This window comes from Martes martes (assembly GCF_963455335.1).
Source record: "Martes martes genome assembly, chromosome: 13".
In the NCBI taxonomy this organism is placed as follows: Eukaryota; Metazoa; Chordata; class Mammalia; order Carnivora; family Mustelidae; genus Martes; species Martes martes.
Window position 1 is genome coordinate 60660262 of NC_137901.1, and position 144179 is coordinate 60804440.

At 39.0% G+C, this 144179-nt stretch overlaps 1 protein-coding gene across 2 annotated transcripts; it reads right to left on the reverse strand.

Moving 5' to 3' along the window:
* Positions 1-24133: 24133 nt before the first annotated feature.
* Positions 24134-104094, reverse strand: PTPN2 (protein tyrosine phosphatase non-receptor type 2). Of its 2 annotated transcripts, XM_080821025.1 has the most exons (10): positions 103911-104094; positions 82422-82512; positions 61752-61852; positions 56597-56695; positions 52338-52475; positions 45220-45429; positions 43344-43496; positions 37137-37318; positions 31895-31996; positions 24134-24502 (listed from the first exon to the last, which is right to left on the reverse strand). In XM_080821025.1, exons 1-10 carry the CDS (start codon positions 103977-103979, stop codon positions 24481-24483), a joined length of 1167 nt encoding a protein of 388 aa, XP_080677151.1. In that variant the 5' UTR covers positions 103980-104094; the 3' UTR covers positions 24134-24480. The 2 variants fall into 2 exon arrangements, with proteins under 2 accessions (XP_080677151.1, XP_080677150.1); XM_080821024.1 differs by lacking the exon at positions 24134-24502 and having other exon boundaries at positions 31213-31996.
* Between the last annotated feature and the right edge of the window lie 40085 nt (positions 104095-144179).

Sequence of the window (144179 nt, forward strand, 5' to 3'; positions counted from 1 at the left end):
ACTTCTTCTCATCTCATCCTCCCCAATGAGTTCCTCTCAATAGAGGAAACCACTTCTAACATTTTGTAGTCTCTGCTTTAAGACATTTAACGGGAATATATAAAAATGACTTATATGTTTCTGTGTATGAGTGAATGTGTATAGTTTTTTATTTACTTCCATAAAAGCTGAATTACATCATATATATTTTGGGACAACTTGGTATTTTTCTCCACCAAGCAATATGTCATGAACAATGTTCCACGTCAGTATATAGTAAACCATCATGCATATATAACAGTTTATTTAACCCAAGCCTCTTGATGAACATTTTAAGTTGCCTCCAATTTTAAAAAGCCTTATTTGAGCAGAGAATTCTCAGCTGACAATACCCTTTCATTAGTAGTAGCTTTAATCCAAGCTCTTTAAAGGAATCTGGAAAAATAAGATTGGAATGTAGCAATCAAGGACTTACCTAAAGGAACATTTAAAACTTTTAGTAGTTTTTCGTTCTTCAGTTTTATTATTGACACTAAAACCAACAAAATATTAAAGAGGAAAAAAGAAAAGGGGACTTACGATTTCAGGTCCAGTGTGTAAGGAGCTTCAAGGTTGTCACTGTGTCCCAGCAAGTGAAAAGCTGACCTGAAAAATTAATAACCCTTCCTAGATCCATTAGAGAAGAGGGGATCATGGGGCAAACTGTTGCCCTCAAATTTAGGAGTTAAAGAGAATCACAAGTTACCAGAGCAGAGTCCCATATATAGAAACCCTTGGGGAAACCAGTGCCAGGGTAAGAAAACATAAATTATAACTGAACAACTGCTGGAGGCTCATGGTGGACAAGTCCGAAAGTTAAACACTTCAGGAGACCCCACACGTAGGGAGGAGGAGGCACACTTTTATGTGAGTTTTACCTCCAGGAGTTCTACCAGTTGCTCACAGTGAATACTGGAGAAAAATATCCTCCTGTTTCTGACAGAGGAAGGGGAAAAGTAATCATTTTAAAATTACTAGAGCATTCCGTTCTTCTTAACAAGGTCTGTTCTCAGAAGAAACTATTTGCCGGAGCCAAATCTGCTGGGGTAAACGAGGTCTGTTCTCAGGAGAAACTATTTGCCAGAGCCAAATCTGCTGGGATTTCATCAGAAACTGAACCACCTGGGAGAGGGGAAATATCCAATTCCAGCCCACTCTAGCCATCCTGTTCTAGGAAAGGAGGTGGAGGTGGGTGTGGGGAATGAGAAGTACTTGGAAAGTTCACTAAAAGACTGGGGCACAATAGGGAATGCTTTCCCTCCTCCCACACCTCACCACCACATTATTAAAGACGTATTGGTAGCAGTTCCTTTACTCAGTACACCATAAATGGCTATAAAGAAAAAATAAGAAGACATACCAAAGGCAAAAAACAATTTGAAGAGACAAAGCAAGCATTAGAAGCAGACTCATGGTAACATGAGTTATCAGACTAGGAATTTAAAACAACTAGAATTAATATGATAAGATCCCTAATGGAAAAGTAGACTGCATCCAAGAACAGGGGGGCAATGTAAGTAGAGAGTTGGAAATTCTAAGAAGAAAACAAAAATTGTAAAGATCAGTAACACCGTAAGAGAAATGAAGAATGCTTTTGACAGGCTCATTAGTAGACTAGAAACAGCTGAGGGAAGAATCTCTGAAGTCGAGGATATGTCAATAGCAGAAAAAAATGACTAAAAAAACCCACAAGCAAACAAACCAACAAACAGAACAGAATATCTAATAACTGTGGGATAACTACATAAGGTGCAACATAGGCATAATGGAAATACCAGAAGGAAAAAAAATACTGAAGAAAACAGAAAAAGGATTTAAGCAATAATAAATGAGAATTTCTGCCCAAATTAATGTTAGATACCGAACTATAGATCCAGGAATCTCAGAAAACACCAAGTATGTTAATTGCCAAAACAAACAAACAAACAAACAAAATAACAAAACTCTCTACTACACCTAGGCATACCATTTTCAAGCCACAGAAAATCAAAGATAAAGAGAAAATCTTTAAAGAACCCATTAACCCTCATTATAAAGACGCAAATACAAACTTACATGTGATGTCTCCTTAGGAAACACACAAGCAAGAAGAGGGTGAAATGAAACATTTAAAGTGTTGAGAGAGAAAAAAAAAATCTACCAATTAGAATTCTGTAACCTGTTAAATTATCCTTCAAAAGTGAAGGGGAAAAGGATTCTGGGAAGATGGTGAAGGAGGAAGCACCAGGAATCTGTCTCACTATGTAGACAACAGTTACACTGGTAAAATCTGTCTGGTTTAACTATTTTGGGACTTTAGACTGTACTCTTTTTTAAAGATTTTATTTATTTATTTGAGAGAGAAAGAGAGAGAGAAAACACAAGCAGGGGGAGGGTCAGAGGGAAAAGCAGACTCCGAGCTGAATAGACAGCCTGATGCATGCTTCACCCAGGAGCCAAGGATCATGACCTGAGCTAGGCAGACGTTTAAGAGACTGAACCACCCAGGTGCCCCTGGAACTCTAGACTGTACTGAAGCCTTGAAACTTAACCACTGTAAGACTTGAATGGTAAGTTGTGTTTAATTTCTGTCAATTTCAGCTCTTAGCACAGCAGCTAACTCAGTGGTGCCTGGGTGGCTCAGTCAGTTAAGTGTCTGCCTTTGACTAAGGTCATGATCCCAGGGGCCTGGGGTAGAGTTCTGCATCCATATCCCTACTCGGCAGGGAGTCTGCTTCTCCCTCTCCCTCTCCCCTCTGCTCATGTGCTCACACACACACTCTCTCTCTCAAATAAATAAATAAAATCTTAAAAAATAATAATAATAGCTACTCATGTCCCAGCATGTAGCAGATAGCTACACACATGTTCCAGGAGGAGCTTGCACACAGTCTGTGGGAGCCAGGGTAGTAAAACAAAACAAAACAAAACATAACAAAACAAAACAAAACAAAATCCATCTCCTCCAAATATCAGTGATCTGTGCTATGATTTATGATTGCTTTTTCTGATCACAGAGATACACTCAAAGAAGTGGGCCAAACTATTGTTGCAAATGAAATCCACGGGATTTAATAGACCAGTGGATTTTCCCCCTTTAATTTTATTCTTTTCTCCTTTTTGGGAGCCAGGCATTAAAGACTAGGACAATCAGAAGCAACTGCATACATGAGGGGACCTGGAAAATCACTGTGAGTGCCAAGAGAAAGGTGCAGGCTCAGAAAAGACCTGAAAAGACACTAACATTTCAGGCTGCTCTTTGGTATAGAAACAGCTGACAGTAATAGAAGAGGAAGAAGAAGGAGAAAGAGATGGAGATGGAGGTGGAGGAGGAGGAGAGAAAGAGGAGAAAGAGAAGGAGGGAGCAGAGGAAGGAGAAAGAGAGAGAAAGAAAGAGGAGGAAGAGGAAAGGAAAAGAAAATAAAGAAAAAAAAAAGAAAATGAAAATCCTGGAAAAAAAGGAAGACTCTAATATCCAGAATTATCATTATTATATTCAGATGTCTAGTGTTCAACAGAAAAATAAGGCATACAGAAAAACAGAAAGTATGGACCATTCAAATAAACAAACGAACAGAACTGTCCTTAAGAAAGACCTGATGGCAGATCTACTACATAAAGACTTTAAAACAATTATCTTCAAGAGCTGAGGAACTAAAGGAAGTTGTGGAGAGAGTCAAGAAAATGACATATGGACAAAATGGAAATAATCAATGAAGAAATAGAAAGCCTAAAGTAGAAAGTAATAAAACAAATTCTGGAGCTGAAAAGTACAATCATCAAAATGAAGAATGCACTTGAGGGATCACAGGCAAAGAAAAAAATCAGTGAACTTGAAGGTAGGACAATTAAAATTATTGGGTCTTAATAACGGAAAGAGAAAAAGATTGAAGAAAAGTAAATAGAGCTGAAGGACCTGTGGGATGCCATCAAGTGGACCAACTTACACATTATGGGAGTCTTGGAGGGAGAAAAAAAAAAGGCAGAGAATATTTGAAGAAATAATTGTCAAAATTTTCTCAAATTTGATGAAAGACATGAATATAAACATCCATGAAGCTCAACAAACTCCAAGTAAGATGAACTTAAAGAGACACATAAGATATAATTAAACTGTTGAGAGACAAAAAATAAATTTGAATATGGCAAGAGAATTGTCATGTACAAGGGGTCCTTAACAAGATTTTCAGCAATTTTTTTTATGAGAAATGCTGGATACCAGAAGGCAGTGAACTGAAATATATAAGGTTCTTAAAGTGGGGGTGGGGGGAGTACCTGAGAGCAAAGAATCCTATATCTGGCAGAACTATCCTTCATAAGTGAGGGAAAATTTAAGACGTTCCCAGATAAACCAAAGCCAAGGAAGTTCATTACCACTAGATCTTCCTTGCAAGAAATGCTAACCACAAAGAAAAAGGCTACAGAATAAACACACACACACGCATACACACACACACATGAGAGAAAGAGAGAGAGAGAGAGAGAAGGAAATTAAAACATTTTACTACCAAAAAAATCAATAAACATGAAAATAGTCAGTAATGCAGAAAATGAAGAACAAAAACCTATATGACATATAGAAAGGAAATGACACAATGATAGAAGTACCTTCTTAATAAGAATTATTTTAAAAAGAAATGGGTTAAATACTTCAATCATAAGACACAGATTGGCAGAATGGATAAACAAACATGATCCAAGCATATGCTGTCTCTGAGAGGCACTTTAGTTACAAAAATACAAATCGGTTGAAAGTGAAAGATTGGAAAAGGATATGCCAAACAAATAATAATCAAAAGACAGTGGGAGTTACTGGGCTAGTATCAGATAACATAGGCTTTAAATTTTAGAAGCTTATAAGAAACAAAGAAGTACATTATATATTGATAAGTTTCAATACAGCAGGAGAATAGAACAGTTATAAACAATTGCACACCTAATGACAGGCCATCAAAATATGTGAAACAAAAATTAACACTTGAAGGGAAAAACACACAATTCTAAAATAATTGGTATAGACTCAATATTCCATTCTCAATGGATAAAACAACGAGACATGAAATAAGTAAATAATAAAATAGAGAACTTAACAGAATAAACCAACCAAGTCCAACAGACATATGCAGAACACCCCACCCAACAAGAACACATTCTTCTCCAAAAGAACAGGGAATATTTTCCAGGATAGTCCATTTGTTCTGTCACAAACTAAGTCTCAATGGATTTAAAAAATACAGATAATATCTTGTCTGATCACAATGGGAGAAAGTTAGAAATCAATTACAGAAAGAAACTGGAAAGTTCACAGTTGTGGAAATTAAATAACACATTTTCAACAACCAATAGATCAAAGAATAAATCACAAAAGAATTTAGAAAATAAATAGAAACAAATGAAAACAAAAGATACCACAACTAATGTGACACAGTGAAAGAAGTGTTAAGGTGGAGATTTATAGCTCTGAATGCTTATATTAAAAAACAAGAGGGGCACGTGGGTGGCTCAGTGGGTTAAAACCTCTGCCTTCAGCTCAAGTCATGATCTCAGGGTCTTGGGATCATGCTTCAGCAGGAAGCCTGCTTCTCCCTTTTCCTGCAGCTCATGCTCTCTCTCAAATAAATAAATAAAATCTTTAAAAAAGAAAGAACAAAAGAAAGAAAAACAGGGTGTCTGAGTGGCTCAGTGGGTTAAGCCTCTGCCTTCACCTCAGGTCATGATCTCAGGTTCCTGGGATCAAGCCCCACATCAGGCTCTCTGCTCAGCAGGGAGCCTGCTGCACCCCCCCCCCCCGCCCACTGCCTGCCTCTCTGCCTACTTGTGATCTCTGTCAAATAAATAAATAAAATCTTAAAAACAAACAAACAACAAGGATTTCAAATGAGCAAATGTATACAGGTAACAGAAAAAGAAGAACAAAACCCAAAGCTACCAGAAGAAAGAGGAAATAATAAAGATTACAGCAGAGACAAACAAAGTTGAGAATAACAAAACAACAGAGAAAATCAGTGAAATTCAAATTTGGTTCTTCAAAAAGATCAACAAAATCGACAAACGTTTAGCTAGGTGGAATAAGAAAAGGAGACTTAAACCACTAAAATCAGAAATGAAAGTGGAGACATTAATACCAATTCTCAAGAAATAAAAGGAATTATAAGAGAGTACTATGAACAACTGTATACCATCAAATTGTATATCCCAGGTGAAATGGAAAAATTCCTAGAAACACAAAACCTATCAGACTAAATCTGAAGAGATAGAAAATCTGAATAAAACAACCTATAACTAGTAAGGAGATAGAATCAGAATCTCTCAATGGAGAAAAATCCCTGGACACAATGGCTTCACGGGTGAATTCTACCAAACATTAAAGAAGAACTAACTTCATTTTTTCTCTAACTTTTCCCAAAAATTAAAGAAGGAGGGAAAAACTTCATAATTCATTCTCTGAAGGCAGCATTATTCTGTACCAAAGCCAGAAAAAACATTACAAAAAAGTTGCAGACCAATATCCCTTATTAACATTGATGCAAAAACCCTCAACAAAATACAAAATAGCAAATAGAATTCAGCAGTATATTTATAGAATCATACACAATAATCGAATGGGATTTTGTTTTTCTGGAATGTAAGGATGGTTCAACATGAGAAGATCAATCAGTGTAATATACCATATTAACAGAATAAAAAACAATAGCCACACGATCATCTCAATTGACACAGTAAAAGCAACTGACAAAATTCAACATCCTTTCTGATAAAAAATATTCAACAAATTAGGAGTAGAAGGAAACTACCTCAATATAATAAAAGTCATATATGAAAAACCCACAGCCATCATACTCTGTAGTAAAAGATAGAAAACTTTTTCTCTAAGACCAGGAACAAGGCAAGAACACCAGCTTTCACCACTTCTATTCAACACAGTAGTGGAAGTTCTAGCCAGAGCGCTTAGGCAAGAAAAAGAAATGAAAGGCACCCAAATTAAAAAGGAAGAGATAAAATTATGTCTGTCGGCAGATGATATTTTATGTGTACAAAAACCCTAAAGAATGCACAAAAATTATTAGAACTAATAAGCAAATTCAGCAAAGTAGCAGGGTTCAAAGTCAACACAAAAAAATCAGTTGTATTTCTATGCACTGATAAAGAACAATTCTGAAAGGAAATTAAGTTAGTTGGTTAAGCATCTCAGTTGGCTAAGCTCAGTTGGTTAAGCATCTAAGTTCGACTCAGGTCATTATCCCAGGGTCTTGGGATTGAGTTCCACATCGGGCTCCCATCTCAATGGGGACTTTGCTTCTCTCTCTACTTCTTCCCCCTGCTCGTGATCTCTCTCTCTCAAATAAGTATATAAAATCTTAAAACAAACAAATAAAGAAGACAATTCCCTTACATTAGCATCAAAGAGAATAAAATACTTGGTATAAACTTAATCAGGAAGGTGAAAAACTTGCACACTGAACACTATAAAACATTGCTGAAAAATTAAAGAAGAGATAAATAAATGGAAAGACATCCATGTTCATGGATTGGAAGACTCAATATTACTAGAAAGTCAATACTATCCAAAGCAATCTACAGAGTCAGTTCAATCTCTACCAAAATTCCCAGGATGATTTTTGCAAATATACAAAAACTTATCTTAAAATTCATGTGGAATCACAAGGGACCTTAAATAGCAACCCCCCAAAAATCTTGAAAAAGAAGGGGAGCCTGAGTGGCTCACTGGGCTAAGTGGTTGCCTTCAGCTCAGGTGATGATTCCAGGGTCCTGGGATCGAGACCTGCATCAGCTCCGTGCTCACCAGAAAGCCTGTTTCTCCCTCTCCCTCTGCCTGCCATTTTGCCTACTTGTGCTCTCTAGCTCTCTATCAAATAAATAAATAAAATCTTAAAAAAATATTGAAAAAGAAGAACAAAGCTGGAGGTCTTACACTTCATGGTTTCCCAACTTACTACAAAGCTATAGTAATTAAAACAGTGTGATACTGGCACTGGGGTGATGATAAACCAGTGAATAGAATAGAGATCCCTGAAGTAAAAGTTTGCGTGCATGGACATATGACCTTTGACAAGGGGGCCAAGACCAAGCAACGGGGAAAGGACAGTCCTTTCAAAAAGAACTGAAGAGGGAACCTGGGTGGCTCGGTGGGTTAAAGCCTCTGCTTTCGGCTCAGGTCATGATCCCAGGGTCCTAGGATCGAGTCCCGCATCGGGCTCTCTGCTCAGCGGGGAGCCTGCTTCCTCCTCTCTCTCTGCCTGCCTCTCTGCCTACTTGTGATCTCCGTCAAATAAATAAATAAAATCTTTAAAAAAAAAAAAAAAAAAAAAAAAGAACTGAAGACAGGGACGCCTGGGTGGCTCAGTTGGTTAAGCGGCTGCCTTCGGCTCAGGTCATGATCCCAGCGCCCTGGGATCGAGTCCCACATCGGGCTCCTTGCTCCGCGGGGAGTCTGCTTCTCCCTCTGCCTCTGCCTACCACTCTGTCTGCCTGTGCTCACTCACGCTCTCTCTCTAACAAATAAATAAATTAAAAAAAAAAAAAAAAGAACTGAAGACGGAATATCCACCTGTGAAGAAATGAACTTGGACCCTTACCTAACACCATAAATAAAAAGTAGTTCAAAGTGGATCAAAGACCTAAACTTGGACCTGGAACTATAAAGCTCTTACACAAAAACATCAGACAATTATGTGCTCTTAATTTGACAATGATGTTTGAAGTCCAGAGAACTGATATACCGTTATATTCATAGAAGGTTTTGGATTATCCTCTTTGCATCAAGGAAAACCTTTTCTTCCATGCTTTGAAGTTCTGCAAAACTGTCTCTCAACTTTATCTAAGCTGAAAGATAGTTTATGATTCTCCTTTCTTTTTTGGTATGCCCATTTCCTCCTCAAATTTAGATGGGGCTAGAGATGTTAGTACTGGCCTTTTTAACAAGCTACAAAAATTGTATTACATGACAAAAGAACAGAAGATACCAGATTAGCTGTTCATTCTTCTTTCTGTGAGCACTGCACTCAAGAATGTGTGTTGGTAAGACAAGAAACAAAAGGTGTTGGAGAGGAAATGGAGAAAAGGGAACCCCCTTACACTGTTGGTGAGAATGCAAGTTGGTGCAGCCACTTTGGAAAACAGTGTGGAGATTTCTCAAGATATTAAATATAGAGCTACCCTATGACCTGCAATTGCACTACTGGATATTTACCCCAAAGATACAGATGTAGTGAAAAGAAGGGCCATATGTACCCCAATGTTCATAGCAGCAATGGCCACAGTCACCAAACTGTGGAAAGAACCAAGATGCCCTTCAACAGACGAATAGATAAAGAAGATGTGGTCCATATATACAATGGAGTATTATGCCTCTGTCAAAAAGGATGAATATCCAACTTTTGTATCAACATGGTTGGGTCTAAAGGAGATTATGCTGAGTGAAATAAGCAGAGAGAGTCAATCATCATATGGTTTCACTTACTTGTGGAGCATAAGGAATAACATGGAGGACATTAGGAAAAGGAAAGGAAAAGTGAGTTGGGAGAGAGGGGGAGAGGGCGAGGAGGGGGAGAGGAACCATGAGAGACTGTGGACTCTGAGAAACATACCGAGGGTTTTGGAGGGGAGGGGATGGGTGTTGGGTGAGCCTGCTGGTGGGTATTATGGAGGGCACGTATTACATGGAGCACTGGGTGTGGTGCATAAAAAATGAATCTTGGAACACTGAAAAGGAAAAAAAAAAAAAAGAATGTGTGTTGGTAAAACAAATCTTACATGTCCTTCTGTGTCCCCAGCACCATCCCTGTGAAGACAGCTGGTTAGAGCTTGTGGCTGTCCTTCTTTGTCATCTATGCTGTCTTTGAGGATGGGAAGAAATGTCACCTTGGTTGCAGCCCGTAAACCTTTAGCCCAATGTCACATCACCGAAACAATAAAAGATGACAGAAACCTGTTAGTGCAGTGTATTAAGATGTGATCTCCAATGCACAACTATAGATTGATAGCAATGAGAAAGAATAATGAAAAAAATATAAGTGCTAGGAAATGTTAAGAAATAGCTTAAGTGTCAATAATTCTGAGTCAAGGCATCAGAATAGATAATATCTTTTCTTTTAAAAATCTGCTTTATAGCCTATGAAGATTGCAAAAGTTTTCCTTTGAAATGCCTGTGTGTCCCCACGGCCTAAATGTGGTATAAAAAATTTTCTCTGAACTGATAGTTTTTCTGTGAAATGACATTTTAACATTCTCAGAGTTACCCATTCTCCCTTTGCCTCATTGTCTTTAAACCCTAACCAATCTCATTAAATAATCTGCTGTAAAAAATTCTCCAGTTGCAAATTTCTTAAAAATGGGGCAGGGAGGAAAGGACCCCACAAGCTTTCTTAAAGAAGGAAATGTGAATTGAAGTGCACGGTTTTGCTCCACTCGCGACCTCAGGGAACACAAGGCATGTTCTCTGTTGGTGACTGTTTAGGCTTTTTTGGTATCACTCCCCATGCATTACTTCACAGCTGGAATTTCTCTGAATGTAAAGGATCTGAATCAGCCACAAAACTGCAGCTTGAAATTCTTAATGTAACCTTCCAAATTTAATAGGAAAAGGTCAAACCCAGAATGACTCCCACTGGCAAAATATTTTTGTTAGGAAGAATTTTTAATTATAAAAGTAACACATGCTAGTTGCATAAATTCCAAACAGAGAAGATGTGTAGAAACAAAAGGAAGAAAGCCCCGGTTCTACGTCAGTCCCCGGGCTAACATTTTGGAGTGATTCTTTCCAGCTGTGTGTTAGTGAGCCATGAGATGCTCTTACTACATCCACTGTTATTTTTCTCTTTTGAATTCACAATATGTCATGGACATCTTCCATGTCATTTTTTAAAAAAGATTTTATTTATTTATTTGACACAGAGATCACAGGTAGGCAGAGAGGCAGGCAGAGAGGGAGGGGGAAGCAGGATCCCTGTGGCGCAGAGAACCCGATGTGGGGCTCGATCCCAGGACCCTGAGATCATGACCCAAGCCGAAGGCAGAGGCCCAACCCACTGAGCCACCCAGGCGCCCTTCCATGTCATTTTTAGCAGACATTTTGAAGTATCATTTAATAGTGCAGATGCTACTTTTTAAGTAATCCATGCTCCTGGTTAAAAAAAAAAAAAAAGTAAACCTATAAAAAGCTGTATGTTACCCCTACATTCCCAGGCTGCTAGTTCCCCTGCCCAGAAGCAGCCACGCTATCTGAGTTTTTCTTCTTGGTGGATCTAACCAAGGTCCTTAAGTTCCCCCTAGGCCCTCTGCAAGTTACACAGTAACCGTCTTCCCCTTCAGCCAGACATATCCAATGCTTCAGTTTCAGGAAGGATTGTCCTGAGAGGAATGCAACAAGAGAGAGCCCATGCTTTGTGGTGGAATAAATCTAATTCAAATTTAGGTTTCTGAAACCCATGGCGTTGTCATGAAAGCAAAGTTTTTGCTAATAATGGTTGGGCTTCTTAAAAAAAAATCGAATAATAGCATACAGATAGCGAGGCACACAAATCTCAAATTTACAGATTGATTAATTTTTAAATTAATTCCCATGTAACCCCCTCCATAGTTAAGAAACATTCCCAGACTTCCAGAAAGGAGTTAGGCTTTTGAGAAAGAAATAGAGGTTTTGAGTACCAAAAGGCTAAGAACCCAAAAAGATTAAAGCATAGAGTTTATACATTAAAATGTCCTCAAAAATGAAATCAGAGAGGGAGATAAACCATAAGAGACTCTTAATCATAGGAAACAAACTGAAGGTTACTGGAGGGGAGAGGTGTGAAGGGACAGGGTAACTGGGTGATGGGCATTAATAGGAGGGCATGGGATGTAATGAGCACTGGGTGTTATATGAGACTGTTGAATGACTGAATTGTACCTCTGAAACTAATAATACCTTATATGTTAATTAACTGAATTTAAATTTTTTAAAAAGGAAAAAAAATGTCTTCAAAAAGAGATGACATGTTCTAGGAGAAAAATATTTGTCTCTCAGAAGACAACCTGCCCCCTGCTTCCCATTAAAGCCAAGAATAGGGTGTTATGGACTGACTTGTGTCCCCCCGACCCAGATTCACACGTTGAAGCCCTAACCTCCACTGTTTTGAAGACAGGGCCTTTGAGGAGGTCGTTAAGGTTAGATGAGGTCATTAGAATGGGGCCCTAATCCAACAGGGCTGGTGCCTTTACAAGAAGAGGGAGAGAGTGAGGCGGGGGGGCGGGGGGAGGAGGAAAGGGGTGGCTGGGGGATGGACATTGGGGAGGGTATGTGCTATGGTGAGCGCTGTGAGTTGTGTAAGACTGACGAATCACAGACCTGTACCTCTGAAACAAAATATATGTGAATAAAAAATAAATATAAAAAAATTTAACTAAAAAAAAAAAAAGAGGAGGGAGAGACTTCAGAGCTGGCCCTTTCTCTGCAGTCACCAAGGGAAGGCCATGTGAGGACACAGAGAAAAGGCGGCGGACATTTGCAAGCCGGGAGGAGAGCTCTAGGCAGAAAGAGAATTCGCGGACACACTTGATCCTGGTGCCCCCAGAATGGCGAGAAATGTCTGTTGTTCGAGCCACTGTCTGGTGTTTCGTAATACTGTGGGCAAGGAACAGCAGAAACCCCAGAGAGATGCTGGGGAGTTTGAGAGCGGAAGAGGCCTGGGCCCTCTTTTCGGGGTGCGGCCTGGAGAGCCTGCCAGATGTTCTGGTACCACCGGACATGGCGGCCGCGCAGAGGGAGCAGGTGAGGGTACCGGACAGCCCTCTGAGCCTCCCAGCCCGTGCTCAGGCTTCCTGAGAGGCTGAGAGAGGGTGTAGGGCCTCTGCGCTGAGGCTGCAGCCAGTGCACCCCAGTCTGCACAAACCAGAGCCTGGGCAGGACCACTGAGTCCTGCAGAAGATGCTCCTGGACCACGACCCCAGCCTGCCCTACCCTCTGTATGAAGCGGCGAGTAAGGACTCAGGTGCCCCTGCGGACGGAAGGAGGGCAGAGCATTGGTTTTCCGTCTTTACCTGCCTCGACTGACCACATTTACCTGGGGAAGATTACCTTGATTTTCTGCTTATTAAGCAGATTGATTCCTCAAGGCAAAAGTTAAGTTCAACTACAGCAAAATATTGAGTTTTCTATACCCAAGCTGTGATCTGTGAAATGTGTGCTAATGACAAAACCACTTGTGTGGATGTGGTGTGTACAGGAACTTGCTCACATGCGTGTGTGTGCGTGTGTGTGTGTGTGTGTGTACACCTATACATACCCCCACCTACCTATCTTCAGTTTCCATTGTTTACAAGTCATTTAGATCTGGGTTCTGGGAGGCCCAGGAGAGTGCGTTAGTTAACTGATAGGGGTTGGTTAACAAACCATTAAAAGCCGAAGCACTTCTTTCCCTGCAGATTGGACGACCATTAGGGGCAGGACTATTTAACCAGAGAGTCACTAAGACAAAGTGCTTTGCTCGACAGAATACTGTTCCTCCCCGCGCCCCCCCCCCCCCCCGCCCCGGGAATCAGATTAGTGTTAATTGAAGACAGCATGACTTGAAGATTCGTAACACCAGTGCTCGTGGTTTGGGGAAGAGCTTGACCAGTTACAGATACAATTGCTTACCGTAAGTACCATTGCAAGGGAGGATTCAGAGTAAGTTCTTTCCATTCTCTCCAGAGAGTGGTCTATTTCAGCAGTTTTGTTGATCTGCTTCCGGAAATCCTCTGCGATATCTAATCCTAGTGTACAAATACTAGCAATGCGGTGGCTTTGGAATAGGGCCAGATCTGCTAGGCTCAACTACATTTCCCAGAACTCACACCCTTGTACATTTCCTGTTCAGGTGGCCACAAGAGACCCACGTATGGGAGATCTGGAGGGCGGGCATGAATCGGTAGGCATTCTATGGCTTGTACACATTGTCACCGACCAGTGGGCTCACTGCAGGTGTAGAAAAGTAGTGGGTTGCCCTGTTCCACCTTCCCCGAGCCAAGCCCTGGATCATGTACAGATGTCAGCTTTGTGACAGATGGCGCCAGGTTCTCCTGCAGGATACTGTACCTTTAGAGGCTGTCAGAGCTGCCACAGATTTCAGTCCAGCCTCATGGGTCCAGCTTATGCCTGTGGGTCCCAACTTGTCCTTGCTTTCCCATTTCATATCCCGTTATAAGCGCTGCCAAGCCCGCCCATTTCAGGTTCTAGCTGCAGATGCTAAGACAATAGCCGTACGGAGCCTCCTTAACCAGCTCCCACCTTTGCATGAGGCCAAATCCGTTAACGAATAATTTCATTTATACCTGCCTATACCTATACTGCCAAGTGGTTCTGCTTCTCTGACCCCTGACTGATAGCATGATTTGGTACAGGAAGTGGAGTGGTTCTAGGGATCGGAATCTTGAAGCGGAATTCTCTCAGTTGATTCTGGGCTTTCTGAGATTGGTTGTCTGTTCTGAGTAAAGATATGAACGACTCTATTTCCAGTGGTAACAGGGACACTGCGGTCTGTGGCAGACTCTGGCAAAACAGTTTACTGCGGTTATCGTCTGGCAATCAGATACCTAGGGAAGGCCAGGCTCTCGATGACCAAGTACTTGGGGCCACAGACCACTTTAGTAAAAACAAAGAGTCTAATGGAGCTGGTTGCTTGTTTCTAAGTGTTCTGGAGAACTTGGAAGAAAGAGAATGACCATCTCAAGGCTGTAAATTCCCCAGCTCGAAGTTCACATGAGGAATCTGAACACTTCAATGGGTTCCCGAAACAAAACCCCCCAATCTCCTGTATACACAGTGAGGGCTGAGATTTCTGAAAAGCACACCCCAGTGGAACCTGAGTGGGGCTGAATGACAAAGCAGATTGAATCGCCTCCCAGGGTCTGTTGTGTCAACATCAGGGCCTGACTAGAGAAGAATGGGATGCAGACAACTGGAGTCGTGCCATATGGGCAGGTTCTAACGAAACACGCCAAGAACATTTCCTAGAATCTTCTTCCCAGTGTTGCTCCTGTTTTCTAGGTTGCCAAGGAGAGGAATAGCCACAGGGTTTTGAGTGTGGATGTGAATATCCCAAACAAGCAAATTAAGAATGATTTGGATACTTTCGTAATGTAAAAAAAAATTCAGGGGGTGTAATTTCTTTTGATTCATGTAACTTACAAACGATGATGTCTGGGTCCTACAAGAATCAGTTCATAAAAGACACTGGTAGGTCTTGATCATAATAGGCATCAGTTGCATTATTACGTTTACCATACATCTGTTTACGACCCTCCACCAAAATCCTGGCTAGTGTAGCGATGGCCTTTAGGTTCTTATTACAGAAAGTACAGGTCGTAGAAAACTCAATGCAAAAATCTGAATCCTTACCAGAGGAAATGGTGTTATGTTTGTTCTTCCAGTGCTGCATTCTGGAATTACTGCTTGAGCACCGAAAAAGTGAAATATAAGGACGCTTTCTACGTGGACGCGGAAATGCACGGAGTGATTTTCCCCCCAGACCCTACACATTTACCAGGCATTCAGCTTCCCGCTTGAGTGTCAGCCCTTTTCTAGGGTAATGGATTTATTTATCTTAGAGCATGCACACGCTGGAGAGGCGAGAATGTGATCATGAGGTCACACCCTGAGCGGAAAGAAACCGAGACTCGGACACTTAACCAACTGGGCCACCCAGGCACTCTGGCTATGGATTTGTTTTTAATACCTGTACTAGGTGGCTAAACTCTGTTTACACAGAGCAGCACATATGCCCAGCTGAAATACTTAGGTGGCTGGTAACTAAGGGCATGCATGTGGCCAAATTCTGGCAAATGAGATGAGAGTGGACGGGGCATGCCAACTTCAGGGAAACCTGCTTAGTGTGAGCGGACTGATCCAGGAGGGTGACTGCTCTCCTGGAATGTGGCTGTGGTAGCTGGAGCTCCAGCAGCTACCTTAGACCTTTACGTAATATTGAGAATAGGACCCAGGTATGGTAGCATAGAAAAGTAGATAGTACATGGATCCCAGAGCTGTCCAACCCATCGTGAACTACATATATCTGAATTTCTATCCTGTGTAGGCCATTTCTTTTTCCAGTCTGTTAGTCGTAATATTTCTGAACAGATATACTTTGTGACCCTGAGGTATTTTCCTGTTCCAGGTGAACGAAGTGTACTGGGGCTGTTTTATATAATGGGATAGTCCAAACCCATTCTACTGTCACCTCCACAAAGGGCTGCTGATTTCCTGGGATGAGAAGGTTCTGAGAACTTGGTCTCCTCTCAGGGAGCAGCTGACATCTCCATCTGGAGGCTCATTATTCTGAGCAGCAGCACACCTAAAACTGACTCCCTTTCTCTTCACTTGGCCACGGGGGAGTGTGACTTCCCCCCACGTCTCATTTTACTTCCTGCTGTCATGACTCTTTCAGCCCACTGAGTCGTGCCTAGACAGTAGGCTGCTTCCATGGAGAGAAGTGGCAGCCTGGCTTGGCCGGGAGCTCCAGGATGATGGTCTCCCAGGGCTCACGGAGCCTCCCCGGTCACGGGGCCTCTCCTTACACCTGCTCCTCTCTCCCAAGCTCTAAGAGGTGGCTGGCCCTTCTATTTCCGCTTCTTCCGGTGCTTCGGTTTGGTCTCTCCAAAAGGTACTTATTTTTCTTGATTACACTAACTTGACACATTCTTTCTAACAAACACCAGTAACTTTTTCTTCTCCAGGATAATTGATTTCATCTTTGTTCCACAATGTCCATAACACCGTTCCATAGCTGTAATAGTCTCCTAGTGTGTGTCCACACTTAATATATCTTTAAAAATTTCTATCTCCCTGTAGAAGGAAGTCCATCCCTGCATTTTAAAGCTAGGGGACAGTTTAACTGTAGAGTTCACTTAATTTGAATAGATCAACAGATTTTTGGTAGAAAGTAGTAGAACTTCCCGACCACATTGCAACAATCTTATGAGTGAGGTATCCTCTCTTCCTCATTAAAAGCCCTGGACTCAAGCAAAGTTTCCATAAAAATGAAAACTATGCATCTCTCCTTCCACCCCCCAACACTTCTAGGGTGTTACCATCCTTCTGTAGCTCAGCTGCCTATGTTATGGAGAGGCAATCCCAAAACACCAGTGGCTTAACACTACCATTCCATTTCTCACTCTCATTACACATCCCCCGATGGCTGGCAAGAAACTCCATTCGATCTGACCACTCTTAGGGACTTAGGCCACCAGATTCCGCCACCTTTTAACTAAACCATCAGAACACTTGGCCTCAGTTCCCTGGGTAGGGAAGTGCCGGGAGAATTGTGCGTGGGTTTTCCCCACCTCACTGCTTTTCATGTCCAACTGTCAGAACTCATCACACGCCCCATGCAGCTGCTGGGGTGTGGCCGGGAAATGGGAAAAACAGAAGAGTAAACAGAATATTTGGAAGGAGTAAAGTTTCCTGTCCTAAGTTCTACACAGAACTGGACTGAAATCAGATTCGACACTTAAATTGAATCATCGTACAGTCATTTGAATTAAGAATTTTTAGTTTTCTAATTAGACACCATTATTTTCCATGCATATTAGTTTTTATTCCTTGCTTTATTATCAATTTCTTCTATTAAATCGGATTTTGTTTGTTTGTTTGTTTGTTTTTTGCCTCGCTCATTTGCTGTGCACAATTTACAAAGCAAGCTCTAGCATATGTCTTCCCCATCTTCCTGTCAGGACAGCAAGGCCAATGTAATTGCTACTTAGAGGTAATTCTGCTTTCTTTCCCCCTCCTTGCAATTTGCCTCTGTACCCCTTGGCACATTCTACCCCAAAGACATGAAAAGTTACAGCATTTCTCAGTTCCATTCTCCCCTCCACACCTAATATGGTAGTTTGTTGTTGCTTTTAAAAGATTATTTATTTGACAGAGAGAGAGAGAGAGAGAACTCGGGAGCAGGCCAAGCATGGGGGAGAGGCAGAGGAAGAGGGAGAAACAGGCTTCCCACTAAGCAAGGAGCCCAATGCGTGACCTGAGCTGAAGGCAGCTGCTTGACCAACTGAGCCACCCCTGCACCCCCTAAAATGGTAGTTATCTAACTTCTGCTTGGAATGCCACTGCTGGGAGCCAGAGAGGTGGACCCTGGGACCTCTCGTATCCCACTGGTCAACTTTTGGTGGGAGCCTTGATAGGAGAAGCTGGGAATTGTGCATTGGGCTACCTTGCTGTTAGGACTTCCTCAAACTGTTCACTGCACCAAGCAATCTGAACCACGGGAACAGCAGGCGAATTTTGCTATTTGGTTTGCTCTTAGGGTCCCTCAACCACCCAGATGTCTCATGCCACCTGCCATCTGGTCTCCACCTGGGAAGAGTCAACTCATTCCTTGGGTTTCCCAGTACTCCATCCAAAGTACAATCGAGGTGGTGTGGCTTTCACATCAATTTCATTTTGACAGTAGCTGCAGCATTTCAGGTGGGGTAAGAACTGCTGGGAAGATCCATCCAAAGACCCACCAGATTACATTAATCCCTGATTCAATTAAGACAAACTTTCATCAAAAGTAAGGTGATCGGGGCACCTGGGTGGCTCAGTGGGTTAAAGCCTCTACCTTCAGCTCAGGTCATGATTCCAGGGTCTTGGGATCGAGCCCCGCATCGGGCTCTCCGTTCAACAGGGAGCCTGCTTCCTCCTCTCTCTCTGCCTGCCTCTCTGCCTACTTGTGATCTCTGTCTGTCAAATAAATAAATAAAATCTTTAAAAAAAAAAAAAAGTAAGGTGATCACACAGGGCGGTGGTAGATACAGCTTACTTTAGAGGAGCTTCCCTTACACCCCAGAAACCTCAGGAGTTATGTGCCTGTGAGGTGAAGGTCTCACCGGGTCTGAAAGCTTTGATTCTGGCCTTGCCACTGCCCTTTCCAAACTGGAGGCTTCCGAAAGAACAGACCGCCGCAATCTCTGCACTTCCCTTTAGCCTAATGCCTTCAAACACTGGTCTCCTTGTCTTGAGCCAAGCTTCTTGTAAGGCCCTATCCTTATCCAAGAACAGCAGAGTGCCCCAGTATCCCTGAACAGGAACTCTGCTTCTGATTTCCCAAGTCTGGAAAGCCCATTTCTCCACATCTACGTAGGTACCTCTGTTTATCATAGCACTTTATCGCTAGTTTCAATTGCGTATTTGCTTGTTTACATGGTGACTGGTTAACTCTCCGACAAGACTACAGTAAACCATGTTTCCCCCCTCCAGTCACTGAACACGCAAGGCCTACTGTAGTGCTCACCACGTAAATGTTCAATAAATATTCAACAAATTAATGAGCAAGGACTATTCCATTAATTCCAAATGGTTTGACATAGCTGCCCCTTAGAGTGCCCATTAAGGACAGGTAGTCACACCTATAGCATAAGCAACAAAAGCAAAAATAAACAAGTGGGACTACATCAAACTAAAAAGCTTCTGCACAGCCAAAGAAACCAACAAAGTGAAAAGATAATCTACAGAGTGGGAAAAAAATGTTTACAAACCATGTATCTGATAAAAAGTTAATATCCAAAATAGATCAAGAACTCATACAACTCAACAGCAAAATAGTCCAAATAATTCAATTTAAAAATGGGCAAAGTACCTAAACAGATATTTTTTCCAAAGGTGATATATACAAATAGCTAACAGGTACATGAAAAGGAGATACAAATCACAGGTACATCATTAAGGAAATACAAATTAAAACCACCATGATATCACCTCCTGCTTGTTAGAATGGCCACGATCAAAAAGACAAGAGGATGGATGTGGACAAAGGTAACCCTTGCGCACTGTTTGTGGGAATGTACATTGGTACAGTGACTAAGGAAAACAGTATAGGGGCGCCTCAGAAAATTAAGAACAGAACTACTTGTCACCCAGCAACTCCATTTCTGGGAATATACTGAAAAGTAAAAACCCTAACTCAAAAAGGCATCCACACTCCCGTGTTCATAGCAACGTTATTTATAATAGGCAAAACATGGAAACAACCTAAGTGCTCATCAATGGATGAATGGCTAAGGAAGATGTGGCATGTGAGGAATATTACTCAATAATGAAAAAAAATAGGAATCCCACCATTTGTGGCATGGATGGACTTTGAAGGCATTGTGTTTGCTATGTGAAAGAAGAGAAACACAAATACTGTAAAATCTCCCTTAATATGTGTAAACAAAACAGTAAACTCACTGAAAAAGAGATCAGATTTTTGGTTACCGGAGGTGGATGGTTGTGGGGGGTGGTGAGGGAGAACTGGAAAAAGGTACAAGCTTCCAGTTTTAAGTACTAGGGATGTAATGTACAACGTGATGACTATAGTTAACACTGTCGTGTGACACACATGAACATTAAGAGAGTAGATCCTAAGAGTTCTCATCACAAGAATTCTTTTCGGTTTATTGTATCAGCATAAGAAGGTGGTTATTAACTAAGCCTACTATGGCAATCACTTCGCAATATATGCACATCACACCATCAATGCTGCACACCTTAAACTGATACAGTGACAATGTCAATTACTTTTCTGTAAAACTAGGGGAAGAAAAAGCAAAAAAAAAAAAAAAATAAAAATAAAGGGCGGGGGAGAGGACAGTCAGGTAACAGCCAAAAGATGAAATGCATAGAGCAGGCTGGGGATTGGGGATTTACAAAGAAAGCAAGTTTTTATAACGCGCCATTAGCTAATTTTAAGGAGGTTAACACTCAGATCTTGATTTAAATCACTTGGGAGGCTGTGCAGAGTGGATTGGTACAAACAGGTGCCCACAGGAAGCAGGAGAGTCTCCTGCTGGGCTCCCCATCTGTGAAGAAACTTGGAAGATTAACAGAACTTTGTGACCAACTGGATGTGGTGACTAAGCAGAGGAATTTAAAACAATTATCAGGTTTCTGACGGCCAACACATTAATTAGAAAAGAGGAGGAAGGGGAGTTCGGGATGAGGGAGATAACAGTCAACTTTGGGGCTTAAGAAATTTATGCCATTACCATTCATGGAACTGGATATATGGTTTATAGCTCAGAGCTACCACTGGGCGCAGGAATGGAGGATACAGAATATCCTGTGTAATCAGCACAGAGGAATCAGATGAAGACTTGGGTAAAGATGAGATCATTCAAGGTAAGTATGTTAAAATCAAAGGTCCAAAGATAGAGTCCTTGGGAGCTCCAATATTCAAGAGTTGGAGAGAAGAGAAACCATCAGAGTGAAAAGACAACTTACTAATTAGGAGAAAATATTTATAAACCGTGTACCTGACAAAAGGTTAGTCTTCAAAATACATATGAGGAACTCCTACAACTCAATGGCAGAAAAACTCATAAACTAGTTAAAAGGCAAAGAATAGACAGTTATCCAAAGACATACAAGTGACCAACAGGTGTATCAAAAAATGCTCTAATCAGGGAAATGTGCACATGTACACAGACACAAAGATGTCCCCTTAGACCTGTCATGGTGGTATTATCAAAAAACAAATGCTGGGGGCACCTGGGTGGCTCAGTGGGTTAAAGCCTCTGCCTTCGGCTCAGGTCATGATCCCGGGGTCCTGGGATCGAGCCCCCCGTCAGGCTCTCTTTCTGCTCAGGAGGGAGTCTGCTTCCCTTCCTCTCTCTCTGCCTGCCTCTCTGCCTACTTGTTATCTTTGTCTGTCAAATAAATAAATAAAATTAAAAAAAAAAAACAAACAAACGCTGAAGATGTGGAGAAACAGGAACCCTTGTGCTCTGTTGGTGAAAATGCAAAATGATGCAGCCACTATGGAGTATGGAGTTTCCTTCAAAATTTAAAAATACATGATCCAGCAACCCCACTCCCAGGCATTTATCCAAAAGAATTAAAAATCAGGATTTTGAAGAGCTATTAGCACTCTCATGTTCACTACACCACTATTCACGGTAGTCAAGATGTGGAAGCAACCTAATCCACTGATGGATGAACGGATAAAGAAAAGGTGGTATATACAGGTGACCCTTGAACAACAAAGGTTTGAACTGTGTGGGTCCATTTATTTGCAGATTTTTTCAATAATATATTAGACATATTTTTTTGGAGATTTGCAACAATTTGCAAAAAGGCACAGATGAACCATGGTGCCTAGTTGTATCATGTTAATGTTTCCAGTACTGTATTATGAATATGACTGTACTGTATGCCATAAAAATTTTATAACGATTCATTCATTAATGTAATGCTAGGCTACCTGGAAGCTATCGTATTAATTACACAAGGCCACTGTGAAGCAACTATATTGATTATACTAGGTTACCATACAGCAATCATGTTGCTGCTGTTATCAATGCATGAATTATTCCTATAAAGAAATTTGAATTTCTTTTTCACATTACCTTTTCATTTTTGATGTCTAGTGTTAGTAATATGTATCACATCTACAGTATTTTGTATCATGTAAGACAATACATTGTAAGACAATACAGGTCCTCACAGGTAATTCATCTTATAAACAGAGAACATAAACTTATGGTATCGACTGTATTTTCTTTTCCTTATGATTTTCTGAGTAACATTTTCTTTAGCCAACTTTAAGAATACAGTATAGAATACAGGTAACATACAAAATAGGTGTCAACTGTTTATGTTATTGGTAAGCCTTCCAGTTAACAGGAGACTTTTACTAGTTAGGTTTTGGAGAAGTCAAAAGTTACACACAAACTTTTGACTGTGTGGGGGTCAGTGTTCCGAACCCTCATGTTCTTCAAGAGTCAACTGTATACATACAATGGAATACTATTCAGCCTTTAAAAAGGAAATTCTGTAATACACAGAAACATGGATAAACCTTGAGAGCATTAGGCTAGGTAAAACAAACTAGTTACAAAAAGCCAAATACTGGGTGATGTGTCTAAAACAGTCTAATTCATAGAATCAGAGGGGAATGGTGATTGCCAATGGCTGGGGGTGGGGGCAGGAAGAAATGGGAATTTATTCAACAAGCATAAAATTTCAGTTAAGCAAGATGAAAAAAATTCTAGAGATCTGCTATGTAACACTGTAACTATAGTCAACAATAACATATTATACACTTAAAAATTGGTTAAGAGGGCAGATCTCATGTTAAGGGTTCTTACCACAATACATCAACAGGCAGAAAAACCGAGGCAACGAGAGCAGAGAAAGGTCTTACTGAGTTTAAGGAGAAAGCTTCAAAGGAGTTCATGTCGCTGTCAAGTCATGTAAGGTAAAAACTGAAGAGTACACTCTACCTGGCTACAGTACAAGCTCAGATGACTGTCCTGGGTCATTTCTAGAGTGACACAAGGGAGTCGGACATTGGTGGCATAAAGGGTAGATGGGAAATGGAAAACAAGTAGTTAGTTGAGTGTAGATCACCTTCAAGGGCTTTGTTGACACACACAGAGGATGACCTTGCTGTGCTACTTTGTGGTATAATGAACTTTCCATCCATTCTCTATGAAAGATTTACCAGGGATTAAGAGTTTGTTTACTCCTAAAATAAACCAAAAATGCTGGAAGACAAGGCAAAAGGAACCTAAGGTGACTCATTACATTTTTGTAAGATGAAAGAGAGGTATTCAATGGACAGTATTATCAAATGTTCACAGTTAGCCAAACAAAAGAATTATGAGTTCGTTAGACTGTAAAGGGGATGCTCACATGACACACAGGCTTGGTTGTCTTCTCCAGACAGTATCACCAGTAACCTGACAGCTGACTGGATATTTAGCCCAAACCCATCACTTGTGGGAAATTCGACAGTAAAGAAGCCAAAAGCCTCACCCAGGAGGGAACTTTTGGTCTCTTCTAACAGGAAATGTCTGAGAAAAGCAGAAAGTCCACCACAAGAACAGCACTGTGATTTTCAAACTGCATGGAATTGCTGTACTTATCTGAAAACAATACCATTATCCATATCCATACTTCTGTAAGGAACAAAAATGAATATTGTAACTTTTCTTTTGTGCTTTTACCTAACCTATTTTGATAGGAAGACTATTTGAGAGGTACCTCAAAAAGATCTTGAGAAGTAAGGGACCGGCGTTTTGAACCAATTCCAATGTGAATGTCAATTGCGAGTTAAAAAAGAGTGAGAGTAAAACCCTTTAAGGAAACATTATCTGAAGTAGAGCTGTCCTAAGATAATGCACACAAACCAACATAGTCTATTTAATAAAAATATTTAATGCTGCCAAAAAGTATAAAAATACAGTAGGAACGGCAGTACAATACAAAGTAGTCTTCCTAATTTATTTCTTTTACATCTTTCTACATTTCATACACGTATTAAAAAACTTAACAATACATCAAATTAGAGGATTCTGCAAAGTCTTCTGCTGGTGGTGCTCTTCGTTCCCTGGATGTAAAGTTTACTTTGTAAACAGACAAATGTGAGGCAATCTACAGGTTTATCAAGCCTCACTTTAGTCTCCGGAGTGGGCTTCAGGTCTTGCTTTGCACATCAATGGTTCAAAATTTATAGCTGCAGAATATTCTCAAGTCATGAACATTTAGGTGTCTGTCAATCTTGGCCTAAAACATAAAATAAGAAGTCATCTATTCAATTCGTATTTACCAAACACACAGACGTACAAAGATACACACAAACATAAAAGGACTAACAATGAACTAAAAAGGCAACTAAAAAAACATTCCAACATGTCACATTCAACCACACTAAGTGCTTCACTGTGATCTTGGTAAAATCTGCTTCTGTGCTCAATTTTCGAACAGAATTGGTGGTGTGAGGCAGACTCATGTTAAAGTACCATAACTCGTATGGCTTTTTTCAAGAATTACTAACTATGAGTTTCTCAGGTCATCCTGTATCACTTAAGATATGACCTCCATGGGAGATACCGACAGACAGACAGGTTTTAAAAAAATGTACCCACAACAGTTTTGCAAGATTATATGGTATGTGCTAGACTTACCAATACTTTGGAATTCAATGCAAAAGTCTAATCCAATTTGGACCTCCACTGTATCATACTGCTAAAAATATTAGGAATGTAATGTTTGAACAGAAAGTTGGCTTAAGTCTTTAAATCACGGACTGTTAGCAGCATGCATTTTGTGTCCTGAAGGATAATACTAATGATTATAGCAATACAGAACCAAGGTGACATGATTTAAGTTCTCAATATAAAGAAAAACACAGACATAAAATAATTGACAGATTTATTGTATCTGAATGTCAAAAAGTAAAGATTAACGAGAACGTAAGCAACAGACAGATGGAATAGCTATTTTAAGGTCAGTTTTTGAATGTATTTCATAATATTTGCAATAACTGAATTTTTGAGATGGTATTTCTTTCCTTCCCGACTTCCCTCACTATGACCAAAAAAAACCCCAAATCTAAATACTTGTCATTATTGTCTCCACATGTAGAAATAGGAATATAAACCACGTCCACACATTTCCCCAAAACATTTAGTCAAAAATCCTCAAAATACTGTCAACTGGGCTTCTTCCTGACTACTGACTCTTCCTACTGAAGAACACCAAGCCCCTGGTGTTCTGAATAGCCCTATTATTTTATTGTCCAGCAGGGACACAGAAATGTCAAGTTATCAAGAAAACATTCTCACTGGATGTCTGGGAGTCACAAAACCTTCTACGGGTGCTTACTGCAGGGTCCTACTGAACCCTGTACCTTAGTGGATGGAAGTAAGGAAAGGTGCTTCTTACTGACTGCTGCAATAGATGTCACGATTTCCCACACATTCAGAAAATCTGCTCATCAGAACAAAGTAGCTCAATCCAATCATGCTAGGTGAAATGAAATAATGGTTTGGTTTACAGAATATCCTGATGTCCAGTATTTCTCTGATTCAGTGGCAGTTCAAACAGTTTTCACAAATTTTTTTGGAAGTAAAAACTGAGATTTGCTTCACTTAAAAAATAAAAAAAGCGTTACTTTGGATTTTAACAGGTAAAACTGGTTGTCCCATTTTTTCCATTTAAATATTTGAATATTCCATAAAAAACAGAGTATGTGTCATAATGGAAGCAGCGTGAGGTTTGGAGTTACTGGAATTCTACAGACAGGAGTCTGAATTTCAGCTCTCGTGTACTAGCTGTGCAATCGGGGGCAAGTTATTCTCTGACTCGGCTTTCTTATCTTAAAATAGGGTAATGTATCTAGAAGAGGTGTTAAGAAGATTACATTCGGATTATGTATTTAAGCTGTCAGAAATGCATGTTTCCAACATACACTGTCGTTTTCCCCGGCACAGTGCTAGAGATTCACTTACCCAGGATAAATTACTGTGCATAACAACAACTAAAAGAACCTGATAGTGTTTTAAAAAATTCACTCTTTTTTAGTTTGAAAATATTATTTGGGGGGGGAGATAAGAAAATAAGATAAAATCATGGGGAGTGTTAACTGTTTTTAAAGAATGTATTTATTTGCAAGACTAAAGACAAATGGGATTTACATTTGGAAGAAGTACGTTCACTTGAATTATTTGTTCAACACGTCAAAATAAAATGGGTTCAAAGAAATTAAGTGGAATAAAGAGCCATGCTTGCCGCTCTCTCTGGAGAAGCAGCCTGCACATACTGCCCACTGTCCTTATTCTGGAACGGGGCCAGCTTTACAGACAGAATGATCTTCCCAAGTCAGTTCTACACCTGAAATAATAGAAAGTCAAACTGCACCCAGAGTAGTCCTTGCCACCAATACTCACACTTTTTTTTTTTTTTTTTTTTACTGAAAAGAATCATAAAACCTTCTGTAAAGTGAGCAAGGCACTGCCTTATAGACAAAACAAACATCTAGTTTCCCTCTCCTGAATTTACCAAACTCACAGTAACTTGTTTTTTTATGGTAGTAATTTGAAATACCAACACCACCATGTCTACAAAATCTGTCTAATTAGAGCAACAATAAAGAATTGAGGCTTTTCTTTAAGAAATGGTCTCCATATAAACTCCCATGCAATTCTCCTTACAGCTCCCCAAAACACACTATGTAATGAAAAACCAGACAGTACTGGACTCCTGAAGCAAGGTCGCCACTATATCCTATAATTTCCATAGTCCACTGTACATTATAAAACCAAAACAGAAAGAGTTCCAAAGACTGAACTTTTCATTCTCCCAGTGGACTTCACAGAGATCGTCAGAGCTCTTGAAAAGCTCTTGTCAGGTTGTCACTGATAAAGACAAAGCCTTTCAACCCAAGTAAAAGTTTCTTGTCTGATGCATCACTTCCATTCAGCAATGCTCTGTGATGGAATAAATGACAGTGAGGAAAAAAATTCTCCCCAAAGAAGTTTCCAGAATTTAGTACCCAAAGGAGATAACCACTTCTCTGAAGAGTGTTGAGGAAAAGCACCTGCAGAACTGGCTGTTCCTGGAGGAATATGAATGGGGTAAATAATCGAGAAAATTCCTGCTGGTAAGGGAAAAATGAGATGTCCAAACTCATACCATCTCCCCAGAAGTCTGTTCTTTCAAACACTACCCAAGAAAGTGAGTAGCTTAAAAATTCCTAAATTCAAAGCTTAAATTGTCAAATCTGGGTGAACCATGAAATGGCTATATTATGGCAAGTACTTGGAATATAGCCTAAAGTGTGCACGATCTGGACTGGGGATTCCCGGGTAGAGCAGGTGCTACGCAGCTTACACAACCTGAGTTTCTTCCCATGAAGGCGTGTCGTCACTTATACGTAACATATCCCATAGAACGAGAGAGCTGGAAGTTCTAAAATAGTCATTTGCTCTTGCAGAGGCTGGTGGTGATATTGTCCTATAAATACTGCTTTGAAAATGAATGTAAGAAGAAATGGAATCAAATCCAAACAAATGAACTAAGAATAAAGATGAAAGGGACAGGTCAACTCCAGAATAAATCAGCCAGGGAATGAGCAAGACCTGCATATGAAGTCAGGAGAACTTAGTACTGTCATGTGGAAGAATATTACCTTCAAAATTTTATTTGTAAGATTCTGTGCCCCGAGCCTCTGAATAAGTCAAGGCCAAATTAAAGGTTTCTTAAAGTAAGGGAGACTTAATTAGCTCCTGATGTAGAAATAGGAACTAATTGTCAGAACAAACGCACTTAGTTTCAGACCAGGATCACTGCACCAAGTTGGACCTCGGCTTCCCCCACCCAGGGCGGCAGCAGATTCTAAGAGTCACACCCTTGCTCCTTACCACCCACCCCCCTAACAAACCCACATGGACCGCTGGACAAAAAATAAATCAGTGTTTACAGCAGGTGTGCTTCCTAAACTTCTGCCTGAACTCAGGAAGAAGCGGGTGATACACATAATGGCATTAGGCTTATGACAGACTAGATTAAAATAAAACCTCTGTTAAGTTTTGTGTCTGAAGGTAAAAATTAAGGCAGACTAGATTTTAAAATCTGCACAATAACCAGGCAGGCACTTCGGAGATGTAGGTACTTGTTGAAATAGAGTACACAAAGGTTAATCACAATTGCTAATTTAATCAGGTTCTGGCCTGTGGCTATTCACATAGAATCTAGTCAGACGTATTTTTCTAAGAAGGAAATGACTTGCAGAGTGTAAGTCTTTCTTTGAGAATAATCTAATTCTACAATAGACCACATATAGGAGACTTTTCAATGACAGAAGCATAAAACATGTAGAAATGTCCAGCCTCAGGCCCCTTATGGCTTAAGAATAACAACACCTACCTCAAAAGCTTGTTGTACGGATTAAACAGGATAATCTATGAAAGTGCTCATTAGCACAGGGCCTGGCGCATAGTAAATGATCAATAAATGGTAACAACCACCACTGTGAATTGACACTGAAAGCGAAGGACTTGATATAAGAAGTAGAGGACTGCTCCGTATCATAAACTACTTTTCAAACCAATACATGTTTTTTTTGATTCATACCATCAATTCTAGTTTATTTAAAATGAAGGGGACAAGCATAAGTATACATAAAATTAAGAGTTACAGTTCCTTCTTACAACATACCTGTAAAGCAGAGCTATTTAGAAAAAAAAAAAAACACTTTATTTCCTTTCTCTTGTTCATTTCTTGGTAGAAATATTAATACACAGTCAGTATTCATTTAAGATAGATAGGAAAAGGACAAAGCACATATATAAAATACCCCTAAACATGAGGAATGGTCTTTATATTATTCTAAAGTTCTCTATACATTTTTTACACATTACCATGTAAGAATTCAAGAAAAGGTATTATTTTTATTTTATATATGGATAATCTGAACAATGGAGCATTGTATTCGTACATGTTGTATATATGCAAGCACAGACCAAAAACTGCTAACAGACCAGCATAAAATACTTAGCTAACCTCAGAGACAAGTGTACAACCAGCTGGTATAGCCAGAGAAGATGGCATTAAATCAAAGACTGCTGTCGGTTTGTCAGGAGACAGATGTGAACACGAATACACTATTTATTAATATAAATACCCTTTCTTAAAAATAATAAAGCCTCTGGCTTTTTAAAAAAATCTGTTCTTCCTTAACCTATTCAAAAAATAATACTGCCTCATTAAAATCAAACTACACAACTGACTTTTAAAATCTATTATATTTAGAAAACATTAGGAAGACCTAAGCATACACAAATTTTGTAAAATGTAGAATCTATGGTGGATTGCTAACTTTGTCCTCTGGCTGTTACTTGAGAAGGCAGGAGCCCTTGTCTGTGGCCTTCCTCATTTAATAAAGGGTCAGGATGATGACCCTGGGCACCACGCCACATTGCCATGTATTTTTAATAATTAGTATATGGAACCCACCAAAAATATTATTAGTGGTAAAACTCAACATTATCTTTCAGGATCTGTTTAAAAGGTTGAAAGAGGCATAACACTTGCAGAAGTTTATCAACAAATGTTTACTTCACTGAATATGACTGTTCGGATATATTACAACAAACACCACTTGAAGGACAGAAAGCAGACAAAAAGCAAAGCTAAAATCCTAAATCCAGTGAAGCACATTTACCTTGCAAAGGGGCAATGTGCATCACTAACCAGCATTTGTTTCCTGTAGGAAGTCTTTACCTTTTTGTTTAAGACAAGGCTATCCTCAATTGGAAATTTAGTATGATCTATCCATATTTAACTTGCAGACTAATATACTGTACTTTAGCAAATATAAACCAAGGCAAATTAGAAAGGTTTGAAACCAATAATGACGGGTCCTGGTACCTGAACACAGGTTTAATGCAGACAGACATTGGGGAAAAAAAAAAAGTCCCTCTTACCTCCTCTCCATTTAAAGGTTACAGGACAGAGTAATACTGAATTAGGACACAGGCACAAGTTATGCAAATCTGATTTAATATGTAGTACGACCTACATCCTGCTTTCAGGCTTTCAGCATAATTTAACACATTCAAGAAGGCTACTCAAATCAATTCAAAATACCTATCTATACAAATGGTTTTCAAACTGTTTTTAAAATTGTAACCATCCCCTTAAAATGATTACACCTCACACAGAGATCATACGTAGTATATAAAATAGATAAAGCAGAGACGGGCTGGTTGAAAGTAAAGGCTGGTAGCTTGGAGTCCTTCCAACCACCTCTCAGAGACCTCTCAGAAATCCAATGAGCATAGCTTGAAAACCACTGAAATAATGTTATTTTATTATATCAGCAATTAAATTTATAACAACTATTTAAAGTTTAAGTTAAATAAGTCAAACACTGAATGGAATGTTGGGATCTGAAGAAGGCTAGCACTCAAATGAGCAGTTAAGTTCATCAAACAATATGTTTTAAATTAAAATACCCATTAAGAAGTTAAAGGGACAAGGTCAGATTTGTACATCATCATACTATTTATTGAAGTAGAAAGAACTTGAAAAATTTTACTTCAAAACTTCAGTCTAGTAAACTGAAACCACAGATAATAAAATGCTGCTCCTTATTTTTATTTCCTAAGTCATGATTTGCCCCAATTATAAATTAGGGTAATTACATTGAAATTTTCATGAAAATTAAACAGTATTCACCACGGGCTTTACAGAAACCAATTTCTTTACAAAGTTTTGACCAAATGTTACCTGACTATGCCATTAAGGAGAATTTTCCTTCAAAGATATTTTTAGGGAAAATTTTTGTTTGTTTGTTTTTCTTTTTAAAATTGGGGAAACTGTAAAACATAAAAGAAATGCAAATATATAGTAAAAATTGCTTATTCAGAGTTAGTTCTAACTGCTCGTATCAAACTTCTCTTTAGGAAAATGTATTCAGTACAATTGAATCAACACACAATTTATTTTTTCATGGTAACAGATTTTTCAAATTGAGTTTTTAAAAAGTACATTAACTACAAAAGTAAGATTAAATACTTATAAAATATATTTACCCTGAAACGGTTAAGAATATAAAATGTCGATGCCCATGTCAACAGTACATTATACATTACACGCATTATTTCAAGGTCATCTTCTTTCCAGTAATAATGTAGATAAAACCACAATATTTATTGCTTGTATCAAGTGCAGGTTAAAATCCAGAGAGCCTCCAAAAACAAATCCTTGTGGTAAAGGATTTCTCAGTCTGGTCAGGTGAAATAGTACGCTTAACATGTATGAATACAGTTGCAAAATGTACCAGTTTTCAACAAGCATTCAAGTCTTTATTTCAGATAGCCGTTTACAGTTTGGGGACAATGCCCTGAGATGCTGGGCTGGGGACTGAATAGATCACTTGTCTGCTTGGTGTCTATTCTTACCGCACTGTTTCTGGGGTGCGAGGAGCTTGCTAACAGACAGACCCTTGTGACTAATGCAACACTGTCAGCTACTAGCGCAGCAGCTCGCTGGGCAGAACAGTTTGTTTATAGGACATTCTCCTGAAACAACAGTGTCCAGCCAACAAAAGCACCCACCAAAATGAATGACACAAACCCCATCTTAGTGAGAATAGGTTGCCAATATAACCACCTTTTCCTTTTTCGTTCAGTCTCATTTAGCCTCTGTTTCATCTGCTGCACCTTCTGGGCCGTATTAGCTTTTCTGTCTTCTCGAATTCGTTTCCGTAGAACGCTAGGAAAAAATTAAAACAAATAAAAGTGCATGGCAGGACTTATTATTCTAATACAGAGGACCGAAGCCCAAACACCCGCCTCTTCCCCAAGCCCCAAATTTTTAAATGCATTTAAATACTGGAATAAAAAAAGAGGAGGGATTTTCAATATTCTAAGTGGTCCAGAGATGTACTCTGATCATTCAGCAACAACTTCTGGTACAACATTCTATTAATAAATACTTTCGGCAGGACTTGAAAACAAGCACGATGGTTTCTTTGTTGAGATGGGAGCTGGTGGTTGTCAGCTTGCTTCCTTGCTAACCGGCTGGAAGAGGTGGGGGACAGGAGTCCCTGATAGCCGAGCCCCTTTCGTGTTTACACGTGATTTGTCACAAAGGCCACTGGTAAAAGCTATCTACTTAATACTTCTGTCAAGATTCTATTGTGGAACGCCTACTGCTCTGTTTGTCCACACTTATTTCTGGCTTCCATTTTCCTATTCAATACAGAATGTTTGTTCTAATGGAAGCTCACCGACTCCCAAGACACAGGGTCCTAGGACACAGTATAGAAGCATGGCCAATGACAACATGTATATCACTACTTCCTCCCTTTAAAAAAATTTCACAAAATCCACCTACTCTTCTCACTTATTGCCTACAGTATAGCAAAAACCTAACTTCTGCCTCTGATTTAAACATTATCACCACGGCAATTTTTCTAAAGTACAGCTCTCCGGTTTTGTAGCTTGATTAAAAATCTTGAATGCCTTTTCAGTATACTACATTAAGAGCCAACTTTCCTTCCAGGCAGAATGTTTCACATGAATCTAGTAATGAGAAGCAATCAGAGGAATCCAGATTGTGGAGTGTTCTAAAAGGCAACTGGTATAGCAGCTGCAAAAATGTCAAGGTCAAGGTAAGGAAAAATAAGAAAGTGGTGAACAATTTCAGATCAATGGAGACTAAAGAATCACATCAACCAAATACAATGCATTATCCTCGATTAGATCTTGGATTATTTCTTTAAATAGCTAAAGAGATTGGGATCATGAAAATATTGTGAAATTAGATTATGGTGATGGGTTCGTAACTCTGTAAATACAGTAAATCCACTGACATGTATGCTTTAAATGAGTGAACTTTATAGTACATAAATTATATCTCAAGTAAAGTCATTTTTTTAAGATTTTTAAAATTTATTTACTTGACAGACAAAGATCACAAGTAGGCAGAGAGGCAGGCAGAGAGAGAGGAGAAAGCAGGCTCCCTGCTGAGCAGAGAGCCCGATGCGGGGCTCGATCCCAGGACCCTGGGATCATGACCTGAGCTGAAGGCAGAGGCTTTAACCCACTGAGCCACCCAGGCGCCCCTAAAGTCATTTTTTAAAAAAGCTATAAGGTAGATTTCTTATACAACCAAAGAAATTTGAATACAGATTATATCTTAGGTAATTTTATCAATGTTCAACTTCTTTTACTGGAACCTTCCGACATTGCTGGTGGAAATGCACAATGATGCAGCCACTATGTAAAACTGGCAGGTCCTCAAAATGTGAAATACAGGGTTCCCTTAACTCCCTGCAACTGCGCTCATAGGTACATACTCAAGAGAACTGAAAACATATGCTCACACAAAAACCATCCAGAGTTCTCCTGCTGTGCACAACTTCGTTCTTGCCCAAATGATTTTTTGCTTTTCTCCAAATCTGTTCGCCTCTAAACTAGAAATCTCTCTGGTCCTCTCCAATTCTGTTCTTCAATTTCTCCCTCTACTCAACCCCTGATGCCCCTCTATTCTTATCTTACAGCATTTCATTTACAGTAAATAATTTATGTTGCTAAACTGGGTTCTTATTTTACCCCCTAAATATATCTGCAACTCAGGGACTGTGATTTCCAACATCTTCTTCACTTTACCTATCATATACCCAGGTGTCTTTGGCTGTCTGAACTCTCTTGAATATTTGCGAAAAATTATTACTCAGAATTCACTCTTTGAAACTGAAATTCACTACTAGCAAATACATGTGTACCCATCAGTGAAAAAATTTTAAATTGTATTCAAGTGCAGGCAAAGCATATATTAAATATGTAAAAGAATATAGAGCTCCCATCCAAGGGGCCAGCCTTCCACAGGTCCTTACATTTGCTTCTGTCAGGAGCCTGAGGCCACCAAACAACCAGGTTCCAATTTAGATGGAATCTTTAACAGATTTCATTTAAAATTTTAATTGCAATATAGAAGATAATTACAATTTTTATTCAGTGTTGATATTTTACCATGTAAACCCAGTGAGTTCACTGAGTGTTATATGATTTTACATAATTAGTGCTTTACATATTATACAGCAGTTTAAGAGGATTTTTATGTTTAGAGAAATGGGTTATGGTTTCGTTTGGACTGAGAACACACTTTTTCCCATTTGAAATCATTAATGGAATAGAGGCTCCTGCTTTCCAAAAATGGACTGTACTTATGTTTTCAGGATGGAAAGAAAACAAGTACCAAAAGATGCCATCACTCAGTTTAAGAAAGCAATTCCAAAGAAGTAAAAACTAGTCTCAATTTGTGATACAATAAAATCTTTATTTACCTAGTTGGGCCCAAGGAAATTACCTCTATGTAATAACCTGCCCAGGTTTTCCTACAGTCATAGAATTTTAAAGCCACAAATTGGCAGGGGAGGACTCCTAGGGACTCCTGCCTATGGAAGACATGTGGCATTCCTCACAGCAGGCTGTAGCTGACCCATGTTTCAACAGACATGCTTCACACTCTGCAAGCACACGGAAGGATCCAAATAACCTGACTTCTCATTTCCAAACTGTTCTCCACTCAGTGATCTGGGTTTATGGATTGCATTGTAATTGAGAACGCTGGCTTTTAAACTTTGATGGTAAACCTTAACAGCAAGAAATATCTTACCATCACAACAAAGTAACCGCACACACAGCCATATTTATACATATACACAATATATATGTCAATATGTAGAATTCATATATTATGTCTACATATACAAAAAGGTTGAAATATTTACTATCGGTGATACTCTGATCTGTTTTATTTTCTAATTTAAACACTAATTTCTATTTTATTGTATTCTGTTATTTTAAAAACGTTTTTTTCATAACTTACAGATTTCATGACCACGGGAATGTGACCTTCAATACGAGAAAACTGACTTGAAGGATATTTAATAATGAAAGAAAATAAAATATTGTGTCCTACTCCCTTGAAACTGAAATTCTTTCAGTAAGATTTCGATTTATTAGCTTCCCTAATGCAAAGCTATACATCAGTATTAAAATTTACTAGGACTGAACAATACAGTATTTCACAGCAATCTTTACTTTAAGCTCTTTTACTTTTCTACGACCTACTCTCTCAATTAGTCCTCTCTGTTTACAATCCCTAGTTTCCTACTGGGACTTTGTCTCTGCTTTCAAGCATGATCGTCTCCTCTCTCCTGGAGGCAGACAGCAAACAATACATACACATACCACCTCCTCACCCCTCAGGATATCACCTCTGCAATCACTATTTAACACCTGAGTGGTTTTCTTGATCTCCTCAAAACTGTGAAATTGGACAATGCGTGGTTTACCTTGTTGGGTGTGTGTCCTTAAAGATTAAAACTCAACACCTCTGAAATACTAAGAACACCAATTCAATCATCAAGCCTACTTTCCATTTAATTCTGTCCATTACCAAAACAAAACAACATTAGGAACCTGAGAATCTTATTGCTGAAAAAGATATGGTAATTTAAAACATGATTTCTTGATTTCAAAGTATTATACTTAAGGTGAAAGAAGGAATAAGCAATTAATGGTTTAACTTGTAGTCTAAAACCACTAGAGCCATAAATAAGGAGTAACACTGCTAAGTCATAATAAACTCTTCAGTGTAATACAGAATAACATATATACTATGTTATTTATTGTAACGTTACCTTTCATAAGATTTCAAGTAATTTTTTAAAAAGGATTTTATTTATTTATTTGTCAGAGAGAGAAAGTGAGGGGGGGAGGAGCGCACACAAGTAGGGGGAGCAGCAGGCAAAGGGAGATGCAGGCTCCCTGCTGGACAGGGAGCCTGATGCAGGGGTGTTCATCATGTTCTCAGCCTAATGGACTGAGCCACCCAGGCAATTTTTATATTGGGAAAACACAGAAGTGAAGCTACTATAATATAGAGACGACCTCAATGATTCTCATGGTGCCCCAATATCCCAGTGTAACAAACAGGACTAAAACATAAAATGTACCACTTAAATAAAAAGCATTTTTGACAAACAGAGAGAAAATAGCAAGAAAATATCAAGAGGAGCCGCGAACATGCTCATTCACTCACACCTCAGGATACCAGCTTCCTGTCAGGTGGGAGATAACCAGAGCCTTAGAAATGTAAAGGTGTCCATTTATTTTACTTTTATTTTTTTAAAGATTTTATTTATTTATTTAACAGGCAGAGATCACAAGTAGGCAGAGAGGCAGGCAGAGAGAGAGGAAGGGAAGCAGGCTCCCTGCTGAGCAGAGAGCCCGACGCTCCAGGATCCCTGGGATCATGACCTGAGCTGAAGGCAGAGGCTTTAACCCACTGAGCCACCCACGCACTCCTAAAGGTTTCAATTTAAAAACTTAAAATGTTTACACATTTATATGGATTCAAAACTCAAAAAGTATAAAAAGGCAATTTTTTTTTGAAAAAGACTTCTTCCTTCCCAATAATATAATGAAGTTTAAACACTCATTTAAATATTTGATAATTTCATTAAAGGCACATTACCCATTACATGGCAACTATAGCATGAACACTAATACTTGTATAAATGGCAGGTATTCATACCACTTATTTTCTGTTTCATACTTACATTTTAGCATCTAATTATGTTAACTTTAGCACTCAAATTAGTATTGAGTTAAACCATTTTCCAACTGGTTTCTGCCTATAAGCACTGGCTTCTTAAGAGGGCTGAAAGCTCTTTGAGATCAATGATGTCATCGTATACTACTTAAATATCCTTACGTAATAAATAAATGAATAACTACATTAATTCAATAAACAAAGGGCCTGTATTAGTTCATATCCACTGAACTTATTAAAATTAGACAGTCTCATCTTTTCAAGCATGTTATTGCCATAAGCTTACCTCTCGCTGTTCTCCTCCACAGTATCCTGCATTTTAGAGGATAGTCCTGTGTATCTGTCACCTGTCAGTTTTTCTTCTTCTAGGCCTATCCTATTACCATTGTATTTTTCAGTCATTATTTTGGTTGGTGAATGATCAAAAGCAGGACATAAGTCTTCCTTAGAAAGTTCTTTCCACCGTTTCTAGGTAGGGAAGAGAAGTGAAAAACAAACGCAAACACTAAAAGTTTACTTTTCTTTAAATAAAAAGGATACACAAATTGAAATTATATATTCAACTTTAAGAGAACCCTGTGATGCTAACAGAAGAATGAAAAAGGTATCTTATCAAAACCTCTTCTAGATGTGCCTATTTTAAATTTAAAATGTAAAAATAATAAAGTATTTAATATTTATGTATAACACTAAGCAGTTGAATATAATAATCTTAATGAAATTGAAGTGGACTTTAACCTATTGAGACAAACTATACTAGGACCTCACAAAAATATTAGTCATAGTTAGTGAGATTTTAGCCAGAACCAGATTCTGCCAGACTCGTAACCCACAGGTATGTTAACACTGGAAACAGTGACCAAGATGGCACTTGAATGTAATCTAGCATCTCCTTGTTCCTTGCCAGTCTGGTCTAACAGAGGAACAACAGTGAGATCTCCAGGCAGTTCTCTGACGCCAGAGGACCTTAATTTGAATTTTTTCCAGCTATACTAGTAGCTCCAGGTAAGTCAGCCCACCACCAGGTTAGACAAAACTCTGAGAGCATGCCTAGACTTGAGGAGGCAGGATTTAGACCAAGATCAAGAGAAATTCCATTTCCTTCCTCTAGGAAACAGGCTGTCATCACCTACCTTGACTGCCTGTTGTGACTAATGACATAACATGCCTAGCATCACGTCTGGCAAATGTTAAATTCTTTTGCCCTCACTGCACCATCCCTAGGGAGAGAGGAAGAGGTGCAAAGTATATCTGGGCCCCTGAAAGCTGAAGGCAGTCACAAAGTGCTAGTCAGGGAGTGAGAAGGCAAGTATACCCTCGGCATGAGGGACCTCTAGCTCCTCAAGTCCTTCAAGGACTGCGAACACAACCATGCATCTCCAAGCCAGGGACAAGAGTAGGAGTGGTGGCAGTAAGAGCCAACGGTTTTGATTATCCAGGACTCTGACACAGGTCAAAATGACCTCGTGTGGACAGGGGTGGTCCCTCTTTGAAGATCTTACCACAGAAGCAAGGAGCCTGGAACCTAATAAATAAGAGACTCCACAACTTCTTCCCTGAGGATTTTAAGGATTTTGAACACAGATGTAACAATGCAACTCACACTTGTCTGGAACTTAATGGAACACTCTTTCCCTGAAGCTGCTTTGGTACAAAATGGCATTGTTAAAAACAACGCTTGTGTACTGAGATCATTTTAAAAAAAATCTTTGGAAGACTCATAGGTACACTGATAAATTAGTTTCTACTTATTTCATCTTCCCACAATAGAGGAATTGAAGAAAAAGGCATTTTACCACACTCCACCTTCCCCATATGTATTTAATTTTTTAATTAAATACTATTTAATTAAGATGCATAATTAATGTATTTTTTATAGTAGTTGATTGACAAAAAATTTCAAGAATGCAAAATTCTATAATTTGCTACATTTGGAGGGCAGTGACTAGCAAAGTTTGGTCAATGTGACTAGAAGATGAAGAATATGTAGAGCCTGACTCTGAGAGCTGAGGCCAGAAAGGAAGTGGACCTCGAGGAAAGACATCTCTGAACTGATTTTAAGAATCACTGGGATGGAACCCACCACTCCTGAGCAAGGACCTAAGAGGCTGCAAACCATACCCAGAAAGAGTGTCTTGCCAATACTTGAGAAAGTGCTATAACGGAACCTAAGAGTAAGAGGCTTTCACTTTAGAGGACTATGTCAGTTTTCTTTCTTCCCATTTAACATTTCTGATACTCAGTCCAGACAGCATTTTGTATACTGAAGATGCACGTGGGGCAACTTGTCAAGCACTGACTATAGCCACACTGACCTAATGCTGCAGCCGCAGTGGCTCTTAATCCTCAGAAGAACCTCAAGAGGTAGGTGCTACTACTGTTACTATCATCATCCCCCTTCTATGGAGGAGCTGGGGTGAGAGAACAGAAGTGACATGCCCAGGCTAGGCAGCTAATGAAGAGAAGAGCCAAAATTTTAATGCTCATCAATTTCCGATACAAGATAGTTTAAGAAAGTACCCAATAAAAATTGCTCAACTGTCTCCAGAATTTAGGCTGTTTGATTTTTTTTTTTAATTTGATTCTTCCCTGGGGACCTAGTCATAACAACCTGACCTTAATATCTGGACAAAACTCAACAATGTCAATAAACAAAAGACAATGACAAAACTCAAACCTTACTGGACCACTTCCCAGAATCTGCAACAAATTTGGAATCTGTCAACAAGAAAAGGACTCAGCAAAAGGGGCAGGGGGTGGGGTGGAGAGAAGGAGATATTTAATGCTAGTAAATTTAAACAAACAAACAAAGGCAGCGTCATTTTGCCTTGTCTCTGGGCAGCAAACTCACTCAACTTTGCCTTCCCTGTAACCCGCAAGCAAGCAAGTACTTCAAAGTCCCCTGCCTTGGCTTGTCACTGCTGTCTGGGGAAGCCAAAGAATCAGTACTGCACTCAGCTGCAACTTCATTCATGCTGTCCTCCTGAGGCCTGGAGTACAGGCATTTGGACTGAGAGTTTCTTATCTTCCCAAATCTACAATCACGCTGCACCACACTCCCACCTGTCACGGGCTGCTATGAGCAACGCCCCAGGCGCCACCTGCAACCCCACTCACTTCTCACTGAAGAAAGTCCCTTGAAGGAGCACTTAAAGTGATGTCATTAAACTTGAAACCCACCGTAAGTACTTTAACAGTAGCGTCAAATTACCAGTTGCAGATCTTAAAACACCAATTCTGAATTGCCAATCGAGATATGTTACTCTGTGAGGTTTTCTGGAATCATGGATACTGGGAGTGTGCTAGTAAGTGATACTACCAAGAACTATGATGCCTTTTTATACCCAACCTTGTGCCAAGAAAGACGTGAGGTAAAAGATATATTCTCAGAGATAACCAGAAGTTATCTGTATTTATCCAGATAGGTCAAGATCATTGGAAATTTCCAAAAATAAATATGCTGTGTGATTATAAATGCATATGTGTATTTACTGATTTCAGAAACAATAGCTTTAGAGGTGAATATTAACAGCGCTCCTGTACCCTGACAGGTTCTAAATCACTTTGTATCTCCATAGGTCAGAAATCGTCACAGAAAAATTAACATAAAACTGTATCCAATAAGGAAAATACCACTCACGTAATATAAATCCAAATGAAGACTGAAGGTGAAGACAGTTGTCCCCTTTAGGAAAAAGTACCAGAAACAAAGGAACAAGGCTTGGGGGCAGCTGAACACACAGTTCTCTGAAGACACGCAGGTTCAGGAAGCATCAGCCACCCACAAGCCTGGCCACAGTGCTCACACCAGAAAGAAGCTTCCTTCTTTCATCTTATGAATATTTCTTTCCCCAAAATTCAGAGGTAAAGAAGAGGAGGTAGACATATGGAGAGAAAGAAGAGTCTTTTTATAAATTGGCTATCCTACCCTCGTATGCCAAAAGAGATACTTTTATGAGTCAGTTATATTCATGCAGTTTGAGGCACTGACATTAACTTTAGATCTTATGATTTAGGATTTCAGAGAACCTTACTTCTCTTAGATTTTTATTTTAAGCTAAGGTTCTAGAACAGTATTGTCCAGTGAAATGTAATGGGAGTGGCATATGCAATTTTCAAATGTCTAGTAGTTGTGTTTAAAAAAAGATGAATTTTAGCAATATGTTTTATTTAACTCAATATAAATATTGTCATTTGAACATATAATTAATATTTTAAAAATTACTGAGGTATTTTATACTTTATCTCCCTGTATTTCATCTTTGAAATCCGGTATGTGTGTGTTTTTTTTTTTTTAAAGATTTTATTTATTTATTTGACAGACAGAGATCACAAATAGGCAGAGAGGCAGGCAGAGAGAGAGAGGAGGAAGCAGGCTCCCTGCCGAGCAGAGAGCCCGATGCGGGACTCGATCCCAGGACCCTGGAACCATGACCCGAGTCGAAGGCAGAGGCTTTAACCCACTGAGCCACTCAGGTGCCCCCGGTATGTGTTTTATACTTTAAGCAGATCTCGATTCAGACTAGCCAAATTTCAAGTACTCAGTAACATGTCTGGTTAATGGCTTCAGTATTGGATAGCAAAGTTCCAGGCAGAGAAAATTATCTAGGTAAAACAAATCCATATTCATTTACTCATTAATTATCCTTATAATAAAAAAAATTATAGCACCACATAAACTGCAGGAACCCTTAGACCATTTCTGTGGAAACTAACCCCTTCAAATGGGTAACAGACTTTTCTGATCCTGAGTACCTGAAAAATACAGAGATGTTGCCAACATCCTACCTAAGGAAGGGGCAGAGAATGCCTTGGGTTTGCATGGAATACTAGATGAAGCTACATGGAGAATCTGATGGCTATAAAGTACCAGATAAACTGAAACAAACAAACAAAAAATTCTCCCAAACCACAAACTACACCATTATAATAATAATAAAAACCACAAAAAATTATGTTCATAAAATTCATCTCTGTAGTGAAAAAGATCCTCAAAGTAAGTGAGTATATATTCTGAAACTAAGGAAACGTGAAAAAGTTTTAAAGTGGAGGGAGGGAGACTATCCAAAGGACAGCACATTTTCCCCACAATTAGTCTGTATGAATGACCAGGAAATAAGCAATGAACAACTAGGGAAGCTACAAGTGCGTGAAAAAAGTTTGGTTTAACTATTTAACATTTTTCCAATCAACTCCAAACTGGAGAGAAGTTCACAGAGATTATAAAAAAAAGAGAGAGAGAGAGAGAGTGAGAGACACACATACACACACATTTTCCTAATCTTAAACATCTGAGATAACTTTTACTTCTTCTGACTCACTGTTCACTGCCAAGCAAACCAAGTGTTCCCAAAGTCTGACTTCTGACTTCTGAAGACAGGTCTCATGTTTTGTGGGCCTAATCTACACGCTGAGTATTTTATGGACAGGTGCAATGCTTCTCTTCATTAAAGATTTACTCTTTTTCTTGGTATGCCTCTCTATTTTTTTTTTCTCCTTTACTTATTTGTTTCTTAAATTCCACATAGGAATGAAGTCATATTGTATCTGTCTTTCTCTGACTTACTTCACTTAGCATTATACTCTCTAGCTCCATCCGTCTTGTTGCAAATGGCAAGATTATAAGACTTCAAAATTTTACTGATAATAGTTTGTCTTAAATAGTTAAAATAATACTAATGATCAGAACAAAAGTTAGCTGAGAAACAGAATTGCTTAAGAATATTTTAATGCCTCTGATATCTATACAACACTTAACTTATATTTAATTCCATTACCACAGATGGTCTGAGTTATTAAAAAAAAGCCTTATCCAGAATATTTGCCTTGCCTTACAGAAATTAAAGAGCCAGTATATATGTTCATAAGAGAAACAAAGAGTTTTCGTCTACTTATGTCCAATACTACGGGACCAGATAGGATAATAAATGTTACTTCTGTTTCTATTTTATATTTTATGTGAGTACATAACAGATTTCGGATAACCAGTCTTTGAACCTAGTTTTTGCAAATGTGGAATAAAAATGTTTTCATGAGAGCCTAGCCAGCAAGCAGAGAAACATAACTTTCTACTGGAACTTCATTACGTCTGCCATAAGTACTCGAGTTGCTCACTGTTAACAAAATTAAGCATCTATTATATAAACTAAGTGTTCTGTAATTGCAGATCAAGCTTTTAATGTGCTAAAATTACCAAAATTCTCTGGTTTAATGCTTAAACTAACTTCCTTATATGAAAATTCCACTTTAATAAAATCTTGTTCCCACTAGGGCTTTTGAGTAACAGGAAACATTTAACATGAGGCTGAGGTATATATGAGGACGTGAGCTTAAACTTTACAATTTTAAGATGGCCAGCTGGGTTTTCCACATGAATGGAAATATGCTTTTTGGAAGGAAGGGAGAAAACAAGTGCTTCAGTGGAGTATAGCCGTTATTTGATGCTAATCATATATAATACACAGGTATTATTTATTTCCCTAAAAAAGTTTACCTGTATATTTGAATCTCCCTTTATAAATTTTCCTCCTTCTATTATAGTCATATATGAAAATCTGAGTTGATCTGGTGTCTGAATAAGTCCCATTCGGTATTTCCTCATATTCAGTAACAGTTGTTTAATGTTAATATCATCTCCTTTTTCCATCTGCAAGAAAGGTAAAAATTATTCAAGCCTTTTGTTGTTAAGAGTCCAGGAAAGAGAAGCAATACAGGATAGCTAGCTGCTAAGCATTCTGCAGTGTGCAGTGGGTCTCCCCAAGAACAAGAAGGTAGCACTGTAGCTGTAACTCTTTCTGTACAGAACAGCTACCCCAACCAACCACCTTTCCCACACCCCAACTGTTCAAGCAGTAGATGGAGGCCTTTACCTGATACACAACTGATTTCAAACCAATCACAGTAATCTTATTTACTCAGGCCAGTATTTGTCTAAGGAAGAACTTAGGACCAGTTTCAGCTTAATGTAAAGATAAATCCAATGAGATTAGTGTTTTGTTTTTAAAGGTCTTGACAGAAGTAAATCTTTTTTGCCCAGTGCCCTTCTGCCTTCATGTCTGTATCCATCAGCCATCTAAAGATGGTGGAGAAGGAAGACAGTAAGAGCCTAAGCCCACAAGGACACTGTTAAGTCCCTGCACCAGCTCCGGACCATCGATCTTGTATTTTAACCAGCATAACCCTCGACCCCGCTGAAAAAGAATAAAGTGGAAGTTATATCTGTTAGGGAATAGGCACAAACACACAACCCAGTTTTTAATAGTCATTCACCATTAAGTGTACAGACAGTAGAATGTTTTGTTCAACGTGTCAAAGTTCACTTTAATGTAACAATCAGTTTAAGATTTTATTTTATCTGAGAGTGAGAGAGTGTGGGCGTGGGGCAGGAGGCGCAGAGGGAGACAGAGAGAATCTCAAGTGGACTCTGCACTGAGTGCACGACCAAGATCATGACCTGAGCCAAAACCAAGTCAGACGTCTGACTGACAGCCATCCAGGTGCCCCAACCCAGTTTTCTTTTAAACTTTTTAAATTTTAATTTTAATTTTAAATTAAGTATGCTCTATGCCTGACATGGTGCTTCAACTCATGACTCCAAGATCAAGAGCTGCATGCTCTACCAACGAAGCCATCCAGGCACCCTGTAACAATCCAGTTTTTGATTGAAGTGTGTATTACAGGCAGAATAGTGAAGCAATACAGTAGGTGTACGAACATTCAACCCTTCCTGCGCTCCAGAGATGCCCTATGCCCCAAATAAGGAAAAAATGGACATTCTAAAAAGAAAAGGCATCGGCCTGTATCCAGGCTGGGCTGGGAATGGGTTGGTGGAGAAAAGAGCACAGCCCTTGGAGGGTAGAGATCGGAATCTCAGGGGAGTAATAATACCAACATTTACTGAGTGCTTAGAAAATACCAGGGACCCTAAGTGTTCCAAATGTATTAATTCATTTAATTCTCGCCAGACCCGTGAGGAAAATTGTATCATTATCCTTAGTTTGTAAATAAGGAAACTCAGGGCAAGAGAAATGTTGTTTGAACTGGAAGAAATTCAGTATTTTATGTCAATTTGTATTTGAAAAACAAGGAAGGGGAAAGACCTATTATTTCTGTAATATAAAGCTATCAGGGGGGAAATAAAAGTCTTTTTGGAGATCTCTAGAATCATCTTGGACAGAGCCCCACCACTCACAAATAAGAGGCAGTTTTTAAAAGGGTATAAGTGAAATTTTTTTATGTTTTTCTGAAGAATGCAGAAGTTTAAGTTTTGAAAATCACAGTTCTGGGATATTGACGTTAGAGCTTACTTCTGCCAGGGAAAACAATAAAAAATTAAACAAGACTAACATTAGATCATCAGCAGCACTTACCAGAACAAGACAGGTATCTACTAGAGAAAAGGTGCCTGACCGCCCAATGCCCGCGCTACAGTGGATCACTGCAGGCCCGTGTTCAGGATTCAAGGAACCAGACTCTCTCACTTTAAATAAGAAATTGAGAAATGAAGCTGGTGATTCAGGGACTCCAAAATCTGGCCAGGTAGTATAATGAAAGTGAGATATTGTTCTGGTTTCACCACTCTAAAAAAGTGAAAATCAAGGGAAAAGTTAGTTCTAATTTCTTTTCGTTCAAAAAAACTACTATGTGTTTTGTGTTAATGTTTTTAATACCGTGATTTTTTGGTTTGGTTTTTGATAATCACTCACACAAGTCGGGAGTTCTTCAGGAGAATCTGGAATTTATTAATGGTAGTATTTCTAAAACATTATTTTGCAGGCATGTCCTAAGCTTTTTATGTATTAAGTCAACCCCTACAACGGTCCTAATAAAACCCCTTTTCCAGATGAGATAACAGAGGCAAAAGATTAAGTAATTTACCCAAGGTGACACGTTAAGAAATGGAAGAGCCTGAATTTGAAACAGCAGTCTGGGCTCTTAACCACCAACCTACACCATACGTGTTGCCAATATTTTAATTCATACATCGTGAGGAGTATTCCTTTTTCTTTTCTAAAAAAAAAAAAATCCTACCAGTATAATTTTACATTCTTTAATGGTTTCCATTTTAAGAATGCCCAACATTTTTAGATCTAATTTTTCTCATTATATGAGTTATCTTGTAGATTGTGCTACACAGGCTCAGAGGAGCAACTCAAGAATTAATTTAAAGAAACAATCTTTACATTTTTAATCGAAATCGTTCTTCTAACTGCTGCTCTTCCCCATGGTAATAACTGCCAATCCTAAAACTGTTTATAGGACTTAGCTGATGTGCTAAAATGGTTTACCAATAAGCTCGATGCTTCCTGTCTCTTAAAGCCTGCCTGGCATTCACTATCACTTCCTGGATCTTCCTGATGAGCTTTATTTCTGACTAACTCATTATGAAAATGTTCCTAAGCTTTTGCCAGCTGCCTTTTGCCCCATGAAGCACTTTAGTGCCTTCCAGTCTTCATTTTTGTAAACTGAAGCAGTAACTCTCTAACATATCTCTGAACAATTTCTCAGTTTCATTGTAGGATGTTTATAGAGAGAGAAGCCATACAAGCAACATTGGGGAAAAACCAACAACCACCACACGATAATTTTAATGGCTAACAGCTAAAGATTATTATTATAGTATCCTGCTTTTGGTACAAGTTTTCAGAATTAATATTCATGTTATAAAAAATAAAATTTCCCCCTTTTTCAGTAGAAATGAAGACTCCTAAGTCCTAGAATGGTTATACAAGGTATAACACTGATTAAATACAGTGCAGAAATTCTTTTAAAAATTTCAAATTACATACTTTCAGTGACTAATTTTCTTAAAATTCAGCTTTCATAATTCCAAATACACTCTGATCCATAGGCTCTCAGTACACTAATAGTATTAGAAGACAGAAATCTATTACTAATTAAAATGATCATTGGGATTCCTAAATTTCAAAACATTTTCTTTTAAAATTATAGCTTATTGTATGTAAAAAGGGGGGGGTTAAATTTACTGTATTAAAAAAAGGTATTGAAAAAATTCCAAATTAAGAAGGCTAATCTTCAGTTTCTTCTTACAAAGCCATAAATGGACACGTAACAACACAATACCAGCACAGAAATGGGCTAAAGTGGCTGTTCCTGCCATAGCCCAGGGGCATGGGGAACTCAAAGCCACATCTTCCTTTAAATGTGGTCTAAGATTCCAGTGGGCGTGTTTACCCCTTATTTCCAGCCCCCCCACCCCACCCCAACACACACTGCCAGGCTGTAGTCATCCACTACCATGCAGCGCTGACCTCACACAGCAGGACCAGATTCTGCCATGTGAGTCTAAACCAGGTCCAGTGTGGACCTGCTGGAGCTACCTGGTCTGAGAGCGGTGGTGCCAGAACCCGGCTCACCTGTGAGCTGTGCTCTGCACGGTACGGCCCAGTTTCCGACACAGCTGTATACTCACTTATGCTCACTTACTGCATCACCTCTGGCTTAAAACCTAGAGTCAACCCACAATCCTGAGCAACTGTTTGCTTTTTTTTCCACTTGTATGATTTTGGCTCAAGACTAGCAGTCTCTTGATTTTTTTCAAATTCAGGTCACGCTGTCTGGGATACTCAAAGCCAGTTCCCAGAAATGTTCACGACTGTTTGTATAATGCAGTCTTCCCCACTAATAGATTTTTGAGAATCAGTCTTTTTTCTTCCCCTAACAGGACCAGACTAAAGAACTTCTTAAGAAGTTAATTTTTACTAATGTGTCCCTACCGAAACAAGATTCAAAGTCACAGCTCACAAAAATCATACAATTCCCAAAGGACCACTTCATGAAGCAGTAAGACCCATATGTTTACTACTATGATAGAAAAGAAATGTTTATATGCTTGACTGGACCTCTTTTCTTTTTCGTGCTGGAAAAAAAAAGGGGTGGGGGGGAAGGACTGCCAAAGGCTAGAGAGCTAAAACCAAATTCATCTTTATTCCAAACAAGCTCTCTACATGTAGCCTTTGCAATTTTTGACAAACTCCCTATTTCAAAACTGGTGGAAGCCCCCTTTCCTTCTCCCAGTCATCAAGTCCCATCAGTCCTCCTGTGACACCCAGCTGGCCTCTCCATCCCCTCTCAATGCTGACCTCACACCCCATGGACACCTGGTTGCATCTGCAATTACACGGCAGTCCCCATCTGCACATGCCTGCCAAATCTTCTTTGTAAACACTGACTTACGCACACCACACTCCACACAAAATGTCAGTGGTTCACTCTTCTTTTTAAGGCAAAATCTTATTTAGATATTTTGAAGGAGAATTCTATCCCTGAATAAGGATATCTAATTCATTATATATGGAGGCCAGGAAAATAAGCTAGGAACTGAGTAGGTTTAAGACCAGGGGCAATAGCCAGGCTTATGGCAATTTAAGTGTATGCCACCTAAAGCCATTCAAATTCAAGTTAACTACTATTTTATACAGACAGATAAGATTATAAATTTTCTAATTATTACAAAGAAATCTACACGGCACTTTGGTCCTAGGCCCAATTATTTTCACACTTTGGGCATTAACAGAAGTACCAAGATTATGTTTCCAAGACTTTCATCATAAGCCCAATTTTGTCATCTGTAAATGGTTAAAAACAGTACTTACCTTACAAGGCATAAACGAAAGGAGTATTTCTCAAACATTATTGAGGCATTAATGAGGAATAAATGAAACCGTGAATGTGAAGTGCCTAACCTATGCCTGCATATGATAAATACTTAACAGATACCTTTTCTGAAGCAATTACATGAATTGTCTCTATTGTAGCCCCTAATAAGCTCCAATCAATTGTAAACCTCTCCACATTTTCAACTGTTTAACTTATTATTTCCTCTACACCATGGAGTAGCAAAGTTTGTGAACCCTATCTCCTAAATACCAATTTATATGAGATCTGTAGCTCACCATAAGTGCCTTAGTTCAGTCCCTCATCAATTTTTGCCAGGATCATTATATGGTCTGTATTAAATATTTAGTTACTGTAATTCATTCTGAAAGATGAACTCATCAGATCAGGAGGAGAGGAGAGTGACAGAAACAGGTAGGCATGGGGCTTGCATTCTGAGAGAGAAAAGCAATACACAGGGGTGTGGGCCCCCAGGGATCAGCCTTTTTGAGAAGTGTAGGGCTGTTAGCAAGAACAAACACTGAGTATCTAGACTAGGAGGAAGGACCAATCTGGGCCAGGTCCTGGACTTCTGCATTGGCCACAGAAAGGGTTTTTTAGAGCAAAGTGGAAGGATCATGTCTGTGTTTTAGAATGACCACTCACTCGGTGCAATGGCAGAGGGAAGCACAAAAGTAACACGAAAGGACTCTATCCATAGGGAGCTGAACACCTTGTTATGGAGTCAAAGTACAAAGTACTAAATAAGCCAGTAAAATGGTAAGATTTAAATTATGGAGAGAAGTGTTAAGATTACAGCTATTAGGAAGGAATGCGTCACAGATGAACGAAGAAAGCCCTAACCAAGAAATGGGCCACAAGGTGGTCCTGAAGGGTGTGCAGGATATAAATAGGCAGAGAAGAGAGGATGACACTCCAGGTGGGGATAAACTGTTCAGACTATTTTGAATCAAATCCCAGACGAGCATGATAATAATTAGGCACTCATCCTGTTCTGGGCAAATCTACAGGGACAGAGAAACAGAAGGCAGCCAGCATTACAATAGTATTCCTGGAACCTGATAAACATAAAGCCGGCCAACAATATTATGGAAAATAGTGAAGGGCAACTAAAAAGAAAATCCTGAAAGACAAATAAGCACTCAAGATGACCTTACATTTTTAAAAGCCCTGCAAAACCTTCCCCGTAGCTTAAGCCGCAGGGCCACTTCAAAAGCAGAGATGGAGTCTCTTCATTCAGGGGCAAAAGTTCAAACTCTGAGCTCTACTGAAGACACTGGAAGGAGCTGCTGGTGTGTGGCTTTATGCTCCCTTAAACGAGAGGGCAGTAAAAGAGCAGGGACCACATAGACCCATGGCTTTGGCCCCAGACCTGTTAATGCATACAAGTCACACTCCTTTAGCAGCAGACTGGTTCTCTGCAGCTCAGGGTGAGGTTGGTGACCTCTCCCCACCTGCAGCATCACCATTCTCACTCCTTTGGTATTTCTTTCTCCCTCAACTTATTCTTCTCAACTGCCCTTGCTCCTGTAGTCCCTCCCAGTTCACTGATATGACAAAGGAAACAGATGCACACAACTAAAGCTACTAATCGTGAATTCTGCATGGAGTCTTAGGCCTGTTACAGCATTAATTCCCTTGATCCTTATAGCAAACCTCTGAGGCACGTGGTCTTTATCCTCATTCTGTAGATGAGAAACTGACGCACAGAGGGTAAACAGTGGGACCAGCCACACAGCCAGGAGGCATACAGTTGGGATTTCAACTCAGGCAATCTGGATCTAGAGTGGAAATACTTAACCAAATGCAATTCTGATTCTCATGTTGAAATGCTACTTTGTTCTTCTAACATTCCTAGCTCTTACTAAAGATTGTAAGGTAGAATGTAAGCATACTGTTGCTATTAATTATGGTGGATTCTGAACCCAGGCCAATAAGAAATCACTCAGTCGCTAACAACTAAAACAGTGGTTGGCCAGTTCACAGAAAGATGCTTTAGAACCAAGAATCTTCCTTTACTAGGACAATTAGTACTTTTTTCAAAAGACTTAGCCCCATGTCATTCCAAGTCAAGAGATCTGGATTGAGTTCTGGCCTGTCACTTATTAGCCGAGTAATCTATTTACAGGAAAAAATCTTATAATCTGAACGGATTATAGGTTTTTAAAAAATACTGGAAATATGGAAATATTAAGAATATTTACTCTATCACATTATAGGAAGACTGTGGGTCAAATCATATATACGTAAAAGTGATTGGCAAAATGAAAAACAAAAAACAAAACTCATTTTATTATTAAGGTATAATCAACTCTTAATTAGGACAGATGTCAGAAACAGGGAAAAACATCTATGACCTTCTCCATTCAAGTAAGTTTTCATGCCAGAAGCAGAGGAGGTACCTGGGATAAATACCAAGAGAAGAAGATTCGAAGAACCATGGGAAGTTTATAGAAAAGCATTCCATTTCTGGGAATGAGTACTGCACAGGCTAGTGTCAAACAGTTGCTGATGTAGGTCAGGGCAGCTTAAGACATATGTAAATGGAACAGTTGGTACAAAAAACTACAATAAGAAATTTATAAATAAATCTAAGTCTTGTAATTCCCAACCTTAAGACTTAGATAACCTAAGAGATCACATAAAAAGCTTAGTTATGGATGTCACGGGAAACTGGGCCTCGGCCTTCAACACTGCGCACCTGACCTTATAGTACGCAGCAAAAACAGAGGCATTCTAAGAGATCAACCATAAAATGTATTTCTTCGTCTCTAAAAGTGTGTGTGTGTATGCACTTTATATAGCCCCTCTCTATAAAACTTTTTTTGGTTAATGATCCCATGTTAATCATTTAATTCAGCTAATGGTTAACTAAAACAGTATCTCACTATACAGACTAGATACATTCCTGAAATCATTTTTTGGCAAACAAACATTTTCCTATTTTCTAGTTTTCCTACCTCCTAAGAGCATATTATATTTTCCAGTTATCCTGATTACAACACAAAGAAGACATGTAGGGGGTAAAAGGGGGAGAAATGTCTTGATCCTCAACTTGACAATAGCAGGTTCATAATCCACCATGTACATGTATCTCAACCAAGAAAGAAGGAACAATTCTCATATTTCTGGAAAAGATCCTAATAAATGTTCTTGGGACCATATGCTAAATTTATTTCACCATTTCCCAAAATTCAGGAAGGACAAATTTCTCTGTGGTCAATCATCTGAATTAAGAACATTCCACTAAGTGATTTTCTTGACTTGCCTGCCACTCTCAGAAGCACCAAGTGCTGCCATGTTTACTGGGCACCTGTTCTACATCAGGTGGCCTGCGTACGCATCTTCCTTTGATCTCCGCGACAGCCCTGAGAGGGCATTATTACAGTCTCAGCTTTACAGATGAGGGAAGGGTGAGGGATGTTGAGGAACAGGACCCAGGGACATTTCTACTAAACAAAAGATTTGAATCCAGGTTTTGAATCCAATTCAAATTCAAACCTGGATTTGAATTTGAATCAAATTTGGATTTGAGTCAAATCCAAATCCAATTCAAATCCGGGATGTGAATCCAGGTTAGCTTGATTGTAAAGCTCTCTCTCTTCATCCTATCTTTAATCCTCATATATGGACCTGAACTTCAAAATCCTTTGTTTCTAGGTTTTCTCAAGGGTCCTCAGAGAGCTACCACATGTAGGAAACACAATGTAAACACTATGGTTATGACTACATACTATTTTAGATACTATCAAAATGTATGTGCAGCCCCAAACTTCAAATCTCATGACAAAAAAATAATTCTGAAAATCAGCAATATAACGTCCAATCATTTGGGCATGAAGAGTCTTACATTGATATTTTCTAACTGCAGTAGATGTACTGTAAAATATGACTTCACATCTTCTGACAAGAACTTCACACTGAATCCTGTTTCTTTAAACAGCATCTCTCGATCATCTTTTGTCGGCCAGTACTGTGCACATTTAACCTAAAGTTAAGAATATGTAGATATTAGTTCATAGACATTATGAAACCCTAAAAAGCTGGGAATGGAAGACAAACCACACACATACATGCTATATTTTTTTCAAGTACCCAAATCTACAAACAACTGTACTACATTTGATGATCAATGTATTTTAATAAGATTGGCATTTTATAAAAGCAGGTCTGTAAAATGTTACTATAACTTATAGTAAAAAAAAGCCATCAACAGATACGTTCATAAAAGTGAATCTGTCATTTCTAAAGCATGATAACCTATATTTTAACATCATACTGGCATTCACTTTACATTTCTAAAATTATCAACCTGTTGTAAGAATCTTTTCTTCAAACAGTATTAAAAAGGTTTTATTTTACAAGTATTTTCTAGAAATACCTATGAATCTGCTACCACATACTATTTATCTAGAAATAACAAAATTAAGTCAGGGGAATGAATCAGAATTTAAGTCTCCTTAGGGGTGCCTGGGTGGCTCAGTCAGTTAAGCATCGGACTTTGGCTCGGGTCATGATCTCAGAGTCCTGGGATGGAGCCCCCCTGTCTCAGGGCTCCCACTCAGCAGGGAGCATGCTTATCTCTCTCCCTATTCCCCTCCCCTTGATTATGCTCTCTCCCTTTCTCTAATAAATAGCATCTTTAAAAAAAGAATAAGAAGATAAGCCCCCTTTATCTAGAGTTGGTATACTTTGGCAGAGCTACTAATATGGAATTCCTATTTGTGACGATAAAAGCATCTTCCCAAAAGCCAAATTATGTGGCAAGGTGAGATAAAGAGCCACTTCATTAGGGGGAAAAAAAAACCCACACAAATATCCTTATAAAATATGGTCATTTCTTCTTTTTCAAATCACAAACAGTAACAACACCTCCAAACAAATAATTACTATAAGCTAATACTTCCAAGGGTGCTAAAAGACATTTTAAATATGATCCAAGAAGTGAAAGAGCATAAGTGAGAACAACTCAGAAATGTAGTGATAGGAAACAGAAAAAAATTAGGAATCAAAGAACAAATCATTTCAGAAAGGAAGACTAAACTAAAAAGAACAGAGGCATGAATAAGCACATCAGATAACGTCCTAGGAAAAAAGAAGAGGAAAAGGAAGACATTTCTTAAATAAAAAAGAAATGGAGTGAAAGACAGGAGTTAAGAGAAAGTGACAAATATAAAAATCAGCAAAGAGGGGCGCCTGGGTGGCTCAGTGGTTTAAGCCGCTGCCTTCGGCTTGGGTGATGATCTCAGGGTCCTGGGATCGAGTCCCGCATCGGGCTCTCTGCTCGGCAGGGAGCCTGCTTCTCTCTCACTCTCTCTGCCTGCCTCTCTGCCTACTTGTGATCTCTCTCTGTCAAATAAATAAATAAAATCTTTAAAAAAAAATAAAAATAAAAATCAGCAAAGAAAATCTAGTGTGTATCACAGGAGGACCCAAAGAAGAACACTAAAGCAAGCAAAGAGTAAATACTAACAAGTAAAATGAATACAATTTAAAGAACATACTATGCATCTGGAAAAACTGACCCAGAATAACCAACACTTAAGACATATTTTGGTAAAATTAACAGGATTTGAAGGAAAAAAAAGTTTTTTGGTAACCTAGATAAAAAAGAACACATGACTTACAAAGGAAATAAAATCAGATATCCAATTGACTTTGTCAGAATCTGTAATGCCAAAAGGAAATGGGAGTAATGTATTTAAGTTGCTCAAAGCAAAGCAAATGTGAGCCAAGATTTTATATCCTGCCAAAGTGACTTTTAAGCATTAGGACAGCACAGTAACCTCTCATCGACAGGTAAGAAATCAGGAACTATAATGCCCATGAGTTCCCTCTTTAGTATGCACTACAGAATGAGCTATCTACAGAACGACTGGAGAGACATCAGTAAGACCGAGAGTGTAAATTAAATATATATTTATTTACATGTAGAACAAAGATTTTACAAGGGATATAAGAGAGAGACCACAGTATAGGATGTTATATACTCTGACAATGTAGGTAAAGTACAACTTAAAAACAGAACGAGATGGAAAAACATAAAAAATTTAAAACTTATTTAGTAATTATTTTGGTGATGGAGTTGATACTCTTATTATGAGTATTTTTGGTGTTTTAACATGGGACAAAGTAAATGAGTCATTATGAAATATTCTTTACCCATTGTGTCTTTGAGAAGCTGGATTCATGGTATGGAAAAAGGAAGCAACAGATACAAGATCGAAAGCATTAAGCTATCCCCCTACTGTTCTAAATTTGAATTGGAGTATCAGTATGAACCCTTGAAGTATGTTATCTAACACACAAACACATATTTTCCTTAGCTCTGTTCACTAAAAAGCTCTAAAAACAATGATCAACCCAGCATCAGTAAATATTCCTATTTTTACTGTCATCTTGAAATACCACTGTCCAATAAAAGAAACCAGGGTTCCTTAGAGAAATGGCTGATTCTATGAAGAAGAGGTTAAGGAGTCATTCCAGACAGTAAGAAAATTATTCAAGACTCTTTGGTTTTATCTCTTAGATTTCTGACTCAGCCCAACTTGCAGAGATTCCTGCTAGCTAACAGAGAAATAATTCAACTACTAAGACACATAATAACTGCAATGGAGTAAAGTACATCATATATGATTAAATCTAGGAGTTCATAATAACTGATCCCTTCCTGCCCCTGTCCCCACACCAAAAAAATCTAACTGGTCACCTGTTGAGACACTAGGGAATCAACTATTTTGAAAACTGCTTTCCTATATAAAAGTGGTCAACTAACTAGAAGGGAAGTTTCTTTTTTTCTTTCTTTTTTTTTTTTTTTTTTAATTTATTAGAGAAGCAGGGGCGGGGGAGGGGGAGGGAGAGGGAGAGAAAAACTTAAGCAGACTCTGTGCTAAGTGCAGAGCCCAACATGGGGCTTGATCCCAAGACCCTAAGATCACAACATAAGCCTCAACCAAGAATCAGGTGCTTAACTGACTCTGCCCCTAGGCACTCCGAAAGTTTCTTTCTATAGAAGTATTCCAACAAAAATTTAAGAGGGAATGATAAAATTGGAATACCACTATTTTGTAACCCTTAACTAAATAAGGAACTAATCGCTGACCAGCAATATCTGCTAACAGCATAAAAAGAAAGATAATCAGACATTAGGGGCCTCTTCATAAACAAAGCAATATCACCCATGAAATAATCTTCCCCAGAATTATTAAACTTGAATCTTATGAAGCATCTAGTCCCAACCACCATAAATATGATCTCTAATTTCTAGTGGAAGTCTTATCTTACGAATATAATAATTATACTCCAAAAGGAGAGATGAAACTTACAAATCATCTACTTTGCAATGCTGCTCATATTGTTCAAACAATGTCATCATCACTTAATTTTTAAGTCACACTGGAAGCCATGAAAAAGCCACTGTAAACAACTATGCTAACATTGCTAGACATTCTGGTATGTGAATGCCACTTAGGATTAGAAAGAGAATAGAATAATTTGTACCACCATCGAAAGCCACCAAATATTAATTTAGATAAAAGTAAGAATCAGGAATCTGAAGAAGATCTTAGGCTTGCAGAGACCTTACTGACAATACTTTCCAATTTGTTTCTTTGACAGAAAAAGAACCTAAAAGTGCAAAAGTTAAAAGATTTAACTAATTAGTACTGTGTTTAGACAGTACCTCAAGTTTCAATAAATTTATACATTCCCAAACTTACGGTCTCATGACCTAAAAGCCAATAAAAATTCATATAGGTTAACGAAAACCTGTCACTTAAATCTTTTACAAACTTTTTAAGATTTTGATGATAATAAATGATAAAAATTCTAATAAAGCCTAGGGATTCCAAAGACCTATGTCACCACTGGTCAATATGTGTTTCACTATATTTACATCTTGGAGAGTAGTGGTGTACAACTATTATTTAAATACTTAAGGTAAGAAAGGAAAAGGATATACTACTTCTGGTCAGAAACACCCTGATCAGAGCCTTTAGCAATTCAAGGCCAAAACCAATAAATCAATGAATATCCCAAAAGAAATATGAAAACATTTATAAGCTAATGATACAGGCAGTACAGCAGTTGTAAATATTAAGTATTACTCACCGATTCCTTCTCCACAATTCGGTTTAGCATGACAACTGCTTTGGTTTTTTGCTGCCAAACCATGAGCCAGAAATGGCAACCTGTATTAGGAAGTGGACCCTGTAAGAACACAGAAGAAGAAGGAGGTAAGAGAAAGGAGATGGAACAAGGTTCAAGGAAAATTCCTTCAAGTATGCTTCTGGTTTAAGAACAATGTACTGAATCATAATAAGTAAATCATGACTTTAAATCCACTAGAGTTAAAAAATTGGTCTGTACTAGTTGTTTATAAATGATCAAAACTGACTTTTATTGACTTCGGCCACAAAGGAATTTTTTAGGTTATCAGATGACTTTCAGAGTTGAGGGCTGGAAAGCCAGGCTTCAGTGGGAACCAATGTCAAGGCAAGACTCTGCTCAAATGAGTCCACCTGGGACAGTGCTCCTGACCCTGGCACTACCATCACTTCACTTTGCTGGCATCGCCATACGAAGGTGGCTATAGCAATCACACATAACCTTTCAACAAACCAGAGTCAAAATATGGGCAGGAATATCTGACTGGTCATGTTCTAGCTGCAAAGGAAATTTCTGTCCCTTTCAGCTTTCATAGCAGGAAAAGAGGCCCTGCCTGCCATGGATCATGGCAGTCCTATGAAAGAGGAAATGTGTGCCATCACTGGCCAACCAACCACCCCAAGTGAACCAGAAAAAGATTTCCAGAAAAAGCGGAAATTTCAAAGTGCCTGTAGCTGTTAATCTACAAAACCACAGCATGTGCAACCTCAACAGAAGACTTAAAAGAGGCAATGGTTCATATTACCGGGGGGGGGGGTCCTCAAATCCAATTATCTTCACATTTTACTTAATGGGAGCATAGGGCAGAAGTAAGGGCAAATAAGAGATGAAAAGGCCAGGGTCAAATTATAACTTATTTTACAGGTGAAAATGAATGAGGCTCTCCTGCAACTAACGGCCAAGTCAGCAAGCACTCTCCTCACAGGGCAGAGAGAACAGCAGCTTCAGGGGCTCGAGGCCAGGTCTCCTGAACTTCAGCTTCCCCTGACAAACAAGGTGATTCACACGGTTTGAGGCTGAAAGCATCTTTTACGCAGTTGTATTCCCTGGTTTGTAGCAGATTCCTTATTAATATTATTTAAATTAATAAACTCTAAGCTTCTAAGTTATAAAAAGGCCAGAAATCCACTCAGAATCCTGAGTAATGACAACCAAATATTTGAAGATACTGTTCTCCTCACTCGATGTGTATTATCTATTACTTGATCTACTTCTAAAACGAAATGAAGTGAGAAAATCACCAGTTAAAATGAATGCCTTTTCTTTCATCTAGAAAAATGGATCTATCCATTCACCAGAAAAGTCACTCCTTAGTGTGTATACATATGGAAACACAAAACACATTCTGTCAGTGGTTCTAAGGTCGTAGTGCAGGTTATTTCTCAGCTCTTCCACCTACAAGCAATACTAACAGTTTTTGTTGTTTGTTTGGTTGTTTGTTTTTTGCGAAGTGGAGATTTACAGCAAGGAATGATTATATATATAAATATATATATACATATATGTGTGTGTGTGTGTGTGTGTGTGTGTGTGTGTGTGTGTATTTATTTTTTTTTTTAATTCAGAGGAGGGGTGCCTGGGTGGCTCAATCAATTAAGCATCTGTCCTTAGCTTAGGTCATGGTCCCAGGGTCCTGGGATCGAGCCCCACATCAGGCTCCCTGAAGCAGGTGGGAAGCCGGCTTCTCCCTCTCCCACTCCCCCTGCCTGTGTTAGCTCTCTCGCTGTGTCTCTCTCTGTCAAATAAATATAATCTTTAAAAAAAATTTTTTTCAGAGGAAAAAGGTGACAAAAAGAAGCAACAAACAATTAGAATAGCTAAGGTTTTAACAAACACTCAGCATCTCTAGTTTTGTGTCCTATAAAATATCCCCAGCCTTCAAAGAGCTTACTAAGAGGCAAGGAGAAGTCCTTGTTCTACTAACTGAAACATATCAAGCACCACAAGAGTGAGGGGTAAACCATCAGATCTTCCCAAGCAGGGAGGACGGTACAACAGAGCCTTAAAAATGAGGGGGGAGCTGATACAGGGAGGCGTCGTAGGACAGGGAGCAAGACAGGGTCCATTCCAAGAATAAGACAAGGCATGTGCCAAGTATAGGGTACATTTGGGAGAGACAAAGAAATCAATAAGGGCAAAGTACAGGTAAGTATGCAGTAGGAAACCACACCTGTAGAGTGTGGAGGGTCTTGAATGCAGGAAATAGTCACCAAACTTTTTAAGAAGTAAAGTGATATGATCAGATTTGTATGTTACAAAAATAACTCTGGAGGCATTGCTAAAAAGACAGGTTAGGAAGGGAGGGACTGGTAGCAAGGAAATAAATTAAAAAGCAACTGCATTAGGATTCGGTAGAAGGTGAGCATAGCTTTCACCCAGGTGGGAAAAACAGGAAGGGAGCTGACTTGGTTTAAAAAAAGGAAAAAAAAGAAAGAAAAAGAAGAGTTAGATGTAGAAAATACAGAATTTGCGATGTAAATGAGTTATCTGGATAAAAATATCCAGTGAAGACCTGGAATATATAGGGGGAAAATTCAGGAAAGAATAAAAAAGCTAAAGACACCCTTCCAAGTCCTCCAGCTCTAAATGTGGGGAGCTCTATCAGGACACACAGCACAGTCCAATAGGGACAGGGTGCTTAAACACAATTAGTAGGCATTTTTCTTTATCACGACGGGATTTACAATGTTTTTATAAGAGGACTATTACTACTACTATTACTACTAATAATAAAAAGTAGTAACACATGCCACAACGAATAATCCATGGAGGGCTTACCAAAGTACCAGGAACTATAAAAATTTCTCTTAGCACTGTTTCAGAGATAATATAGGTAGACATCTATAATATAGATATACACACATAGGCTTGGGGAGTTAGGTAGCTTGTCCAAGGTCACACAGCAATCTTATGGTAGGAGAGCTGAATGATTAAGAACATGACCCATGGAGCCAAAGGGGCTTCAAATCTGGCTTCAACTCACTTGTTGCATGGGCTTGGTAAAGTTGTTTAATGTTCCTGGTCTCTTTAGATAATTCCTCATGCATAAAACCAGGGTGATGACAGTGTTTACCGGAGAGAGTTATTTTGAACCTTAAATTATACAAAACACATAAAGTATAGAATAAGGTTACAAAATTGCTAACTGTTACTAATTTTATTTCCTACTATGATGTAAAGTTCCTAACAACAAGGTTTTACTTAATGTCTATTTAATTTTTAAAAAAGATTTTAAGAGCGGGAGGGGCAGTTGGAGAGGGAAAAAAAGAGAATCTCAAGCAGATGCCATGCTCAGCATGGAGCCCAACATGGAGCTGGATCTCAGGATCCTGAGATCAGGACCTGAGCTGAAATCAAGAGTCAGATGCTTAACTGACTGAGCTACTCAGGTGCCCCACAGTCAGTTTTATTTAGATAATGCCTACCACACAGTAGATACTCAATAAATCTTTGTCACATGAATGAATACCTAATGAAGTAGTTGGACAGGATTTGGGCACAGATGCTGTGAATCCAGTGTCTATATTTTCTTAAGATATAAAGGTTGAATACACAGTTTCCAAGAGTTGAAGTCTGAGATGTAGACTGAAAGGGGGGAATAAACTCCTAAATCAGAAACCTGAGAAGCACCTACAAAATTTAGGATTATGATGAGAAAAAAAGAACAAATAAACAAGACTGGGGAAAAAGGGAGAGAAAAAGAGAGAGAGAGAGAGAGAGAAAGGAGTGTGAGAAGGGATCTAGGGTAATTATTCTTTTCTATTTTTGAACATGATAGGTTTTTTTCAAATAGAAAGTAAACTGAAATTCTAAAAAATGAGTTTATTAAAAATGTCGTAAGTCCTCATAAGAAAAACTCCAAATATTACAAAAAGGCAGAAAACAATAAAGTTTGATTATTCCTAATTCTTAGAAATAACCAATATTAATGCTGTATGTGTAATTTATTTAGCCAATCCCTCACAGATTATTTCTGTCCTATTATTTCTGGTCCTGTGCTATTAAAACTAAGTTGCAATAAACACCTTCACATATATCTTTATGTCTGTACATATTTAACTATTGAGTATTATAAACTTTTAAATCTCTGCTATTTTCACTGGTAAAAAATGAGAGGTGGCCACTGGTTTAAAATTATATTCCCTAATGGTTAGAAAAATTATGTATCTTTTCACAGGTATTTGTCTACCCTTATATTCTTCCTTGAACTGTGATTTTATGTTCTTGCCATTTTTTAAAATAGTTTCTCTCTCTCTTTTTTTTTTTTTAACATATAGCAGCTACTTTAAGTAAAATGAAGTAATTATTTTCATTTCCTGTCAATCAGAAATAGTCCAATAGAATATCATTTTACTATATGAAACTGCTGTCTCTTTCAATAACAGGTTATTCTGACCCAAATTTTTAAAAAGCTCAAATATTATGAACATATAGCTTATCTTTTGAATTTAAAAATCATTAACTGGGGGATATAACAGCACTACTCATTAAGTCTCTTGTCATTTGATAAAGAGTAGCTGGTGTGGATAAACCAAAATAATTTCTATTTTCAAACAATGAAAGAGTACTAGTACTGGAATATGGGTGTGGCCAATGTGCCAAGAAGCAACTGGGCAGAATGCCACAAGGAACCCTCACGCTTTCTGGCCTCCCAGCCAGTATTCTGGGTACCTGGTCTTACTACCCTCACTCTGAGCAAAGGCCAGACATCATCAAAGGCATGTTCATATTCTCTGAAAATGCATGCCACAGAAAGGGGTTGAGAAGGGCTTTTGGTTATGATAGAGATTATGGGAAGAGAACTTAACAAAACATTAACAAGCATTTTGTATCAGTATAAAGCAAGGAAGATAATTTGCCTTAAAAGAACTAGTGTAAGCCATTCATTAAAGAAATTTCCTTTTTAAAAATAACTTTAATTTCATGTTCACATACATACCTGCAAAACACCAAGATATCTACATTTTACTACATAACGACAGAAAAAATTGAAATGGCATTTCATTTCCAAAAGAAGACATCCTTTTAGCTATGTTTCAAAGCAGACCAACCACAGTAACTGCACTGCAAGGCATTTGCTTGACATCCCATCACTTGCCTGTGTTAAGATGTAACTCCTTTGCGCCTCTTCTATATCAACTAAACTGGCATTTATATAATCATTTTCAGCATTTTGCAGCTTAACACGACTGTGATCATCTGAAACAGAGAATGATAAGCATAATTGTCATTTCAAACTTCTCACTTCTTTTTTACTTTAATAGTAATGTTCTGGGTACTTTTAAAATGATAGAAGAAACAAAGAAAAATAAACTAGCACCACAAGAGAGTTGAGTCAAGTCCTAAATTATTCTCTTTTTTATGAAGGAAGTATAAAAATGAAACTTGTTGTTCGTTACTGTGGTACTGGAAATGCTTTTGTTTGTACAGTAGGTTAGCTACTGTAACAGAAAAATTGACCAAAGAATAAAATATAGTAAAAGGAATAAAGCACCTACCGTCCTAAAAGTAAAAGATTCATTTAGAGTCTTGGCGCCTAAGAACTGATAGATCTACCTACAAAAAAATCCAAAATGGCCTCAGATAGAGGAGACTGGATTTCCATGGTAGCTACAGTTCATTTTCTTCATTCAGTTGATCTGCATTCAACTATATTTAAATAATTTTCAGTACTTAATTATATGTAAATTAAGTGTTAAAGATTTTAAAACACAGACGGAATACTCTAATTCTTTTTCTTTCTTTCTCTCTTATTCTTTTTTTTTTTTTTTTAAGTAGGCCCCATGCCCAATATGGGGCTGGAATTCACAAACCCAAGATTAAGAGTTGCATGCTCTACTGACTGGGCCAGCCAGGCGACCTGGAATATTCTAATTCTTTACAGGACAACACAACAGATAAATAGATCTAGTTTAGATATATTTCTAGCGTTTAAAAGTAAAAATGTCACCATCTTCAACAACATGGATGACCCTACAGGGTATGATACCAATTGAAATAAGTCAGGCAAAAAAAACCAAAAAAACAAAAAAACACACCATATGACTTCACTTATATGTGGAATCTAAAAAAATAAAACAAAAAACAAAAACAGATGCATAAACCCAGAGAACAAAACCAGTGGCTGTCAGAGAGTAGGAGGGTGGGAAGATGAGCAAAACAGGCAAAGGGGATTAAGAGTTACAAACTTGTGGTTATAAGTAAATTCCCTGCATAAAAAGTACAGCATAGGGAATATAGTCAATAATATTCTAATAACTTTTCTATGGCGACAGATGGTAATTACACTCATTGTGGTAAGCATTTCAGAATGCATATAAACACTGAATCATTATATTGTACACCTGAAAATAATATAATATTGTATGTCCACTACACATCAATTTTTTTAAAACACGCCTCAAAATTAAGAAAATGTCATGAATGCTCATTAAAAAAACCCAAAATACAACCAAAGCATTAAGATCTGAAGAGTACCTACAAATCAGTAAGAAATGAGAGACCACTGTTTTTAAAAAGTGAACAGGGACAATACACAAAAGACTAATTAATTTGAAAAACATTTATTTAATCTATTAAGGAAATGCAAATTAAAATGAAAAAATAACTTTTTTTTTTAATTTAAAGATTTTTGGCAAAGTTTTTTTTTTTTTTTTAATGATAATTTCCTGTGCTGTCAAGGCCACATCTAGCCCCTTAGTAAGCACTAGATGAAACTATAAGAGAACTTTCAGATGCCTCGTTTAGAGTAACAGGTATAAAATCCTTTAAAATCCAAGGTTCCCATTTCTGCAAATGAAACCAACACATATAGCCAGAGACAGACACAGGGATTAACAGTAACACACAAAAGGGGAAATAACACAAATTTCCAAAATGTACAACAATTACAGTATACATGAAAGATGTATCACTTTAATGGAGCCATTAAAAATCATGCTTTAGGGGGCACCTGGGTGGCTCAGTGGGTTAAAGCCTCTGCCTTTGGCTCAGGTCATGATTTCAGGGTCCTGGGATCGAGCCCCACATCGGGCTCTCTGCTCAGCAGGGAGCCTGCTTCTCCCTCTCTCTCTGCCTGCCTCTCTGCCTACTTGTGATCGCTGTCTGTCAAATAAATAAATAAAAAATCTTAAAAAAAAATCATGCTTTAGGGTTAAAAAAAGTAAAAATGTCACAGATTTAGAATTTATCCTGATTTAAATATGTAGACTACAAAACTTTACCTTGTTATCATTTTGATGAAAAAGGAGACGTTTTCTCAGGGAGAGAAAGTACATGCATAATAACACAGTTAACACTGGCTTAGTATCCTAAATACACAACTGTCAGAAGAATGTAACTGAATTATAAACCAAACACATTGGATTTTTAACTCTGGAGAATACCTTCAATTTAAACTGCTTTCCTGAAGGAAATTTATACTAAGTATCCTTTTTCTCCCCACTTTTTAACTTAAAACAAAACCTGTTTACATTATCTCCATATGAAAGAAAATGGTAAATGGCTACAGTTTCACACATCAATTTATCTGAGATGTTTCTGCTGGACTGAACCCAAGACCTCTGTAAATATTACATGTCATTTGCCAACAGGAAAAACTAAGATCTTGTTATAGTAAATCACTTATACTAGTGTTCTCGGAAAGATGATGTCAGCAAGCACTTTTTTTTTTTTTAAACAGTCACTTTTTTTTTTTTTTTAACAGCTTAATCACCCTTTAACAGTTAAATTACGTGAGCTGGTAAAAAGGTCAGCTACCTAATTAGCAAAACAAAGACCATATATCTCCTAGATAACACTGATAAAGCAGGAGAATGTTCCCTTGTAGAATGCCACACCATCCCTAAAATTCGTGTTCCACTAGAATAGAATACCAAAGGAATGTATTTCCTCATGTTGTAATCACAGAAAGAACCCAAACCCCAAAGGTTAATCATATCTATTGCACAAGTGAAAAAAGCAATTTGGCCAACAGAAGCAAGGATCCATAAAAACCGGGAAAGTTCCTCTCCAGGGCGCTGGGAATGGAGTTATCTTGCAGGTTGCCATTGGAAGTTCTGGAGAAAAGAAACCCAGAGAAAGACCTTTGGCAGTTTATACCCTGCCCTCAGGACCTCGAACTAGAATTCAGTTATTTTCCCTCTAGCTTTAAAATCTACACCAGCAGTCACTCCAATACATTGAAAACACCGAATCACACAGTGGTAAAAGCACAAATACACTTCTTGGAGCCCCAGGGTCTGACCAAAGGGAGCAGAGTGCTACCTAAAAGACACCCAGGGTCCTGCACAGTCTGGCCCCAAATGGTGGCCTTGCTTCCCTCTCACATTTATTTATATAGTCAACAAAAGCAAAGGAACACTGAGAATTTTCTCAGAAAAAAATGTTTAAATTTTGCTAGCAGATTAAGACCAAAAAATGAAGGTATTCCTTGGGAAAACTCTCTAACTACTTAGAACTGGCTACAAATGTTGGCTGAACCTATATTTTCTCCTCATGACTAATTAGAAACAAAACTCTGAAATTCACCTACATTATCAGAAATTTATTTGAATTCTTCTGCTTTATTAATAAGATTAATAAAAACTTTAAAGCGTATTTAACATTCTGATTCCATAGGGGAAAAAAGAGTTTCTAGTGTTAACTAAAATATATCATGTTAAAACTATCTACAAAGATAGTAACTTAGTAACTATACAGTACATTTCAGGAAGTGAAACTATCAAAGCCTTTTTATGAGAAATTGTGACTTTATGATTTATATTCTCTAGCAAAGATAAGAGACAATGGCTTGTCTCCAATTAGGAATCATCACTTCATGTATGGCTTAAAACATCTGTGAGAGTAGACACAGGTCGCCTCACAACCTGGGAGTCAAATGTCCCCTTTCTCTCTGCCCTATTACTATCAGTCAGCCCAAAACCTGTGAAGTGCTCATTTCAAAACAAAGTTCTGACTTCTGAATTAGTATAAAAAAAATAAAACATAAAAACACTAGAAAGTTAAATGCTTTCTCCTCTGCCAGAGTTTATTCTGCCCAGAAACCTCTGAAATGAGATTATTAAACAGAGTCCTATAACCCCTGGGCTCTGAGTATTAAGCCCCGAAGCCCCCAGTACTTTACCATCATTCTAAGCAAGGATATGGTTATCTCCCTCTTTCCTAATTTTTTTTTTTTGGAAGATTTTATTTATTTATTTGACAGACAGAGATCACAAGTAGGCAGAGAGGCAGGCAGAGAGAGAGGAGGAAGCAGGCTCCCTGCCGAGCAGAGAGCCCGATGCGATGCGGGGCTCCATCCCAGGACCCTGAGATCATGACCTGAGCTGAAGGCAGAGGCTTAACCCACTGAGCCACCCAGGCGCCCCCCTCTTTCCTACTTTTAAAAAAATCCAGAAAAGGGAGAAAAATGAAGACAGTTCAAACTACACTACATGAGATACCCAAAAGTAATCACAGGAAATCTTATTTCTCAACATCTAATAATACCAAAAGCTGAACTATCAAGAATGTATATATGTACATATATATATATATATTTTTTAAATGGGGGCACATCTGTTCTTAATTCTTGTCACCAAGTGAATGAAGAAATGCAATATCCAATAGAATTGTAGCTTGTAAATTGGATAAAAATTGAGCAAACTTCTGATGAATATTCCCTTCACCTCCCACCCTCAAACAGTATGTTTTCTGAGAAATGGTTTCATCTGTCAAGAAATGACGCTCTAGTTGTGGCCTGAGCTGACAATACAGATTAGCTTCCTCTTTCAATAATGTCACAATAAGCCTTTTTTTTTTTTTTTTAAATCACCCTCTACCCCATTCACTGGTTCACCTTTTATCATTATTGTAAAAAGATCTCCTTTTTGAAAAGTCTTCCAGGTCAAACAGGAAAAAGGATTCACACTCATAACCATCCTCCTAGGTTATACCAAGGCAGAGATAAACAATCATTATCATCAACTGGGCAAGGAGAAGACCAGTTCCATTAGTACAGCAGTGAAAAGACTTTCTCCTCTAATTCTCCTGTTCTCAATCAGAGAGAAACCATAAGTTTTCAAAGACTAATGTCTATATTTATATGTTACCTCACTGCAAGAATGCAAAGCATTTCAGATATGTTGACCCTCTTTGACTCTGCAAGTTAAATATGTGAGGCATAAATATTAATTTTCTCTCTTGAATCAAGCAATGAGCCAAAAGCAAAGCTAGAACTAAAATCCAAGTCATCATACATGCACTACCATAGTAATGAAGAAACACACACCTTAGTAAACACAGAGTATTGACATTTCAATTGTTTCTTTTGAAAATAAAACTCAATTTGATGAACAGTTTCTTTATTAACAACATAACCAACTACAACCACTATAGAATGCAGTGCCTAGAATGTGTCAGGTACTGTATGACACACCTTACAAAATTTCTGCAACAATCCTCACAACTCTATGAAGTTGACATTATCATGCTCATTTTACTAATACTCGGAACATCAAGTCATTACCATACACACACTAGAGAGGCACAAGAGGAAATTCAAACTAAGTTGTATGACTTAAGAGACTACATATTTCCCACACTACATTGTCTGATATGTCCAAGTTGGCTAACAACTTCCATCTTCATCTGTCACACAAACCTCTTTCATGAAGACCTAGACTATGCTCTAAACAGTCTCTCGGGAACCCCCACTGTAAAGGTCCATTCTTTACATTTAAATCCTTCAACAACTTTATATACAATTTTCATTGCATGTATCATCAAATATATTTTAGAAGCCAGGCAACAATGACATAAAAATAACACATAATTTATTTAAAGCTTTTGAAAAGAAAAAATTCTAGGAGTGCCTGGGTGGCTCAGTTGGTTGCATAACCGACTCTTGATCTCAGCTCAGGTCTTGATCTCAGGGTCATGAGTTCATGCCCCACACTGAGCTTAAAAAAATTTTTTTAATTAAATATTACTTAAAAAATTAAAAATTAGAAAAAAGAAAAAAAAATTCTATTAAGTAGTAATTCCTAGTACCACCTTTATTGGACTATGTATTGTGGAAAGAAAGGTGACCAACTGATGCCTGAGGAGGCTGAGGGAGATGGGCAGGCTTCATTACAAAGATGAAGAAGGAGCACATACACACAAAGGAGTAAAAGGGACTGGTATATCATGAAGGACCAAAAACTGAAAAAGCCTGAAGAAGTCCCAAAACATGCTGAGGCCAGACTCTGAAGAGCCTTGTGTGCTGTGCTCCAGGCACAGGCTACCTCAATGAAGCTCTCTAGAGGACTGACACAAGCACATTTGATTCCAAGAAAATAAGTACCAGCACTAGGGAGCATAGACTTCAATAAAAGCAAGACAACTTAACACACTGAGGCACTAACAGTTTAATCAAGAGACGAGGGCAGAACTAAACAGTGGCAGAAATGCAGAGAGTTACAAGGAAGCATGTCCCAGGTACACACCATCACCAACTTGCGAACCAAGCAGGTGTTGTTCTAGAAACATCCAGAAGGCTCAATCTTTTTCAAACACTAGGTTGACTATCTGTGATTTCAATCTCTTTTAGTCCATCAAGATTTTCAGTTCCTAAACTTGCTAGGACACAACGTTAATTGAGTAAATCCGGCTTTCACACATCTCTAAATTGAAAACAGATCTTTAATCTATTCCTAGGAGTCTCTGCAATGAAAAGCACACCTGGGAAGTATCCTTTAAAAATGTGTAAAATCAATTAATCCATTAATGTACTTTGGAACATGGACATCTTTCCTCTTTAATAGTTTGTATAAAATGAGACATACCAAATCTCAATTTATCAGTAAGTACCTCACCATTTTCCTTGAAACTCAGAATCTTTCCTTTAAGGAAAGACAGAGCCTAAAACATGGAGGGTAGAGGGAGTTGGGGGAAAAGTACTTTCCTTACAACCAGAAGTCCATGGAACACCACAGAAACAAAGTAGACCAAATATTTATTAAAATATTTCTACATTCAAGGACTGTTCTAAGTACTACTAAGGACCCACCATACCCTTGTGGAGCTTACCTTCTCAGAGAGGGAGATAGCAATAAGCAGAACCACCAAGTAAATCATATTTTCTATAGTAACAAATGCTGTGAGGGGAAAAAGTAGTGTGAAGGGGAATAGTCATGCTGGGAGTGGGACAGGCTGCAATTCTAAATAGAGTGGGCAGGGTGGGCCTCACTGAGACAGTGACATTTAAGCAAAGACTTGGAGGAGGTCAATCATATGACTATTTTGGTTAAGAGCATTCCAAGCACAGAGTAAATACCTTAAGGTGGGTGTGTGTGAGGGACACAAATAATGGAGCTTGAGCTAGGTGAACAAAGGGAAGAGAAGCAGCCGGCAGTTTAGGTTCAGAGAATCAAGAAAATCTGTATTGATTCATTAGTCTCACCTCATAAATTCAACACAGAGAAAAAGAGTTTGTACTTCCATCTTTTTAGTGTTTACCTGGAAGAGTGTCCTAAACAATTTAGGTTGGCAAGTGTTCAAGCACTGTTGATACAATAAATTCCAGAAAATGTTCATATTCAAATTATTAAACTATGGTAGAATTTTGTTAGAATGACAAATCACTATTTTTTTAAAAGACTTTATTTATTTATTTGAGAGAGAGAGAGAGGGTGAGCAGCAGGGAGGGAGAGGGAGAAGCGGCCTCCCCCGTGAGCAGGGAGCCCGACACAGGCGCAAACCCAGGACCCTGAGCCGAAGGCAGACATTTAACCAGTGGAGCCAACCAGGCGCCCCGAAAGACAAATCACTACTAAACCATTCTGAAACCAACACGGGAGATGAGATTATGTTAACTGACTAGAAAAGTGACCTAATTCAGCAAAAAGAAAGAACTCAGACACCTCCAGAGCTTTTCACTGTAGATACCTGGAACTTCGGCACACAGGAAAGAATGCTGGTGAGGGAAGGCTAAGGGGCCTAAAAATGTAGATTCCGGTGTCTGTCCTGGCTCTACCAACCTGGGTGACCACAGACACAGCTGTGATTTATATAAAAAAGAGTAACCTGCTCCTTGAGAAACAAGATAAGCATCCAAGTTAGTGAGACACTACACCCTGTGATAACCAGAGGTCACTAGTCCCAGTTTTCTTTTAAGATGAGCTGGCTAGACTAGACCAACCCTTCTTAATTATTTTTAATGAATGACCCTCACTTAATATCCTAAAAGCACCTAGTACAAAACTCTTTGAAAAGTCCCAGTTCATCTTAAAAATGCACAGGAACTTAAAAATTCTACTTCATCACGCATCTGTACTTTAACATATAAGCAACCACAAACTCCCTTCCCCACCTTCTGAGTAAGCAATGGTCCTGAAAGATGTGCCATGTTTCTCCAAGACATTACTCCAGTGCCCTCCCTGTGCACTTCTGCTCTGTCCTCCAGTCCCCCGGGTTAAGCAGTGTACAGCAGAGCTGCCCAAGTGACCAGCTGTGGCTACAGTGGGGACCCTCTGTTAGAAGGCTACTGTTATGGCAAGATATTGACCCACTTGGGCCATGAGGCAGCAGCAGCAACGCCCACACTCGCAGCCACCTGCAGCCTTCTGTTAGAGTGACGTGCTCTATAGCCCAGGACCCTGTCATGTCACCATGTCCTCCCACTGCCTGGCACAGTACCCTCACCGAGTACCCCATTCAAGAAGCACCAAATTAAAAAACCTGGAAAGACACTGGTATAACCCAGACTTTACTCCAATTTCCTGTTTTACAGGTACCCATCTGTGTGGGTGTGTACAGTTCCAGGCCGTTCGATCACATGTGGAGGTTGTGTAACCACCTCCACCACCAAGACACAGTCCTGTTCCATTATCACAAAGATCCTCTGTGCAACCCCTGTAGAGTCACACTGTCCACCAACCCTGTCCCTAACCCATTAATCTGTTCTCCATCTCTATAATCTTATCATTTCAAGAATCCTGTAAAAATGGAATCATACAATATGTAACCTTTGAGACTGGATTTTTTGACTCAGCATGAGTCCTCTGAGACCCACCTGACTTATTGCATGTTATCAATAGCTCATTTGTTCGTACTGTGGAGTAGTATGCAATGGTATGAATACACTCGTCTGCTAACCACTTCACCCACTGATGGACATCTGGGCTGTTTCCAATTTGGAGCTATTACAAGGAAAGCTGCTATGCACATTTCATGAATGCATTTCTGTATGGACAGAAGGTTGCAATTATCTGGGATAAATGCCCAGGAGTGCAATGGCTGGGTTATATAAGGTATGTTTAGCTTTTCAAGAAACTAACAAACAATTTTCCAAAGTGGCCATAGAGTTTCTCACTAGCCTTACAGGAGATCCAGTTTCTGTATTCTTGGAATATTGTGGCCTCATTATTTCAGCTGTTTCAGTGGGTATGTAGCGATCCCTTGCCAACATGGTTTTAATTTTCATTTCCCTAATGGTTAATGATGTTTCCCTAACAGTTAATGATACTTCCCTAACAGTTAAGTACATAAGCATATGAAAAACATCATTATCTGCCATCTGTGTTCATAATCTTTTGCCCGTTTCCTAATTGTGGACTTCTAGTTAACCACAATAGAGCCATCCAAATCATAAAATTAGAGACGCCTGGGTGGCTCAGCTGGTTAAGCATCTGCCTTCGGGTTATGATCCTGGGGTCCTGGGATCAAGTCTTGCATGGGGCTCCTTGCTCAGTGGTGAGTCTGCTTCTCCCTCTGCCTGCTGCTCCCCCTGCCTGTGTGCACTCTCTCTGGCAGATAAAGAAATAAAATCTTTTTAAAAATCATAAAATTAGTAGTGGTACTTTACTAACTCAAACCCCATTCAAGTTTCACCAACAGTCCTATAAAACATTTTTTAAAAAAGGATCCAATACAGGATCACATTACACTTTTTTTAAGATTTTATTTACTGAGAGAGAGCATGTACATGAAAGCCCAAGCATGTATGCATTGGGGGAGGGGCAGAGGGAGAGTTCTGTATTCACTGCGCTCTGTAGGGCAGTTCAGGATTTCAATGTGCTGTGTCCCCTTATTGGTCATGACTACTTGTTTAAGGTTGTGTCTGCCAAACTTATCTGCACAGTTAATACTCCCCTCTTACATTAATCAGTATTTTATAGGAGGGCTTTAAGATTATGTAAATTTTTTGTTCCTCATCAAAGTTTCACCCACCAGGTTTACCATCTATTTCAATATTTATTACTTGCCATCCTACACTAAGGCAGATCTTTCCTTTCTCCCCATTTATTTTTTTTAAAGATTTTATTTCTTTATTTGACAGAGATCACAAATAGGCAAGAGAGGCAGACAGAGAGAGAGGGAGAAGCGGGCTCCCTTCCGAAGGCAGAGTCCCGATGCGGGGCTCGATCCCAGGACCCTGAGATCATGATCTGAGCCGAAGGCAGAGGCTTAACCCACTGAGCCACCCAGGCGCTCCCCCTCCCCATTTATTAATTCATATTTCTTTGTAAGAGTGTAAACCCATGGATTCCTATTTTATTCAGCAGGTTATAATTACTGTTTCTTTCAAATGCTCAAATCACCCCCAGATTTGGCCCAGGGGCTTCAAGATGGTTTCTGTGTCCTTTTGACATAGCTTCATCATTTCTTGAACATCCTTACCTTCTGGGACTACAAGAAACATTCCAGGCTACTCTTATACTTTCCCTGCCCTAGCCCTAGAGTCAGACATTTCTTCAAGGAGCCCTTTTCCTCTTAGTGGAGAATGAAATTTAGATACCAAAAGCTAGGGAAGCCCAATACCAAGAGGGTATCATTGTTCCCAAGACTTCCCAGTGGCCAGGGTTAGGAAATATAAGCATGCACACACACATCTACATTTCTAGGTATCTGCATATCCATATTCACTGAAAATCATGAGTTCATACACTGATTCACTAATTCTAATCTAACCACACAGGGTTCACTCCACCTTTCCTTCATTCTTCAAACATGCCCCTTCTCTCCCCCACCAAGCATGCTTTCCCCCTTATTTACATGCCTTCCACAAGCTGGTCCCCAACCCCAAGGGCTTTTAGACTGAATTATTCAGAGGAGAGAGGGGAGGCTTAATGATGTCTTTAATACCACCTTTACTATCCTACTATTAGAGATAACAGAAACTATATATAATTTTTAAAATATCAATAATACCCTAACTGAAACATGTAAGAAAATAAATGGAAAGTAGTTTATAAAAGATAATATCTATTTTAATATACATATAGTTGAGTAGAAATACATCAGAAGAAAAAAAGCCACCACAAATTTCAAAGTCTTAACAAATAACGAGAAAACCTTTTAGTAAAAAAACTGGTAACAGAATGGATTTGAGAATGTGAAATGCATTTGGTCTTCATTTTTAAACTTTAGATGGAATAAGGAAGAATGTTAGCAAATATTTACGTAAGAGTTACCATAAAATTTAAGTCCTATCTATATTTGCTCTGATTACTATTATACATAACGTTTATCTAAATCTGCACTAAGATGACAAGTAGATTCCTGTCATGTAATAAAGGTCTGTTCTAATAATTCAAAGATCTGTTGTCTTATAATTCTGAGACTACTACAGTGTTTCTTCATAATTCTTTGACTTGCCCGCACATTTTCTGGATTATGAAATAAACAGTATCATCTATAATTATGATGATTTTAAAACACATCCACAATTCCTTGGTAATTCTTCCATCTAACAATGGAGCATCAGTCTTCTTCCCTAGAACCTGGAGAGCCACTAATGAAAAGAATATGATGGAAGTGAGGAAACTTCTAAGTCTAGGTGGTACAAGGCAATGCAGTTTCCAGCTGGCTCTCTCAGAACGCTCACTCCTGAAACCCAGCTTCTATCTGCACGGAAGTCCAGGTCACAGTCATGCCCCATGTAGGTGTTCCAGCTGACAGTCCACAAATTAGTGACGAAGGCCTCAAGGTGACTCGAGCCCCAGCTACCATCTGAATTACAACTGCAGGAAGACCCTGAGCAAAAATCTCCTGAGTCCAACAAACCCCCAGATCTGCAAAGACGATAAATGGTTGCTGTTGTTTTAAGCCACTGTTTTGGGGAAGTCTGGTACACAGCACCAGATAAAACAGCAAGCTTTGTTTCTTTTTATTTCTAATCTGTATGCTTAATTCTTACTCTTCTTGTAGTGGCTAGGACCTAAAGCTTGATGTTAAGTAGAAGCGGTAATAGTGGGCACCCTTATCCTGTTCTTCATTTTTGTTTAAAAAAAAAAAAAAAAGAAAAAGAAAAAGAAAAGGTTTCTAACATGTTATCATTCAGACTTATTTTATTGTAGGCGTCTCTTAGATAGTTTATATTAGGTTACAGAAGTTCCCCTCTCTTTCTAATTTGCTATGTGTTTTGCTTTTATTTTATTTTATTTTTTTTAAGATTTTATTTATTTGACACAAAGAGAGAGAGATCACAAGTAGGCAGAGAGGCAGGCAGAGAGAAAGGGTGGGGAAAGCAGGCTCCCTGCTGAGCAGAGAGCCCGATGTGGGGCTCAATCCCAGGATCCTGATATCATGACCTGAGCTGAAGGCAGAGGCTTAACCCACTGAGCGCCCTGTGTTTTGTTTTTAATCATGAGCAAGCACTGACTTTAAATAATCTTTCTGCCTCTACTGAAATATTCATGACTTTTTCTCCTTTACCTCGTTACTGTGGTGAACCAACATTTTTAAGATTTTATGTAAAAAAAAAAGATTTTATGTTAAGCCACCCTTATACTCCTAAAATAAACTTACAGACTGCTGTATTCAGACTGCTAATCTTTACATCTATATTCATGAGGGAGATATGCCTGTAACTTTTATTCTTATTAAACTTTGCAGGTTTGGCTACCAAAGTTCTGTAACAAGCTCACAGAAAGAACTGGGACCTATTCTTAGCACATTAATTTTTATCATTCTGTTTTAATACACTTAAGACAACATATTTCCTTTTCCTTTTAAGATTTACTTATTTATTTTAGAAAGGGAGTGTGCAAATGAGTGGGGGGAGACCAGAGGGAGAGAGAATCCTGAAACAAACTCCCCGCTGAGTGCACAGCCTGACCTGGGGCTCAATCCCAGGACCCTGAGATCATGACCTGATCAGAATCAAGAGTCAAACATTAACTGACTTGAGCCACCCAGGTGCCCTAAGACAACTTATTTTCTTTGCATTACTGTTTTTCCTGCTTTATTAAAGTTCTGATAAGTAGTATTTTACATATTGTCACTTTTAAGCATTTCAAAATTTCCTTTATGATTTCTTCTTGACCCATAAATTACTTAGAAATCTTTAAATCTCCAAAATTTATGTGACTTTTTATCTTTTTATTAATAATCTATAATTTAATTGCTTTCTGGTCAAAGAACATGGCCCGTAAGACAGCAATTCTTAAACTGTTAAGATTTACTTTACAGCCAAGTCGATGGTCCATTTTTTATAAATAGTCCAAAGTCCAAGATGAAAATGTATTCTCTAATTGTCAGACTCTATATATTGTTCTATATATTGTTCTTATTAAATTAAGCTTAACTGTGTGGTTAAACCTTTTATTTCTTTACTAATATTCTGTCTTATTAAAAAGCTATGAACATGGAATTGTCTATTTCTTCCTGTAATTCTATTCAATTTTGCTTAATATATCTTGAGGTTATTTTATTGTTACACAAATATATTTATTATCAAAATCTCAGGGCTAATACTGGCATTATGTAGCTATACCACTATTACCGCTTCTACTTAACATCAGTAGCTATACCATCTGCTGAGGTGTTTGTTTGTTTGTTTGTTTGTTTTAGGAGGTGGGGAAGCAAAGGAGGTCTGGAAGTTTTCCTTATTTTCCCCTCACCTAGTAACTTTCTATTTTTTAAAAAAGATTTTATTCATTTATTTATTTGAGAGAGAATGATGTAAGGAGACAGTTTAAAAACACAGATTTCCAGACCTACTGAATCAAAATCTAGAAAAAATCTGTTCCATTCCCCTTTACCTTGCTGGTTTTCATGTTTCCTCTCAGAAGCTATTCCTAACTCCTTAGGCACAGCTCCACCAACATACACGGTCCTATCTCACGATACATACAGCACAACAGGTCTGCATTTCCCTCACTATACCGTGAATTATCGAGGGCAGGGTACATATATTCGTGGTATTCTCAGTGCATAGCATAGAGTCAGTCAGCTGTGTAGCTGGTTTTCAATACATGTTTTCTTTCTTTTTTTTTTTTTTAAAGATTTTATTTATTTATTTGACAGACAGATCACAAGTAGGCAGAGAGAGAAGGGAGGAAGCAGGCTCCCTGCTGAGCAGAGAGCCCGATGCGGGGCTCGATCCCAGGACGCCGGGATCATGACCTGAGCCGAAGGCAGCGGCTTTAACCCACTGAGCCACCCAGGCGCCCCTCAATACATGTTTTCTGAACCAAACCAACTGTAGAGTATTATGTATGGAAATACATTTTTAAATTTTATAATGACTGACAGTAAGGAAATGTATATTTGCATAATCTGGGGAGTGGTTTTTTTTTGTGTGTGTGTGTTTTTAAGATTTTATTTATTTATTTGACAGACAGAGATCACAAGTAGGCAGAGAGGCAGGCAGAGAGAGAGAGAGGAGGAAGCAGGCTCCCCGCAGAGCAGAGAGCCCGATGTGGGGCTCGATCCCAGGACCCTGGGATCATGACCTGAGCTGAAGGCAGAGGCTTTAACCCACTGAGCCACCCAGGCGCCCCCCAGGGAGTGTTTTAAATAAAACACACATTCCTGGGCCCGTCTATATTTAACGAGTCATCACCACTATGACCCCCTCCACTGTGTGAGAATAACACCCAAGGCGAAGTGGTGGTGAAGATATTTGGAAGAAGAGGTTTTTGACTAATGTGGGTCAGAAAGGGGAAGATGTTCCAAAAAGGGAATGATATATTAAAAGACACAGAGTTATTAGTAACTGGTCACACTGGGGGGTGCCTGGCTGCCTCAGTCGGTGGAGCATATGATACTTGATCTCCTGGTTGTGAGTTCAATCAAGCCCCATACTGGGTGTAGGGATTACTTAAAAATAAAATCTAAAAAAAAATCTTAGAAACTGGTCACAATGGGAGAACTCTGAGTGTTTCAGTATGACCAAAATCAGTAATTTGTAAGTAGGGCATCTGGGTCGCTCAGTTGGTTAAGTGTCTGCCTTTGGCTCAGGCCATGATCCCAGGGTCCTGGGATGAGTCCAACATTGGGCTCCTTGCTCAGCAGGAAGCCTGCTACTCCTTCTGCCTGCCACTCCCCCAGCTTGTGCCCACTTTCTCTCTCTGACAAATAAATAAATAAAATCTTTAATAATAATTATTATTATTATTTGTGAGAACATGGCTAGAAAAATCAAGCGGTATGTGAAGGTTTGGCCTCCAAAAGGTCTTGTATGATAATGCTACAAAAGCAATTTCTCATAAAACTCATGGAACGCTACTGGAGAGGGGAAAACAGAAGTGCATTTTACAAAGATTACCCTGGATACCACATGGAGAATGGACTGAAATGGGAAAAGAACAGAGACAAGGAGACAAGTTAAGAGGTTATTATAATAATTCAGAAGAGGAAGAGTGAGTGCCTGAACCAAGTCAGCACAAACAGTGAAGAAGAGATTTAAAACACAGTGTCGGGGGACCTGGGTGGCTCAGTGGCTTAGCACTTGACTCTTGATTTTGGCTCCGGTCATGATCTCAGGGGTGTGAAATAGAGCCCTGCGTTGGACTCCGTGCTAGGCATGGAGCCTGCCTGGGATTCTCTCTCCCTCTCCCTCTGTTCCCTGCACCCCTCCCCCCCAGCCCAGTGCACATGCCTGCTCTCTCTCTCTCTCTCAAAAATCAAATTTAATTTAAAAAATAAAACACATTATGGAAATTGAATTGTAATTACTTAACTATCAAGTAGATATGAGAGCTGAATCAGAGAGGGGTCTGAGTTTCTAGCTGCAGCAATATGAGTCAATAATAGTACCATTTATGAATATGGGGACTAGAGCAGAAAAAGCAGGTCTCAGGGTTGGGACCGATGGGGAGGAATGTTACATCAGTATCTAGACATCTACTAGATCTAGACATCTAGACATCAGTATCTAGACTACTACATTACATCTACTGAGTCTGAGGCAGCTAGAAGACATCCACACAGAGATGAGTGCCTTGCAAAAATGGATCTATAGCTAAGAAAGACCTAGGCTACAGATGAGATTTAGGGTGACAAGCACATGGTAACCAAACCTAGAGAAGATGAGACCATTCATAGAAGTGTCCGAGTGAGAAGGAGAGGAAGACAGTCGACTGATGAAGAGAAGCTCTGAAAATGCCTGATTAGCCAGAGAATAATAGCAAAATAGAAAAAATATGGTGTTAGGAAAGGAAGGCAGAATCAACAATGTCAAAAGTCATAGGGATAAGAAAAGAAACCAATGGAAAGTCCCTCATTGCATGTGAAAACTAGAAAGCTTGAAAACAGTACTTTAGAATAAAAGTTTCAGAGGGGAGGCTGGGGTAGAACCACAGGCCAAAGAATGTACAAGCACAAGTGACGAGGATGGAGACAAATAATATGGTGTCTTTTTTTTTTTTGAGACTCTGTATGCAAACGTGTGCATGTACTCATGTCCACATAGGTGACAGAGTAAGTGGAGCTGAGGTGTAGTAGGAGGGTTGAGATGAGAAGAGGCTGAAGCACATTTACATAATATGGGAAAGGAGCTACTGGAAAGAGGTTGAAGATAGGAGTAAGAGTGGTGTTGAGAGCAAATGAGGTCCCAGAGGAGGAATGAGGCATCTGGATACAACCCTAGGACAGGAGAGGGAAGGCTTTATTTCCTGGGACTTCAGGAAAAGATGAGTGCAGAGAGAAGTAAGTTTCCAGGTGGTAGAACATGAAGTTGAAGAGTTATTTCTGGATTTTTAAAATGTTTCTCTACAGAACTGAAGGCAGATCACGTTCTGCGAGTGGTGGGTGTGGGGGTGGTTTGAGAGCTGGTTTCCTTTGGGACAAGTCATAGCGGAGGGGCAGTGGGACTGACAAGGGGCACGGAGGAAGAGAATGGGGCAGCCCAGCCCCAGTCAGCGCCTGAGCCTACCCAAGGCATACACGTAAGCCCAGAGTTTACAGAAACTGAACGACTATCTGACATTAGGTGTCACAGGGTAGGAAGAATTAAAGAGCCACAGAGATGATCTTTCTAACATATCAGAACAGCAAGAAAGTTATTAAGTAATAATAACTTAATAATAATAATAACTTATAATATAATAACTTATAATAATAACTTAGTAGGGTGGGGAAGGAAGTAAGGTACTATAATAAATGAAAAAGTCAACAAACTGAAGATCCTGATGAAGTCAAAGGGCTGGGAAGACAGAAAGTAGCCCTCAAGGTAGCACCATTTAAGATTTCGGGTTGAGAGCTAAAGAGGTCCAGAACTGTATGGCTACGTCATCACGTGGTTCCTTCCCAGAGCCACAGTCCCATCCAGGCACAAAGAAAGAGGTACTGAGAGAAGAGGGCGAAGAGGAAGATAGGGTATGGGTCCTGAGCATTCTAAGCTGAGAGGAGACTGTGGTGCAGGGACTGTGAAGTCAGGTGAGGACAGGTACGAGAGTGGTGATCAGTACCTGGATGGCACAGCCTAAGAGCAGATCGCTTTAACTTGCAGGTTGGAGAGTTAGGGCTGAGTTAGGAAACTCAGGTTACAGGGGAAGCAAGGACAAGTAGCCTCTACCTGGGAGACACAGAAAGGTACTTTACTTGGGGGAGAGCCAGGCTTCAGCGAGAAGATGCAAGGAGAAGGTTCGCTGCGTGGCAGGCTCACAGGGGAGTGCAGCTCTGGGGCACACCACAAACAGCAGCAGTGGGAGAGACAGCAGGGGGCAATGGGCCACATCTCCTCTGAGGAAGAAATGACTTCTCCTAAAACTAGGTACCTATGCTAGGTGAATGGCCTTCTTCCTGAGAAGACATACAGAAAGAAGAGCCCAAGCTAGTGAGGATGGAGGTGGGGTTAGTAAATACACCACAAACCGAGCTCTCCTGGCAGCCTTCAACCTGACATGTCCGACAGGCAGCTGGGTACACGAGTCTAACATCTGAGACAAATCACAAGTTTCACTGACTTGTATACTTGAGAAGAATTTAAGCCGCAAATGTCTTACTTTTAAGTGTCTCAGTTCCAATTTTTAACAATTCCTCCATTTAGAGCAATTTGATCAAACTATTGAGGGGATTCAAACATACTTTATCACATCCAAAGACTGCAATCACAACAGATTTATGTAAAATTCAAAGACAGCTCAGGGCTTGGCATAGGGGAGGAAGGGAGCAGGTTGGCTGGGGCCCTCAAGAGGGATCTTGAGGTGGCGCTCTTCCCCTGGTCTGTACCCAGACTGTGGTGGAGACGCCGCACTCTACCATGTAACAGAGCTGAGCAGAACCTAACACAGCCACAAGTGAGGGCAAGTGACACTGGGGAGATCTGGATGGATCGCATCCATGTCTACTTCCTGGTAGCAGTTATGCCAAGATGTTAGCACTGGGGAGAACCAGGGGAAGGGTATGCAGGATCTCTGAGTGCTACTTCTCACAACTGTATCCATATCTACAGTTGTCAAAAGAAGCTTGGGTTGTTGTTGTTGTTGTTGTTGTTTTAAATTAGAGGCAACAAAGCAAGGTGTACAACTGGGACACACTGTCTTCAAAACTCTGGGACACACTGTCTTCAAAACTCAGGGTAAATACTAAAGATTAGTAGTCTAGCTCAATGATACTCAACAGAAATTTGGAGAGGGTGAAGGGGCACCTAAATGTTAGAACCATTGCCCACGCCCCCATTTCCTGCACACACACCAACACCAGAATTGTTGCCATGGTGAGCCAGGTTTCAGAAGTTTGTCTATCTTCAAGTGCACTGCAAGTAAAGAAGAACAAAAAACCACTCTCTGAGGGGCGACTTATTTCTACAAATGCTACTAACTGGTAAGAAAAACATGAAAGAGAAACATATTATTTAGAAAGTAATTTATAATAAACATGAAATATTTTTGAGATTACTTCTCATTTGATTTGTCCAAAATTAGCCAATACACTTTTTCATGGAAATGTACTTGATCAACAGAAAGAAGAGTGTTCTGCTCCTTTAAGAAAGAAAGTATGGACCTTTTCCCCAGTACATTTTCTCCCCCCCCCTTTTTTTAAGATTTTGTTTATTTATTTGGCAGAGAGAGAGATCACAAGTAGGCAGAGAGGCAGGCAGAAAGAGGGGAAAGCAGGCTCCCTGCTGACCAGAGAACCCGATGCAGGGCTCGATCCCAAGACCCTGAGATCGTGACCTGGGCCAAAGGCAGAGGTTCAACCCACTGAGCCACCCAAGCGCCCCTCCCCCAAGTACATATTCAGTGGGATATCCATACCGTCCTAACGAGGAAGACAATGTATATAAGGGTATATAATCTGTAGCCTTGAGTAGAGTGAGATTATTCAGCCTACACAGGAGGTCTCAGCACACTAGCACCATACCCTCGTCAACTAGCAGAAAGAATCACAAACAAGTAGGAACCAAAATGTAATAAACTCAGTATTTTTTTTTTTTACGTCCCTACTAACAAGCAGCCCTAAAGAAAAGAACCATGCCCACTAAAATCTAATATGGAATAACACTGTAGAATAGTAAGGCAGCCTAATTTAGTATTTGAACAAATGGTATCAATCAGAACAAAAATTAAAATCACGTCAGGATAAACACATTTTTAAAGCTGTGGTATGACACCTATTCACAGAATTGTGTACATGCATGACTATGTGTATCAGAATCCAAATGTTCAACCACAAGTGAACTGTTACATAAAAGAATGGCATATTCAAAGCCTCTATCAAAGCCACTGAAAGACTTATGATCGGAAAATGCTTACAATGTATTGTGAGGTGGGAAAAGAGCTACAATTAATATGTGAAGGCTTCTAATTTTAAATTTAAAAGAATGTGTATAGGGGTGTGTGGGGACTCAGTCAGTTAAGCATCTGACTCTTGGGTGACTCTCGGTTTCAGCACAGGTCATGATCTTAGGACTGAAAGACAGAGCTGCATGTCAGGCTCAGTGCTCAGCATGGAGCCTGCATAAGATTCTCTCCTTCTCCCTATGCTCCTCCCCTTTGCATGCACACTCATGCTCTCTCTCAAATAAATTAAAAATTTAAATAAATAAAAGAATGTACATATGTTTATTCAGAAAAAATAAAAAAAAATAAACCCAGAAGTTTTTAATTTGTTTTTAAATCATGAGGTTTTTTTCTTTTACACATTTCTATTTTAAAAGTTTTCTACAGAGAGTATATACTACTTTTATAATGTGGGGGAAAAAAGAAAACTAAACTGATAAATATTTTCAGTAATATTTAAAAGGCTATGGAATAATAAGAAATTTACATATATGAATACACACACATATATGTGATTACCATTAATTTTTAAAAAGAGAATTATGCATAAGAAAAATAGTAAGAAATACACTGAAATAAGTGGCTGTGTTTGAAGGATGCAATAATTATGGGCAATTTTCCTTCCTTCTACTATTTTGTGTCTTGAAATTTTTCTTTAAAGAACATGTATTATGTTAATATAAGGAAAACCACTGTACTTATCAACCCTAATCCCAAACCTTCTTTTTCATTGTATTTTGCCTCCTAAAACAAACCCACAAATATACACATGCACACAAACCCAAAGTACTTACATGGGCTTACGTCTCTGTATCTGTTTCGATTTCTGTTTTCTGGAAACTTGGCCACTCTATGAGGATAGTCATGGGACTCATTGCGAATTTCCTTAAAATAACAAAAATACATTTTAATATTCCTCTTAAATTGAGCAAAACAGATACTTTCCAGTATAAAGTAACATTTATCAAGCACTGATGAAATGCCAAGTACAACACAGAGCTGACTGTCTACATTATCTCATTCAGTTCTTCCAACATCAACAGGAAAAACTATCATCCCTGTTTTATGTGTGAGGGATGACAGGCTTCGAGAGGTTAAACAATCTGCCAAAGGTCATAACGCCAGTAAGTGCCAGACCTCAGGACTGAACAAGGTCCTTCAGGCACAGTGTCTCTGCTCTGGATGTATTCATATATTGCCACGTAATGATTCAACCCCTAAAAGCAACATTAGACACTTTATGTAACACAGAACTAATGCAATGGATATATCTAAGGCTAATCACATCAAACTCTGATTTCTTACTAAACTCTCAATAATCTCTACCTCTATTTTGGAGTTTCTGTCTTAAAACTTTCATCTATTTCTTCACCTTCATGCCATATTACTGTTACTTTGAGTCCAGAAATACCCTCAAATTTTATTTCTAGAGCCATAAATGCTTAGCAACCACCACTAGGTCAGAAACTCATTTTAGGACCCTTACAGTTCTCTGTGTTCCACTGGGGAAGAAATTCTGTGAGGGTATGGCTGCACTAAGCACTCTGCTATCTGGTGTATCCAGCATGAACAGTTTGGTTTTTTTTTTCACTCAAATAGAACACATTATTCTGAGAATGCGGGCCAAACCAGAAACACCCAAAAAAGTGTGCATCAACAGCAAAAATTAATTTGATTTGTTTTCACACTATCACATGTGAGAAAAAGCATTTTAAAAGTGAGGCGCCACATGATTTTATAAATTAAGCATAAATAAATTACTCAAGTCACTTGACAAATGCTCCTACTATGGATTCCCTGGCCTCTTGTATGCCACCAGCCCCAGAACAAGTAACTTTCTAGTTTGTATTTTCACCCACTGGGCCTTCTAAGATGCAGAGAGTAGGGAACACAGACCACCTCTCAGTGGGTCACACTGTGTGTGCAAAGAACATGTGGAACACAACCTATGTTGTTATTGCCACTTTGGAAAATGCAATCTGCCACAAACACACAACAGAAACACATACACATGCACGCTATAATTGTTGCTACTGATTTTTTAATGCTTCTCTCTCATCCAGCAGTCTTACTGAGCTCTCTAATATTCTGTAGTGGCTCTGGATTTCTCAGTATTACCAAACAGTTGTAATTCTGTCTCTTCCCTGTATTTTTTTTATTTCTTATTTCTTTTTCTTATCTAATCCCATTGGCTAAAATTGATTATTCAATGTCATATAGATATATTTTCCCCCCTGATTTTGAAACAACTGCTACTAAGGTTTAACCATTAGGCATAATATTTGCTTTGGGTTTCTGATCAATAGATACCCTTTTCAAGTTAAGATACTTCTCTTCAATTTCTAGTTGGCTAAACATTTTTTATCATGAGTGGGTATTGAACTGTATTCAGTGTTTTCCCTGCATTTATGGAAGTGATCATACAGCTGTTCTCCTTTACTCAGGTAGGTGTTGAATTACAATTTACACATTTGCACTTAGTAATATGCTTTTAAAGTTCCTCCATGTCCTTTCATGGCTTGATAGCTCATTTCTTTTTAGTGCTGAATAATATCCCATTGTCTAGATGTACCACCATTGTTTTAAGATGTACGCATTTACATTTCTGCAAGGAAGACATCCAGATGGCCAACAGACACATGAAAAAATGCTCCACATCACTCGGCATCAGGGAAATACAAATCAAAACCACAATGAGATACCACCTCACACCAGTCAGAATGGCTAAAATTAACAAGTCAAGAAATGACAGATGCTGGCGAGGATGCGGAGAGAGGGGAACCCTCCTACACTGTTGGTGGGAATGCAAGCTGGTGCAACCACTCTGGAAAACAGTGTGGAGGTTCCTCAAAAAACTGAAAATAGAGCTACCCTACGACCCAGCAATTGCACTCCTGGGTATATATCCTAAAGATACAAACGTGGTGCTCCGAAGGGGCACGTGCACCCGAATGTTTATAGCAGCAATGTCCACAATAGCCAAACTGTGGAAAGCGCCTAGATGTCCATCAACAGATGAATGGATAAAGAAGATGTGGTATATATACACAATGGAATACTATGCAGCCATCAAAAGACATGAAATCTTGCCATTTGCGACGACGTGGATGGAACTAGAGGGTATCATGCTTAGCGAAATAAGTCAATCGGAGAAATATAACTATCATATGATCTCTTTGATATGAGGAAGTGGAGATGCAAGGTGGGGGGGTTTGGGGGGAGGTAGGAAAAGAAAAAATGAAAAGATGGGATTGGGAGGGAGACAAACCATAAAAGACTCAATCTCAAGAAACAGACTGAGGGTTGCGGGGGGGAAGGGGGATGGGAGAGGGTGGTGGGGAAATGGACATTGGGGAGGGTATGTGCTATGATGAGTGCTGTGAAATGTGTAAACCAGACGATTCACAGACCTGTACCCCTGGGGATAAAAATACATTATATGTTTATTAAAATAAAAAAAAATTAAAAAAAAAAAAAGATGTACGCATTTATGTTTTTAAGTTAAACTGACCCCTAATTTTCTATTTTCATATGACTTAATTCAGTTCCAGTATCAAAGTTATATAGCCTCATATATTAATTTGGACAGAAATATTACCTTTCAGTTTCAAAAACTTTTCCAAGAAAGCATGTAACAAATGTAATTAGCTGAAAAGATGAAAAAGTGTCAACTATTCCAACACATTAATTATATTAAGTTTTTATATGTTAAGTAATAAATTTTACATGTAAAATTAAATACATTCAGGTCTAGGCTTATATTTATTTGATAACTTCATACACTTTATAGAGTTGAAACACTACAAAGTAATTTTTTTAAAAGATTTTATTTATTCATTTGAGAGAGATACAGAGAGAAGAGAGCACAAGCAAGGGGAGCACCAGAGGGAGGGGGAGAAGCAGACTCCTTGCTGAGCTGGGAGCCTGACATGGGGCTTGATCCCAAGACCTGGAGATCATGACCTAAGCCAAAGGCAGTCGTTAAACCATATGAGTCACCCAAGCGCCCCTACAAAGTAATTTTATATTGCAAATTAGTAACTGACATAAAAGAAAAATATTAATTTAAAATAATACTAAAACAGGGACACCTGAATGGCTCAGTTGGTTAAGTGTCTGCCTTTGGCCCAGGTCACCATCCCAAAGTCCTGGTACTGAGCCCTACATTAGGTTCCCTGCTCAGCAGGGAGCCTGCTTCGCCTTCTACCCCCACCCCCAACTTGTGCTCTCTCTTGCTGGTGCGTGCGCTCTCTCAATAAATAAAAATCTTTTTTAAAAAATTAAAAATTACAAAATAAAAACATACTAGAACAGTTTTCTGTTAATAGCTTTTCTGTATCAAATAAAGAGAAAACAAATTGGCAAGAATAAAAAATTCTGGTAACACTAGGCAGATTATAGTATTCTCATACATTATTGCTGTATGTAAACAGATACAATGTTTGGGAATGATTTAATAAGATCATAAATTTGACCCACCAATTTTATCCTCCAGGAATTTATATCACATAGCCACACACCTGTGTGCAAAGATTTATGGACAAGGATGTTCACTGTACATAAGAGTGAAAAATTAGCAAAAATGTTAAGTGATCTTCAGGAGTGAACTGGTGAGATAAATTATAAGGCACCAATGCCTTATAACTTATAAGGGAAAAGGAAACAAGGAAAAAGGACAAGTGCTACACATAGTGATATGAAAAAATTTCAAGGAAACAATGAAATGAACAATTTCACTGCATAGTGAAAAAAGTACAAAACAATATTGCACTCATGGTGGGGAGGGAACAATCCACTCAAACATAAATATGCCCAGAATACAGTGAATAATTCTAGGAGGATGAGAAATTAGTAAATTTTGGAGGGAAGGCTGAACATCTGGGGGAGGGTACAGATTTATGCAATAAAAATTTATTTTCATTGTGAAATATTTCAAATAGAAAAAAATACATATAATATCACACTCATTTTACCATCAGTGAGATTAAACACTTATTGCCACTTTGACTATCTGCTTCAAATCTTTATTTTTTTTTAATTTATTTATTTGAGAGAGAGATAAATTTTATTTATTTTATTTATTTATTTATTTATTTATTTTAGAGAGTATGTGTGTTTGCACACACAAGTGAGAGAAGGGGGAGTGGGAGAGAGAGAATCTCAAGCCGACTCCACACTAAGCATGGAGCCGCCTTCATGGGGCTCAATCCCACGGTCCTGAGATCACGACCTGAGCAGAAATCAAGAGTCAGACACTTAACTGACTAAGCCACCCAGGTACCCCAAACCCAACATATTTCTTAAGTTTATTCTTAAGTATTTAAAAAAAATTTTATTTTAACTGATCTCAATAGGACTACACTTTTTTTCTCCCTTAATCAATGAGGATGGATTTCATACTATTACATTCCCTCACACTGACCATCTTTACAGTTCCAAAATAAATTTGGGAATGGTGTTCTAACTGTATCTCTAGATAATACCTCATAATATCACTAGAATTTTAGGATCATAATCATAAGTAAAATTAAACTGCCTATTTGGAAGGGGAAGGGAAGATGCTTACTCATCTATTTTTATCTTTCCTTTGTATTCAATCTGACCTTCTAAAGCTTTATTTTACTTTATTGTTTTTCTAGCTTGAATGAAATGCTTGCTTAGCCCACTGGATATCCTTTTCTTTCCTTCTTGCTTTAGAGACTGGTCAAATCCTATTAAGCTTAGAACAGTGCCATCTCATTATTTTCTAGAGTCTCTAATGGCATATTGATTTCTTCTTTTACCCAAAAATGATTCGCAATGGCTGCTGTTTTCTATATGCTTCTTTCTATATGCTTCCTTATTTCCTTTTCCCTGTTTTTTTTCTGTATTAATCAAGTTTTCTTTGTTCCTCTTTCCCTCTAGTAATTTAGAAGTAAAAGTACCATTCCTATTCTACTGGGAATCAGTCTTAAAATTTTGTAAAAGCCATGTTTGAACTTGTATTTTTCTACTAATGTGAAAGCATCTATCAATAAATCCCTACTAGTAGGAGTGCCTGGGTGACTCAGTCGGTTAAGTGTCTGCCTTCAGCTCGGATCATGATCTCAGGGTCCTGGGATGAAGCCCCAAGAGCAGGGAGCCTGCTTCTCCCTCTCCCTCTTTCAAATAAATAAATAAAATCTTTTTTAAAAATCCCTACTGATAAAATCTATAGTACAATTATCATATTTCACTTCCTTCTTCCTACAGCCCAATCCCCCATATTTTCTTGAAATAATCTAGAACTTCGGATCCGTATTTTTTACATTTTCAATTATTTCAAAATTAATTTCTTACCACTTGCAGTAAGGTTTACAACAGTATTTATAATTATTTAACGTTAACTCTAGAGTTTACCTGGCTTCACTGCCCAAACCTACGTTCTATACCTATTTCATTTCTCTCAGCTCTTGGGTGACATTTCTCCATTATCTTCCGGCATACAACGTCAGAGTGCATAAGTCTGATGCAAAACTGACAGGTTCTTCTCTAAACATAACTTGTTTTTCTACCTTACAGGGTTTTGTCTTCTATCCTGTTACTTGGAAAATTCATCAAGACACACCTAGGTTTTTATGCTTTTTTAATATATTCTTGGTGAGGACTTTGTGGTCCCCTTTAATCTTGAAATTCAAGGATTTCTTCAGCTCAGAAATACTCTTCCATTTATGTCTTTGGTCCCTGCTTCATCTCAGGGTCCTCTGTTCTCTTTCAGAACAACCTAACACAGAGATTTGAGACTTTCATGTGTTTTAAGTGTTCTCTCATAATTTTCACTTTAAATATCTCTTTCCTGAATTCAGATTTTTCTCATGCTAACTTGGTATTCCGCACTATCTATTTTGCTAGTGAATCTTAAGGTTTTTTTCAACAATTATGTTTTATAAGTTTAAGAATTCCTTTCTGTTCTTGGTTTATTTTTATAACCTGCTCTTGTTTTGGGAATCTGAATTCCAGTTTTCCCTATTTCATATACTATTCCACATGCTCTAAATGATCCAACTAATCTCACTTTCTTGAGGTGTTGAACTTTCCATATGTCTAACATTTGTTTGTTCATCTTCACAGAAAGTACAGGCATCAACTCTCACCCAAGCTTTTGTAGATGCTCACACTGTTTTATATCAAAATTCCCTAAGTCTTGGAATTAGAGGAAACTGGTCAAGATACAAACTTCCAGTTATAAGTAAAATAAGTATTACAGAGTTAATGTACAACAGAATGACTAGAGCTTAACACTACTACGTGATACAGAGAAAAGTTACTGAGATTAAATCCTAAAAGTTCTCATCACAAGGAGAAAACTGTTTTCCTTCCTGTCTTTTCCTTTTATTCTATTTATATGAGAAGATGGATGTTAGCAGAACCTATGTGGTAATCATTTTACAATACATATAAATCAAACCACCATGCTGTACATGCCTTAAATGTAAACAGTGATGTACATATCAGTCATTTCTCAAGAAAACTGAAAGAGAAAAAAGAAAAAACCAAAAAAACCGTCTAAGTCTCAAGTATATGGGTAAGACCCTTCTCTGGTGCCAAATAATAATGCAGATTTTTCTTCTTATCACTCATTTCGGTCATTTCAATAATAAGTAAGAACAACAACAACAACAACAAAAAAAACAAAAAAAATCTATTGCATGGGATTAAGAACCTGAAAAATTATATCCATTTCTCATGATCTATCACTGTTCTTGTTGTCAATGTTTACAGCTATTTGTACCACTGTATCTAACAACCTTCTCTTTTTTTATACTCAGACCTCAGAATTTTCCTTAAGACTATCTTAAGTGCTGTAAGAAAAGTATGCTCACATTTAAAATAAACACAGAGGGATGCCTGTGTGGCTCAGCTGGTTAAGCATCTACCTTTGGCTCAAGTCATGATCCCAGGGACCTGGAATGGAGTCCCACATGGCAAGGGGCTCCCTGCTCAGCGGGGAGCCTGCTTCTCCCCCTCCCCCTCCCCCTGCTTGTGCACTCTGTCAAATAAATAAATAAAACCTCAAATAAATACACACACACACACACACACACACACACACAGATATATATATATACAAAATAAACATGGAAAGTAGATTTACTTTCTTGAATAGACCCAAAAGATGAATAGACCCAAAAGATGACCAGGAGGGGCACCGGCCTGGCTCAGCTGGTGGAGCATGCAACTCCTGATCTCTGGGTTGTTAAGTTCGAGTCCCACACTGGGTGCAGAAACTTAAAATAAATGAAGACTTACCAAAAAAAAAAAAAAAAAAAAAAAAAAAAAAGAAAAGAAAAAAAAGAATAACCAGGAGTATGCCACATAAACAAGTAGAGAATGACAGGTCTAAGTAGACAAAACAGCTCGTACCAAGTCACTAAAATGCAAAAGTACATAAAAATAAACAAATGACAAAATAAATAAATAAACAAATGAAAGAATGAATAACTGATGTCTTGCAAGAAGCATAAGCAGCACAGAACTTGTGGTGCACAAGAGAGGAAAATGCAAGAAATAAGGATGAACAGGCATAGAGATGAGATTATACAGGCATTTGTTCATGCTTCATTCACCCAATATACATAAAAGAATTCTGCAAATTATAAGGATGGTACTCTAAATGGCAGAAAGAGGGAGGAAAAAGGGATGGGATATTCAGCAAACAGTATGATAAAAGCAGGCAATTATTTAGGGAAAAAAAAAACTGGTCAGGAACAAGACAAGGATTCCCAATTTCACCACTTCTTTTTTTTTCCCCCAGGATTTTATTTATTTATTTAAAAATTTTTATTTTTAAGTAATCTCCACACCTAACCTGGGGTTCAAACTCACAACCTCAAGAACAAAAATCACACGCTCTACCAAATGAGCCAGTCAGGCATTCCACACTTTCACCACTTCTATTAAACAGAGTACTGAAATTTTAGCCAGAGTAACTGTGCTATAATAAATAAATAGGCATTCAAATTGGAAAGGAAGTTATAAAACTATCTTTATTCACAAATGACATGACTTTATATGTAGAAAATCCTAAAGAACCCACCCACCCACACACAAAAAAACCTGTTGAGTTAATAAATTCAGCAAAGCTGCAGAACACAAAATCAACATACGAAAGTCAGTATTACTACACACTAGCAATGAATCCAAAGAAGGAAATTAAGAAAACAATCCCATTTACAACAGAATCAAAAAGAATTGTTCTGAATAAACTTAACGAAAAAGGTGAAAGATTTGTACACTGGAAACTACAAAACACAGCTGAAATTAAAGATAACCTAAAGAAATCCTGTATTCATGAATTGGAAGATTTAAATACTAAGAATACAAAACTACCTAAAGTGATATACTGACTCAGTGTCACCTCTACCAAAATTTCAGTGACAACTATGCAGAAATGGAAAACCTCATCCCAGTATTTATACGGAATTTCATAGGACCCTGAATAGCCAAAACAATCTTGAAAAAGAGTAACAAAGTTGGAGGACTCACACTTCCTGATTCCAAAACTTACTGCAAAGCTACAGTAATTGTACCAGTGTGGTATGGCATAAAAACAGTCACAGAAATCAATGGAATAGAATACAAAGTTCAGAAATAAACTCTCAGATCTACAGTCATTTGATTTTCAACAAGCAAGCAAATTCAATGTGGAAAGTCTTTCAACAAGTGATGCTGGGAAAACTGGATATCCACATGTAAAAAAAATGAAGCTGACTTTCACCATACAAAAATTAACTAAAATGGATCAAAGACCAAATGTAAGAGCTAAAACAATAAAACTCTTGGAAGAAAGCATAGGCACTGAAAGTCATCATCTTAGATTTGGTAATGGTTTCTTAAATTATGACACCAAAAGCACAGGTGACAATAAAATAAAATACACTGGACTTCATCAAAATTAAAATCTTTGTTCATCAAATGACAATACACAATTAAAAGGAAACACACAGCTTGGGAAAAAATATTTGCCTATCATATATCTGACAAGGAATTAATAACCACAACATACAAAGAATTCCTACAATTCAACAACAAAAGGACAAACAATGTAAAAATACACAGACATCTACTAGAATGGCCAAAATATGGAACACTGAGAACACCAAAAGTTGACAAGGATATAAAGCACAATAACTCTCATTCATTGTTGGTGAGAATACAAAATGGTACAGCTAGTTTGGAAAACAGTTTGGTGGTTTCTCAAAAAACTAAACATACTCTTAGCATATGATCCAGTAATTGCACTCCTTGCTATTTACCCAAAGAAGGTGAAAACTTATGTCCACAGAAAAACCGGACACAGCAGCTTTATGTACAATTGTCTAAACTTGGAAGCAACCAAGATGTCCTTCAGTAGATGAATGGAAAAATAATGTTACATCCAGACAATGGAGTATATTATTCAGTGTTCAAAAGAAATGAATTATCATGACATGAAGACATGTAGGAACCTTAAATACATATTACTAAGTGAAAGAAGCCAATCTGAAAAGGCTACTTACTATATGATTCCAACTATATGACATTTTTGGAAAAGGCGAAACTATGTAGACAGTAAAAAGATCAATAATGGTTACTGGTGTTGGGGAAGGGGGTAGGGATGAATAGGGAGAACACTGGATTTTTATATATGATGCCATAATGATGGATACATGTACATTTGCCCAAACCCTCAGAACGTATACCACCAAAAATGAACCCCAAGGTAAACTAGGGACTTTGGATATTTATACCAATGTAGGCTCATCAATTATAACAAACATACCACTCTGGTGGGGGATTTTGATAATGTGGAAGGCCACATGTGTGGGGGCAGGAGGTACATGAGAAATTTCTGCAGCTCCCCCCTCAATTTTGCTGTGAACCTAAAACTGCTCTAAAAAAAAATGAAGTCTTGGGTGTCTGGATGGCTAAGCTGGTTAAGCATCTGCCTTCCGCTCAAGTCATGATCTTAGGGTCCCAAGATCAAGTCCCATATTGGGCTCTCTGCTTAGCAGGGAGTCTGCTTCTCCCTTTCTCTCAAATAAATAGATAAAATCTTTAAAAAAAAAAAAGTTTAAAAAAAAGTTGTCTTAGGAAAAAAACAGGCGAAGGACCTGAACAGACATTTCTCCTAAGATACACAATTAGTCAATAAACACAGGAAAAAGAATATTCGACATCCTTAGTCATTACAGAAATGCAAATATAAACCACTTCATACCTACTTGCAAGACTATAATTTTAAAAATGGAAAATAACGAGTGTTTGTGAGGATATAAAGAAATTAGAATCCTCAAACACTGCTAGTGGGAACGTAAAACGTTGCAGCCACCACAGAAACCATTTAGCTAAACACAGATTTACCATATTATCGAGCAACTCCACTTCTAGGTCCAAATCCAAAAGAATTAAAAAACAAGGATTCCAATGGCTATATGCACAGCAATGTTCATAGCAGCATTATTCACAGCAGTCAAAAGGTGAACACAACCTAAGTGTCCATTAACAGATGAATGGAGAAACAAAATGTGGTATATACGTACAAAAAAAATTTGTCAGCCATAAAAAGGAATGAAGTTGGTAACAGGCTACAAAAACATAGCTCAACCTTGACAACCTTATGCTAAGTGAAATAAACCAGACACAAAGGGACTAACATATGATTCCACTTGTATGAGGTATCTAGAAGAGACAAATTCACAGATAGAAAGTAGAGCAGAAGTCACCAGGGGGAGGGGGAAATAAGGAGTTATTGCTTAATGGGTACAGAGTTTCTATTTGGGGTGCTGAAAGGGTTTTGGAAACAGCGGTGATGGTTGCACAACATTATAAATGGAATCAATGATACTGAATTATACACTTAAAAATGGCTAAAATGGAATATTTTGTTATATATATTTTATACAAAAAAATTAATTGGATGTCTACCTCATTCCTTTTATCAGAATAAAGTTCTGGTTCAGCAATCATTTAAACATTAAAAAAAAAAAAGAAACCATAAAATTGTAGAAGAAAACACTGAAGAAAATTTTTTTGTAATCATAGACTAGACAAGGTCTTTCTAAGTCATGATGCAAAAATCTAGAAAAAGCTGATAAATAGGATTTCATAAAAATTTAATTTTCTACACAAAAAAATACCACAAACATGGCCAAAAGGTAATAAATTGAAAAAATATTTGCAATATACAACAAAGACTTAACTTCCTTAATGTGTAAAGAACTCCTATGTATTAAAAAGAGAAAGGAAATACAAATGGCTTTTTCAAAAGAGAAGCTGTTCAACGGCACTCATTACAACAAAACTGCAAATTATAACTACAGTAAGACTATTTTTCACCTCTCAGATAAAGATCAGAAAGTTAGATGATGTAACTGGGTAGAGGTCAAAGGGTATAAGGAAACAAGCACTTTCTTACACCACGGATGGAAGCGTACATTGATAAAACTTCTTTGAAAGGTACATTGATAAAACTTGCAACTTCATTGCAACATTGTTTTTTAATAGCTAACCACTAGAAATAATCTACAAGCCCCATAGATCAATGGTTAAATAATGAATACTATTAAAATGTTAAAATGAACACAGCTAAATGGAAGGATTTCCAATAACAGATTGAGTGAAAAAAAGCAAGGTGTAGAACATTGTGCTAGTATTTGTTTTGTAGGAGTGCGATAGACAGAGGGAGGGAGAAAGGGAAGCAGGCAATGATTAAAACATAAATCCATGCAGAAGCAGGTCTCACTGTCATGAAGTGACTTCAGTTTTCTAAGGTGATCCCAGCATACAAGCCCTTAACTAGGAAGAGAGTGGTCACACTCTGGGAGCCATACAACCTAAGTCCAACCCTTCTAAAGAATTTCTGGAAGCACGATTAAGTAGTTGACCCTTGAACAAAATGGGTATTTTCTCTTCCTTACGATTTTTTTTTTCAGATTTTATTTATTTGACAAAGAGAGACACAGCGAGAGAGGGAACACAGCAGGGGGAGAGGGAGAAGCAGGCTTCTCAAGGAGCAGGGAGTACGATGCGGGGCTCGATCCCAGGACCCTGGGATCATGACCTGAGCCAGAGGCAGACGCTTAACGACTGAACCACCCAGGTGCCTCCTCTTCCTTATGATTTTAATAAGATTTTCTTTTCTCTAGCTCACTTTGTTATAAAAATACACTATAAAATACACACAACATAAAAAATATCTTAATTGACTATGTCTTTGGTAAGGCTTCCAATCAACAGTGGGCCAATAATAACTAAGTTTTAGGGAGTTAAAACTTATATGTGGACACCCCTAACCCTGTATTGTTCCAGGGTCAACTAGAAACTGCAAAGAGGAACTGACAGCTTTCAGAGTATAAAACTGTTCAAATATAGTGAAAGAATAAAATAATTCGGTATGAGATTTTCTTCAAAGGAATGAAAGCAGTCTGAAACAAAGTTATAAATGCTCAGTGAAATAAACCAAATTAAATTGACAGAAGCAGACATACTGGTTGCAAAAGGAGTAAGAAGAGTACATTAGAGCAAACATGAAGGGGCACCTGGGTGGCTCAATATGTTAAGCTTCTGTCTTCAGTTCAGGTCATGATCCCAGAGTCCTGGGATGGAGCCCCGCATCAGGCTCTCTGCTCAGCAGGGACCCTGCTTCCTCCTCTCTCTCTCTCTGCCTGCCTCTCTGCCTACTTGTGATCTCTGTCTGTAAAATAAATAAAATCTTAAAAAAAAAAATCATGAAAATGCCACACTAAAAAAGTACCAGAAATTCACAGATAAAGTGTCGAATCAGAAATCAATTTCTCGACCAGGACTTCTTTCCCAGAGGTCATCAGCCCCAACGGTTTGAAATCACATGCTAAAATTTAGAGGATTTTATGTATGCAGGCATTCCTCTTGTTCATAGGTTTCATTTTAAAGGTGTTTAAAGATGTTTTAAGATCTTTAAGGATTTATTTATTTATTTATTTGACAGGGGACAGGGCGTGGGGATGGGCAGGCAGAAGCAGAAGCAGAAGGAGAAGTAGACTCCCTGCTGAGCAGAGAGCCCCACATATGGCTCAATCCCAGGACCCCGGGATCATGACCTGAGCCTAAGGCAGATGTTAACTGACCAAGCCACCCAAGCACCCCTATGTTTAAGATCTAAAACCAAGGATTTCACCATTTAGCCAAAACAACTGCCTGAACATTACTACTACTATACCATAAATGGAACATTAAATTAGCACTACATCAAATACATTTAAAATAGCATCACATTCATTTTCAACAGCTATTTCAGACAATAGCCAGGCAAGCTAGAACATCATTAATTAGAACATCTGAGTATTCGACTCAGACCAACAAAGTCAGAATTTACATTCTTTAAAATTATCCTGCAGAACCCTATTTCTTCCTCAGTTATCAGCTGCTATGTTTTAAATTTTACATGCTAGACTGGCACAGTACATGCTACCCAGAATAATGGAGAGTATTACAAAAGTTCTAATATGCCAGTTAGTTTAACCAAGCCCCGATGGGGTGCCTGGGTGGCTCAGCTGGTTGAGTGGCCAGCTCTTGACTTCGGCTCAGGTCACGTCAGGCTTGTGGGATCAAGGCCCCACACTGGGTTCTGTGCTCAGCATGGAGTCTGCTTCTTTCCTTCTCCCTCTGCTCCTCTCCAATTGTGCTCTTATCTCATAAATAAATAAATAAAATTTTTTTGAAATGAAAAAAATAAACAAGCCCCAACAAACAGCCCTCAAGAAACAGTGACTTTAACAGAGCGCTAAGGAGACAGAACAACAGAGCAGGAGACTGCAAGAGCTGTAACAGGTCTCCAACTGGGAACAGGGAATTATGTGCATAGTAGTGATCTGGGAGTAGCTTTGAGTTCTTGGAGATTCCGGTTAAAATCATCAAATTGAGGGGCGCCTACGTGGCTCAGTTGGTTGAGCATCTGAATTTTGACCAGTTTGTGATCTCAGGATTGTAAGATAGAGCCCCCACATCAGGCTCCACACTGGGTGTGAAGCCTGCTTAAGATTCTCTCTCCTGCTCCCTCTGCAGCCTCCCTCAAAAAATAAACAAACAAACAAATAAACAAAAACAAGAAATTGGAAAAGGCAAGCTAGAAAGCCTAGGACAAAGGTGACTGTCTGGATTTCCACAATTGCAGGTAGGTATCAGTAACTATAGAACATACATCAGAGCCAAAACACAGTTATAATTTCTAGTTATATATTCTCTATAGGGGCACCATTCCCGAGACTGTTTTCCCTTAAAGCGGTGGCCCTTACCTATGGAGGAGTCACAGAGATCCACAGGAGAACAAAAGCTATTGAATCATCTAGAGACAAAATACCGAAACACACTCACACATACACACAATTTAGCAGACAGTTTCAAGGGACTTGGAAATCACTGTCCAGTCTAATCCACGGATCCCAGATACTGTTTTAAAGGCCTCCAATTCCAAAATGACCCCACCTATTAAAACACATTCTGTTCTCTCCTTGCTACGAAAAATTTAAATGATACCGTCAGTGGCATTAATCTCAAGTAGATCTAAAGGAGAAAGCAATGTAAGTAGTCACAATGGCAAATTGGGATAACACAGAAATGAGAATCCTAAGGACTAAATTTGGGTCCCATCTGTGTCACTGTTGGCTATGATGGCAACTTGTATAGAAGTCCCAACGTCATGTTGGACAGGCATCTCCTCAGCTATGAATGAGGGGGCTGGAATACATCAAGGTGCTAACATGTTATTTATGTATTTTTAAGATTTTTAAGTAATCTCTACACCCAATGCAGGGCTTGAACTCACAACCCTGAGATCAAGAGGTACATGCTCAGGGCGCCTGGGTGGCTCAATGGGTTAAGCCTCTGCCTTTGGCTCAGGTCATGATCTCAGGTCCTGGGATAGAGCTCCACATTGGTCTCTCTGCTCAGCAGGGAGCCTGCTTCCCCTTCTCTACCTGCCTCTCTGCCTACTTGTGATCGCTCTTTCTGCCAAATAAATAAATAAAATCTTTAAAAAAAAAAAAAAGGAAGAAGAAGCATCCTCCACCAACTGAGCCAGGCAGGAGCCGCCAGGCGCCAACATTTTAAAAGGGGAGCATGATTCTTTTGTTTAGTGAATGTCTCAGAACTACAGGCAAATGGTGGGGAAACAAAAACAAAGCACCCCTCAAAGAGCTTGACACACAGTTATAACACTATGTAATTCATACTCCAATAAAAGAATATAGAGATTCAGGAATCACATAACTTTGCCTAAGGAGACCAGAGGCTAGTCTTAAAGAGGTTTCCTAAATAGATAAGACATAGAAAATATTCAACATATGTAAAGACTCCAAATATGAGAAAGCAGGCTATTTTCAAGGAAATTTGAGGAGTCTGTAGAGAAGAGCACATGCAACCATGTGAAACCCCTAATCCTAAGATTAAACAATTGCAGACAATGTGTAATACACACTGCAAAGGAAGTGTTTTAGTACGAGAGAGCTTTGGTTTGGGGCGCCTGGGTGACATAGTGGGTTAAGCCTCTGCCTTCGGCTCAGGTCATGATCTCAGGGTCCCGGGATTGAGCCCCGCATCAGGCTCTCTGCTCGGCAGGGAGCCTGCTTCCCCACCCCCCCACTGCCTGCCTCTCTGCCTGCTTGTGATCTCTATCAAATAAATAAAAAAAATTTAAAAAAAGAAAACTTTGGTTTATCCTATGGCTACCCACTATAAATACTAGAAAAATAGACTTCCCTTGATAGTCTACTTCTAAAACTTGACTGACTCACAAGTGACTCTTACTCTGGCAGTTATCTGAAGTACTAATTTCTTATAAAGAAAAATGACCAGTTAAGAGTTTCACAGTTCCTAAACTCTGATTAGTCAACCAAATTCTTTCTGAGCCACCATTTACTAGAAACATTACTCCATGGCTTAGATGATTTTTTTCTTTTTCTTTTTTTTTTTTTTTGCCATTTCCCTACAGTTTCACTCCCTTCCCTGAAAGCTCATAAAACTTCATTCTTTCTCTGCCCTTCTCATGCCCCGGCCTGATTCAGACAGCAATCAGCAGTGACTACAGACAAAAAAAAAAAAAAAAGCAATCGTGAACATTTCTCAAAAAGCAGTTAACCTGAGACTACATTAATGTTTCATTAGTTTGTCAGTCAAACCAAATTAGACTTTTCCAGCAATCTCACTTCTGCCAGTTGTGCCCTTTCAAGGCCAGTTCTTCCATCTATGTGCTCTTGCTCCCATCAGCACCTGCTTTTCAAGGTTTCTGGCACCAACATTAATCCCTTCTATTTCTTCAACTTCTAACCTCTCTCTTTAGGCTTATCCTCCCCCTCTCCCAAAACACATCAAGTCAGGCTTCTCTGGTAAGAAGTCATTATTCAACAAAGATTTATCATGCACCTACTAAGTGCCTGATATTGTGCAAGGCATTGGCACTGCCTGCATGAAGTTCTAATGAGACAATGCAGAAGAGAAATTCATAGTCTGTTCTGCTCTGACCCCATAACTCATTCCTAAGAAACCTCCTACTACCAAAAGCTATGTTATAAAAGCAACTGTTCAAAACTGGGTAAAACGGAGTAAGGGGCCAAAGAGTTTCACACTCAAAATAATCAATTCATTTTTCCTTTCCTGCAAGACTTTCAATAAGGTGTAAAGCAAAAGTTCTCACTCCACTAATCAAGTCCAACTTCTAGTTATATCTAGTTTTTGCCCAAGAGCAAAGCCTTTCTTTTCCTAATCCAATTAGCACGGCCAAAAAAATTCACACAAATATCACCCAGTCTTGTGACAGACAAAGCAGAGAGCTCACTTAAGCACTTTTTCCCTACTCAAATAATAGTGGTTTGCTTGATGCAAATTTGTGTTCTCTACATAATCTGCTGCACATTACATCCAACGCAATGCTATGAAAGGGGAAGTCGTGGAACACTATGGAGTATGTAACAGGGGATCATATCCTGCAGGGGAGGGGCAGGAAGGCCCCTCACTAAGGAAATGAGACTTCAGGGATGAGTAGGAGGTAGTTAATGGGGAAAATAGGGGGAGAAGTTGTGCTAAGGCAAAGAGAGCTACAATTACGAAGGCCCTCAGGGAAGAATAGACACGTACATTTCAAGGAATAGAGCCCAATGGAAGAGGGAAGAAAGTCATATGGGGAGGAAGACCATGTGGTCTTGTGAGCCACAGAAGGATCTGAATTTTACATTATGAGCAGTGAAAAAACCACTGAAAGTTTTCAGTAAGAAGGGACATAACTGTGTGTCACTTTAGCTACCTACCCCACTCCATCAGTCAGGTTAGGCTTCTAACCTGGTCTCCATTTACATGGAGAATGTAAATGGAGAATGGTCTCCATTTACATGGTTGTACTTCTTCCCACCTTCTCTTCTCCTTGCTCAGCATCTGACTTTCGTACTCCACTGAAATTGTTATCTTTAAAGGTATCTGGGGGCACCTGGGTAGCTCAGGAAGGTTAGGCATCAACTCTTGATTTCAGTTCAGGTCAAGATTTCAGGGTTGTGAGATCAAGCCTCATGCACTGGACTTCACACAGGGTGGGCATGGAGCCTGTTTAAGATTCTCTCTCTATCCCCCTCTCCCTCCCACCCTTTCTCTTTCTCCCACCTCTAAAAACAAAGCAAAACAAAAACACACTCACAAAAAACAAAAAATACCAAATAATAAAAAATAAAGGTGTGATCATCCACTCCTTAAGTCAATGGGCCCTTTCAGTTTTGACTTTATTTTCCATCTGCTGCATTTGGCCCTCCTCACCATCAACTCCTTTCACACCCACAATCAATTTTCTCCCACTTCCATGATTATTCCTCTCTAGTCTTTTTTGCAAACTTCTTTACCTACACCCTTAATTGTTGTTGGCCTTCAGCATTTCCAAACCCTCCATATTTTCCCTAGATGACCTCATCCACATTTAGGACCTCAAATACCACCTATGTGCTCATGATTTCCAAAATCCTATTTACAGCTCAGACCTCCCTGAAGTCTGTATTTATATATTAAACTATTTCCATTTTGACATCTCACAGGCATCTCAAACTGAATTGAACAGTTACAAAACCAAACACATCTTATCCCCTTACCACTTCAAATCAGTATCCCCCCTTCATTCCTCCTGCCACTGCCTTAGTTCAGGAGGTCAGCACTTCTCTTTCGGTTTATTCCAACAGAATACTTCCCTGTACTACCTGCCTACAGAGAGCCCCATCATTCACACCAGCAGAACAATCTTACTAAAAAGTAAATATAGTAAAGGGATGCCTGGGTGGCTCAGTTGGTTAAGCATCTGCCTTTGGCTCAGGTCATGATCCCAGAGTCCTGGGATTGAGTCCCACACTGGGCTCCTTGCTCAGCGGGAAGTCTGCTTCTCCCTCAGCCTGATGCTCCCCCTGCTTGTGCTCTAGCTCACTTGTGCGCTCTCTGACAAAAAATAATTAAAACCTTTAAGAAATAATAAAATAAAACTTTAAAAAATATATATAGTATGATCTTGCATGGTACTTCCAGGCTTAAAAAATTCAATGAGTCCTATCAACTAGCTCCAATTCCACAGTCTGATCTACAGGCACCTAATAGGCTCTGTCTTACTCTCCAGCCTTATCCCTCCAGCACCTCAACTTCATTCCATACTCCTCACGAGGCTAACTTCTTGGTAATCCTCTTGGTGTTCTACGCTCTGTACCTCTGCACACATTCCTTCCTTCTCTGGAACACTAATTCTTCTTCCCTTATTCTCTTCACCTAGCCAACTTGTCCTTCAAGACTTAGGTAAGGCCATACCTCCTGCAGAATCACTACCAGAATTTCCAGGTGCACCCCTTTGGGTGATTAGACAACACTCTGTGCTTAAAACTAGCTTTTGCATTTCTTACTTTTATGTTTTCATCTTCTTACCCATTTACTACTCCCAGTGGGCTGGATCCTTGAGAGCTGGGACTCAGTCTAACACTGATACATAATAGATGTGTTAGGAGTGGATGAACAAAAATAGGGAATTGTGATGAGGCCATCAAAAGAACAAATCGTAGAATTGTGAGCTCCCCAAGAGAAGAAACTTTGCTTCATTCTCTGCCAAATCTCAATGGCCCAGAGCAGGACTGGTACACCACTGGTGCTCAGTACATATTTGTAGTAAGGCTGAATGTACATTCTAGAGTCAAAGGAAAACCTTTTCCATTACTAATTTTCTTGGTTTGTGACCCACTTTTATCATAACACCAGTATGTTTTGCGTGATTTCTACTGACCAAACGAATGCTCTTCTTATTGTTATGAAAAAAATAATGAAAGCATTGACTAAACCACTAAAGGATTCCTTGGCACCAGTTCATGTAAGGGTTTCCTGAATTCCTTGAAATTTAATGTGAAATTTTCAGTGGATATAAGAAAGTCCATTTTTGTGGTGAGAGGGAATTAGTTTTCATTAAATTTTCAAATATATTAATGCTATCCGCACCACCCCAAAATCAAACTGCTTAACCAAAATGTTAAGCTGAATTAAGCTGTAGCATTCACCTTTCTCTTCTCAAATCTGTATTTTGATTTATCAGTAGCAACTTGGAGACAGTAGCTTCTATTTAAACAAATGTAACTGGAGAAGTCACAGCTGGCAGGCTCTCACATAAAGATTCCTACCAGAATTTGAATTTAAAATTTTCTATAATTAGTAAAGCCATTACCAGCGTTCTCAAAAGTTAGTACTCTAATATACTCTGTACTCAAGTGAATCAGGTTATTTATTACACTTCCTGCTAATGTGTTCAAGAAAAAAAAGTTACATTCTGATCATAATGACAAAGAAGCAATTTTTACTGTCCTTTAACTAAATGAATTTAAATGGGGAGAAACCCAGAATCATTCAGATTTACAGGAAAACCTTTTTTTCCCCCCTTTTTCTGCGAACAGCCGAAGCAACATTTAACTCACCAAGCACTCAATTTAATCTTGGGAATAACATGCTAATAATTAAGCAGTACAGACAACTAAATCATTTTCAAAGAGATACAGTTCTGTATGAATTCAAAGGTTCTCTAGCCGATGTGAAGAAACTAGTCACAAAAGAATCCAACTACACGATTCCACTCGTAATGAGTTCGAGAAAAGGCAAGATTACTGTACAGCAGTAAGAAATCAGAACAGCGGTGATCTGGTCTATGGGATGGAAGAAGGAGCATGACGGCACCTTCGGGGTAATGGAAAGGTTCATTATTTTGACCTGGTTGGTGCCTACACAGGTGTACACATTAAGAAAACTCGCTTAACTCCACACATAAAATCTGTGTCTCTTACTGTAAAGTATTCCTCGGTAAAGAAGATTTAAAAGAGAACACCCTTTTTCTTTCTTTTTTTTTTTTTTTTTAAAGATTTTATTTATTTATTTGTCAGAGAGAGTGAGCACAGGCAGACAGAGAGGCAGGCAGAGGCAGAGGGAGAAGCAGGCTCCCTGCTGAGCAAGGAGCCCGATGTGGGACTCGATCCCAGGACGCTGGGATCATGACCTGAGCCGAAGGCAGCCGCTCAACCAACTGAGCCACCCAGGCGTCCCCCTTTTTCTTTCTTTTAACTAACACAACCAAAGCCAGATATTCTCGTTCCTGGAAGCTGGTTGTGGAGGACGACCCACGCGCTGAGACACTGGGCTCTCTTAAGACTGCTGATTCGCCGGGAGCTTCCGCCGTCACCACGGTTTAGGCACTGCCATTTCGAGAGGCCCCGCAGCCACCCAGAACACCAAGGCCAGAGCCGGCTGCGCCTTCGGAAATGGGTGCCGCGGCCGGCCTCCGCGCAGCCACAGAACACCTGGCCAGCGAAAAAGGTATCCGCGGGCAGAGTCAGCCACCAGGGCGTGCGAACTCTCACAAGCCTGCAGCCGGCTCCCCGCCGCCCGCCCGTGTCCCCCGAGGCCTCACTTCCCTTCTCTCGGGCCCCCGCGAACTCTCGGACAGCCCGCGGGTCTCCCGGGTACCTCCCCGACCTCCCAGGTCCCCCCCGGGTGGCGGAGTACGTCCTCGCCCGCCACCAGGCGCCGCTGTGGAGCCACCTTCCAGAACTAACTCTGCGCTTGCGCTCCTGAGGAGCACCCCCGCCCGCCCAAAGTCTTTTTTCAGAAGGGCCCAGAGACCCGGTCGGCGCAGGCGCGCCCCTGACGCGGCCCGCGCGCCGCCACTTCCGCCCCGAGCAGGAGGCGGGGGAGGCGGGAGGGAGCCGGCGGGCGCGAGCCCGGGTCCTCGGTGAGGACTGTGGCTACTGCGCGAGCCCGCGACTCACCAAATACAGCTGCTGCCAGCGATTCTGAGCATCCAACTCCTCAAACTCCCGCTCGACGGTGGCAGACATGGCGGTGGGAGCGAGCTGGCGCGAGCGGAGCCTGCGCCGGCGGAGAGGCTCAGGCCCCGCAGGATCCGGGGAGAGCGCTGGCGCTGCGGCGCATGCGCGCTCCGCGCCCTGCCCCGCCCCCACGCCGGGCCCGGCCGGCCGCGGGGAAAGTACCTGGAGCGTCGGACGTCAGCGCGCCGACTCGCGGCGCCTGAAGTCGGACGGCGGCGGGGCGGGACGTTTGGAGGAGGCGTGCTCCAGAGGGCGCCCAGGTGGAGAGGGGGCGGGGCCAAGGGGACCACCCAGAGGCTGCAGTCGGGGGAAGTGGGGCACTGGGCGGTCGGCTCCTCGGACTTGAGTGGACTGGCCCCGGGGAGGAGGTACAGTACCGTGAGTTTCCCAGAAATGGAGCGGACCAAGAAAGTCCCTTGGGAAGACTTTCCTTCTTGTTGTCCCGTTTCTCTTTTTCTCTTTAGTCTTAGTTTTTTTAAATGCAGTATTTTCGTTTTATTTTACACGTCATCTAGGTCAGTTTAGAGACCTGTGTCCAATTTTGAAACAAATTTCTCAGCTCCCTCGGAGAGTATAAACCAGACCTGATGCCAGCTCGTGTATGCTTGAGGGTTTTGTGCCAAATAAATCACTATAGCAAAAGGAGAGGCAGCCTCTCTTGGAGTTACGGAGAATACGTGATGTTAAGTAAATGTCACACGACTTAAAAATTAATGTTACCTAGAAGAACAAATAATCTTTTACAGCACAAACATGCTGGCTAAGGAAATCATGCCTCTTCAGATTAAGATAACTCATTGTTGGTAAACCATATGCTTATAGTATCTTGTTATGTCATCTTCCTAAGAAATGAGAAGGGTTAGAAAAATTTTAGCGGTGCTACCCAATATTGACATTTAATTTTTTTCTTTTTAGATATTTATTTATTATTTTTTCCAAAGACCTTATTTATTCATTTGAGAGAGAGACAGTGTGAGTAGGGGGAGCGGCAGAGGGAGAAAGAGAGTCCCTGCTGAGCAGGGAACCCAATGCGGGCTGTATCCTAGGACCCTGGGATCATGATCTGAGCTGAAGGCAAAGGCTTAACCGACTGAGCCAGGCAAATGACCCTATTTATTGGGGGGTGGGGGGGGGAGAAGGAGAAAGTTTCCAGAAGACTCCCTGCTCAGCACAGAGTCCAACTAGGGGCTTGATCCCAAGACCCTGAGATCATGACCTGAGCAGAAATCCAGAGTCCGAGGCTTAGCTGACTGAGCCACCCAGGTACCTGGATGTTTAAATTTTAATTGAAATTAAAAGAAATGACAAAGATTCACTCCTTGAACAAATTCTACTCAGGTTCTTCTGAGCACTTTTTCAACTAGGCATTGATTTTTGGACTTCCCTGTTTCTCTGCATTGTCTAATTTTAGCAAGAATCTTACTAAGTCAGTTTATCCAGAATCCACCATTCTCAATATCTAATCACCCTCAATACTTAATCAGATTCCTCATCTTTCACTATCCCTCAGGTGCTATCTGATCACCCTGGCCTGCCTACAGCAAGAATCCTATTAGATCAGTTCAGTCAGAATGCCCCTGATGTTTTTTCGTGTTAAAAACAAGACAATACTCCTAAAATGGAGTTCTTGCTAAGCCCCCTGTTACCAGACCTGTAATTAATTACTGTTTCAACTCTCCCAGAAATGGGATCTTAAATGAGTCAGTTAGGAGTCACCTGACCAGCCCTAGTTAGGTAATCTGTTGATAGACCCCTGCCATCCTCTGAAGGAAAGTAATCTTGCAATAACCAATCTCCTTTTTGCCTAGTATAAGTAAACTTGTTCCTGCCCCCTTTTGCCTGTAAGTCTTTCAATTTGTACAGCTCCTCAGATCATTTATATCTGCTAGATTTGATGATGCCCAGATCATGAATCATTGAATAAAGCCAATATTATCTTTGAAGTTTACTCAATTGAATTTTGTTTTGTAATACCTCTTAGTAATTTTCTATCCACTGACCCTTTTCCTTGGCTATAAATTCCCATTAGCCCTGTCTGTATTCAAAATTGAGCTCAACCCAAGTGATGAATGGTTAAAGAAGATGTGAGATACATATATATATATATATAATATATATATATACACATATATACATATATATAATGTTACATATACAATGGAATATTACTTAGCCATCAAAAGGAATGAAATCTTGCCATTTGCAGCAACATGGATAGAGCTAGAGTGTGTTATGCTAAGTGAAGTAAGTCAGAGAAAGACAACTATGATTTCACGCATATGTGGAATTTAGGAAACAAAACAGATGAGTTCATGGGAAGGGAAAAAGAAGAAAAGGGGAGGGAAACCATAAGAGACTCTTAACGACAGAGAACAAACAGGGTTGATGGAGAGAGGTGGGTGGGGGATAGGCTAAATGGGTGATAGGTATTAAGGAGGGCCCTTGTTATGATGAATACTGGGTGCTATATATATGTAAGTGATGAATCACTAAAGTCTCCTGGAACCAATATTACACTATATATTAACTGGAATTTAAATAAAAATTAAGAAGGGAAAAAAAAGTTGAGTTCAATCTCTCTACCACTGCAAAACTCATTGCAGTGGCCCCTATTCCTGTTACAATAGATCCCCCTCACTGTGAATAAAGTCTTCCTAATTCATCATTTTCGACAAGTGTCATGAAGTAAGTTCCTCAGTTAGTTCCTCAGTTGTACTAGCCACATTTCAAAGGCTCAATAGTCACATGTAGCTAGTGGCTAATGTATCACAGAGCAAACATATCATCAAAGTTCTGTGAGATAGAGCTGTCTGAAAGGATTAAAATACATGGATGAAAAAAAAAAGTCCTTATATACATAGTGAAAATTTTTACCAGTAAAGACAGTAAGCTGTGGGAGGTAGAAGAAATTGTAGTAACAGAAAATTAAGCAACAAAGCACCCTTTCTCTTTACATAGTGTAATTTACAAACACACGAAACCTCCTCTAGAAATACCCCACAACGGTCCTGGTTTCTGAAGTTCTGTCAATGAAACTGATTATTTGTACTAAAGGCATGGTATCTCCTGAGATGGTTGGGAAGGGAAAAGTTTTCCTTCAATCCTCTGGATTCTTTGTTAATCATCAAATTAACATAAAACATTAACAAGAGAAAAACAAAGTTAATTATATGCATATGGGGGCCCCATAAGACATACTCAAGGATGAACCTGTTGATTGAGGCTCTTATGCCATCTTGAGCTAAGGAATAGGATAGGGGTCTAGGGCTTCAAAGAGGAAGAGGGTGAGTCACCGGACAGTAAGAAGAGCAGATATTTGGTAATTTGATGTTTATTCTGCCACACAGGAAAAAAGTTATCCTTGGTAAAAGCTCTCTTTCTGAGCCAAGCCTTCTATCTAAATTCTTTAAGGTAGTTTAAGGAGAGGTAAAGTTTTTCTTGAGTCTGCTGGGTCTTGAGTGTCTTCAGCTGAAAATAGTCCCCGTGTCAAAGTAGCATATTTGGGGGATTTATTCTGAACCCCTTTCCTCACACATTTGAAACTTCCCCAAGAAGTTTCATAGTCTACAGGTTAAGCTCCAGCTCAATGAACCAGGGTCTCAGGCCTGAGAGTAGGCTAGTTCAGTTAAACAGTTGTGTCTCATTTCAAGAGATGGTGATGCAGGTGGGCTCCCAAAGTTAAGCCTGTGGTGCAAATAATCAAATAATAAGAGGCATTTCTATGGGGGGGGGTACAAAGATTAAAATTGGAGCAGATTAGAATCCCAGTTTCTGAATTCTGAAGACTTGTGGTCAAGATTTCTAGATGTCCAGCTTGAAGCATCTTTGGATAGAGTGAGGGCAAGTAGTAACAATCTGATACATTTTCTTGATTTGCAGTTTGAATGTCTCTGGTGGTCTTTCTTAATGGCCTGCATAGCAGCAGCCTTGAAAATTGTCTATACATGAATGGTTGTGGTGATTTCTCTGAAGTTTTTATCAAGTTGTCCAGCATTAGTTTGCATGGCTTCAGGAAAAGGGCAGTTTTAGTTCTCAATGATTCCAAGTCAAAAGGGTGGGAGAAAATTGGAAATGTTAGTTTGAGGAGTTACAGATGAATTTTAGAGTAAATTAGAAGAATGCAGGATCTAGTCCAGTTTATGAGAAAACAACATCTCAAAGACAATTAATAGCACTAGAATTTTATACCCAAAAGGGTATATTGCTGAAACATAATTTTTCCTCTACAGTTTTGCTCATTTTTATCAAAGATAACCATAGCAAGACTCATCTGCAAACTAAATCTCATTTCAATAAAGTTGATTATTTATAGAAGTACATCAAAGGTAGTGATTGACCATATAAGCTGCTTAGCTGGAACTTTTCATTAAGGAACCTAAGATTCAATTTTTAAAAGCCTCTTGAGGCTAAGAAGCCACACCAAACACTCACCATCAGACTTTGCCTGCAATACCTACAGATTTGGGTGAATTCCTCTTTTCTCAAGATCCCCAAAATATCCTGAGGTTCCTGTGCCTGCCAGGAAGCAACCTTTCTTACCTGCTGCTGGGAACCCTATAAGCAAGGTACCAGGCCGATTTTTCCAATGGGCTTTATTGGCTCCATAGAGTCAACTTTAGTTCCTTAAAGCTATCTGGTTGTATCTTAATTTGTTTATATCTCTCTCAAATATAACATTTAGTTAAATGTTTCCAATTGTGTCCTGTTACAAGGAGAATGGATTCTTATTGAACTTATGTCAATAACCATATTGCCATGAAAATAATACTCACTAAGAGTTTCTGAATGCTAGAGGGATCCAGTAGGGAGAAAAACATAAATATTCCAACCCTACTTATAAGAGGATAATTTACCAAATTTCTGCAAGTCATAGTTAGCTCGAGAGGAAAGATTCCCTTATATCTGGAAAGTACAAACTTTGAAATCAGCAATATTTTCTTTTTTCTTAAAGTTTGTTTGTTGTTTTGTTTAAGTAATTGCTACACCCAATGTGAGGCTGGAACTCACAACCCTGAGATCAAGAGTCACATGTTCTACCCACTGAGCCAGGCAGGCGCCCCAAGAATCAGCAATATTTTAAATACAAACTCATAAATAATTGTAATTATCCTACTTAGTTCATGTAATCCAATGTAATTAATTCTTGTTTTGCTTGAGTCCAGTTTTCTTTTCCCTGTTAATGCTGGAAATTCTTTTTTTTTTTTTTTTTTAAACACAGTTCCTTTTTTTTTTTTTTTGGTCTCCTTTTTCCCTGGATTTTTATTTGTTTATTTGACAGAGAGAGACACAGTGAGAGAGGGAACACAAGCAGGGGGAGTGGGAGAGGGAGAAGCAGGCTTCCTGCCCAGCAGAGAGCCCCATGCAGGGCTCCACCCCAGGACCCTGGGATCATGACCTGAGCCTAAGGCAAACACCTACCGCCTGAGCCACCCAGGTGCCCCAATGCTGGAAATTCTTACCCAGTTCAGTTTTACAATCTTAAAGTTACCAGAAATCTGTATTAGTCAAAGTTCTTTCAATCTCCTTGAAGATGAAACACATTTGCAAAAGCATCAGGGTAAAACGATAATTGTCTATAAGTAACAAAAAAACTTCAAAATGCCTATGTTAAAGATCTGATGAGAGTTCATTATAATGTAATTGACAAGGAAATTGGGTTGTTTTATGACATACAACATTTTAAGGTCATAACTAGAATTATTATAGAAGGACAGAATAGAATTTTAGAAATTTTATATAATTTCTAGAACACTTATATGAATAATGTTCACCCATACAATATAACCTAAAGAGGTTTATCGTCACTTATTTGAAAATGCTTCCCATATAACTTAACATACCAAATAAGCTTAATTAATTTCATATCTCTCTTTTATAAGAAGAGATAACAAATCTTTTGAGGTGCTCCAGGAATCCTCTGGAATATCTCCTACCTCAAAGTTAGTTCTAAGTCAAAAAGCCTTTGATTAAAATTTGAATTATGGGGATTTGTCAAAAATAACAAAGAGTTTGAACCTTTGATTAAATAGGATCACAGGGGGCGCCTGAGTGGCTCAGTGGGTTAAGCCTCTGCCTTCAGCTCAGGTCATGATTCCAGGGTCCTGGGATCGAGCCCCACATTGGTCTCTCTGCTCAGCAGGGAGCCTGCTTCACCCTCTCTCTGCCTGCCTCTCTGCCTACTTGTGATCTCTGTCTGTCAAATAAATAAATAAAATCTTTAAAAATAAATAAATAAATAAATAAATAAATAGGATCACAGGTCATTATGAAATGTTACTTTATGTATTTAACCACAGTTACAATAAAACATTTTAAAAGCAAATACGAAAGATTACATAGTTTTGAGCAAAACTTAGCACTTTTAATATGGAAAAGGTTCAGTTTTTTTAAGTAATCAAATATCTAATTAAGACAAAATGAGGGGTACCTGGCTCTTCATTTAGGAGGAGGATGCTACCCTTGATCTCAGGGTTGGGAGTTTGAGCCCCACATTGGGCAGAGATTCCTTAAATAAATAATTTTTTTTTAAAAAGATAAAATGAAAAAAAAAGATAAAATGAAGCACAGGGCTTCATTTTAAAACCCATTGTGGGTTTTTAAAAATATTGATTTATTTATTGGAGAGTAAGAATGAGAGAGAGAGAGAAAGAGAGAGAAAATGTGTGAGGGGGGAGGGGCAAAGGGAAATGGAAAGAGAGAATCCCTAGTGGAGTCCGTGCTGATCATGGAACCTCATGAGGGGCTCAATCCCACAACCCAAGATCATGACCTTAGCTGAAATCAAGAGTCCAAGGCTTAACTGACTTAGTCACCCAGGCCCCCGAGGCATAAGACATTATTTTGATAAAATAAAATTTTTGTTTTCTAGGTAGGTTACTCTAAGAGCAAAGAAAATCCTTTCACAATCTCTTATTATCAAGAGCAGAAAACTTTGTCCTTTTAACAGAGAAAAAAACAAAATTTTAATTTTGTATCATCTTTTGATACTCAAGCTCATTCACTTAATTAAATTTATTTCAATCTCAAACAGTCCTGACCATACCAATAAACTTAAAAATTCCTTTCTAAAGATTCCTTTTCTACAAATCTTTTACAATTTTCTTTTTCCTCAACAAAACACACATTTAACTTGCATGCAAAGGTATTTCCCTTGTTGTTTCAGTAGCATTAATCATGCTACTGAATCAGTACCATTAATCATAGCATTAATTAGAATTCTTAACCATTAGAAACCTTAATTCCTAGTAAAAACTAAAAAGTAAGCGATTGTGAACTGTATCATACCAGCACTCTTTACACTGGCAAATTTATTAATACATTTCATAATTTCCAGAAGCATGTGCTTCTTCACAGTATAATATTTCAATGTGACACATGTTTACCAACAAGTCCAAATATCTTTATCTTCTCTGTAATTGTGTTTTTAAAAACCCAAAAAGTTAAGCTGAGTAAATTTGAAGATGTAATTGGCAAAATTCATGAATCAAATAGAATCCTATCTAGCAAATGTTAAGGAGACCTATGGAATTGAACAAAATGGAAGATTTTGGCAGAAAAGCCAGTAATAAATGTTCAACATTCTCTCTTAATTGGAAATTATCTAGATATTTAATGATTATGCATCATCTAATTTAACTTAGCAGAATGTTTTAAAGTTACCAAAATGAATTGAGGTAAGTATTTAAATAGACAAAACATAAATATTGCTGATACTTTATAAATTTTTATTTTACTTACATCTATTTAATTCATATTTTCTTAACAACTATGTTTAGATTAGTCATGAAAATTTCATGTGATATGAAACAGGTGAACATCATCTTACATTTCTTACTAAAAAATTCTGTAACAAAGATAATATGAGCTTCTATGACTTCTAGTAAACCTAGGGGGAATAAAAGTATTATATTTAATACTAAAGACATGTCTGTATTATTAAGCCAACAAACTTAAACTTGCTTTTATTTTATTTTATTTTTAAGATTTTATTTATTTATTTGAGAGAGAGAGAGCACAAGCGGTGGGGAGGGGCAGAGAGAGAGGGAGAAGCAGGCTCCCCGCTGAGCAGGGAGTCCAATGAGGGACTGGATCCCAGGACCCTGAGATCATGACCTGAGCCAAAGCCAGATGCCTAACCAACTGAGCAACCCAGGAGCCCCAAACTAGCTTTTATTTACTTAAAATTATCTTAAATCACCAGAACTCGAGAAACATTTGGGTTAATTTCTATTGTATTTCTGAGATTTAGAAATGCTTAATTTTTAAGTGCTTAATTTTAAGTCAATTAAATAGAGCTCCTTTACAAATTATTTTTAGCAATACCATTCAGAAGCAGAAAAATATCACACATCTAAACATACACAAATAGAAATACACAGACATACAGACAGACACAGAGATCATATAGTTACTAATATTTGCAGAGATTTTTCCTATGCCCAATTTCCAATACTTCCCTTCTTCTCTTTGTTTTTCTTTCTGTCAAGAAACTTCTCTCTAAAGTTTGCATTTTGAAGAATGGCTCTTAGGTTCTAGAGAAAAAGGGGGTAGAAAATCTTCATCAGAAAGGCACAAAGAAAGTATCCAAGTTCCTCCAATAAAAATGTTGGTTTCTTGAAGGCAATACTTATAAGCCTTTTGAGATAAAGAGGGGGTGTCTGGGGAATGGTTAAAAGGAAAGATTGACTTTGAATTGTTCCGGGAACCATGCTTCTAGTTTTACAAGGATTTGTAAAATAAGGACAGTTGTGTTTAATCCCTCAAGGAATTGGGTTGCAACATAAATGACATCATAGGTTGATCTACCCATCCAACTACATTGTCCTCAGTTTGTTTCTTTCTCTCTGTGTACATAATCTTACTTTAGCTTAGTGGAGAAGGCCTTTAAAAAATTTCTATCAGGCTGAATATCAGCTTCCAATCTGGCCAACTTTTGACTACAGAGCTACATTAAAAAAAAAAAAATTATTTTAACTATCTTGTTAGTTTTCAGCCAGGACCAACAGCAAACATTTCAGAGTTTAATCTGCCTTTGTAATAAAGTGTTAACAAAGGCTTTCCTTTTGAGTGTGCAATTCAACCTTGGATTGATTCACCTTAGGGGAAAAGTCTATCAGCCCCTGAATATTGACCTTCAGCTAATCATTTGTAGGAGGGCCTAGGAGAAATTCTGGTCATCAGTTTCCGCTGGAGGGAATATCCCAGCAGGTCATCTGGCTGATCTGATGACTGCAATATAATCAAGGGTGGAAGAAATACCCCTTAGCAGCCAAACAAGTTCCTTATGTTTGGGGTTGTTAAGTAGCCATTAATCCTTTTTAAATGCAGTGGGATCCTCTGAAAGTGGGGGTAAGGGGGTATTAGAATTTAGAGGATCTGCTGCTGCTCAGGGGACATGAATTCTTTGAGTGAGAGTCTAGGATCTATCTGAAAGGACATTAAATAGGAAGACCTGAGGTTGGGAGAGCCAAATTACAGAACCCAGCAAAGCAAGAGCGACTGCCACTCCCGGGTGCTTTGGCTCAATCCACTTTCTGACTTTCAGCTTGTACACAAGTAATGTGTTTACCTGGGCCTGGAAATCAGGCCCAGAGTGCTGTCTGTAAATCCTATAGGGAAAGGGAAGTTAAAATAGGCAGATGGGGCTGGATTTTTGAGAAGGGACATTTATGTTGGATTTAATTTTTGTTCTAAGTCTAACTCCTGTTCTTTCATCCTATTAAGGAACTCCCTCAAGCTAGCTCTTATATTTTTGTGTGTCCTGTATTTAATTTTGTCCTTCCCTAAGTAAGATCGTTGTTTGGGATGAGAACTCTCTAAAAAAAAATTTTTTTTCTTTCAGATATAATCAATTCAGAGGATCCATTTTCTGGCCAATGAAGAGTTGGCTCTCATTAATCTCAAAAGCAACTCCAACTAATAAGCGTTTTTTATGGCTTAACCAAGGATGAAAGAGGCACCACAAGAGAATGCAAAAGATGCAGCCCTCACGAGATCTAAAAAATTCACTCCCAGACCTAGACTGAGAAAGCAAAGGAGTTCATTGCACAAGCAGCAAGGACAGCACTGTGGAAACAGTGTCTCCAGTTTCCCACAATAACACAAGACACCTCCATTCACAGCGGCTAATTTGTGACACAGGCAGGTCCATCTGGCATGGCACTAATGAGGCAATGAAGGTTAAGGCAACAAAGGCCCCTTCTACACTGGGACCCCTTATAACCACTTCCCCTGAGAGCTGACACAGTTGAACAAAGAGAGCATCACTTGTGACTTCTTGTCTGGGAAACCAGTCTATTCACCTGGCCACTAAGAGGCCACCTGGTTAAGTGCACCTTCCAGCTGACAGAGACCAGAAGAGAATATTCTCACTGGTCAAACACCCAAGCTCTTTGGACACTGAACAAGACAAAAAAGAAAAGCCCCATCTGTTTTCTACATAGGGGATCCACTGTAAAGTTTGTCTAAACAAATGTCAGTCTAGTGAGAACCATGAACTCACCAGTCTATGAGGCTGCCTTCTATAAACACAGGTTTATAGAGCCTGTACCTGCATTCCACCTTATGGTTTTTCCTCCCTATGTCAAACAACTCAATGGACAGAGACAAAGGAAAACAGCAACCATCTCTGGAGGAAAAGGATCAATAAAACCAGGAGTGCTCATAACAAATCTGTAGCAGGGTCCCTATACCCAAAGAAATAGTTCCACAAATATTTCCTCTTGCTACCTAAATTTAGAAAAATAAAAAAAAAAAAATTTCCGCCTGACTCATTTCCACCTGACTCTACAGGTAAAGATCCAGGAAACTAATGAGGTAAGAATTTTTATCTTCTTTGGCACTTGTCAGAGACCCCAGGATAGCTATGCTGCAGCAGTGAGCAGTGTCGAGCCAGCAAAGTATCCTGCCAATTATGCCAATTGTTGGGGAGGAAAATAATTTTAGTTTACCCTCATAGGTTCTTTGGCTGGTCTAATAAATTAACATAGAAGAGATTGACAGGAGAAAAACAAATTTGATTACATATATATATGGGAACCCCATAAGAATATGAGACCCAGGGAGGAGCCTGGCAATTGAGGCTTGCTAAGGAATTGGATAGGAGTCTGGACTTCCAGGGGAAGAGGTGATTCATAGACAATAAGAAGAACAGAAATTTGGTAATTATATGTTTGTCCTGCCATACAGTTTAAAAAAAGTTATCTCTCAGGAATAGCTTTCTTTCTGGGCCAGGCCCCCTATCTAAATTATTTTAGGGAGTTCAAGGGCGAGGTAAAAGCTTTTCTTGAGTCTTCTGGGTCTTGAGTACCATCAGCTGAAAATAGTCCATATGCCAAAGTGGCACATTTTGGGGAGACTTGTTCTAAACTTCTTCAACATCAGTCAGCTTATCAGATTGCTTTCCAGCCTGAAAACACATACTGTTCTATAAGGAAAGGCAACCCATTAGCCCATTTAAATCAACTGATTTTTTCCAAGGTTGGCCTTAGTGGGGGTATCTCCCTAAAAGGAAGAGCCTCTTGATCTAAAAGTAACAATTCTGTCACCAGATATTTACCATCCCTTTGGAACTCACTTATCAACCTCCCTGGTTGGGGGAGAGTAGTGCTTGCCCCTCTAACTGTCTGCCGTAGTTTGCTGAGTGCAGCTAAGTTTCTAAGGCAGTGATTCTCACTAGCATTATTTACATCAACTGTGACCTTGTTAGAAACGCAAATTTCAGTCCCCAGACCAGTCTACTGAATCATTGGAGACCAGGAAACAGTTTTAACGAGCTCTCCAGGGGATTCTTACACATGTTGGAGCTTGAATACTATTGATCTAGAAGAGAGTAACTCTTCTAGAATATCTAGAATATGGCTTGTTCTCACTGACATAGCCCAACTAGGTCCTACCTAGCCAATTCCAAGGACAGCTAACCTAGACCTTTGCCCAGTCTGAAGTTGAGATTGGAAGTTTTCAAGATTTTTAAGTATCAGGTTCACCTTTTGCCTCTAAGTGGTTGAAGTCCCCTTGATAGTAGCTATACTTTTATGTACATATTTTTATATATTTAAGAAAATACAGTGAACAAATCTTTTAATTTAGAAATTCTTTTTTTTTTTAAAAAGATTTTTATTTATTTGACAGAGAGAGAGAGAGAGAGATCACAAGTAGGTGGAGAGGCAGGCAGAGAGAGAGGGGAAGCAAGCTCCCTGCTGAGCAGAGAGCCTGATGCGGGCCTTGATCCCAGGACCCTGAGACCATGACCTGAGCTGAAGGCAGAGGCTTAACCCACTGAGCCACCCAGGTGCCCTAGAAATTCTTTTTAAAATAAATATTAATTAAAAAAAACACATCCATGTGTATTTTCAAATACATTTATATATGTATATGAGATATTTATTCATTTTAAAGATAATTCTTGATGGATTGTATATTTGAATCCATAGTAATGTCTTGGTGCATTCAGCTTCTGCTGCCACAGACAGGAACCACTAATCTAGACCAAAAAAAAAAAAAAAGAGGCATAGCAAGAATTTAGAGTCCCTCCTTTCGCTGGAATAAAGCCTACCTTCTGAATTTCAGTTTTCTGAGAAGTTCTCCTTCCCCAAATTAACAACAGAAATTTATACCCCTTTGCCCTGAAAGGCCCCTTAGGCCCCTTAACTAGAACTTCAAAGGGACAAACATATCAAGCTATAACCCAAAAGCCCACTGTCTGTATAGAAGATGTACATTTACAGAGCTGGGCAGACTTTTGTTTTGTTGCATAGTTTCCAGTGAGAATGGAACTTCAATTAAGTACATACATATTTTTGAAATAAAACTTTTGTTGAAATTGGGGTTTTTTATTAAGAAAAAAGGTCTAGGGGCGCCTGGGTGGCTCAGTGGGTTAAAGCCTCTGCCTTCGGCTCAGGTCATGATCCCAGGGTCCTGGGATCGAGCCCCGCATCGGGCTCTCTGCTCAGCGGGGAGCCTGCCTCCTCCTCTCTCTCTGCCTGCCTTTCTGCCTATTTGTGATCTCTGTCTGTCAGATAAATAAATAAAATCTTAAAAAAAAAAAAAAAAGAAAAAGAAAAAAGGTCTAAAATGCAGTCACGTGTGCTAGGCCCTACGGCAGCAAACCAAGACCCCATACCCAAACTACTTGCAGTTTCAGCCTCGCCCAGGAATGTAACCTCTAACCAACCAATCTGGGATCTCGCGGTCAGCTCTAGTGCGGAAACCCACCTGGTAGACCCCTCCTGTACCCAGCAGGAAGGTGACCTTGTCCAAAACAATCCACTCTGTTAATAACTTCCTTCCTCTGCCTCCTTCTGCCTATAAAATTCTTCCATTCTGTACAAGCTTTTCTTCTTGCTAGGTGGGATGCTGCCCGATTCATGAGTTGCTGAATATAGCCAATTAGATCTTCAAATTTACTCAGTTGAATAAACTTTTAACAAAATATACATACAGAAATAGACACAAATCATAAACGTTTAAGTCAGTAAGTTTTTACAAAGTGAACACAGCTGTATACCAATACTCAGGTTAGGAACAGGAACTCTAACTGATCTCCAGAAACACCCTCTAGCTCTGTGCGAGATACCACATTAACCCTGGGTAACCAGCACCCTGCTCTTTAAAACCACTGATTGGTCTTGCTCTTTTTGTACTTTATTTAATTATACAGTGAATACTTTTTCATGTCTAATTTCTTTGGCTCAACATGTTTGTGAGATTCATCTATATTGTTGCATGTAGAAATAGTTCATTTGTTCTCACTGCTAAATAGTATTCGATTGTTTGATGCTTCCACAATTTGTTTATTTAATCTAAATTTGATTTTCAATTTGGGATTATCATGAAGAGTACCATTTGTATGCGTGCGTGCGTGCGTGTGTGTGTGTGTGTTCGTTTTTTAAGATTTATTTTTTTAAGAGAGAGAGAGAGCACAAGCAGGAGGGGCAGAGGAGGGGGGAGAGAATTTCAAGCAGATACCATGCTGAGCATGGAGCCCGACATGAGGCTCGATCTCAGGACCCTGAGATCACGGCCTGAACCAAAACCAAGAGGCGGACACTAAACCAATTGTGCCACCCAGGTGCCCCACGAAGAGTACTGTTTTGAATATTCTTGTAGTTGTCTTTTGGTGAATATATACACTCATTTCTCTTGGGCACATATCAGGAGTGGGGTGCTAGATCATAGTGTATGTGGGTGTTTAGCTTTACGATGTAATGCTGAACAGATTTGAGTGGTTGTACTCCCCTGAGATTTGACACAGGACAGTAATGCCTACCATTGTCACTTATGTCCAACATTATAAAGCCATAGCAACAGCTAATAAGAATGAAGAAATGGCATAATGAATGCCAAAGATAAAACAAAGTTGATATTATATTATATTACATATTATACAGACAGAAAATCCAAAGTAATCTACAACTAGATTAATAAGTGAATTTAACAATGTCATTAAATACAAAGTTAATGTTTATAAAAATCAACTATAATTTTATCTAACAGCAAACAAATAGAGAATAAAAAAATTTATGATATAAATTATTTGGGGAGAATATTTAACAGAAGATTAACAAAACCTCTAGTCTGAAAACCACAAATTATTACCAAGAGAAACGAAAGAAGAACTACATTAATGGAAGGGTATGTAATGCTCATGGCTTGAAAACTTTAGTGTTAGAATCTCAGAGTATGGAGTTGATGTAATCTCAAACAAAATCCTGCCAGAGCTTATTTGGTGGTGTGAAAAGAAAACTTTCCACAGATGATTTACTGATCTACTAGACTTTTATTCAGCAATCCATTGCTTGGGTAGCCTCCACTCTGGCACATAGAAAGGCATTCTGAGGAGTGAGAGATTTGTATAGATGAAAGTGAGCAAAACGTAAAACTAATTTTTTTAAAAAAATCTGGTGCAAAAGGAAGTTCTATTGGGCATTTGCTGATTGGTTAAAGTGGGGGTATTTCCTTGTATGGAGCCAAGGGAAGTCTTAGATCTGGGTCAGACAAGTTGTGCTGAGTGGGCAAGTACTGACTGCTTGACCTAGGTCTTCCTTTTGGTTGGGAGACCCAAGGGTAGAAAGTTAGGTGAGTTCTGTGGGGCTTAGCAGGAGCAACTCCATCTTGGGACAAGACCAGACACTTTATTTTTACCTTTTTAAAGATTATTTGTGGGGCACCTGGGTGGCTCAGTGGGTTAAGGCCTCTGCCTTCAGCTCAGGTCATGATCCCAGGGTCCTGGGATCGAGCCCCACATTGGGCTCTCTGCTCAGCAGGGAGCCTGCTTCCTCCTCTCTCTCTGCCTGCCTCTCTGCCTACTTGTGATCTCTGTCTGTCAAATAAATAAATAAAATCTTAAAAAAATTATTTGTGTATTTATTTGAGAGAACAGAGAGTGAGAGCAGAGTGAGAGTGAGAAGCAGGCTCCCAGCTGAGTGGGGAGACCAACATGAGGCTAAATCTCAGGACCTTGGCATGAAAACACGAGCCTAAGGCATACACTTAACCGACTGAGCCACCCATGGGTCCCCTAGGCTAGACATTTTAACACTGGAAATTGACAAGCCGAATCTAACATTTATATAAAAATGCAAGGGCCAAAAATAGCCAAAATAATTTTGAGGAAGAGGAAACTGGAGGTTTTGCTCTGTCAGATATTATTACATATTTTAAAGCTACAATAATTAAAACAGTGTGAAGATAGACAAATAGAATGAAACAGAAGAAAATCAGGAAACAAACTCATGGTTCCAAGAGTAGACAAGTAGAAGAATGGATCTGGAGGACTTCATCCCTCCAGATATCAGGATCTATTATAAAGACAGTGTGATATTAATGCAAACGTCAACAAGCTAACCAGCAGAACTAAAAGAAAGTCCAAAAACAGGCTCACACATATACAATTGTGTGTGTGTGTGTGTGTGTGTGTATTTCACAGAGGTTGACAATGGTACAATGAGGAAATGAAGGTGTCTTCAAATGGTGGTCATTCCAAAAAGTAGATATTACATATTTCCATTCATACAAAGTTCAAATATAGACAGCAGACATTTAAATAAAGATCGTATAAGTAGCAGAGTAGTGCTTATTGATGGGGCAGTCAGAGTGGGATGGAGATGTTCACGGTGAAGGAGCATGAGAGAACCTTCTGGGACTCAGGAATTATTCTATATCTTAATCTGGGTTGCATATAATACATATTTGTGTATCTATGTACAAAAATTTATTGAGCTATACATTTAAGATTTCTGTACTTTATTTTATGCATGCTAATCTCAATAAACACTTAAAAATTTAAATAAATAAAAGTAAATGGTGCTTTCATTTTCTTTGGGTAAATACTGAATAGTGGAATTATTGGAGCACATGGTATTTCTATTTTTATATTTTTGAGGAACGAACTTCCTGTTCCTGTTAGCGTGGCGCCTGGGTGGCTCAGTGGCTTAAAGCCCCTGCCTTCAGCTCGGCTCATGATCTCAGGGTCCTGGGATCGGGCCCCAGATCGGGCTCTCTGCTCGGCGGGGGCCTGCTCCCCTCGCTCGCTCTCTGCCTACTTGTGATCTCTGTCAAATAAACAAATAAACAAATAAAATCTTTAAAAAAGATAATGTTAGATTATATTTCTATTATATATATATATTCTACTACCTGTGTGTGTGTATAAAAAATGAAATATTACTCAGCCATAAAAAAGGATGAGATCTTGTCATTTGTGACAACATGGATGAACCTAGAAGGTTTTATGCTAACTGCAATGTCAGAGAGAGAAAGACAAATACTATTTGATTTCACTTATATGCATAATCTAAAAAAACAAAACATGAATAAACAGCAGAATCAGATCTATATATACAGAGAACAAACTGATGGTTGCTAGAGCGGAGCAGGACTGAGGGATGGGCAAAACAGGTGAAGGGAGATGGGAGATACAGGCTTTCAGTTATGGAATGAATAAATCAGGGAAGTAAAAGGTGCAACACAGGGAATACAGTGAATGATATTATAATAGCATTGTATGGTGATAGGTGGTAGCTACACTTGTGGTGAACATAGCCTAACTTATAGAGTTCTTGAATCACTATGTTGTAAACTTGAAACTAATGTAACATTATGTGTCAACCGTACTCAAATTTTTTTAAAAAGATAAATGGTGCTGGTATATTTAGAAATATATTTAGAAATATATCTAACATGCTATTTAACAGGCTTATGTCACCTAGTGAACATAGCAAAAAGCTGTACACAGCTTCCAAAGCCACACAATGTACTTTGATTTTCTCAAATTGCCAGCAACAACAATGTATAGATATGAAGCTCAAGGGATGAAGATGAGAATTCACTCACTGTGACTCCATATTTTACAGTCATAAACGATATCTGCTGTCTAAGTTTGTACCAAATGCAATTAATGATTCTAACAAAAATGTTAATATTTATTCAACTTCATGTATCACTTCCAAAATAGCCTTGGTAAGATCCCAAATAAGTTATACTTTTTTAAAAAATCATCAATAATACAAGAAACATTAGGTGTTGGTGATGATGTGGAGAAAGGTGACCCTCTTGCACTCTTGGTGGGAAGGCAAACAGGTGCAACCACTCTGGAAAACAGTATGGGAGTTCCTCAAGAAGTTAAAAGTAGAACTACCCTATGATCTAGCAATCATACTACTGGGTATTTATCAAAGAACCCAAAAATACTAATTCAAAGGAATGCATGCACCCCAATGTTTATTGCAGTGTTATTCACAATAGCCAAATTATGGAAACAGCCTAAGTGTCCCTTCACTGATGAATGAATAAAGAAGATGTGGTATGTATATACAATGGAATAGTAATAGGTCATAAAAATGGGGCTAGAGAGTATAATGCTAAGCAAAATAAATCAGAGAAAGACAAACGCCATATGATTTCACTTGTATGTAGAATTTGAGAAACAAAACAAACAAGCAAAGGGGAGAAAAGTGAGAGGCAAACCGAGAAACAGACTCTTAACTGTAGAGAACAAACTGATGGTTACGTAACCAGAGGGGAGGGGGGCAAGGGAATGGGTTAAGTAGGTGGTGGGAGTTGAGGAGGGCACTTGTGATGAGCACTGGGCGTTGTATGGAAGTGCTGAATCACTATATTATACACCTGAAACTAATACTACCCTGTTTGTTAACTATACTGGAGTTAAAATTTTAAATTTTTTCAAAAATAACTATGTAACCCAACTACACAGCATATTTGGTAGACTTCCAAATGAACTTTCATTGTCTGTGAGTATCCTGGTTATCAGTTCATGGACTTAAAGCTCCAAAATCTCCTTTTTTGTCTTCTCTGTGAAAAATAGATCTGGGTCCTTTCAACCTGTCCCCCCTGCCAGCTGACCTGATGTTCATCTTTGTCAGAAGAGATCAGTAAAGAGACATTGCAAGAGGAAAGGATGTGCTTCCTGACTCCAGCGTGCTTTTTCAGCAGGTTCCTATAGTTCAGGAGGCTTCTCCAGCCCTGAGCTCCTGCATCACCCTGTTCCTTGGGTGCTTTATGCAGCAGAGTACCTTCAGTGAGATATCTCCCATGAATAGCTTTCCTGGGCCCCCTCGACAGCTGATTTCTAGCAGCCTTCAGAAAGCCGTGTAGCGGGTTGAATTGTGGCCTTCCAAAAAGATGTCTCCTCCAAGCCTGTGAGTGTGGCCCTATGCAGAAACAGGATCTCTGTGGATGTAATTAAGGGAAAGGTCTCAAGATGAGATCATTCTAGGTTATCTGGGTAGGCCCTAAATCCAATGACAAGTGTCCTTAGAAGGGCAGAGAGTGGGACACCTGGGTGGCTCAGTTGGTTAAGCTGCTGCCTTCGGCTTGGGTCATGATCCCAGGGTCCTGGGATCGAGTCTGACATCGGGCTCCTTGCTCAGTAGGGAGCCTGCTTCTCTCTCTGCCTCTGCCTGCCTCTCTGCCTGCTTGTGTTCTCTCTTTCTCACAAATAAATAAATAAATAAAATCTTTAAAAAAAAAAAGAGGTAGAGAGAGATTTGAAATGGGAAACAGCAACGAGCCGAAACACCTGCAGCCACCAGAAGCCAGCAGAGGCAAGAGAAGATTCCCCTCCACCCCCGGTGCCTTCAGAAGGAGAAGAGCCCCACAGATGCCTTCATTTCTGACTTCTGGCCGCCAGAACTGACAGAGAATGGATTGCTGTTGTCGTAAGCCACCAAACTCCTGGTGATGTATTTGGGCAGCCAGCTGTACAGGATTTCCGGCAAGTTCCACTGCTGTAGTTCCACAGGGACTCCTCTGCCATTTGGTATGTCAGAGGCATGGCTTCTCAAGGAGGTGTGGCTCTCAACACCAAGAGGGTGTCTGGTAGGGGGTGAGTAGAGGGGATGCCCTTCCTTGAACACTCTCTCAGCTAGAGGGGTGATGGCTGCTCCTTATACCTACTATGCTTTTTTCTTTTTTTAAGAATTTATTTATTTATTTGAGAGAGAGAGAGAGCATGATTGCGGGTTTTGGGGGGAGAGGCAGAGGGACAAGCAGACTCCCCATAGAGCAGGGGACCCGATGTGGGGCTCCATACCAGGACCCCAAGATCATGACCTGAGCGGAAGGCAGATGCTTAACTGACTGAGCTACCCAGGCACCCCTATACCTTCTATTCTTATATTCTTTGGAGTTCTCTGTAGTTTTCTAGCGAATCCTTTGTTACTCCAGTGTCCTGTTATAGTTAATGAATCTTTACATTTTCTCTCTTCAAATTATTGTGTGATAACTCTCTTCTGATTAGACCCAGATTGATACTCTGAGAAATAAGAAGACTTAAAAAATCATGTTTCTAAATTTAACTTCTTTGTTTTTGAAAAGATTTTATCTATTTATTTGACAGAGAGAGAGCATGTGCAAGTACAAGCAGGGGGAGAGGCAGAGGGAGAGGGAGTAGCAGGCTCCCCACAAAGCAGGAAGCCTGACTCAGGGCTCTATCCCACCCCAAGATAAATTCTTGAGTCAAAAACATATGCTTAACTGACTGAACCACCCAGGTGCCCCAAAATTTAACTTCTTGAATGAAGAAACATCCACACTTCGTTCTTGATAATTGGTTATAATATTTAATTGCTGAATAAATGAATGAATGATACACATATCTATGGAATTCACCTCCCCTGCCTTATGCACTCCCTCCCCTAATAAATAATCATATCAAAAAGGAGGATGAAAACAAAATTAATGAGGCTGAGTCAATTGGATAAGTATATGAAAAAATAAATCTCGACCTTCTAATGCAGACCATCCACAGTAATCAATTCTGATGGACGAGAGAGTTAAATACAGAAAGTAAATAATAAAGATTTGAGGGAAAACTATGAAAAAAGACATATTGCAAACTTAATGGGACATAGAAAGCACGAAACATAACAAAGAAAAAATATAAGTCGAGCTACTTTAAATTAAGAACTTCTGTTCAGTGAGAGACGGCATTAGGAAAGGGAAATGGTGAGCCACAGCCTGGAGAAGTGTTGCAACAGATAGATTTAACAGATGACTCAGGTCCAGAATGCATGAAGACTGGCTACAAATCAGTATGTAAAAGACAACTGAATAAGAAAATGGACAAGAGATCTGAATAGGCATTTTTATGGAGAGGATATTCAGATGGCCAGTCAACGTTTGTAGATGTCACTAGAGATTGCAAAGTAAATCCACAACGAAATCACTCCTCACCCCCACCAGAATGGCGAGAGCCGGAACAATCACAGTTCTTCCCCTGGGGTGAATAAGTACATTTTGACTGGGGGGAAGTAAGGTTCTAGTGAGTCAAGCCTCACTGAACCATTCTAGAGGACAAAAGGTTGCATAAAATCTGTTAAAAGGAGAAGTTGCCTGAGAGGGATAAATATGTAACTTGCCAAATCATTTTGCCTTAAGCAGTCTTGGAAGGAAGTATGAATAATGGGTGAAGGAAGGCAAAAACTAGGCAATGATGACCAGGATTCTAAAATGATTCATTTTTTAATACTTTATTACAACCATATTCTTTTTTTTTTTAAGATTTTTATTTTTTCATTTGACAGACAGAGATCACAAGTAAGCAGAGAGGCAGGCAGAGAGAGAGGAAGGGAAGCAGGCTCCCCGCCGAGCAGAGAGCCCGATGCAGGGCTCGATCCCAGGACCCTGGGATCATGACCCGAGCTGAAGGCAGAGGCCTTAACCCACTGAGCCACGCAGGTGCCCCCAAAGCCTTGTTTTAAAGAAAACAGAGATGCAGAGAAGAATAAATGCATAGCCATAAAAGATCTCTTCATCAAAATCAAAGGCATTAGAATTATTGGGTGGAAAGCCTGGGGATCTTGTAACTCCAGTGTCTTTTGCAACCTCCAGGCACCAGAAGCACACTTTCATTCTTGCTAGGGTTACTGAAGACCTCACCTGAAGAGGTGTCTAAAATGATGTTTCTAACTTCTCAAGATTTACCCCTGCCACCACTCATTACGTCTTTACTGATAATCAAGGGTTCACTCTCAGCACAGCTTGAACGGGGGAAAACAGTCCGTACTCTGAGAAGAAAGCATATACAATCAAAAGGATTGTAAGACCTGGCTAATACCCACAAATGGGAAGGAGAAGAAAATGGGCAACAGTAAAGGTATTGGATGAAGGAAGAGGCAAATATAAGGATTTTTTTTTTTTTTCTTGAGAACAGGAGAATTCAGTGATGTAGAAATACATTGATGATTTGGGAGTCCTGGTGAGAGCACCTGAATCCACTTCTACTTCACTGCTGAGACAGCTTCTTGAAGCATGGACAGGATTATGACCTACAATGAATGGTGAAGATGTTTGACTTTCCTTGGAAGAGTGCTAGAAAAATTCAGTGACATTAGATGTTAGAACGGATCCACTATATGAGAGCAGAGAACTCACCACCTGGCTGTGTTCCTTAGGACAACTCATAAGAGGCACCCTTTATAAATCACAAGGACTACGTTGGTGAGGGAGGCATGGGCATCTTTAATAAGCTTGGTAGGACATGAGCTGACCAGAGGAAGATATTGCCAATGGGCTGCCAAGTATCCATGTGGATGGTAGGATTCTGAAATAGCAGAGGGGAGGCACAGCACAAGGAGGATGAAATTACTGTAATGGGTAGCAAGACCAGAATGGCAATTAGAGTGCAAAGTTCTGTAGTAGAGACTAATAAATAATGGTGCTCTGTTCTAGTGGGTGAGCTAGAATGAATATGCCAGCCAAGTAAGGTGGGTTTTGACTTGGATAATTTTTAAAAAAGAAAAAATTGGGTATTGGAAAGGTGAAGTTTGAAATTAACCACAGCAACGGAAAAATCACAATCCCGTATTCAATTTCCAAAGCTAAATCAATTCACAGACCTAAAAGCACATTGATTGAAGGGAAGGCTGCCAGTTCTCCTTGATAAAGGACTCTGCAATACCACTGAAAGTATAAATGATGAATATTACCCCAATTCTTCCCCAAAGAAACCTACAGACATATATCAGGATAACAGTATCTAAGGAAATGGGTAGAGAATCTCGGTTGATACAGATACTACAGGACCTGAAATACCATGATGTCCCTCCAGTTAGAGTTGGGGCTTATGAAGGGGAGATGATAACATACAGCTTGATCCAAGTACACCTACAATGGATCCACTGGGTCCATGGACCTGCCCTGTGGTTGCTTTCCCTCTTCCCACATATGAAATAGGAATAGATACTTAGTAATTTGCAGAACACTTACAACGATTTCCTGACACATAGAATAAGAGAGATAGGGAGACGTCACTGAAACTGCACCCAACCCAGCCAGGATAAAAGTTAGAAGCAACCCGGGGTGCCAAGGTGGCTCAGTCGGTTAAGCATCTGACTCTTTTTTTTTTTTTTAAGATTTTATTTATTTATTTGACAGACAGAGGTAACAAGTAGGCAGAGAGGTAGGCAGAGAGGGAGAGGACGAAGCAGGCTCCCTGCTGAGCAGAGTGCTCAATGCGGGGCTCGATCCCAGGACCCTGAGATCATGACCTGAGCCGAAGGCAGAGGCTTTAACCCAGTGAGCCACCCAGGCACCCCAGGCATCTGACTCTTGATTTCAGCTCAGGTCATGATCTCAGGGTCCTGAGATGGAGCCCCAGGTCAGGCTCTGCACTGGGCATGGAGCCTCCTTAAGATGTTCTCTGTCCCCTTGCCCCTCTTCCACCATTCTCCTGCTCTCTATCTCTTAAAAAAAAAGGAACCAATCTTAGGAGGAATTACAGGGATTAGTACCACTATAAAGGCTTCAAGGACAGAGGGTGGTGGTCCCATCAATTTACCTGACTGGCCCTTATAAAACTCAGAAGGACTGTGGCAGACAGGGTGGCACACTGCAAATTAACTAAATAGTAGCCCCAATCACAGGTGCCATGCTCCATGCCCTGCTCCATGGACTGAACAATCAACCCAGTTTCCAGAACTTGTTAAGCGGCTATCGACCTGTTAGTGTTGTTCCTCTTAATATCCATCAATAAAAAGGATCAAAAGTAGTTAGGGTAGAGTAGCCAGGGAGGGGATGGGAAGAAGAGGGAATGAACAGTAATACACATTCATTTTTGCCCCAGGACTCTTTGGTCACAATATTGTCCTCTGGGATCTTGATCTGCTTGGCATCTACGGAATATCGCAATGGCTCACTGTTTGAGCTGTTCATTCCAAGCTCAGTCGGTTCAACATCTGACTCTTGATTTCAGCTCAGATTATGGTGTCAGAGTTCTGAGATCAAGTCCTGCGTTGGGCTCTCGGCTCAGCAGGGGGTCTGTATCTTTCTCCCTCTCCTTCTCCCTCTGCCCTTCCCCCTGCTCATGCTCTCTCTCTAAAATAAATAAATAAATCTTTTAAAAGCTAAAAATTTTAAAATTTTAAAAGTATAATCGTTAATAATTGCTTAAGATTTTTATTTATTTATTCGACAGAGAAGCAGTGGGAGAGGGAGAAGCAGACTGTCCGCTGAGCGGGGAGCCCAGTGCAGGGCTCGATCCCAGCACCCTGGGATCATGACCTGAGTTGAAGGCAGAGGCTTAATGCTTGAGCTACCCAGGTGCCCTAATAAACAATTTTTTAAAACTTTTAAAAACCAGAACAGAGTTTTCCTTCGAGGATCTTAACAGGGTGTCAGTCATGATGATGCAATGCTCAACAGAGAAGAGCAGTGGGCAAGGACCCCACAGTGTGGGCCTGCAAGACCCTCGGGATCTGACTCACACTAATTTCCTGAAATCTGAGCCCCTGAATGAATTCCCTCCTCTTCCCACCCCTTTGCTTGCTACTCTACCCATTCTTCAGATCTTGGTTTAGATATTGTTTCCTCTGGGAATTTTTCCTGTTTTCTGTTCCTTAAGACTGAGCTATATTTCCCTCCCTTGTTGTGAGCAGCCCAAGTGCTACCTCGTATCATCTACCACTCTGTTATAAATTCCTGCTGGTTCATCTCATCGCCTAGACTGCCAGATTCTTGAGGACAGGGGCTATGTGGAATTCAACTCTACGGCTCCCACCCAGCACTGTTCCCAGCACTGTTCCCAGCCCTGAGCGCATGCCTCATACATTCCTGCTGTATCGCATAGATTCTTGGCCCAGACAGTGTGTTGTAGGGGTATCTGTGCTGTCAGAGGGTATGATGAAGATGCCAATAGGAAATATTCAAGACAACCCCCTACTGGAAATTGTATTGCCTTATGCTGATTCTCAGGAAGAGAAAGTAAATTCACTTAATTTTTTTAAGACTTTATTTATTTATTTGTCAGAGAGAAGGATAGAGAGAGAGAGAGAGAGAGCATGCGCACAAGTAGTGGGAGCAGCAGACAGAGGGAGAAGCAGGCTCCCCCCTGAGCTGGGAGCCTGATATAGGACTCGATCCTAGGACCCCGGGATCATGACCTGAGCTGAAGGCAGACCCTTAACTGACTGAGCCACCCAGGTGCCCCTAAACTCACTTAATTTTAGTTAAAAACACAATAGCTGATCTTTAGGTGTCATTTTCATTTTAACAGTCCCCTTTAAATGCCACGTTACAATTTATTTAATCGGTCCTCTATTGTTGGACATTTACATTGTTTCCAACTTTTCGCTGTTATAAATAACAGTGAAATAAAGAGCATTTTGATGCATGTTGCCAAATTTCCCTCTAGAGACACTATACTAATTCACTTCCCGACAGCAGTGTGCTCTGTGTGACTGAGGCACGTTAGCCTGGAAATAGGAATATGCCACGAGAAACCAGCAATGCCCCTAGGTTGTGCAGTGCCCTGGACAAAGACACACAACTTGTTTTGAAACGAATATATGCACAGTTTGTTTGAAGAATGTCTTACAAAACTCTTAGGACCATTTGATGTATATGGATTTATTGATACAGATTTGGAACAGTGAATTGAAAAGGGAAATTTCCATATTTATTTATCATCCAGGTAGTACTTGTGAAGATTCTTTGCAGTGTCCAGGCACCAACTCTTCCTGTTCTGTATTGTCAAGTCGCCATTCTGGCTTGTGTTAGAGTTCCCATTTTGAGAAAAAGCAGTCATGTATGTGGCCATTACTTTCAATGCCATGGTGCTGGCACCTGTTCGTGTTGACACAATGGAGACTTTCCTGACTCTTGAGGCTCCCTGGAACCGTGACACTGTGGCATCATTGCTGAGGAGGCCAAGGCATGCTGTCTGCCCGATGCCATAAACACTAGCATCCATGGACGCTCTCCAAGTTGTTCTCCGTGCTTTGCTGATGTGGCCACCAATGCCAGGATTTCCCAGGGTGCAGGAAGATGCAAATGAAGGTTTATTTTCCAGTCTTGGTAAGGGTACTGTTTGGAATTTTATAGCATAATGGTAGAACAACAGCTTTCTAACCATGTTTCTTCTTTCTCCCTTTGGGCTAGAGTTGCTGCACTTTTAGAATGTGGTCTCCTTCAATGCTGACCCCACCATGCTTTCCATACTACCACCAGCAGGGGTGAGAGGGCAGGCAAGAAGCTGATGAACCGAGCAAGAAGGTCATCCTGAAGGACTTAAGACTGACCAGGGAAAGCAAGACATCATCCCATTGGCTGAGGGTAAGAGAGAACATCAACTGGAAGGTCCTGTTGGGGTCCAAGAACAAAGATCATACAAACTCTCAGAAGAGATGACATATGGCATGGTGTTCACAGAGGGTCCAAAGTCACAACTTTGGGTACCAGAGGGGGTGCACAGGGTAAAGACACCTGCTGCCTGCCCTGCTGCCCTCAGTTGCTGTTGACCACAGGCAACATCCAATCCAAATGGGCCATATGGGTCCACATACGGACTATTAGCAACATCATGTGCCAAAGATGATTGAAAGTTACCAAAACCAGTGTGTTAGCCCCACTGTTGTGACCCAATCTCTCAAGATTCTGTGAAAGAAACACTGTACCAGTAAAAAGTTGTGGTCTACTCATGGTCCTCCAGGAAATGCCTTGGTCATGAGAACCTAGAACTACCCCATCAACAGAGAGTCCTCAGTCTCATGGCACTCCCTCTCTTCCACCCCTGGCCAGCTCATTGCCTGGGGGGAGTACAGAGAGTCAGTGTATACTAAAGAAGAGATATGGGTTCTGAGCTCCTGAGGGATCTGGTCTGGGAGCAGGGTGACCACCCAGATGGCCCAGGCTTGGGAGGAGACAGAAAATGTTGAGAAAGGCAGTACACAGCAGGCTTCTGGCCCCAGATCCTAAGAACACCACCCATAGCAATAGCTGAATGACTGCTTTTGCAATATATTCACAGAGAGGAAAGATTATTTTTGTTGCCATTGTTGGTGGTGAGTCTAATACCAGTATTGAGCAAATGTGGGAAGTCTTGTGCCCTCCAACCAGGGGCACCCCAGTGCTGTTTAGTCAGATTGCTGGCAAATGTACAGGAATGGTTTATAGGATAAAGGAGGGAAAATATGGGAACACATAGTTCTCATCAACTAAAAATAACTTTTCATGCTAATTTATTTATTTTTTTTTTAGTGATACTCTTTCAGCTATAAATTTGCTTCGTAGGCTGTTGGATCCTTTGCTCCCCTTAGCTAAGCTCTGAGACTAACTTTTTTAAAGTGTTATTGCAAGACAAGCTAATGTTTTCATAGAGCTTGCCAAAATAGATAGGAATGACTTTAAAAAAAAAAAGCAGTTCCAGGAAATATGTAATGACTTTTTTAAAACAAAGAACTCAGAATCTGAAATTGTGAAAAATGCTGTATTGATACCCCTTATAACATTTTTGGAATCTTTTTAAAGCATAAGTTAATAGTTTAATTAACAACATACAAGGTTTGAAGGATGGTTTGTAGAATTGTTAAAATCTCTTAAAATGAATTTTTGATCGTTTATAGGCTGGTAAGGACACTCCCTTATATTACAAGAGTTAATTGTAATTGTTTCTTCATTACACAGACCTTAAACTTGATAGAAATGTTAGTCCTTAACCATCCTGTGTTCCTTAGGCTCTAACATCAGCTTTCTTTTTTTTTTTTTTTTTTTCCTAACATCAGCTTTCAAGTGAAAACTTTGCATAAGCAGTTCTGCCCTTCTGGTTTTCTTCCATGGAAAAAAGAAGAAAAGAAAGAAAGGGAGGGAGGCAGAATTCAACATTGTGGATTCAGTTAATGGACCATCAATCTAATGACACCCAGGTTATGCTGTGTTTGAAGACCATTACCAGCAGATGTTCCTTCAACCCGGATTCTCAGCAATGCCCCCTTGTACTTCTCTCTGTTCTACACAACCAGGTTGCTGGGGGCAAGCAGGAATTGATGAGAATTATTTTGGAAAACTGACTTCTCTTATTCAGACATAGCTTTTCCGGAGCAGAGTATTTTCAGAACATTTACTGGCAGCATAACATAGATGATATCACAGAAGTAATTCCCGCACTGCTGAGCTGCCTAATTCCCCAGTTAAACACTGCTCTGATGTCAACAGCCTCACAGCCAAGACAACTGCCAAAGTCATGTTGCACTTAAAAAGACTTCTCACCACCCCAGGAATGCCACTTTCTACTAATATTAATTTCAAATAATTATTCTTTTTCTTAATCAGTATTTGATTTATTTTAGTTATGTAGATTTAGACATACTTTAGTTGGTTGTAGAGATTTGAAAATTTTTTTTAGAGATTTTATTTATTTTTTTGAGAGAGAGAGAGGGGGAGAGCATGAACGGGGGGAAGGGCAGAGGGAGAGTGAAAAGCAAACTCCCCACTGAGCGCAGAGCCCAACTCGGGGCTTGATCCCAGGACCCTGTGATCATGACCTGAGCCAAAGGCATATGCTGAACTGAATGAGCCATCCAGGTACTCCTGAGATTTGACATTTTAAACAAAATTTGAAAATTTCAAATGATTGAGACTGATCCTATCATGACATCAATACCATGTAGAGTCAGGGATATGAAAAGACATGAAGTTGAGTTTGAGTGTTTGCCATACCTTTGTCCCAGGTAATATATCATGTAAAAATATGGAAGAATCAAGAATATTGACATTTTGTAGGAATGCCTATTCCTTGCCCACAGAAAGATACCAAAAAGATATCTTATCCTCTTATATTTCCGGTCCCAAGTTTCAACATCTGTAAGAAATAAAATGGCATTTTGTAGATGACCTCTATGGTCCTTATTATTCTAAGAATTCATTGCTTCATGAAAACAGAATTCATGCCTGAGCAAAGAAGAGAATTTAGTGGCCAAGAAAGACCCTCACTAGTAGTAACAGTCTTGTTTACATTATGTTGTAATACGGTCCTGGGATGGGTGAATAGCTGGACGGAGAAGTTACTCTGCTATTACAAGGTTGAGGGTACCCATACCCATTCAGTTTCAGTTAATCAACTTCCAGAAAGCATCATATTCACACCTTTAGCAATCATAAAACAGAAGGCATCCATGGCTGGAATTTTAAGGAGGAGTTTTGGTGGGGACTATTTTCAGAGCTGTGGGCCGTGTTTAGGGCACTGACAAGGGATGTTGAGGCACCCAGGACTAGAAATAGCAGGAGGGTGTGTTACAGGAACCCAGTGGTAGTTGGTCCCATCCCTGGCCACAGCCCACAAAGCTGGGACTGACACTTTTCACCCAGGGAGAACCAATCCACAAGCTCGGCTAAGCCAGTCAGGTATTCTTTCTCAAGGAATTGAACTTAATAGCCAGAGATCAAGCCAGTCATATGACATGAGACCCTTTAGCTATAAGTTCTGGTGGAGCTACAAGCAGTCAGTAAGATCCATCCAAAGACAGAAATGAAGAGAATCACAGAAGAGTCTTGTCTGGAGGGAGAAAGAGATAGATGGAGAGCATATAGAAATTAAAGACCATGGCCCCAGAATCATAGCCAGAGAGATGTCCTCTCTGATATCTTTAAATTCCCAGTGTAACCCAGCTAAGTTCATTTCAGTCCTTAGTCATCAATGACTCATCATACTTACACCCTTTGGTTACACTGGCCCAGAGCAACCCAGATTTTCCTGAGACACCATTAGTATTCAACTAGTATGTAATGACTGTACCATAGTCCACTTTATGAAATAAACAAACCATAGTTTATTTATAAATCTCTCATCATCTCTAATATTTTGCATTATAAACATCCTTGTAATCTGAGTCCATCTATCATTTTTTTCTAGAGGTAAATTCCAAGAAGTGGAACTGCTGGGCTATTTGGATAGTTCGATGTGTACTGTTTGTTACCTTTGGTTCAACTAATTTATATTTGGACAAGCAGTGCATGGGAACCCCATTTCAACCTATTCCCTAAATACTGCCATTCTTATTTTTCCATACATGGCAATATGTTGGGTTTGACAAGTATTTCATTGTTAATTTTTATTTCATTGATTGAGCTTTTTCTCAAATATTGATGGGCACTTATATTTGTATATGTATGTCTTGAATTTATGACCTTTGCTTACTTTCTATTGTTGTAATCAATTTCTCTTATTGATTTGTAAGAGACTTGAATTAACCCATTGTCTGTTACCTTGGTTTAAATACTTTTCCGGTTTATTGTTTGATTTTAAAATTTTGTTTGTGGGTCACTTGGGTGGCTCAGTAGATTAAGTGGCTACCTTCAGTTCAGATCGCCATCCTAGGGTCCTGGGATCCACCCCTGCACCTCCCTTTCCCTCTTCCCTTCCCCCAACCTGTTCTCTTTCTCTCTCTCTCTCTATCATGCATAAATAAGACTCTTTAAAAATAAAGTAAAATAAATTTCTGTTCCTGTTTTTCGACACACAGAGGTCTTAAAATTTTTTTCCTGAAGAGATGATCCCTCTTCCTCCATAGGCATCGTCATGTCTGGATTTAGTGTCTAGAAATGTGGTAGCCATCTTTTGATTTTGAGAACATCTGAGGCCATGTGCTTGTCTTTTGAAGCTGACAGAGTGGAGAGAGAGAAACCTCAGGCCTTGCTAACATCGCTGAACAGGTAGAAACCAGTTACCTCTTGATTTTTTTTTTTGTAATGTGAAATACCACATTTCATTTCATCTAAAACACCACTGATTATAAGATACCACATTATTTTATGTACTAAGAAAAGAAAATGCTGCCAATTAAACCATAGCATGCCATTGGTTAGAAGACTTGTCCTAATTTCAGGGATTTTAAAATGTAAAAGCCTGGATTTTAGAATCGATCAAACATAATCATACATTTCCTCATTGTTTCAGTCAAATGAGTCAAGAGATTTCTGTTACTTGCTGTTGTAAGTAGCATACCTAATATATCCAAAACTTATCTACCTCTTACAGGTATACTAGCACATAAATATAAAGACATAAGACAAGAGAATTCACAGGAGCAAAATAATGACAAAATTAAATGTTTATCATTGGGAATAGGTCAAATAAATTCTAGAAAATCCTGTAGTGAACATTGAGCAGACGTTAAAAAAGAGAAAGAAGAAAAGCCAAATATTGTTGTGGAGAACAATTTTCTAAGGTTTATTGTGAAGTAAAAATAAAAGCATGCTTTATGTGTTTGGAGAATTGTGTATGGTATGCCACCATTTGTGTGTGTATATATATATGTGAACATAAATATATACTATCACATACATATATATATTTATTAATCATATCTTTGCTTCAAACGGTACTGAAGAACTAGTAAACATGGTTGCTTCTCAGGAAAAAAGAAACAGGAACTGGGAGATTAGGAAGGGAGAACTTTGTATTATACATACCTTTCTGCCATTTGATTATTAAAATATAAGTATGTGTTGTTTATATGAAATTGCATACATTAAAGAGAAAAGCTAGTCCTCATGCCAGAATTATATAATATTTTTATTCTGTCATATTACACTTTTATGGTTTTCTTTTAGTTTCAATACCATTCTTTTTCAATGTATACATGCCCCCAGGGCCAGTTTTGGGCCCTCTTTTCATTTCTGTCTACATTTAAACCCTTAATGATTTCATTTAAATGTCTGCCTGTAAATACTATTTATACTACTAAAATACTATTTATCACTATTTATCACTTAAATACTACTTATACTGTACATTCCATCTCCTACCACTGGTTCTCCTCTGGGTTCCAGACGCAACATCCCACAGGCTGGTTGACATCTCCATTCCATTATCCAAAACGCATCTCCAACTTAACATGTCTGAATTAGACAGAATGCTTTGGCCTCCATGTAATATAAGTTGGACTCCAGGATTTGTTGGAAAAGTCCTGTGGTAGTTCAATGAGCAGCATGACTCTTCACTCTTAGCATTGCCCTCCTGTGAGGCTGGCTTCATCCTCAAGCTGGATTCAAGATGATTCCACAGTACCAGCCTCCCTTCTCCCTACTACAGTGTTCAGAGGGAGAAAGGATGTAGCTTTTATTGGTAGATCCCTCTTAAAAAAGAATAAACTTTGTTCTCATAAAGCCCCCCAAAACTTGAACCCATTCCTAAACCTTCCCTCTGGTCAATGAGATGCCTTACAATGATTGGCTTAGGCCAGGACTCCTTAATTAGTCAATAAAAGGAGAGAATGCAATTATCCTTGGACCAAGTAGGCCAACTCTTGAGAAGAAGGTGAAGCCAGGTTTTCCTGAATCACTTGGGATATATGAAAAACTGGTAAGTACATGAAAGAAATCAGAATGCTATTAGGACACCGGCTAGGGCAGTTGACAGTATCCAAATGAGGGTTTTTTGTTTTTTGTTTTTTTAACACTTCCTCCTTTTCAGTCTATTTCTTTGTAGTTCTCCCAACCTTAGCAAATGGCACTGCCATAATCACAACTGCCTAAGACAAAACTCTAGGAGTCATATTTCATTCTTCCATTTACCCACCCTTCTCATCATCTGTACTATTACTGACATACATTTTATTTCAATGTATCTCATAAAAGCCATGATACATTGTTATTATTTTTCCTAAACAGTAAATTAATTTTTGAATAAATTAAGCAAAAAGAAAATATATTTTGTGTTTACATATTTCTTCACTATTTTCTAGCACTCCTCATTTTTTAAAAAATATTTTATTTATTTATTTGATGGAGAGAAAGAGAGCATAAGCAGGTGGAACAACAGGCAGAGAGAGAGGGAGCAGGCTCCCTGCTAAGCAGGGAGCCCGATATGGGGCTTGATCCCAGGACCCCAAGATCATGACCTGAGCCAAAGGCAGACACCTAACCGACCCAGCCACCCAGGTGCTGGCACTCTTCATATCCATGTATAGATCTGGTTTTCCATCAGATATAATTTCCCTTCAGCTTTTATTTAACTGAAAATGTCTTTATTTTACCTATGTTTTTGAAAGATACTCTCACTGGATATAGAGTTCTAAGTTAACAGTTTTTTTCCTTTCTGTACTTTAAAAATGTCATCTAGGGGCTCCTGGGTTGCTCACCCTAAACAAAATTAGGGTTTTGTTTCTCACAAAAATTGAGAGATTTATGACCATTATTTTTCAAAATAATTTCTGTCCCATTCTTTTTTTTTTTTTTAAGATTTTATTTATTTATTTGACAGACAGAAATCACAAGTAGGCAGAGAGACAAGCAGAGAGAGGCGGGGAGGCAGGGAGGCAGGCTCCCTGCCAAGCAGAGAGCCCAATGCAGGGCTTGATCCCAGGACCCCAGGATCATGACCTGAGCCAAAGGCAGAGGCTTTAACCCACTGAGCCATCCAGGTGCCCCTCTTTTTTAGAAAAATTTAAATAGAATGTCCATTTGGCTTTTTACAAAGTTTTTATTTCTCTCTTGAAACACTCTTTTCATCTATATGTATATTTTTAATAAATCTTTTAACATACTTATAATAGTTTTTTAAAGCTTTTATTTGCTAATTTCAATAATGAGTTCGCTGTGAATCTGCTTTAATTGACTGTTTTCTTCTGATTATAGGTTATATTCTCTCATGTATGTCATAATTTCTTTTGTCCTATTCTTTACATAGTGCAAAAAAGAATGGTAGAGACTGAAGTATAGATTTTGTGCTTGTATTTTATTTCTGAAATAAATATGTCATTTCCTTTGTCTGATTGCTAGACTGGGGAGCTGATCATTTACAATACTCATAGAGTTGGGTTGAGTTGATGTTGGGCTACAACCTCAATTAGACTGAGTTTATTTGTGATATACTCCTGATATCCTATATAGCAGTTACCTTATTGGTCTTTTCAGGCTTTGATATAGAAGGGAGTTGGACTACAACTGCAAATATTTTTGATTCACCTTTGGATTCAATTCCATCAGGATACCAGAATCCAAAAGCTGTAAGGGATGCATTGTCTTATATGATTACTCTCTGCTTACCAGCTTCTTTTCCACTACCCTTTTTCAAAATGTAGAGACAGAATGTGGGATTATTCAGTTAAGTGGTTTGTACTTGTGTTTGGTTTGTACTTTTAGATTCTAATCAATCCTATTAGTCTTCACTTTCATCTAAGGCTTAGCCAGTTCCTCCTCCTCAAGTCTTCGATGGCAGGTTTTTACTCGTGTCCATATGTGTTTGCCTCTAGATGTGAAAGCTGGTGTAACTCTATTCACCTATGAAGGTCTCCTTTCTCTTTAAATTCAGTTAATTGGACCTTATTTCCCTCACTATTTATTAGGCTCATAGAAAAGTGTGATAAATCATATATTACTTTATTTAGGTGTTTCTTGCTGTTACTATAACAGGGAAAAATTTTCATGTCCTTTTACATCCTAACTGGAATCAGACTTCAAGATATCTTAAATTTCCTTGACTCTTTTTTTTCCTTCCTCACATCCAATTTCTCTGCACTTCCAGCAGCTATGTCTACGGTATAAATTTTGAATCCATCCACCAATGTCTCCAGTGATTCTACCAATGCTGATAGCTTCAGTGGATTACTGAAGTAGTCTACTAACTCATCTCCATGCTTGTATTCTTGACAACCTCTATATTCCATTCTCCATGAGAAGCCAGAATGCTCATTTAAATGAAAAATCGGATTCCCTTTTGCAAAATCAACAATTGTTTCTTATTTTATCTGGACTTAAATCCAAATTCCTTATCACAGCTCACAGTGCTCTACAACATGTGATTCTTTTTTTTTTAACGTTATGTTAGTCACCATACAGTAGTACATCATTAATTTTTGATGTAGTGTTCCATGATACAGTGTTTGCGTATAACACTCAGTGCTCCATGCAATACATACCCTCCTTAATACCCATCACCAGGCTAACCCATCCCCCCACCCCTCTCCTCTCTGAATCCCTCAGTTTGTTTCCCATAGTCCATAGTCTTTCATGGTTCGTCTCCCCCTCTGACTAGCCCCCTTCATTTTTTCCTTCTTTCTCCTAATGTCCTCCATGCTATTCCATATGTTCCACATATAAGTGAAACCATATGATAATTGTCTTTCTCTGCTTGGTTTATTTCATTCAGCATAATCCCCTCCAGTTCCATCCATGTCGATGCAAATAGTGGGTATTCATCACTTCTGATGGCTGAGTAATATTCCATTGTATATATGGACCACATCTTCTTTATACATTCATCTGTTGTTCATCCATTCATCTGCTCCTTCCACAGTTTGGCTATTGTGGACATTGCTACCATGAACATTGGGGTGCACATGTCCCTTCTTTTCATTACACCTGTCTCTTTGGGGTAAATACCTGTAGTACGATTGCTGAGTTGTATGGTAGCTCTATTCTTAACATCTTGAGGAACCTCCAAACTGTTTTCCAAAGTGGCTATTCCAGCTTGCATTCCCACTAACAGTGTAAGAGAGTTCCCCTTCCTCCACATCCTCGCCAACATTTGTTGTTCCCTGTTTTGTTAATTTTGGCCATTCTAACTGGTGTAAGGTAGTATCTCATTGTGGTTTTGATTTCTCAAATTTTGTATTTCTCTGATGTCTAGTAATGCTGAGCATTCTTTCATGTGCCTGTTAGCCATTTGTATGTCTTTTTTGGAGAAGTGTCTGTTCATGTCTTCTGCCCATTTTTTGACTGGGTGATTAGTTTTTTGAGTGTTGAGTTTGAGAAATTTTTTATAGATCTTAGATACTTCTTTAATTGCATCTCATACCACACTTTGTCTCACTAACAAAATTTCTACCAACATTGATTTCCATACTTTCCTATCACATCCCAAGATCTGTTTTTCTTTTTGCTTCCCACTTACTGGCCTTTGCATTGCTGTTGCTTGCCAGGAAAGCTCTCCCAGATCATCACAACTTTTGGCTGTCAGATTTATCCTCTCTGCATTGCATGGTACCAAAATCTGCAAACACACTTCCCGAGATTCCCTTGCATACTAGGTTTTTGCCTAGGTTCAGCCAAAGAAGAGATCCTACAAGAGGTTAAACATTAGAGGTAAGGGAGCGATTATTCCCCTCACCTCTCTGTGAGGAGGTATCTTCAGCAGTAATTGCATCTTTTCTGTGGTTCTAGCTCTAGCCTGGCAGCCCCTGCCACAGTAATACTATGTCTCATTTGCATAGGACTAGGAGTGGATTTCCTTCCTGCTCATCTCTGGTTGCCTTACCACACCCTGTTTGACTCAACAACTCTTCTGACACTCATATTAAATGACCTCTATTTAACTGCCTGGTGTAATTATTTTGTGTTGGTTTTGTTGCCAGTATAATTCAGCTGATGCATTTGGTTATATGTTATCATTCAGTTCTGAGCTCAGATGATATCTCTTCAAAAAACTATTTGCTGACCATCCTGTGTACAGTAGTGTCCTAGTAACTCTCATTATATCACTTTTTAATTTATTGTCTGTTTTCTCCCAATAGCATATAGGCTTTAAGAGAGTATAGACCTCATTAATCTTGTTCAGTGCTCTTTCCCTGTGCCTAGAATGGTACCTGGAACATAGTAACACCTTAATAAATATTTGTGGAATAAATGAAAGAAAATACCTAGTACTTTTATGAGTTTAAGCTTCACAGTTATATTTTAATCCATCTAAAATTTATTTTGGTGTAGATGTAAAGTATAGATATAATTTTTGTGTCATATAGCCACTAGCATAAACCCATTTATTGAAAAACTATTCCTTTTGCCCTATTTCATACTGATCCCTTTATTTATTATATACAATTTCTTTACATATATTGTACTTACATTTGTAATTGGACTTTCTGTACTGTTTTGTCATTTAACCCATGCAAGTAATACACTATTTTATATCTTTATAATACATTGTAAAAACTGGTGGGCCAAAATCTCCCTTCTTTTAAAAAAAATTGTAGCAAATATATATCATTTTTATTGATCTAGATATACTTAAGAATAAAACTTAAAGGCCCACAAAAATCTAACGTGCATTTGATTGAAACTGTTTTAAATACATGGATTATTTTGAGGGAAAAATTACTTTACAATATTGAACCTTCCCATATAGAAAAATAGTATTTCATTCCATTTTTTCAATTCAGTTGTGTATAGTGTAGCACTTCCATAAAGTTTTAGAACTCTTATTATATAAATCCTGCATAATTTTTCCCCTTAATATTAGCAGTGAATTTTGAGTTCTTACTATGTGTCAGGAACTGTTCCAACTACTTTAAATGTATTAATACTATTTAATGCACACAATCATATAGATAGGTACATTTACTGCCATTATTCCTAAATAATTTATATTTTATTGTTATGTTGAATGAGATGATATCCTTTTGCATTTTCTAACACTTTATATATAGGAAAGCTATTGATTTTTATAAATATATCTTGTAACTGGGGCATGTCTGGTTTTTAAAAAATGAGTTAAAGTAATTACCCGTTCAATGTGCACTTAAGAATGCTGCTCTATGATAAATAAGATATTATGCCTACCCATATTCACACAGAATTTTTAGTAAACTTTAAGTATTCATCATTAGTCATAATAACAATAAGAATTACTACTTATGGGATGCCTGGGTGGTTCAGTCAAGTAAATGTCTCCCTTCGAGTCAGGTCATGATCTTGGGGTCCTATGGTCCTGGGATCAAGAGCCATGTCAGGCTCCCTGCTCAGTAGGGAGTCTGCTTCTCCCTTTCCCTCTGCCCCTCCCTGCTGCTTGAGCTGTCTCTTTCCTGCTCTCTCTCTCTCTCTCTCTCTGGTGTTCTCTCTCTCTCAAATAAAGAAATAAAATCTTTTAAACAAAAAGAATTACTACTATCAAAGAAGATCCTACTATGTGATGAACACTATGCTTGACAATTTACATATATGATATCTTTGAATCCCTGGCACAACACTCTATATAGTAAGAATTATTATACCCATTTTACAGATGAGAAAAACTGAGACTCAGAGAGAATAAGTTATTTTTCCAAGTTCACATATTTCTACTCTGCTGCTTTAAATGTAACTTATACATATAACAACTGTTTTCATTTTCAGAAGTTAATTAATATAAAACTGGGGCACCAAGGTGATTCAGTAGGTTGAGCATCTGACTCTTGGTTTTAGCTCAGTTCATGATCTTGGGGTCCTGGGATCAAACCCCATCTTGGGCTCCATGCTCTGTGGTAAGTCTGCTTGGGATTCTCTCTCCCTCTCCCTCTCCCTCTGCCCCTACCCCAGTCACTTGCACACCTTCTCTCTCTCACAAATGAATAAACAAATATTTTTAAAGTTAACTATATAGAACAATAACTGAATTTTGATAGTATAAAATAAAAATAAATGAGAAAAGTAAAATATGATATTAATTTCTATAGCATTGCGCTCTTAAAACTTTTATTTTGGACTGAGGGTCTTTTTCTTTTTCTGAAATTTTACTACAGTTTAAGGCAGGGCAATGTGATGCTGTCTGAAGGGGGCTTGATTCCATATCCCAATGAATGTTTTGTTTGGTTTTCAAAAAACCTTAATTTCTCAGTGTAATAAGAAAAAAATTTTCAAAAGAAAATTATATGTAATAAGATATCTAGGAATAAACTTAACCAAAGAGGTGAAAGACCTGTACTCTGAAGCAATAAAGCACTGATGAAAGAAACTGAAGAAGATACAAAGAAATGGAAAGATATTCCATGCTCATGGATTGGAAGAACAGATACTGTTAAAATGTCTATGCCACCTAAAGCAATCTACAGATTTAATACTACCAAAATACTAATAGAATTTTTCACAGAATTAGAACAAAAAATCCTAAAATTTATATGGAACCACTAAAGACCCCAAATACACAGAACAATTTTGAAAAAGACAAACAAAGCTGGAAGTATCACAATTCCAGGCTTCAATTATATTACAAAGCTGTAGTAATCAAAACAGTATGGTACTGTAATAAAAATAGACATATAGATCAACGAAACAGAATAGAAAACCCAGAAACGAACCCACGATTATATGGTCAATTAATCTTTGACAAGGCAGGAAAGAATATCCAATGGAAAAAAGACAGTGTCTTCAACAAATGGTGTTGGGAAAACTAGTCAGCTACATCCAAAAGAATGAAATTGGACCATTTTCTTACACCATACATAGAAATAAATTCCAAATGAATGAAAGACCTAAATGTGAGAACTGAAATCATAAAAATCCTAGAAGAGAGCACAGGCCGTGATTTCTCCGATATGAGCCATAGCAACATTTTCCCAGATACATTTCTTGAGAAAAGGGAAACAAAAGCAAAAATCAACAACTGGGACTTCATCAAGATAAAAGGCTTTTGCACAATGAAGAAATTATCAACAAGGGGTGCCTGGGTGGCTCAGTGGGTTAAAGCCTCTGCCTTCGGCTCGGGTCATGATCTCAGAGTCCTGGGATCGAGCCCCACATCAGGCTCTCTGCTCAGTGGGGAGCCTGCTTCCCCCACCTCCCGCCTGCCTCTCTGCCTACTTGTGATCTCTCTCTGTCAAGTAAATAAATAAAAATTAAAAAAAAAAAAGAAATGATCAACAAAACTAAAGGCATCCTATGGAATGAGAGAAAATATTTGCAAATGACATATTGGACAAAGGGTTAGTAACCAAAATATATAAAGAACTTATAAAACTCTAGGCCCCAAAACAAATAATCCAATTTAAAAAATGGGCGGAAGACATAAACAGACATTTTTCCAAAGAAGACATACAACAGACACATGAAAAGATGCTCAACATCACTCATCATCATAGAAATGCAGAACAAAACTGCAGTGAGATGTCAAGTCACACCTGTCAGAATGGTTAAATTAAAAAACACAAGAAAAATAAATGTTAATGATGATATAGAGAAAAAGGAACCCTCTTGTACTATTGGTGGGAATGCAAACTCATGCAGCCACTCTGGAAACGAGTGTGGAGATTCCTCAAAAAGTTAAAAATAAAACTACCCTAAGAACCAGTAACCATACTACTGGGTATTTACCCCCCAAATTAAAAAAAAAAAAAACACTAATTCAGAGGGATAAATGTACCCCTATGTTTATAGCAGCATTATTAACAATTATGAATTGTTAATAATAATTAATTATTAACAAATTATGAATGCAGCCCATGTCCATCGATAAGTAAATAGATAAAGAAGATATGAGATATCAGAGCGCCTGTGTGGCTCAGTGGGTTAAGCCTCTGCCTTTGGCCCAGGCCATGGTTTCGGGGTCCTGGGATTGAGCCCCGCATCAGGCTCTCTACTCAGCAGGGAGCCTGCTTCCCTCTCTGTCTCTGCCTGCCTCTTTGCCTATTGTGATCTCTTTCTCTGTGTCAAATAAATAAATAAAATCTTAAAAAAAAAAGATGTGAGATACACACACACACACACACACACACACACACACACACACAC

Coding starts and splice junctions, on each gene's coding strand:
- PTPN2 (XM_080821024.1), bottom strand. CDS start 103,979: ATGTCTGCCACCGTCGAGCGGGAGTTTGAGGAGTTGGATGCTCAGAAT. Junction 61,853..82,421: donor ATACAGAGACGTAAGCCCAT/GTAAGTACTTTG, acceptor TCTCTGTTTCAG/ATGATCACAGTCGTGTTAAG. Junction 31,997..37,136: donor GTGGAGGAGAACAGCGAGAG/GTAAGCTTATGG, acceptor ATTTTTTCCTAG/CGTTCTACGGAAACGAATTC.